The 135,002-nt window shown below is 54.4% G+C and overlaps 9 protein-coding genes across 13 annotated transcripts in view; 3 read left to right on the top strand and 6 right to left on the bottom strand.

Moving 5' to 3' along the window:
• LOC132592668 (interleukin-12 subunit beta-like) overlaps nucleotides 1-4,794 on the bottom strand; it is a 10,752-nt gene extending 5,958 nt beyond the window's left edge. Inside the window, exons 1-3 of the mRNA XM_060279107.1 lie at nucleotides 4,691-4,794; nucleotides 2,747-2,859; nucleotides 1,095-1,349 (exon numbers count right to left, since the gene is read on the bottom strand). Of these exons, the coding sequence (XP_060135090.1) occupies nucleotides 1,095-1,349; nucleotides 2,747-2,859; nucleotides 4,691-4,794 (472 nt within the window). The remainder of the gene's footprint in view (nucleotides 1-1,094; nucleotides 1,350-2,746; nucleotides 2,860-4,690) is intronic.
• An 11,772-nt stretch (nucleotides 4,795-16,566) lies between these two features.
• On the bottom strand, nucleotides 16,567-35,775 carry DQX1 (DEAQ-box RNA dependent ATPase 1). 2 transcript variants are annotated; one of them, XM_035134527.2, is made up of 12 exons: nucleotides 35,664-35,775; nucleotides 34,477-34,826; nucleotides 30,817-31,010; nucleotides 27,706-28,081; nucleotides 25,840-26,088; nucleotides 23,672-23,771; nucleotides 23,249-23,407; nucleotides 22,946-23,137; nucleotides 20,974-21,102; nucleotides 20,669-20,859; nucleotides 19,861-20,051; nucleotides 16,567-18,013 (listed from the first exon to the last, which is right to left on the bottom strand). In XM_035134527.2, exons 2-12 carry the CDS (start codon nucleotides 34,792-34,794, stop codon nucleotides 17,818-17,820), a joined length of 2,295 nt encoding a protein of 764 aa, XP_034990418.1. In that variant the 5' UTR covers nucleotides 34,795-34,826; nucleotides 35,664-35,775; the 3' UTR covers nucleotides 16,567-17,817. The 2 variants fall into 2 exon arrangements, with proteins under 2 accessions (XP_034990418.1, XP_034990419.1); XM_035134528.2 differs by having other exon boundaries at nucleotides 35,673-35,752.
• A 23,593-nt stretch (nucleotides 35,776-59,368) lies between these two features.
• LOC118095518 (INSYN2B protein) lies at nucleotides 59,369-64,640 on the top strand. The gene is made up of 3 exons (XM_035136769.2): nucleotides 59,369-60,561; nucleotides 61,647-61,721; nucleotides 64,262-64,640. Exons 1-3 carry the CDS (start codon nucleotides 59,369-59,371, stop codon nucleotides 64,458-64,460), a joined length of 1,467 nt encoding a protein of 488 aa, XP_034992660.2. The 3' UTR covers nucleotides 64,461-64,640.
• A 2,279-nt stretch (nucleotides 64,641-66,919) lies between these two features.
• Nucleotides 66,920-71,599, bottom strand: LOC118094315 (BCL2/adenovirus E1B 19 kDa protein-interacting protein 3-like). Of its 2 annotated transcripts, XM_035134579.2 has the most exons (6): nucleotides 70,095-71,599; nucleotides 69,831-69,957; nucleotides 68,561-68,612; nucleotides 68,220-68,293; nucleotides 67,970-68,110; nucleotides 66,920-67,498 (listed from the first exon to the last, which is right to left on the bottom strand). In XM_035134579.2, the coding sequence occupies exons 1-6, from the start codon at nucleotides 70,174-70,176 to the stop codon at nucleotides 67,450-67,452; spliced, it is 525 nt and encodes a 174-aa protein (XP_034990470.1). In that variant the 5' UTR covers nucleotides 70,177-71,599; the 3' UTR covers nucleotides 66,920-67,449. The 2 variants fall into 2 exon arrangements, with proteins under 2 accessions (XP_034990470.1, XP_060134253.1); XM_060278270.1 differs by lacking the exon at nucleotides 67,970-68,110.
• A 1,128-nt stretch (nucleotides 71,600-72,727) lies between these two features.
• Nucleotides 72,728-80,064, bottom strand: AUP1 (AUP1 lipid droplet regulating VLDL assembly factor). The gene is made up of 11 exons (XM_035134555.2): nucleotides 79,886-80,064; nucleotides 79,493-79,784; nucleotides 77,404-77,591; nucleotides 77,184-77,256; nucleotides 76,925-76,998; nucleotides 76,652-76,718; nucleotides 76,391-76,499; nucleotides 76,031-76,171; nucleotides 73,465-73,610; nucleotides 73,252-73,340; nucleotides 72,728-73,093 (listed from the first exon to the last, which is right to left on the bottom strand). The coding sequence occupies exons 1-11, from the start codon at nucleotides 79,945-79,947 to the stop codon at nucleotides 73,045-73,047; spliced, it is 1,290 nt and encodes a 429-aa protein (XP_034990446.1). The 5' UTR covers nucleotides 79,948-80,064; the 3' UTR covers nucleotides 72,728-73,044.
• A 107-nt stretch (nucleotides 80,065-80,171) lies between these two features.
• HTRA2 (HtrA serine peptidase 2) lies at nucleotides 80,172-86,074 on the top strand. Its single transcript, XM_035136768.2, has 8 exons — nucleotides 80,172-80,467; nucleotides 82,881-83,085; nucleotides 83,403-83,597; nucleotides 83,768-83,800; nucleotides 84,396-84,504; nucleotides 84,702-84,771; nucleotides 84,947-85,042; nucleotides 85,192-86,074. Exons 1-8 carry the CDS (start codon nucleotides 80,178-80,180, stop codon nucleotides 85,355-85,357), a joined length of 1,164 nt encoding a protein of 387 aa, XP_034992659.2. The 5' UTR covers nucleotides 80,172-80,177; the 3' UTR covers nucleotides 85,358-86,074.
• A 1,320-nt stretch (nucleotides 86,075-87,394) lies between these two features.
• LOXL3 (lysyl oxidase like 3) lies at nucleotides 87,395-102,538 on the bottom strand. Of its 2 annotated transcripts, XM_035134531.2 has the most exons (15): nucleotides 102,447-102,538; nucleotides 101,169-101,484; nucleotides 99,930-100,093; nucleotides 96,883-97,094; nucleotides 93,534-93,593; nucleotides 93,063-93,282; nucleotides 92,462-92,642; nucleotides 91,583-91,737; nucleotides 91,136-91,291; nucleotides 90,478-90,637; nucleotides 89,973-90,216; nucleotides 89,671-89,786; nucleotides 89,361-89,497; nucleotides 87,937-88,048; nucleotides 87,395-87,848 (listed from the first exon to the last, which is right to left on the bottom strand). In XM_035134531.2, the coding sequence occupies exons 2-15, from the start codon at nucleotides 101,467-101,469 to the stop codon at nucleotides 87,775-87,777; spliced, it is 2,292 nt and encodes a 763-aa protein (XP_034990422.1). In that variant the 5' UTR covers nucleotides 101,470-101,484; nucleotides 102,447-102,538; the 3' UTR covers nucleotides 87,395-87,774. The 2 variants fall into 2 exon arrangements, with proteins under 2 accessions (XP_034990422.1, XP_034990423.1); XM_035134532.2 differs by lacking the exon at nucleotides 93,534-93,593 and having other exon boundaries at nucleotides 102,447-102,536.
• Nucleotides 102,539-105,831: 3,293 nt separating this feature from the next.
• Nucleotides 105,832-109,968, top strand: DOK1 (docking protein 1). 2 transcript variants are annotated; one of them, XM_035134549.2, is made up of 5 exons: nucleotides 105,832-106,015; nucleotides 107,162-107,458; nucleotides 107,788-107,875; nucleotides 108,126-108,298; nucleotides 108,804-109,968. In XM_035134549.2, exons 1-5 carry the CDS (start codon nucleotides 105,947-105,949, stop codon nucleotides 109,863-109,865), a joined length of 1,689 nt encoding a protein of 562 aa, XP_034990440.2. In that variant the 5' UTR covers nucleotides 105,832-105,946; the 3' UTR covers nucleotides 109,866-109,968. The 2 variants fall into 2 exon arrangements, with proteins under 2 accessions (XP_034990440.2, XP_034990439.2); XM_035134548.2 differs by having other exon boundaries at nucleotides 107,785-107,875.
• Nucleotides 109,969-110,460: 492 nt separating this feature from the next.
• On the bottom strand, nucleotides 110,461-125,995 carry M1AP (meiosis 1 associated protein). The gene is made up of 10 exons (XM_060279106.1): nucleotides 125,732-125,995; nucleotides 119,033-119,218; nucleotides 118,055-118,244; nucleotides 117,855-117,950; nucleotides 115,227-115,430; nucleotides 113,946-114,102; nucleotides 112,080-112,221; nucleotides 111,657-111,860; nucleotides 111,176-111,323; nucleotides 110,461-111,087 (listed from the first exon to the last, which is right to left on the bottom strand). The coding sequence occupies exons 1-10, from the start codon at nucleotides 125,993-125,995 to the stop codon at nucleotides 110,885-110,887; spliced, it is 1,794 nt and encodes a 597-aa protein (XP_060135089.1). The 3' UTR covers nucleotides 110,461-110,884.
• Nucleotides 125,996-135,002: the final 9,007 nt, after the last annotated feature.

The following is a 135,002-nucleotide window of genomic DNA, read 5'->3' as shown; positions in this document are numbered from 1 at the left end:
CTGTCGGGGATCCCTGAGCTGTGATTTCCGCATTGCAGGGGGTTTAGCTGGATGACCTTTGGGGTTCCCTTCCAGCGCTACAGTTCTACCAGTCTGTGATTTTTTGGCATTGCAGGGGGTTGGACTAGATGACCCTCTGGGTCCCGTCCAACGCTACAGTTCCTTGTTTCTGTCACAAGACAATCGGGGTTCGTCGCGCATGATCGCTAAGATCCTTTTCCGCGTAAGAAAAAGGACCGTATCCATTTGCGCAACAGCGCCCCCTGCAGGAGCGCCCGCTTGTGTTCTTTTGATGGTGAGAGAGATTGGGGTTGGCCAAGGGTGTGGTTGTTCATTTGTGATTGGCTATGATGGTCTTTGGGGTGGGTGGGGTATTTTGGGGTCAGCTCTGACCACTTCTTTAGCCAGGAACTCCTAGAATTAGATGGAGTGCTGATGGGTCGCCAATCTGCAAACTGGTTGGACCAGTCAAAGAAGGCCAGTTCTGTCAACATGAAGGTGCTTTGTTTACGAATGCGGGGAGGTTTGCATCAATGGGCTCAGGGGCCAAGAGTATTTACCATATGCAAAGGAATGGATAGAATGTATCAGACAGGCCAGGAAGAGCCATTCACAAAGTATCTTCATTGACAAGCTGAAAAGCAAACTGGAAAACAGGATCTTGGCGCCTGCTCAGGGCTTGCTGGACAACCCTTTTCTATTACCTTAACGTTACGTTTTGAGGTGGTCTTTATGTCAAGGGGGCAGATAATTTCTCGGATTGTTTAAATTGTTGTCGACGTGTGTTGGGAGCTCCTCACCTCCTTGCAAGGGTGAGAGGGGAGACTTTGCTACAACAGGTGCAATAAAGATTCCTTGCTTCCTCTCACCTGGTTGTAGCCTCTGTTTAAATCTCTGAGCGATAGCGGCCCTCAGGGATTCCAAGTCCCTTGGCTGGAGTTAGGCTATCCAAGCCAAGTCCATTTCTTATGACAATTCTATGATCCGAAATGCCCAAAGGCCGGTCTCTACTCGCCCGCCCCAGCCGTAATGTCGGAGCCCAACGGAGGCCGCTGGACTTAATCGCGGGCTCCACGAGGGGTCCCCCTCCTCACCTTTTCGGAGGAAGAGCGGGAAGTCCGGGTCGCGTACGGCCAGGAAGGTTCTGCGCAGCACCTGTCCTGCAGCTCCCCGGCAGGTGTAGTTGCGGGCGGAGGCGAGGTCTAGCGGGCCGAGGCGCAGAAGGTGACCCCAGGGCGGCAGCTCTTCCATCTCCACCAGGGCTCCGTCCTCCACTTCCCAGCTCACCCGCTGCCCTGTCGGAGCGTCGCACGTCAGGTTCACCTTCTGGTTGATGTCCCCAACCTGCACTGGGGAGGGGAAGAGAGGGAGAATTGGGGGGAAAGCTGTGGCCAGGGCACTGTGGTCTTTTAATGGTTGGGAAGCAGCCCAGAGTGGCTGGGACAATCCAAGCAGATGGGTGACATACACATAAATTATTATTATTATTATTATTATTATTATTAGGCAGCTCCTGCCCAACCTATTTATTTATTTATTTCATAAAATTTATGCACCGCCTGACTGTAAAAAAAAAAAAATCAACTGTTTGGGTAGGCTTGTCTAGACAAGAATGTTTTTAAAAAGGCGCGGAAATGAAAATAAAGCAAAGGTGCCTGCTTAATGTCAATAGGCAGGGAGTTCCAAAGTGTAGATGCTGCCACACCAAATGATTGCATTCTTAGGAATGGGGGTATTACATATGTAGCATCTGCAGCAGGGCCAGTTCTGCTAATTGAAGCAGTGGAGTGGCCACCTGTGGGGTCAGGTGATCTCACAGGTAAACTGGTCCCAAGTTTTTAAGGGCTTTATATATGAACGGTAATACCTTGAACTTGGCCCAAACCTGTTTAAAGGTAAAGGGGACCCCTGACTGTTAAGTCCAGTCGCAGACGGCTCTGGGGTTGCGGTGCTCATCTCGCTTTACTGGCCAAGGGAGCCAGCGTTTGTCCGTAGACAGTTTTTCCGGGTCATGTGGCCAGCATGACTAAACCGCTTCTGCCGAACCTGAGCAGTGCACGGAAACGCCGTTTACCTTCCCGCCGGAGCAGTACCTATTTATCTACTTGCACTTTGAGGTGCTTTTGAACTGCTAGGTTGGCAGGAGCAGGGACCGAACAATGGGAGCTCACCCTATCGTGGGGATTCAAACCGCCGACCTTCTGATCGGTAAGCCCTAGACTCAGTAGTTTAGACCACAGCGCCACCCGCGTCCCTCAAACCTGTTTAGGGAAGTTTTAATGTTTGGTTCTATTTTTTAATATCCTGTTGGGAGTTGCCCAGAGTGGCTGAGGAAACCCAGTCAGACGGGCAGGTATTAAATTATTATTATTATTATTATTATTATTATTATTATTATTAAACCAGTGTAGACCTCTGAGTACAGAAGTTAGATGATGACAAGGCCACACTCTTGTTAGCAATCGTGCTGCAGCATTCTGCACTAACTGCAGGTTCCAGTTCAAGTATGAGGGAAGTCCCACTGAGCAATTACAGGCTCCCCCCCCACAAATTCCTATGATGGGGGGCATGCACAGGAGCTACACAGCACATCTGGCTGCAGCCTGCTTTTCTCTCCCTCCTTCTGAGCATCTGTGTGCACAGATTCATGCAGAGACACACACAGCCCTTTGTGGAGCACATTCCATCCTCCCCCCTTCCCTTCTGGGCCCACGGAGATGGGGGGGGTTGCCTCTGGGGCACTTACAGTTGGCGGGAAAAGCCACGGAGGCTTCTGCGATGAGCGCCGTGCCCAGGAGGGCCAGCAATGTCATGGCCATCATCTTCAAGCCTTGTGAGGAGAGACTGCGCTGGAGGATCCTGCCCAGGAAGGAAGACAAGCGGCTCACCAAAAAGGGAAAACCCAAATCTCTCCATAGAATCATAGAGTTGGAAGAGACCACAAGGGCCATCCAGTCCAACCCCCTGCCAAGCAGGAAACACCATCAAAGCATTCCTAACAGATGGCTGTCAAGTCGTGTTGTTGTTTTGTCGTGTCCCCAACTCTTCCTTCGTGACCCCATGGAGAAATATCAACAACCTCAGATATGCAGATGACACAACCTTGATGGCAGAAAGCGAGGAGGAATTAAAGAACCTTTTAATGAGGGTGAAAGAGGAGAGCGCAAAATATGGTCTGAAGCTCAACATCAAAAAAACCAAGATCATGGCCACTGGTCCCATCACCTCCTGGCAAATAGAAGGGGAAGAAATGGAGGCAGTGAGAGATTTTACTTTCTTGGGCTCCTTGATCACTGCAGATGGTGACAGCAGTCACGAAATTAAAAGACGCCTGCTTCTTGGGAGAAAAGCAATGACAAACCTAGACAGCATCTTCAAAAGCAGAGACATCACCTTGCCGACAAAGGTCCGTATAGTTAAAGCTATGGTTTTCCCAGTAGTGATGTAAGGAAGTGAGAGCTGGACCATAAAGAAGGCTGATCGCCGAAGAATTGATGCTTTTGAATTATGGTGCTGGAGGAGACTCTTGAGAGTCCCATGGACTGCAAGAAGATCAAACCTATCCATTCTGAAGGAAATCAGCCCTGAGTGCTCCCTGGAAGGACAGATCGTGAAGCTGAGGCTCCAATACTTTGGCCACCTCATGAGAAGAGAAGAATCCTTGGAAAAGACCCTGATGTTGGGAAGGATTGAGGGCACTAGGAGAAGGGGACGACAGAGGACGAGATGGTTGGACAGTGTTCTCGAAGCTACGAACATGAGTCTGACCAAACTGCGGGAGGCAGGTGTGCTCTTGTCCATGGGGTCACGAAGCCTCTGCTTAAAGACCTCCAAAGAAGGAGACTCCACCACACTTCTTGGCAACAAATTCCACTGTCGAACAGCTCTTACTGTCCGGAAGTTATTCCTAATGTTTAGGTGGAATCTTCTTTCTTGTAGTTTGAATCCATTGCTCCGTGTCTGCTTCTCTGGGGCAGCAGGGACCACCAGCAGTGTCAGGGCCAGAGACTTCCAGCGGCATCTTGACCCCACTCCCTGCCACCAGACCTGTCTGCCTCCACCCTCTGCCTCTCTTGGGGGGGCATAGAAAACCCACTGCCCATTGGGGGTGCCTGCCCACAAGCAGGACCGAGTACAAGACCAATACCATCCCCTCCTGTGGTTTCCACCAACTGGCATTCAGAAGCATTGCTGCGCAGAGCATAGCCATCCTGGCTAGTAGAATCATAGAATCATACAGTTGGAAGAGACCACAAGGGCCATCCAGTCCAACCCCCTGCCAAGCAGGAAACACCACCAAAGCATTCTTGACATACCGTATGCCTGTCAAGCCTCTGCTTAAAGACCTCCAGAGAAGGAGACTCCACCCCACTCCTTGGTAGCTAATTCCACTGCCGAACAGCTCTTACTGTCAGGAAGTTCTTCCTAATGTTTAGGTGGAATCTTCTTTCTTGAAGTTTGAATCCATTGCTCCGTGTCCGCTTCTCTGGAGCAGCAGAAAACAATCTTTCTCCCTCCTCCATATGACATCCTTTCATATATTTGAACATGGCTATCAATAGTAGCCATTGATAGCTCTATTCTTCACCATGAGTTTGTTTAATCCCCCTTTAAAGCCATCAAGGTTGGTGGACCCCCTTCTTCCCACGAGAAAAGAAAGCTCTGAAAGCTCCGTATGCTAACTCTGCACTGTGTGAAGGACTTTCTGGCTGGCTGTCCCGAGAGGAGGCTGCTCAAGGGGCCCCTTGGGGCCTGGCACTGCTGCAGGCTGGTGGCCTCATCTCCTGGCCCCATGGGCCCGAAGCCTCCACCTCACAACTGCCTTTTCTTTCCAGACTACTGCCTTCTTGCCCTCTGTTTTGGCACTGTCCTGCTAAGTTGCCCATGAACCTCCCCACGGGCTTGGGGTTCTGCTGCCCGCCTCTGAAATGTCCCTCAGACCTTTGCCTCAGAGTTTCCCCCAAAGCTGATTCCCCCCAACCTTTTGGGTAGCCTTCCTCCAAAGCCTGTACCCCAGAAGCCAGCTGCTCCCACTGGGCAGCCCCTGCACCCAGTGCTGGATTTACGTACAAGATAAACAAGCTGTAGCTTAGGAGCCCACTCTCCTGGGGGCCCCCAAAAAAATTAAAGGAAAAAAATGGATGTACATTTCCAAAGTATAGGATAAAAAACCAAATGAAATAGATTATGAGTCTTTGTAAATTGTGTTTCTAAAGGAACTTGTGTTATTGCCAAATGCCAATGTGTTTGCATTATTAAGTTTGTTACGAATAAAAAAATCATTTTAAGTAATTATTTCACTATTAATATACTTCTTAATTGTATTTCAGTTCAACAATTACTTGGATAAAATACATATTTTGTGATGTGCAAATGGCTTGAGTTACAGGTAGGTAGCCGTGTTGGTCTGAGTCGAAGCAAAATAAAAAAATTCCTTCAGTAGCACCTTAAAGACCAACTAAGTTTATATTTTGGTATGAGCTTTCGTGTGCATGCACACTTCTTCAGATATCTGAAGAAGTGTGCATGCACACGAAAGCTCATACCAAAATATAAACTTAGTTGGTCTTTAAGGTGCTACTGAAGGAATTTTTTCAAATGGCTTGAGATACCTATTAAGTCCATCAATTACCATATAGCATATATTCAACAACAACAAAAGTGACATTTGTTTGTTGACCAAGGACAGCTGGACATAGAAAGGGCCCCATTACCTTCAATAGCTTAGGACCTCATCCAGCCTACCGTAAATCCAGCCCTGCCTGTGCCACAAAGCCCCCTTCCCAAAGAGAGACTCAGGACCGCCCCTCCCAAAGAGAGTCCTTACCTTCAGGCTGGGGAGGCAGCTGCTCTTGTGTGTGTCTAAGGGCTGAGAAGGAGACCCGTCTTATATTCCCTGTCCTGCAGGGAGGAGGTGAATGAGTGGGCAAGGGAAATCTCCCCAAACCACAGAGCTGAGGAGGAGGAAGAGGTAACCCACCACCGCCCACCTCTGGGCGCTTGCAGAGAGGATCAGCCCACCCCCCACCCACAGGAACTGCCACATCTACAGCCACACCCCAAGCAAGCCCTGGCCCTCAATGGAGCTGGGGGTGTGGGGGGCTCAGGGGCTGCCCATCCGCTGCAGTGCCAGACCTTTGTGCCCTCAATGGTCTTCACTTGCACAACACACACAGTGCTCAGAGATCTGTCCTGGTTGCCCATTGACTACCTGGCCAAGTTCAAGGTGTGATTGTTCGTAAATAAAGCCCTTAACCACATGGGACCAGTTTCCCTATGAGATGGCCTTGCCCCACACAGGTGCCCACTCAATTGTTTTGATGAGCTGAACTGGCGCTGCTGCAGGTGCCACATCTGTAATAACTCGGTTGTTCAGTGCGGCGGCACTTAAACTTTGGAACTCCCTGCTGCTCTTTTCAGTGCCTGCGAAAAACATTCCTGTTTTGCAACGGCAAGAACTCTGATTGCATCTTATTGAAAGAACAAAGAGATACCTAACATCGAGGAATGGCAGGAGAAATTGTTTGGATATTTAGACTTGGATAATCTGACAAATTCAATTAGAGGGCATTCGAATAAGAAATTCCAGCTTAATTGGGACAAATTCAGTGAATACATGAAAAGACAGTGCCCCACGGTAAAGTCCTGGGTTTATTTTTAGATCTCGTATTGAATAGCTTAGACTTAATTTAAGTTGAGAAAGTTGATAGATGTTGAATTTCTACATATAAGATATTTAAGGGTATATATTAGTTGATATATGGGGAAGCAGTAATGTAATATAGTATCCAATGAACCTGAGAGAGAGATGAGGGGAAGTCAATTAGGAGGGGAGGAGATTAAGGGAAATCATTAAAGGAGATTATAGGTGGAGCATACTTGGAATACTATGACTATAAGAATCTCTGTCTGTATTTTCTTCATCTTTTTTTTTCTTTCTTCTTTTTTTCTTTTTTGTCTGTTTTGCTTTTACTCGTAATTCTTTCAGAGTCACGAGTGTTACAATCTGAGTTGGATTTCAGTTGAATGTATGAATTTAATTTTCAATTTATATTTTTATTGTTAATATTGTTAATTTTAGATCTCTTATCTATTATGATTTTGCATTTTTTTCATTATTATTTCAAGTGTGCGTGTGAGTTTATTTGTATGTTCATTTTAATTTGAATCTCAATAAAGTTTATTTTTAAATTAAAAAAACAACAACATTCCTGTTTTGAGAAGCCTGTCTAGACGCTTAGAAAGCAAGTGAATTTTAATCTGTTTTAGCATTTTATTTTTTGTTTGTTTTAAAAAGTGTGGTGCTTTCTCCTCAATTTTATTATTTTATCTTTTTGTAAACCACTTTGAGGTTGTTGTTGTTGTCTTTTCAATCTAGCAGTGTATCATAGTAGTAGTAGTAGTATTTATAATAATAACTTGTTACTTATGCTCTGCCCATCTGGCCAGGCCTCCCCAGCCAATCTGGGCAGCTCCTAACATACCGTCATATTAAAAACATGATAAAACATCAAACGTTAAAAATTTCCCTAAACAGGGCTGCCTTCAGATGTCTTCTAAAAGTCAGGTAGTTGTTTATTTCCTTGACATCTGGTGGGAGGGCGTTCCACAGGGCGGGCGCCACCACCGAGAAGGCCCTCTGCCTGGTTCCCCCTAACCTCACTTCTCGCAGGGAGGCCCTCAGCGCTGGTCCTCAGTGTATAAATTTTATGAAATTAAATGAATAAATAAGGACCCCTGCCCGAGTCACTCTCCTCCTTCCTCTGAGCCTTTGCCGGAACAGTGAGTGTGTTGGGGGCGGAGCTTATCTCTCCACTTAGTGGCATGTTTCACGGCTGGGTGGGTGGGCGATCCCCAGCTCAGCCCCCACCGGGGTCAAAGGGATGCTGGATTCACTCCTTCTTTCATCAGGTGCCAAACAGCCATGAGATGCTCGGAGTCTCTTGGGCAATGACTCCCCCCCAAGCACCAGGCCAAGGCCCCATGGCTGAAGAAGGAAGAGGAAGACCAGCTACAAGGTGGCGGCGGGGGGCTATGTGAAGCTGGACTGGTAACAGCTCCTTGCGCAGAACATCCACACATGAAGGATGTTCATATTCCTTAACCATAATGTGGTGGGAATGCAATATGGTTAAGGAATATTGGCAGAGGATCACGAGGGTCATGTCTGGATTATTCCAAATAAACATAGAAATTAATAGGGACTTGTTGTTTTCGGGAATATTGGGAAATAACAAAGTAAAAAGTAATAATCAAGAGTTGTATAAAATCATGATTTTAGCCGGAATGGCAGTTATTGCTTTAGGATGGAAAGAAAAAGCTAAATGGAATATGGGAAAATGGAACAATTATGTTTTTGAATATGTTCAATCAGAAATATTTGCACAGATAGCAACAGAGGATAGATGGGGAAATAAATGTCAAAAAATCACAAACAAGTGGGCGTTTTATAGGAATTGGGTAGAAAGGGGAGAAGCCAACCCGAATATACAAGAATGAATGAACAGACTGTGTACATGGATAAAGATATGAAGAAGGAAGGTCCGATCAGGGGGAGGGTGGGAAGGGAGGGGGGAGGAGTGGGGGGGAAATAGACAAACTGTAAAGATACGTGGAATGAATTTATGCTTTTGTTATGTAATCCCAGCAAAGTAAATAAAAAATGTAAAAACAAAACAAAAAACAAGAACCCCACCTATGGTTGGGAGTTTGTTAAAAGGGAGATATTAAAAGCACAACTTCAGGCAATACCAATGAGACGGAAACATGGAAGGTGCCTAAAGAAGCCAGGCTGGCTATCTAAAGAACTTTTGACTGAGTTAAGATTTAAAAGGGATATGTACAAAAAATGGAAAAGGGGGGAAATCTCCAGAGAGGAATTCAAACATATAGCCAGCACGTGTAGAGACAAAGTCAGAAAAGCTAAAGCACAGAATGAACTCAGGCTCGCTAGAGAGGTTAAAAGCAACAAAAAGGGCTTTTATGGGTATGTCCGTAGCAAAAGGAAAAACAAGGAAACAGTGGGGTCACTCAGAGGAGAAGATGGTGAAATGCAAACAGGGGACAGAGAAAGGGCAGAACTCCTCAATGCCTTCTTTGCCTCAGTCTTCTCCAAGAAAGAAAACAACGCCCGACCTGAAGAATATGGAGCAGATGATTCAGCAGGGGAAACACAGCCCAGAATAAGTAAGGAGGTAGTACAAGAATGCTTGGCTAGTTTAGATGTATTCAAGTCTCCAGGGCCAGATGAACTACATCCAAGAGTATTAAAAGAACTGGCAGAGGTGATTTCAGAACCACTGGCAATAATCTTTGAAAATTCCTGGAGAACAGGCGAAGTTCCAGCAGACTGGAGGAGGGCAAATGTTGTCCCTATTTTCAAAAAGGGGAAAAGAGAGGACCCAAACAATTACCGCCCAGTCAGCCTGACATCAATACCAGGAAAGAAACTCTGTGATCACTAAAAGTCAGCATGGGTTCCTGAAAAATAAGTCATGTCAGACTAATCTGATCTCATTTTTTGACAGAATTACAAGCCTGGTAGATGAAGGGAACGCTGTGGATGTAGCCTATCTTGATTTCAGCAAGGCCTTTGACAAGGTGCCCCATGATATTCTTGTAAAGAAGCTGGTAAAATGTGGGCTAGACAATGCTACCATTCAGTGGATTTGTAACTGGCTTACTGACCAAACCCAAAGGGTGCTCATCAATAGCTCCTCCTCATCCTGGAGAGTAGTGACTAGTGGGGTGCCACAGGGTTCTGTCTTGGGCCCAGTCTTATTCAACATCTTTATCAATGACTTGGATGATGGGCTTGAGGGCATCCTGAGCAAGTTTGCAGATGACACCAAATTGGGAGGGGTGGCTAATACCCCAGAGGACAGGATCACACTTCAGAATGACCTTAACAGATTAGACAACTGGGCCAAAGCAAACAAGATGAATTTTAACAAGGAGAAATGTAAAGTACTACACTTGGGCAAAAAAAATGAAAGGCACAAATACAGGATGGGAGACACCTGGCTTGAGAGCAGTACATGTGAAAAGGATCTAGGAGTCTTGGTAGACCACAAACTTGACATGAGTCAGCAGTGTGATGCAGCAGCTAAAAAAGCCAATGCAATTCTGGGCTGCATCAACAGGAGTATAGCATCTAGATCAGGGGAAGTAATAGTACCACTGTATTCTGCTCTGGTCAGACCTCACCTGGAGTACTGTGTCCAGTTCTGGGCACCACAGTTCAAGAAGGATACTGATAAGCTGGAATGTGTCCAGAAGAGGGCAACCAAAATGGTCAAAGGCCTGGAAACGATGCCTTATGAGGAACGGCTTAGGGAGCTGGGTATGTTTAGCCTGGAGAAGAGAAGGTTAAGGGGTGATATGATAACCATGTTCAAATATATAAAAGGATGTCATATAGAGGAGGGAGAAAGATTGTTTTCTGCTGCTCCAGACAAGCGGACACGGAGCAACGGATTCAAACTACAAGAAAGAAAATTCCACCTAAACATTAGGAAGAACTTCCTGACAGTAAGAGCTGTTCGGCAGTGGAATTTGCTGCCAAGGAGTGTGGTGGAGTCTCCTTCTTTGGAGGTCTTTAAGCAGAGGCTTGACAGCCATCTGTCAGGAATGCTTTGATGGTGTTTCCTGCTTGGCAGGGGGTTGGACTGGATGGCCCTTGTGGTCTCTTCCAACTCTATGATTCTATGATTCTATGGTTCCACACAACTTGTTGCACATGACTTAATGATGTGAACTGACCCTCATTTAGCCTCTTGAGTATGTATAATATATTGCAGAATTGCTTTTTATAACAAAAAAAAACATGAAGGTGGTTTAAAGGTCAGTTCAGGGAGCGTGACTACTGGCTGGGATGGCTACACCCTCAGGGTCAGAAGCAGCACATGCTGCGGAATAAATGTGCCTAGAAGCCACAGGAGGGGAGGGGCCTTGGGTGCTGGAATCCTGCTTCTGGCTTTCACAGAAAGGCATCTGCATGGCCACTGTGAGAAAAGAATGACCTGATCCTGCAGGCTCTGTTTATTTATTATTTACCAGATTTCCAAAGCCTCCGGGCCGCCCTCTTACAATATTACAGTTTACAATATTAAAACACATACTGCATTAACACACAAAACCAGCCCAGTTTAAAAAGCTACAAATCTGCTTAATGAGCCGAAGGCCTGGGAGGAGAGGCATGCTTTTGCCTGGCACTTAAATAAATGTAAGGAAGGTGCCGGGTGAGCCTCCCTGGGGAGCGCAGCACACAAGTGGGGAGCCACCACAGAGAAGGCCTGCTCTCTTATGTTCTTGGAGAGAAGGGAAGGGGCTTAGGGCAGAGGAAGACGGGGAGAACCCCCCCCCAGCTCAAGTCTTGTCCCCATTCTACTCAGCCGGGCAGAATCAGGCTACCCACACTGCAGCCATGACTTTTAAATAAGTAAGGGGCTCTCTATAGTGCCCCCCCCTGTATGGTCCTTGTCATTCTTTGTGTTTGCACAGTACAATAGGAGCACAATCCAACGGGATTGGAAAGCCGTTTTCGTCAAAGAAAACAGCTGGGAGGGGAAGTTTTACCGGTGAGGAGGGAGGGTCAGCTGCCCCCCAACATGCCTGACACAGCAGGGGCCAGATTGCAGCCCCCCCCAAGGGCCCCAGGCCCAGCAATGCTGCTGCTGCGTGTGGCCTGAACTCACTGGGTGACCTTGGGCCAGCTGCTGTCTTCTCTCAGCCTAACCTACCTCACAGGGTTGTTGTGGGGGTTGCAGGAGGAAGGGGAGAGCCATGTAGAGCCACCTTGACTTCCTTGGAGGAAAAGGTGGGTTAGAAACGCCACAAACGAACAATCAGGTCGGCATCCTCCCCCCTCCCCGCGCTGGGAGTTCCTATGAGCCATTGGGGGGGGGTCCCCTGCTCTCTCTCTCTCACGCCCCGCTGGGCTTTGCCTTCTGCCAGAAGAGGAAGCTGCGGCCATGAGCTCAGCGGGGAGGAGAATTCCCTTTGCGGCAGCGCCCTCTTGGCTGGGGCTGCACCGGGTGGAATCTTCTTTCTTGAAGTTTGAATCCATTGCTCCGTGTCCGCTTCTCTGGAGCAGCAGAAAACAACCTTTCTCCCTCCTCTATATGACATCCTTTTATATATTTGAACATGGCTATCATATCACCCCTTAACCTTCTCTTCTCCAGGCTAAACATACCCAGCTCCCTAAGTTTCCTTCTTGCACACAGGACAAGAACGGGATTCTGGAAAACAGGGTCCCTCCTAACGAACGACACCATCAGCAGCTGTCCCCGCACTGCCAACATTTTATTATGTTATGTTTTATGTTATGTTACGTTACGTTACGGTTACAGGTAGGTAGCCGTGTTGGTCTGCCGTAGTCAAAACAAAATAAAAAAAATTCCTTCCAGTAGCACCTTAAAAGGTAAAGGGACCCCTGACCATTAGGTCCAGTCGTGACCGACTCTGGGGGTGCAGCGCTCATCTCGCATTATTGGCCGAGGGAGCCGGCGTATAGCTTCCAGGTCATGTGGCCAGCAGGGATTCGAACCACCGATCTTCTGATCAGCAAGCCCTAGGCTCTGTGGTTTAACCCACAGCGCCACCTGCGTCCCATTTGCACTCAAAAGTTCTGCACTTTCCTAATTTTTGGTGACTGCTCTCCAAGCAGCCAGCCAAGTAAATATTTTGCTCTTGGGTCACCACTTTCTCGTACTCTTACTTATTAATGAAGTAACAGGTTGCCCCACTTACCAACCTAGCAGCTGTATTCTGCACCAGCTGCAGCCTCTGGACTGCCTTCAAGGGCAGCCCTACATAGACGGCTTTGCAGTAGTCCAGACAGCAGGTCACCAGCACATGGACAACTGAGACCAGGCAATTCCAATCCAGAAATGATTGTAGCTGACAAATAAGTTGGGCATAAGCACCCCAACAATGGAGACTGTCGTGAAAAGTTGGAATCCAGGAGCACCCCCAAACTACAATCCTCTTCTACAACCCCCCCAAACTACAACCCCTCTGCCCACCTCCAGGACAGGTCACCCACCTAATTCCCATGCATGAGAAGTGTCTGTGTGACAGATCTGTGATGAAGATGTGGCTCAGGAGGAGGCAGAAGTCTGAGTCGCATATTCTGGGCATCCCCTCAAACCAGGAATTTCTGGGTTAAAATAGTTAACAAGATTAAAATAATTTCTGGAATTTTGTGATGTTTTAAGAGGTGTCCAAGTTCATAACAAGCAAACAAATTCCCAAAATATTTAGCCTATTATCATTCAGTTAATTACCAAAGGTTATTAAAGATGTGCATGGAATATGCCATCTTCTCCTTGTCTTTTCTTCTTCTCTGGCAATCCCTCATAGCCCAGTAAGATGGTCTTCCATGAAAATGGTCTTAGCAGTGAGTCCGTAATAATAATAATAACAACAACAAACAACAACAACAATATTGTTGTTGTTGCTGTTGTTGAGTCGTTTAGTCGTGTCTGACTCTTCATGACCCCATGGACCATAGCACGCCAGGCCCTCCTGTCTTCCACTGCCTCCCGCAGTTTGGTCAGACTCATGTTGGTAGCTTAATCTATGACACTGTCCAACTATCTCGTCCTCTGCCATCCCCTTCTCCTTGTGCCCCCCATCTTTCCTAACCAACATCAGAGTCTTTTCCAGGGAGTCTTCTCTTCTCATGAGGTGGCCAAAGCATTGGAGCCTCAGCTTCAGGATCTGTCCTTCCAGTGAGCACTCAGGGCTGATTTCCTTAAGAATGGATAGGTTTGATCTTCTTGCAGTCCATGGGACTCTCAAGAGTCTCCTCCAGCACCATAATTCAAAAGCATCAATTCTTCGGCGATCAGCCTTCTTTATGGTCCAGCTCTCACTTCCATACATCACTACTGGGAAAACCATAGCTTTAACTATACGGACCTTTGTCGGCAAGGTGATGTCTCTGCTTTTTAAGATGCTATCTAGGTTTGTCATTGCTTTTCTCCCAAGAAGCAGACGTCTTTTAATTTTGTGACTATGACCATCTGCAGTGATCATGGAACCCAAGAAAGTAAAATCTCTCACTGCCTCCATTTCTCCCCCTTCTATTTGCCAGGAGGTGATGGGACCAGTGGCCATGATCTTGGTTTTTTTTATATTGAGCTTCAGACCATATTTTGCGCTCTCCTCTTTCACTCTCATTAAAAGGTTCCTTAATTCCTCCTCACTTTCTGCCATCAAGGTTGTGTCATCAGCATATCTGAGGTTGTTATTATAAATTTTATTTAAACCCTGCCCTCCCCAGCCAAGACCGGGCTCAGGGCGTAAGTGACTGTGGAGGCCGATTCTGGATCCACACGTCCTTCTACATTGGGGACATAGGTTTCTGGGTGGGAGTTGATCATGGTGAGGGTTTGCCAAGAGTGCCTTCCTCTTAGCATGTTTCTCCCTTTCATCCTGAGTTCGAGTGTCTTCAAAGCCCATGACCTTTGGTAAAGGCTGTTCTCCAATTGGGGAACTCGCAGGCCAGTGTTTTCCAATATACCCAGTCTGGCTATTTGCCCACCCAGCCCAGTAATAATAATAATAATAATAATAATTTATTATTTATACCCCGCCCATCTGGCCGGGTCTCTCCAGCCACTCTGGGTGGCTTCCAACAGAAGAATAAAACACAATAATCTATTAAACATTAAAAGCCTCCCTGAACAGGGCTGCCTTCAGATGTCTTCTAAAAGTCTGGTAGTTGTTTTCCTTTTTGACATCTATTGGGAGGGCGTTCCACAGGGCAGGCGCCACCACCGAGAAGGCCCTCTGCCTAGTTCCCTGCAACTTGGCTTGGGAACCACCAGAAGGCCCTCGGTGCTGGACCTCAGTGTCCAGGCAGAACGATGGAGGTGGAGACGCTCCTTCAGGTATACTGGACCGAGGCCATTTATGGCTTTAAAGGTCAGCACCAACACTTTGAATTGTGCTCGGAAACGTACTGTATTGTCTACTTGGACTGGCAGCAGCTCACGGGAGAGGTTCCTTTCCTCACACCCCCTCCTACCAGAGACCTCCCTGGGCGCCATTAGAGGTCCCACTTGTGGCTTAGGAAGCACAGAGTGTTTTGGGACTGGAGTGAGAGACAGGGAAGGCTCCCTTCCCCCGTTTTCCTATGGAGCAGTCCATTTCTTGAGGAACTCCCCCCCCCACTCCCCCCAGAGTGCCCTTTGGCTGCTCCCAGCCACCTCCAGGAATATCCTCCGGGGCAGAGAGACTCCCTCACGGGGCACAATTACACTTTTTTTTTTTTAAAAGGCACCCACTTTGGGTGGGCTTTTCGGAGTACCGAGAGAATTTTGCAGTGTTTGCACAGAGTTCTTGCCTGTTGTGTTTGAAATTTCACAGCAGTTTTTGATCTTGCATCCGTCAGGCACATTGAAAAACTGCCGCATTTTTTTTAACGAACAAATCAATAAATACGTGGCAGACATTCTCTGCTCGCCGTTTGCTGGCGGCCAGAGGCCCATCGTGGTCCTAAACCAGGAAGCCGGACGCCGCTGCTTGCTTCCGTTTGCAGAAGGGGACTGAAGCCTAAACGGGCTTACTCGTTGAGAGAGACAACGGATGGCTAAGTTGGAAGGGGCACCAAGGGTCATCTAGTCCAACCCCCTGCAATGCAGGAAGCGAGGCAGTCCTTCCAGACACCCGAAACGAGCCGAGGGGAGCGGTAGGCCAAGGTGCAGGGCGCGTGTTGGCCAAGGCAGACTTCGCGGGGCTTAAATCACAAATCCCGAGGAGGAGCCGCCCTCTGGTCCTTTTGCAGCCGGGGATCCGGAGACTCCGCCTTGGGGAGCGCTTCCTGCTGCCGGGGCGGCGGCTGCCTGTGACTCACCCGGCCGGGATTCCTCGAAAGCCTCGCCTGCCCCGCTTCAGCTTGGGGAACCCCGCGCCGCCCCCGCAACTCGCCAGGTTATTCACCCTGCGAGGGTTAAAAGGTCGCCCTCCTCCCCGCCCCCGCACGCCTTAGGATCCTCCCCATCGCCGCCCCCGCCAAGGCGTCACCGGAGGAGCCCCGAAGGAAGTGCCGGGAGACCCCCGCCCCTCCCCGCCCCCTGCAAAACGGGAGTCCCTCCGGGGAGAAGGCTGGGCTGGCTGCCCCCGTGCCGTCGCCGCCCTGTTTCGCCGGTTAGGGGCCCCGCAGCCCCTCTTCCCCGTCGCTTCTTGTGCCCGACGGGCGTCGAGGGGCCAGGAGCTGCTCTCGCGTCCGTCCGCGTCCCGGGCTGCCTTGGTCTCGGTTCCTGCGCGCGTGGCCGCGAAGGACTGCTTCCCCGTCCTGTTGGCTTTCGGGCTGAAGAAGGGGAGGGCAGGCAGGCGGGAGCCTCACCGGAGTAGCCCCAGGCTAGGCTGGTCCGGGCTAAAGCAGAGCTTTCATCCACTTGGCCCTCTCGCTGCTCCCGTGCCTACCTCTTCCCTTTCCCAAGGTCTACTCTAGATAAACACCGGGGGGGGGGGGGCTTGCATGGCAAGCAGATGCCAGCATCTTTGGAGAGGGGGCTGGCTCACTGGTTACTATTTATCATTGTACACCACACAAACAAAACAAAATAATTTATTTGGGAGAGGAAAGGGTTCAAGGGCACATTCCAGCCAGGCAAAATACCAGAGGAGGGGGCAAAGCAGGGTCTGTAAGGAATTTGGGGTGGGGGGGTGGGCTGAGGTTCTCCCCACATTTTGGCACCACCTTTTCTGTGCCTTTTTGGGGACGAGGGTGATCAGAATTCAACCTTGCATTTCACAGAGTTCAGTGTTTCCAAAGGTATCTTTTAATTCTTCTGCTTTGGTGAACCACATTCTAGGCCAGAAAGAGTCAAAGTGGGGGCGCCAGGTGCCAGGCACCCCACAAATGGCACTGACAGAAGACAGGGGTGCCCCGATCCCAAGCAGCCTCTCTAAAGTTAACAGTTCAGGATGAGGATCATGGCCGCTACTGCAAGCAAGAGACACCCACCCCCTCCCCTGGTGCAAAGAGTCGATAAAAAGCTCGGCAGCCAGTCAAGGGCCATCTTGCGCCCCCACCCCCACCCCCAAATAAGGCAGCAGTAAAAGCAGAGCTAAGAAAAGACTTCAGGGAAGAGCCAACCCCAAGAGTCCCAAAACAAGGGGGCAGGGCATCACCCTCGGCTAAAGCTGCCCCAAGACTAGGGGGAGCCCCTCAGAGGAGCCCCCCCAACAGCTCCCAGGCGCATGGCTTCTGTGACAAGGGAGGAGGAAGAGCAGTCTCTCCTGCTACATGCAAGAACAAAACTCTGCCCAGACCCACGGACCCAGGCGCCCCTTCCTGCACTGCCCTCCCACCAGCAAGGAGTGGGAAGCAGGGACCCACAAGGAGACCCCACCCTGCCACCACCTCCAGCCTGGGCTTGCCTCTGCCCACCTGACCGTCTGCCTGGGGTTCCGCCACCTTTGCCAATGAGCAGCCAGGGGGAAGTGGAGCCCTGAGCCCACGGCACACCTCCACAGGCCACCTCCGCCACCCACTGCGCCAGCCTCTGGTGGGTCCCAGAAAGAGCAGCCAGGCTCCCTGCAGTCTGCCCCAGAGTGTCCAACAGCAAAAGTACAGCAGGACCTGCCTCCTGGGCCCCCTGCCCGCCCTCTCCCATGCCCAGGGAATGCCAGGGGCTCTGGCGTCAAGGGGCAGCAGGCCTCACCACCCAGGGACACCAGCGGCCAGTGCTGTTGCTGCTGCTGCTGCTGCTCCAGGCCTGGGAGCCTCCTCTGTCCCCTGTGAACAGGATTCCTCCAGGGCCTGGGCTTCATCCGGACCCAGCAGTGCTCCTGCTGGGCTCATTGCAGTAGGCAGGTGTCCTCTGCGTCCTCGCCAGCTCTGGGCGCCTGAGGCCCCTCGTCCTGCAGCGGGGATGGGGGCGGAGATGGCAACTCGGAGGCCCCCGCCAGCTTCTCACGCAGCTCCAGGAGCAGCTCCCGGCTCTCGCTGGGCGGCAAGTTGCTCAAGTAGTACTGGGGTGCCAATTCTGCCAGCCTGTGGGGAGGAAGCACCCAGTTGAGGGAGGGCACGAACAGACACAGCCCACCAGAATGCAGCAGCTAGACCATATAACACTGGTCCTGAAAGACCTCCATTGGCTTCCAGTACGTTTCCAAGCTCCATTCAAAGGGTTGGTGCTGACCTTGAAAGCCCTGAACCAGGCTTCCTCAACCTCGGCCCTCCAGATGTTTTGAGACTACAATTCCCAACATCCCTGCTAACTAGGGATCATGGAAGGCTGCCCTAAACGGCCTTGGCTCAGTAGACCTGAAGGAGTGTCTCCACCCCCATCGTCTATCCCGGACACTGAGGTCCAGCGTTGAGGGCCTTCTGGTGGTTTGCTCACTGTGAGACGTGAGGTTACAGGGAACCAGGCAGGGGGCCTTCTCAGTGGTGGCACCCGTCCTGTGGAACGCCCTCCCACCAGATGTCAAGGAAATAAACAACTACCTGATTTTTAGAAGAGATCTGAAGGCAGCCCTGGTTAGGGAAGTTTAATGTTTGATGTTTTATCGTCTTTTTAATAAGCTGTTGGGAGCCGCCCAGAGTGGCTGGGGAAACCTGGCCGGATGGGCGGGGTATAAATAATAAATTATTATTCTTCTGACCATCCCGCCCTGCATAAGCGCCCCCCCCCCATTGCTGCTGCTTCCTGGTCCACAGAGTGTAAGAGCCATAGGGGGGCCCATCTAGTCCAGCATCCTGGTCTCACAACGGCCAAATACCCCAAATAAACTAGGAGTTTAGATAGAATCATAGAGTTGGAAGAGACCACAAGGGCCATCCAGTCCAACCCCCTGCCATGCAGGAAACATCATCAAAGCATTCTTGACATATGGCTGTCAAGCCTCTGCTTAAAGACCTCCAAAGAAGGAGACTCCACCACACTCCTTGGTAGCAAATTCCACTGCCGAACAGCTCTTACTGTCAGGAAGTTCTTCCTAATGTTTAGGTGGAATCTTCTTTCTTGTAGTTTGAATCCATTGCTCCGTGTCCGCTTCTCTGGAGCAGCAGAAAACAAACTTTCTCCCTCCTCTATATGGCATCCTTTAATATATTTGAACATGGCTATCATATCACCCCTTAACCTTCTCTTCTCCAGGCTAAACATACCCAGCTCCCTAAGCCGTTCCTCATAAGGCATCGTTTCCAGGCCTTTGACCATTTTGGTTGCCCTCTTCTGGACACGTTCCAGTTTGTCAGTATCCTTCTTGAACTGTGGTGCCCAGAACTGGACACAGTACTCCAGGTGAGGTCTGACCAGAGCAGAATACAGTGGTACTATTACTTCCCTTGATCTAGATGCTATACTCCTATTGATGCAGCCCAGAATTGCATTGGCTTTTTTAGCTGCTGCATCACAGTGCTGACTCATGTCAAGTCTGTGGTCTACCAGATAGAGTGCCTCTGGGCCTGGAGGCTCTACTCTATAAGTATGCCAGAAGAGCTTGGTTGCTGAATCAGTCCACAGGGGACCCCCACCTAGCCCAGCACCCTGTTCTCTCACAGTGGCTAACCAGAGGCCCCCAAAGGGAAACCCACAAGCAGGATCCGAACACAAGAGCAACACTCTCCCCTCCTGCAGTTTCCAGCAACTGGGATTTAGAAGCAGTTTTGCCTCCAACCGTGGAGGTTGAGCAGAGCAATCCCAGCTAGGAGCCATCAAGAGCTCTTTCCTCCATGAATCTGTCCAGTCCTTGTCTAAGAGGCATGCCTGTGGAGCTGTCCGATGGCCTACAGTACCACCTGCTCTGACTTCAAAAAAGCCAAGGTCCTAGTCCTCATGGCCAAGGAATGGCGTCAACAGCCCTAACTCCCCCAGGCCCCCCACTGATGCTCACATCTCTGGCTGGATCTCGGAGACGATGCTGAGGCAGTTGTCCTGAGAGATGGTGAACTCGTGGTAGAGCACCCAGGGAGGCGGGCGGGGGGGCGGGCGACGCAGCCGGTAGCAGCAGCTGGGGGGCAGCTGGGCCACGTGCTTGTGGGTCAGCAGCAGGTAGTTGCCAGAGCCGTCAATGTCCCGGGCCACCTGAAAGCAGGAGGGGAAGCAGAGGCTCAAGCAGGTGGGACGGATCCATCCCCTTCCCAAGAGCCCAGGCAGGGAGAGATTGCAGGCAGTCCCAGGGAGAGACTGGTGGGACGCGGTGCAGGGTGGAGCCCCCCCCAGCTGGGCTCAGAGATAACATTCCTTGGCTTCAGCAGCCTGAATCTCCCTGGCTAGGCAAGGAAACCCCAGGCAGCTCTTCCTGCAGCTGAGCAGCACCCCAAGATCTCCAGCACCCCAAAACCCTGGAGTGAGAGACAGAGTGAGTGTCCAAGAGAGAGAGAGAGAGAGAGAGAGAGAGAGAGAGAGAGAGAGAGAGAGAGAGAGAGAGAGAGAGAGAGAGAGAGAGAGAGAGAGAGAGATGCTGTTGGCCCCCATCTGTCTCAGAAGACAGTGGAAGAGTTTGTCTTTGGGGGTGAAGTCTGGGGGACTTATGAGGGGGGGAACCCGGGGGGAAAGGCGAGGAGAGACCCTCCGCTCTCAGCCTGGGCTGCAGCCTCCCTGCCTGCCACCCGGACCCCCCTTTCTGCAGGGCTCTCCCAGCCCAGAGCTCCCTCGTGCTTCGCGGCCACGCCACCCAGGCCTTGACGCAGCAGCCTTACCTTGAGGAAGAAGCCCGAGATGAGGGCTTGCGTCAGGCGCTGGACGTTGCTGTCGCTGCCAAAGGCCGCCGGGGAGACGGGCAGCTCGATGCGCTGCATGACCTCCAGCAACTCTGCCCGCACGGCCCCCGCCAGCCGCAGGGCTGCCTCGCTCAACGCGTGCTTCCGGCACCAGCTCTCCGGGTCGCTCTCTGGGGGGGGGGAGGGAGGGAGGAGGGTGTGGGTGCCTCTCCTGGCTGCTTCCCTTGAGAGGGTTCCCCAGCAAGACTCCCCTCCCCTCTGTCCCACCCCCTCCGCAAACTCACGCTGCTGGAAGGCATTGAAGACGTTGATGAGGGTGAAGTGGTCCCCCGCCGGGTGCAGCAGACTCCGCTGCCGGGCCGCCAGGGCCTCCTCCCAGCGCGCCCCCTCGGGAGCCAGGAAGCAGGGCCAGGCTGCAGGGGGGGGGGGGGAGAGCAGGGGAATGTGGGATATTTCAAGAGCAGTCCAAACCAACCATTCACATTTTGCCAAAGAGGCACAACAGGCATCCTCAAACTTCGGCCCTCCAGATGTTTTGGACTACAATTCCCATCTTCCCTGACCACTGGTCCTGTTAGTTAGGGATCATGGGAATTGTAGGCCAAAACATCTGGAGGGCCGCAGTTTGGGGATGCCTAGGATAGGAGCTGAAGCTCGGAGAGCTTTCTCGTAAGTCTGCTAGAGAGAACTCTGCGAGAGACACTCCCATTGTGCCCTGACAGGCAGAGGGCAGAGCTAGAGATATTCTCCTACCTGCCTGGGCACAGCGTGTCTTTTTCGTCACCTTCCACCCAGCCAGAAACGTGAGAAGGCCTGCTAAGCCTGAGCTCCAAGGCTCAGACACCATTTTAAGCTAGACTTCTGTATAATAAATAATAACAAGAATAATAATAACAATAATTTCTTTATACCCCGCCCACCTAGCAGAGCCTCCCCAGCCACTCTGGGCGGCTCCCAACAGAATATTATAAACACGATAAGACACCAAACATTAAAAATGTTCCTAAACAGGTGCAGGGACCCAGGTGCAAGGGACCCAGGTGGCGCTGTGGTTAAACCACTGAGCCTAGGGCTTGCTGATCAGAAGGTCAGCGGTTCGAATCCCTGCGACGGGGTGAGCTCCCGTTGCTTGGTCCCAGCTCCTGCCAACCTAGCAGTTCGAAAGCATATCAAAATGCAAGTAGATAAATAGGAACCGCTACAGCGGGAAGGTAAACGGCGTTTCCATGTGCTGCTCTGGTTTGCCAGAAGCGGCTTTGTCATGCTGGTCACATGACCTGGAAGCTATACGCCGGCTCCCTCGGCCAATAATGCGAGATGAGCGCGCAACCCCAGAGTCGGTCATGACTGGACCTAATGGTCAGGGGCCCCTTTACCTTTACCTTTACCTTTAAACAGGGCTGCCTTCAGATGTCTTCTAAAAGTCAGATTTTACCAAAAAGGTAGGTTTTTGTAATTGAATTACCATTTTAAGCCTGCCTGAAGAATGCTGTATCTGTTATTCTGCAACAGAAACTGTTTGTGTTGACTATTGTTTTAAAGGGGGGGGAAATCCCAGGAGAATCCAGTCTGCCTTAAAGCACCCTGGATCACTTAAACGAAAACAAGCCCATCTAAGCTTCTTTTTAAGCTGCAAAGGGATGCACTCTGCTGAGCTAACAAATACCTAAGAAATATTGCCTCTTCCAGCATTTATTCTCATCCCTGCAGGGAATGCCTTTTGCTGCAGTCCCTGCCTTGCAGACGGCTGGGCCAGATGCCCCGATTGTGGCTGGAAGGGGGTCTGATACGAGGGCCTTAAGAGCAAAGGATGCTCTTCTCGCAGTTGCCAAATCCCCTCAAGAAGCCAGGGATCTAGGTAGACTGTGTCTGGACCTGGAGGCTCCAAAGGAGCAGAAAAAGTGCCAGGCTTTTAGATCAGGCCAAACGGGGCCCAACCCAAATGCCCCAAGCGTCACGGCCGCTCTCTCCTCCCGGTTTCCAGCAACTGGGATTCAGAAGCCTCGTTGCCTCCGGTGATGGAGGCAGAGAAGAGCCTTTGTGGCTAAAACTCTCCTCCCTGAATCGGCCCAATTCTCATTTCAAGCCCTCCATGTTGGTGGCCACCATTGCCTCCCAGGGGAGCGAGTTCAAGTGCCGGCCCGACTTTTCCCCTCCAAGGTCTCTGGAGCTGCAGGAGCCAAGCCGGCCGAGCCCGCCAGAGAGGAGGCCCCACAGCGCCCCCTGCAGGGTTGAGCGAGAGGCGGCTCCACCTACCCGTCAGCATGGCGGCCAGCGTGAGCATCTCGTGGACGCAGTCAAACTCGCAGGAGGCCAGCAGGGCCTTGGAGAGCTGGGGGTCCAGAGGGAACTCCGACATGATGATGCCCACCTCAGAGAGGTTCCCGTCGTCATCCAGGGCCGCCAGGTAGTCCAAGTCCTCCAGGGCCTGCATTAAGGACTCCGGGGCTGGGCAGGGAGAGAAGGGGAGAGCCCCGCTGAGCCTGGCTGGCTGGCAGGCAGAGCCCCCCCCCCTGCTCTGCCCCCAGCCAGACACTCCCCGCCTCCGCCCAGACATACCTGGCCGGTCCAGGAAGTCGCACTGGCCCATGTCCGCAATGTCCAGCCTCTTGAGCAGCAGGACCAGGCGGCTGAGGTTGGCTTCCGTGATGGGGGCCGGAGGGACGGGGGGCAGGCGCTGCTCATAGAAGGCGTCCGAGTAGAGGCGGAGGCAGGACCCTGCCGGGCACAGGAAGGGGCAGTGAGGCGGGCGGAGTCAAGGCTCTAGTCCCTAGGGAAGAGAAGGAGGCTGCTCTCCACCCCCACCCAAAAACCTTCGCGGGAGGTTTTTAAGCAGAGGCTGGATGGCCACCTGGCAAGGATGCTTTAGTTGAGATTCCTGCGTTGCAGGGGGCTGGACTGGATGACCCTTGGGGGTCCATGAAGTCCCAGGGTCTCCGTAGCACAGCTCCCAAAGGCCCTGGGGAAGGAGGGATCGCCTACCTGGGGGGTTCCCGGCGGCCCTGAGTCTCCGCGCCTCGGCCTGCTTCTTGCTTATGGGGCGCAAGCCCTGAGCCTCGGCTCGGATCTGCGGGTTGTAAACCTGCCCAGGAGAGAAAACGTCCGGAGACAGAACATCAACTGCGGGACAAACAACTGCAAGGACTTCAAGGTTTGAAGTTGAGATAAAACTTCATTCGGTGCAGAAGATGGTGTGGGCGGGAGGGGAGGCCACAGTTTTTTTATTTAAAGTTTTCTTCTCTACACTGATGATTTGGCAACCCTCCTCTGAATGTTTAGTTCAAATTATATTTGTACAAGCGAGGACAGAAGAAATTGGGTTATAGATATGGAATATAACATTAAACAGAACTGTGTGTGTAAAAAAGGAGGGGAAGGGGGAAAGCTCTATTTTGCAAAAGGTTTACGATGGAAACTTAGAGTTGACTCTTCCCCATCCTTTATTATTTACGGAGTGAAGAGTGAACTGAATAACGCTAAGAGGACTCGGAATTTAATTTAAATTAATTGGAAGTCTTGGTGCTCATTTATCTTCAGTTGCATGGAAGAATGAAAGGAGTCTGTGAACTTGCCAAGGAACTGATAAGGTTCTTTATTGAGTTATCTGCAGTTCGACAGACTGCTCTTCTTCCCAGGCTGAGAGGGGAAATGGTGGAAACAGGTTATTCATTGGGACAGTGATTTTTGTAGCTGTTGTTAAAGTTGCAAAACAATGAAGCACGGGAGGGAGGGAGGGAGAAATTTCTGGAACAACAAAGGGATATCAGCTCCGCCCAAGGCATGAAGGAGAACAGCAACAACTGGGAAAGATAGACAGACTGTTTTACAAGGCCAGGAAAAAACATCTTGGAGAGAATAATTGCCACACACAGGAAGATCAAGGATATACCGTGTTTCTCCGAAAATAAGACACCGTCTTATATTAATTTTCCCTCGAAAAAACACACTATGGCTTATTTTCAGGGGATGTCTTCTTCTTTTTTTTACAAGGTTAAACTGCCTATCATTATGGCTTATTTTTGGGGTATGGCTTATATTCCTTGAATGCTTAAAAATCCTGCTATGGCTTATTTTATGGCTACGTCTTATTTTCGGAGAAACAGGGTAGTGTGAGTGCCTCACTTGTAGTTTCATTTAATGTGTCATTTAATGTGTCAACATGAACATGAGTCAACAGTGTGATGCAGCAGCTAAAAAAGCCAATGCAATTCTGGGCTGCAAAAATAGGAGTATAGCATCTAGATCTAGGGAAGTAATAGTACCACTGTATTCTGCTCTGGTCAGACCTCACCTGGAGTACTGTGTCCAGTTCTGGGCACCACAGTTCAAGAAGGATACTGACAAGCTTGAACGTGTCCAGAGGAGGGCAACCAAAATGGTCAAAGGCCTGGAAACGATGCCTTATGAGGAACGGCTTAGGGAACTGGGTATGTTTAGCCTGGAGAAGAGAAGGTTAAGGGGGGATATGATAGCCATGTTCAAATATATAAAAGGATGTCATATGGAGGAGGGAGAAAGGTTGTTTTCTGCTGCTCCAGAGAAGCGGACCCGGAGCAAAGGATTCAAACTTCAAGAAAGAAGATTCCACCTAAACATTAGGAAGAACTTCCTGACAGTAAGAGCTGTTCGACAGTGGAATTTGCTACCAAGGAGTGTGGTGGAGTCTCCTTCTTTGGAGGTCTTTAAGCAGAGGCTTGACAGGCATACCGGTATGTCAAGAATGCTTTGATGGTGTTTCCTGCTTGGCAGGGGGTTGGACTGGATGGCCCTTGTGGTCTCTTCCAACTCTATGATTCTATAATATTGCAGTTGTTGTTGTATAAGGGATTATTATTATAACTGGAATGTAATGGAAATTAATAAGATTTTGGAATGCAGAAATGAAGCAAATAATCAAGCCATCAATTCTAGCACGTGGGGGGGGCACCTTATCTAAATTATAGAATTTGTTATTTAATCATTGTATTATAAATTGGTATTGTTATAACGAGGCTATTACTGGATTGTAATTGAAAACTAATAAAAATTATTATATATATAAGAAAACCACACCAGGAGGCAGACCCTGGGGAGACCCTTTGCTGCCCGTTCTCCCCCCACCCCCAAAGCTCCTCCCGGGCGGCTCACAGCCACCCCACCCCCTAGCTCACACTGTGCAGCTCCAGCCCGGCATCAACGACATGCCTGACGCTCCCCAGGGAGAAGCCGGCGTCCGCCACCCAGTGGGTGACCACAATCCTGCGCGCCCGGACCACCCCGGGCTGCTCCTGGCCGGTCTCGTAGAGCCGCTGGACGTCTCGGCCCACGCCAGGGTGGAGGGGCAGCACCAGCAGGGGCCCCAGGCTGGGGTCCAAGGCCAGGGCCTCCGCCCGGATGGCCTCACAGCACTCGTCAATCTCCTACAAGGGGGCGGGAAGAGAAAGGTATTCAGCTGCAGGAGGAACTCTAGGGGCATCCCAGAAGCCTCCTACCCCAGGGAATTAGGATGATGATTATTTATTGCAGGGTTTCCCAACCTAAGGTCTCCAGCTGTTGTTGGACTACAACTCCCATCATCCCTAGCTAGTGGGACCAGTGGCCAGGGATGATGGGAATTGTAGTCCAAAAAGAGCTGGAGACCTAAGGTTGGGAAACCCTGATTTATTGAATATATATACCGCGCTATACCCGGGGGTCTAGGGATCCCCCTTGAAAGGCAATCCCCCAGACCCTACCATTGTTCACCTCCCCCCACAAAGGCCCCCAAGAACTCACAATCTCATTTTATTTCATAAAATGGACATATGGCTTGGTTGTAGAAAACCTCAAATAATTTAGAACAAAACAGTAAGACCATGCAAAAAATGAAAAACCAGCAATAAAATTAAAAGGCACAAGCATTCTAAATAACTGGGTAGAGTTGCCTAAACATTAAAGTTTTTAGCCGGTGCCCCCAAGAGGACAGTGACGGCACCTGCCTGATATCAAGAGGCAGGGAGTTCCAAAGTGCAGGAGCTGCCACACTCAACTCTGGAGTTCTTGCCAATGCAGAAAGGGGCACCTGGATTGGTTCCAATTCTGCCAATGGGCACATGCAGGTAAACAGTTCCCAAGTTGCTCAGGGCTTTACGCTCATAGCAACACCCTGAACTGGGCCTGGGAGCCAATCAGCAAGCAGGGCCATCTCCGAGCCCAGGGGTCGGATGCTGGCAAGGCCTCCCTCTTCTCAGCAATTGCGCTGCAGCATTCTGCACTCACGGAAGCTTCCGAATCCAGCGCGAGGGAAGCCCCACCTGGAGCGCATGGCAGTAATCCAGTCCGTGCCGGATTTACATATAGGTAAGCTCAACAAGCTATAGCTTAGGGCTCTACTCTCTTGGGGTCCCCAAATTTAAAGGGAAAAAACACCTGGGTGTACATTTCCAAAATATAAGAACAAATAAAACAAAACCTACATCCAGCAACAGTGTTTTGTTTTGTGTTGTGTTGTGTAGGGTCCTATGATGTAAGCCATGGGCCTTGCCTGCTAGCCTGCTCCCTAAAATATCCCTGGTTTGCTCATTTCTATATACAGGGTGCCTCCATTCTGCATGGACTGGTTGCATAAATTACCATATATTCAACAACAAAAAACAGCGACAATTTGTTGTTGACCAAGGACAGCTGAACATATAAAGGGCCCCATTACCTTCAGGAGCTGAGGGCCTCATCCAACCCAAATCTGGCCCTGAATCCAATCCAGAAATAACCAAGGCACAAACTACTCTGGCAAGGCTTTCTTGGTCCAGGAATGGCCGCAGGTGAAGAACCAGCCCCGGTTGTCCAAGGCCCTTCTAGACACGGAGACTCCCATAGCCCCCCAGGGCCAGAAACACCCCCAAACTCCAAACCTGCTCCTTCAGGGGACGGCAACCCCCTTCAGGGGCTAAGGCAAGGCCTGGCACATTCAGGGCCCCCCTCCCGCTCTCTGCCTGCCTGGGGCCTCATCTCGATTGGAAAGGGAGAGCCAGGGATGCCTTGAGACCCGCTATCCCCACCTGCTTGCTGGCCAGGAAGACCATCACATCGCCAGGCTCCCTCCGCCGGTGCAGCTCCAGGGCGGCATGGCAGGCGGCCAAGACGTGCCCCCCCGGCAGGGGCTGCCTGAAGGCCAAGCGGGGGGCCGGGCTGGGCTCCGGGACCCGCACCACAGGGGCGTCGGGGCAGAAGCGCCGCAGGGGCTCCTCCATCAGCGGCTCGGTCACCACCACCAGGCGAAGCTCTGGGCGCTGGCGCTGCACGTCCTTCAGCAGCCCCAGCAGGAGGTCGGTGGGCACCGTCCGCTCCTGTGCCTCGTCCAGGACCACCACCCCGTACTGGTGCAGCAGGGGGTCCGACGTCATCTCCCGCAGAAGGACCTCGTCCGAGCAGAACCTGGAAGCCACAAGGCACCTGGTGGGTGGGGTCCGGGGGGCTGGGCCCTCCATGCTTTGGCTCCCCCCCTTGATTTCTTGCTGCTGCTGCTGAAACTCCTGAGCAGGCAGAAGACTCAAGACCACCCTGCCCTTTGAACCCCCCCCCAAATAACTGGCCCCTCCTGGCAGGTCTCTCAAGAGCCTCATGGCAGAAGCTGATGAGGAGGGTGTCAGAATCCTATATAATAAAGTGCAAGTGTCTCTGCGTCCAGGTTCCCTGTGTCCCGTTTTCCGCGCTAATGCGCATGTGCCCCAGGGACACAGGGATTGGACGAAGAGACTGCATGTGCGCACTCTCCCCCCCCCTGCCTCCTCCAACCTCCGCTTCCGGCCGGACACCGCCTCACTGCAGGGCACGTCAGGGAAGCGAGGGTGGAGGCCGGCGGAGGCCTCCTCCTCACAACCCTCCCTGGCCCGTGAGAGGAGCGGCGGGAGGCCGCGAAGCAGCGGCGGCGAGGTAGGCGTTTGTGTCCCGCGTCCTTCCTGTCGGTGGCTGGGGGAGAGGAAGGAAGGAGGAGAAAGCAGCGCTTTCCTGTCCCCCCTTGCAAGCCGCAAGCGCTTCTCCGAACCCCAGGATGTTCTAGCACCCGTTATTGAACGGGCTGAAATACACTAGTTTTTATATATCCTCTGCTGCGACAGCAAGCAGCAAAGGTGTGACTACTGTTTTTCACACACTGAGTCTGAGTTACATCGTAAGAGAGGAAGTTTATGTCTCTTCCTGGTCATGTGATGTTTTTCTGTACTCTTTCACTTCTCAATGGAGGAGGAAGCAAGATGCCTAGCACTGATCTGATGGAGTTTAAGGAGCAGAGAATGGACTGTGTAAATAGCCTTTGAATAAAGCAGCTCTTTCTTTTCCTACTGCATGGTGCATGCTTTTCTCTACGGAGGGGAGTCGCATATCACTGGCCTCTGGTCTGTCCAGGCATCGGCAGCCAGGGAAGGCCGCTCGGAAGGGTCTGATGGCTGGGGCTGTTTCCAACAGAGGGACCACACGGGAGGATAAAAGAATTGGGGATTTTGACCCCCAAGGGTCACACCCTGCAATGCAGGAATCACAACTGAAGCATCCATGACAAGAGGACCGTCCAACCTCCAAGGAAGGCTTATTTATTTCCAGGCCCTTGACCATCTTGCTTGCCCTCTTCTGCAAACATCGCAGCTTGTCAACATCCTTCTTCCATTTTGGTCCCCAGAATCGGACACAGGACTCCAGCTGTGGTCTGACCAAGACAGAAGAGAGCAGCCCTATCCCTTCCCTTGATCTGGACGGGACGCTGAATAAGAATAAGCCTAAAATAACAGTCGCAGAGCCCCCTCCATTGCCGCCACCCATTGCTTTTCCAGCTAGTCAGGATCTCCCTGTTCTGTCTCCCTCAAACGCTTCATGAGCAACTGTGTCCTTTTGCCCATGAAGCATTTCCGGTTGACTTGCCAATCCAGTTCTGCCCAGGCTGACTCCTGCTGCCTTCCAGGCTCCTGGGTGACCCAGAGATGGAAGAAAGGGGTGGGGGGTGGCAGAAGCAGTGGGTGCAAAGTCACCCCTCGCCACTTCTCAGCCTTCCTTCCTCCTGTGTGTCAGAGGAGCTGGCCAGGGGGCGGGGGGCAAAGGTGCCCAAAGGGTTGTGCTCAGGTCGATGGAGTCTTCTCTTTAGGGGCAACCCAGAGCTGGGGTGGGGTGAGCAGGACGGCTCCCTCTGGGCCAGGTGATGGGGGCTAAGGGGGCCATGGCATGCTCCTCTCCTCTGGGCTCCCCCACGCCTGCCCCTTTTCCTTCTGCAATGGCTGGGGCAAGGTATGGCAGCCATCTTCAAATATCTGAAGGGCTGTCACATGGAAGATGGAGCAAGCTTGTTTCCTGCTGTCCCAGAGAGCAGGATCTGAACCCATGGCTTCAAGTTACAGGAAAGGAGATAATAATAATAATAATAATAATAATAATAATAATAATAATAATATAACATAAGTACAATAATTTATTATTTATACCCTGCCCATCTGGCTGGGTTTCCCCATCCACTCTGGACGGCTCCCAATCGAATATTAAAAACACAATACAGCATTAAACATTAAAAACGTCCCTAAACAGTCAAAACAAAATATATATAAAAAAATCCTTCCAGTAGCACCTTAGAGACCAACTAAGTTTGCCATAGATGTGAGCTTTCGTGTGCATGCACACTTCTTCAGATACACGAAAGCTCATACCTATGACAAACAGTTGGTCTCTAAGGTGCTACTGGAAGGATTTTTATTTTATTTTTTGTTTCGACTACGTCAGACCAACATGGCTATGTACCTGTAACAAATTCCCTAAGCAGGACTGCCTTCAGACGTCTTTTAAAAGTAGGATAGTTGCTTATTTCCTTGAGATTCTGACTCGATATCAGGAAGAACTTTTTATTGCTAAGAGCTGTTTGATGGTGGGAAAGGACTCCCATGGAAGGTGGCCAACTCTCCTTCCTTGGAGATTTTGAAGCAGAGGTTGGATGGCCACCTGTCACCTGTGATTCGTGCCTTGCAGGGGGCTGGGCTGGATGACCTTTGGGGGTCCCTCCCAACTCTAGGATTCTAAGTCAAGCCTGAAGCCTGCTTGGCTCCATTTGTACCAGGCACCTGCGGGAGGCAGGCCTGGCAGGCCAAAGAACGCCCCTCCCCCTGGCAGCCCCGGAGGGTCCCCTGCCCCCTCACCTGAGCAGCGTCTCGGAGGTGCAGCAGTCTTCGTAGGGGATGCTGTAGCCCAGCTCATGTCCCACATTGAGGTCCATTTCGTCTGCCACCCGCAAGGCCAGGCTGAGGGCGGCCAGGCTGTGGGGCTGCGTGCAAACCACTTGGCCGGGTGCAAATTGCAGAGAGAGGGCGTGCTCAGCACACCACTGGGGCACCTGGGGAAGGGAGGAGGGACAGGTGAGGCCGGGCCAGGCGGGGCTTGGCTATCCCTCCCCTCCAGGTGCTACCATTCTGGACTCCACACTTCCAAGGCACCCAGGGGAAAAGCCCATAATCCTCCATCTGGAGGGGGCAGAGACTAGCCAGCTGGATCCCACCAATGGCCCATCTAGCCCCGCATCCGGGTATCACAATGGCTGACCAGATCCCCCCCAAGGGAAATCTGAAAGCAGGATCCGAGCTCAAGAGCAACACCCCCCCGGCCTCCAACTAGGGGGGGCTGAGCAGAGTCGACACAACTGGCAGCAATCCTCCTTTTGCAGGAGAGCGCAGGAGCTAAAGACCACCTGATTCGCCGAGCAGCAAAAAGAGAAAAGAAAGAAAGAAAAAGAAAATTTCTGCCGGGCTGCCTGGCCTGGTAGAGTAGCAGCAAAAAATGAAAGAAAGAAAGAAAGAAAGAGAAAAGAAGAAGTGTCTAGACCAGGCATCCTCAAACTTCGGCCCTCCAGATGTTTTGGACTACAATTCCCATCATCCCTGACCACTGGTCCTGTTAGCTAGGGATCATGGGAGTCGTAGGCCAAAACATCTGGAGGGCTGCAGTTTGGGGATGCCTGGTCTAGACATTTTGTTTTGGTGCTCAGCACCCAGCTTCCAGGAGCCCCATGGCTCTTAGCTTCCCTATCCCTGTTTCTAACACTGCACAATAAATAATAATAATAATAATAATAATAATAATAATAATAATAATATATTATTTATACCCCGCCTATCTGGCTGGGTTTCCCCAGCCACTCTGGACGGCTCCCAACAGACTATTAAAAACACGATAAAACATCAAATATTAAAAACTTCCCTAAACAGGGCAGCCTTCAGATGTCTTCTAAACATCAGATAGTTGTTTATTTCTTTGACATCTGATGGGAGGGCGTTCCACCAAGGGAGCTACCACCAAGCAGGCCCTCTGCCTGGTTCCCTGTAACCTCCCTTCTCACAGTGAGGGAACTGCCAGAAGGCCCTCGGAGCTGGACCTCAGTGTCCAGGCTGAATGATGGGGGTGGAGACGCTCCTTCAGGGATCCTGGGCCAAGGCCATTTAAGGCTTTAAATGTCAGCACCAACACTTTGAATTGTGCACAAAAGCTTCTCCAAATGTTTCCCCCTCTCCCTCCGGCCTTTTTCTTCAGCATCTGAGGAGCGGCGTCATGTCCCCGCTGGGCCTTCCCTTCTCCAGGGAAAGCACCCAAACGCGAGCAGGATCCAGCCCCCAAAACGACAGGCAGGCCCATCATCCTTGGGTGGAGGGGTTGCCAACTGCCAGCAAGCAAGGACACCCCCCTCCCCAAAGCCATAGGCAGGGAATGTGAAACCCCAAGGATTCCACACTAGTGCCTTGGACACAACACCCCACAGAAGAAGAGCTTGCCTTACGCCTTGGTATCCGTGAGCCAGGATTGCCCCAACCCAGGGAGACCATCAGAGCTTCCCTTCCGCTTGCTGGGAGCCACCAGCCAGCTCTACTCTGTGGATTGGGGCGTGAGGGGTCTGTTGCTGGAACCCACAGGAGGGCATCCTGTCCGCCACTGGGGCATCTGGGAGAGCAGGGTGCTGGACTAGATGGGCCCCTTTGGCCTGATCCAGCAGGCTCTCCTTAATTTACAAAGGTGGGTTTCTTGCTTGCTATTGATCAGCAGGAATTTCAATGAAACCGAAGGAGAAAGGGCAAGCCCCACTCAAACTCCTCCATGCCCACCGCTGTGCTACCAGATAGCCAGGTGAGCAGGTGCCCCCAGGGCTACGGTACTCAAGATTCTCCTTGGGCAAACAGGTGTCCTTCCGTGTTGAGAGGGAGCCAGCGAGGAAGGCTGCTTCCAATGTGCCCCACCCAGGCCAAGGTCCACCTCCCTGCGGCTTCTCCTTCCATGTCAGGAGAGGCTCTGCCTGGAATCTGCCCGTCTGGGTCCCAAGCACTCCCCTTGCACGCCCCTCTCATGCCGAGCCCCTCCTGCCTGGACCAAGGGGGGCAAAAGCTGGTTGTAGGCAAGGAAGGAGAAGCCGGCCCCCGCCAAGAGGAAAAGGAGTGAAATACAGCTGAAAATGCTGGCAGCATTCAGATAAATTCAATAGTGTTAACAAGTGTTGATGGATGCAAGAATGCAGCGGTCAGCAAACTTTTTCAGCAGGGGGCCGGTCCACTGTCCCTCAGACTTTGTGGGGGGCCGGACTATATTTTGGGGAAAAAATGAACGAATTCCTATGCCCCACAAATAACCCAGAGATGCATTTTAAATAAAAGGACACATTCTACTCATGTCAAAACATGCTGATTCTTGGACCATCCGCGGGCCGGATTGAGAAGGCAATTGGGCCGCATCCAGCCCCTGGGCCTTAGCTTGGGGACCCCTGCAATAATGGAATACTGAATGGTGTAGCTTTTTGTACAATAGACAGAGATTTATGAGATCTAAAAATGAACCATGGAAAGAGAAGAAGCAAAGTCATTGATATCTTAAGGATGTAAAATGAGAATTTAAAATTGTAAAAAAAAAATCTAATTTAAAAATTATATATATACAGTATATATAAAGAAAGAAAGAAAGAAAAGGGGTGAGGCCACAAAGCTCCCCCCCCCACCATGATGATGTATCCCCATCTATGCTAACAGAGAGTTTGTGCGTTCTCTAGCAGAAATCCCAAGTCAATGAGAGGCTAATTGGCACCAGAACTGAGACAAACCTCACACTGCCTGGAGACCAAGGCAGGGCACACCTTGGCAGCTAAGCCAGCAAGTTCAGACAACAACACAGCACCCAGCCTCTTGGGACTGAGGAAGGGGAAAGCCTCTCACACACACCCCGGGAATAATAATAATAATAATAATAAATAATAACTTATACCCCATCCATCTGGCCAGGCCTCCCCAGCCACTCTGGGCTGCTTCCAACAGAATGTTCAAAACATGGTAGAACATCAAACATTAAAAACTTCCCTAAGCAGGGCTGCCTTCAGATGTCTTTTAAAATCAGGTAGTTGTTTATTTCTTTGACATCTGATAGGAGGGCGTTCCACAGGGCAGGTGTCACCACCGAGAAGGCCCTCTGCCTGGTTCCCTGTAACTTCACATATTTTTTCCTTTAAACATATTTATTATTATTATTATTATTTATTGTTTATACCCCGCCCATCTGACTGGGTTTCCCCAGCCACTCTGGGCGGCTTCCAACAGAAGAATAAAATAATCGATTAAAGATTAAAAGCCTCCCTAAACAGGGTTGCCTTCTAAAAATCTGGTAGCTGTTTTTCTCTTTGACATCTGACAGGAGGGCGTCCCACAGGGCGGGCGCCCCATATTATTTAAACATCTTATTTTTCTTTCAATATTTTACGCTATTTCCGCAGCACAGCCCCCTCTCTCCTCCCCTCGGGTGGCAGCTGCTGCCAGGCCAGCTGGGTGCCCACTCACCTGGGTGCTCTTGCCGGCCCCCGGCTCCCCAGACACCACGACGATGCTGCTTCCGCCCTCCAGGTGCTCCAGGAAGGGGAACTTGGAGCCCCAGATGGGGAGGTGGCGGCGCTGGCGCAGCAGCTCATAGTAGCGGGAGGAGAAGGGCAGCCCGTCGTACGGATTCACCTCCAGGTCGCCCTCACAGCTCCCAGACAGGCCTTCCGTGTGGCTGTCGCCGTCTTCATCTTCGTCCTCTTCCTCATCCAGGAGGGAGCTCAGCCCATCCGACTGATCCAAGGGGCCAGGGGGGTCCTCTGCTGCTGCAGCCGCTGCCATGGCAGTCCAGCCCTCGGGGTCTCCCAGGAAACCTGCAGAGGGGAGAGGGAAGGAAGGGGGGGAAGCCCACCCAAGGGACTCTGAATGCCAGATCACGGGATGCCGCAGGGTTTCTGCCTCAGGGACAAAGGGCTTTGGGCTCTGATCTCCTGGATCTGCCCAAATGTCAGACCAGGTGCAAAGGGGGATCCATGGCTCCAGGTGGGCCAAGATGCTCCCTGCCCTCCTCCAGACCCCAAGGGAGAGCAGCTGAAACGGCTCAGCTCCCCCGCCGGCGCTGGATGTGGGTCAGAGAGAGAGAGAAGCTAGGGGCATTAGGCAAGCGGGTCCCCTGTGCTCTGTGCCCACAACCTTCTCTCATAGAATGGTGGAGTTGGGAGGGACCCCCAAGGGTCATCTAGCCCAACCTGCTGCAAGGAAGCAATCGCCCCCCCCATGTCCAAGCCCAGGGAGCCTGGGGAGGGCCGGGCGGAGCCGAGGCTGCCGCTGCCCGGTGCCAAGCAGCCAGCTCACGGGGCAACGCAGCAGCAGCAGGGCGGCATCCTCGCCCAGACACGTCAGGCAGGCTGGCTGGCCGGGGGGGGGGGCGGTGGCTCCGCAGAGACCGGCAACCGGGGAGACCCTACCCCCACCCACCCCGGCCGCAGGGAGCCCCGGGGCGGCGCCGAGAGCGCCTGGCCGCTGTTGCCCCAGGCGGGAGGGTGGGGGCCCCGATCCCGGCGGGGGCCCCGATCCCGGCGGCGCCTCCCGCCCTCCCGCCGACGGGCAGAGCCACGGCCAAGCCGCTGCTGCGCCCCCGACGCCCGGCCCGGATCGGGGACGGAGAGGGGCGCCTCCCGGACCCCCCTCCCCCCCCCGCCGGGCCTCACCTGTCTCACCTGCGCCGCGCAGGCGACGGAGTGGGAGGAGGGAGGAGGGGAGGGGGAGGGGGCGCAGCCGCGTGACCGCGAGCGGCCAATGGCCGCCGGACTAGACGGCTGGCTCTCCAGCTGGGGGGGGCGGAGCCGAGCGGCACTTCCGGTCTCCTCCCCGCCTCCTGTGACGTCATGCACACCTGGCGGGGCGGGGCCGACTCCCCCGCTCCGCCTGGCGCTCTTCTCCCGCCCCCTCCCCGGAGGTGGGTCTTGGCGCCCCTTTCCTGCTGCTGGAGACCTTGGGGCGCGCAAGGCCGGACTCTGCGCCCCTTCGCTGCAGCCTTTCCCGGGGCGCGCAAGGAGGAGCCCTCTAAGCCCTTTTTAAGATAAAAACACAATGAACAGATGAAAGATGATGTCGATGATTGGTTTCAATATTGCCAAATTAAAGAGGTGGTTAAAAAGGATAAAAAAATAGGTTTCCAAATGGAAAAATCCAAACTTGGAAATGATACCGCTGGACACAAAATCGAAGAATCTTTCTAAGATGTATAATTTATTGCTGGAATGGCATACGAAAGATGAACAAACGAAATCGGTAATGATTGAATGGGCAAAAGATGGGGGGCATAATATTATGGTGGAGGAATGGGAAAGGTTGTGGGGAAAGTCTATTAGGTTTACCGCATGTAATGTTTTGAAAGAAACTTTGATGAAAATGATTACAGGTAGGTAGCCGTGTTGGTCTGAGTCGAAGTAAAATAAAAAAAATCCTTCAGTAGCACCTTAAAGACCAACTAAGTTTTTATTTTGGTATAAGCTTTCGTGTGCATGCACACTTCTTCAGATACACACGGGAGTGTATTCAGTGTATCTGAAGAAGTGTGCATGCACACGAAAGCTTATACCAAAATAAAAACTTAGTTGGTCTTTAAGGTGCTACTGAAGGAATTTTTTTGATGAAAATGATGTATAGGTGGCATTTAACACAAGTTAAACTTGCAAAAATTTACCATACACATGATAACAAATGTTGGAAATGCAAAGGTGTTGAAGGAACTTTTTACCACATGTGTTTTATGTTTTGTTGTTGTTGTTGTTGTTGTTGTGTATCTGTGGTTAATTTGCTTTCATAAAAGCAATAAAACATTTTTTGGGGGGGGGGGAAGGAGGAGCCCACCGGGAGGGAAAGTGGAGGAGGCCACTTGCCCCCCCCTGCCCCCTGGAATGCTGTTGCTGCCCCTTCCCTTTGACAGGTCCTCCCAGACAAGCTTCACCAAGCCAGGAGCCCGAGGCGCACCATGCGCTGCCCTGGCTGTCTTGGGGCGGAGGGGCAGGAGGCGTTGATGCCCGGGTCACGTTGGGCAAGATGGGCAGGAGGCGAGGGCCGCCCGGTGACTCTGGCCAGGTGCGGGGAGCGACCTAGGCAGACAGGCAGGCAGGCAGGGAGATAGAATGCGGCATCGTTGTGGTGCCGGCTGCTCCTTGGCTCACTTCCTTGAGCTGCGCAGTCAGGAGCACACTGAAGGGCTGGCATCTCCCGGACTGAGTCTTTGGGCCACCGAGGCTAATCTCAGCTCAGTGGCTTCATGCCGATTTAAAATAGCAGGGAAAAGAGGGGGGGAGGCTTTGAGTGCCACTGCTTACCCAGATCACATCTTGCCAGCCATCAGACCTGACTGGCACCCTTGTTGCTTCCAGGCCCAGTTCACAGCGCTGCTTCTTCCTTGACCCCGAAGCTCTCACTGAGTCTGGACACTCCCTTCTCAGCACCCTCACACACACACAAACACACCCGCTGGTGCGTCAGAAGGGAGCCCCACCTGCGGAAAGGCCTCCTGGGCTTTGCTGCCTTCAGCTTTGAATGAAAAACAAAGAGACTTTGCCAATTAATCATGGCGGGAGATTTCATGGATATCACAAAACACTTGGAGTCTTCCTTACCAGGCCCGTGACGGAGAAGACCGAAAGGTGTGCACTGAATGATGACGAGATGCAAAAATTACACTCAGATAACTCGAGTTTAAATATAGACAGACACACATTTAACCTTGTACAGCTGCAGATGGCTAATAAACTGACTTAAAGTCATTGATAATATAAACGTTTTAAAGGAACAAAGGCAGAGTTAAACTATGGAATTCATGCCTGCGGGAGTCAGTCCTCTGGGAATATGCAGGTGACTTTGGAAGGGACGGCACATGGAAGAATCATGACCAAGCCTATGAGGAGGCGTGTAGTGGTGATAGAGGTTTCCCTACTGAGGGGTACAGAAGCAGTGATCTGTGGGCCTGATAAGATGTCTCGAGAGGTGTGCTCTGTCTCCCCAGGGCCAAGATCCAAGATGTAACAGAACGGCTGCAACGAATTACCGGTATAAAACCCACTGACAAATACCCCTTCCTTTTGGTCCATGTGGGAACCAATGACACTGCTAACCTTAGCCTCCAGAAGATGATAGCCATGTTCAAATATATCAAAGGATGTCATATAGAGGAGGGAGAAAGGTTGTTTTCTGCTGCTCCAGAGAAGCGGACACGGAGGAATGGATTCAAACTACAAGAAAGAAGATTCTACCTAAACATTAGGAAGAACTTCCTTTTTTATAATATTTTTATTAGTTTTTTATATATAAACAGACAAAACATAAAATACAACAATATATCTATTTTCTGTCCCTCCAACCAACCTCCCTTCCCCCACCAGTCCACTTCTGTAAGTAAGAGCTGTTCGGCAGTGGAATTTGCTCCCAAGGAGTGTGGTGGAGTCTCCTTCTTTGGAGGTCTTTAAGCAGAGGCTTGACAGGTACCGTATATGTCAGGAATGCTTTGATGGTGTTTCCTGCTTGGCAGGGGGTTGGACTAGATGGCCCTCGTGGTCTCTTCCAATTCTATGATTCTATGAGACAGTGATGGCTCCCAACTTGGATGGCTTAAAAGAGGATTGGACAAATTCACAGAGGAGAGGGCTATTGATGGCTTCTAGCCACAATCGCTCTGCCCTGCCTCCAAAGTCTTCCTGTAGCTTAGAATGAATGAAGTTCCTCCCATCTTTGAGGGAATCTGAGCTGTGTGCATTTGCACAGCCAGGCCACAGAAATCGGACTTTCCTTTTGCTGGAACATTCTCTTCTGATCCACCCAGTTCAGCTAAAAGTGAAAGTTTGCACAGGGGCTTGGGATGGTGGCCTGCTCTGGAAGGATCCAATTAATTCCCTCCCATGGGGAGCAATGAGTCTCCTGTCTGGCGAGGGGCCTTTGATTTCACCTTGGCCAAGGGCAGCCTCCCTCCTGTGCTCAAATTCAGACCTGCCCTCTGATGCACAAAGGACGCAGAGCTGAATGGCCTTTGCAAGGAGGAAAGAGGGGGGCTGGCTGCCAATGGTCCCTTTGTAAAATCCTGTCACCTTACCTGCAGGTCCTTGATGTTCAACACATCAATGTTTAATTGATTCTGAGAGCCCCAAGAAAGAGAGTCTGGGACAGGCTGGAGACGTCATCACTTGCCCTCCCTCCCAGGTTTTGATCAGCAAAGTCGGATTTTCTCAAGGAGCAACAAGAGCAATTGCCCCCTCCATTTGGGACCAGGGTTTGCCTCTGGGGTGGCATTTAAAACAGGGCACTCTGCCAGCTTAGACTAGGTTCTTACAGCTCCTCGGGTCTTGCCAGGGTGGGGGCATGAGGGAAAAGAGAGGGGGGTCCCCTTGGGCTGCCCAGTTCCCATCACTCTGTTACTTCATTTTTTTACTTTTGTGTTTATCACAGATCAAAAAGCAAAGGATCAAAATCAGGGGAAGGAACCCATGGAAGTGGGGAAAAGCTCCCCAACAAATTGAGCCAGTGGTGGATTGGGCAGAAAAGACCGATGATGCTATCAAAGGCTGATTGATGTTCTGTAATTTTTTATTCTGATCAATGGGTAGTTGTCAGATTTCCTGCTTTTTTAATTCAAGGGCACAGTTATGAATCATGAAAACACATTTCAGCAATATTGAACACGAAAGCTTATAATTGAGTTGTTTGTCCATTAAATAAGCAAATGTGAAAATGCTTTGAAAGGTAGGGGCACCATCGCTCCCTCTAAGTAGGCAGTAAAAAGCCACTCAAAACCCCTTTGGAGGCATCCCTGAAGGTATCTTGCCTGGTCCCTCCCTCCCTCTTTGGGGTCTTCAGATGCGCTCTATGTGGGGCTCCCTTTGAAGGTGACCCGGAAACTACAACTAATCCAGAATGTGGCAGCCAGACTGGTGACTGGGAGCGGCTGCTGAGACATTATATCACTGGTCCTGAAAGACCTACATTGGCTCCCATAACATTTCCGATGGTGCTGACCCTTAAAGCCCTAAACGGCCTTGGTCCTCTATACCCAAAGGGGCGTCTCCACCCCCATTGTTCTGCTCGGACACTGAGGTCCAGCACCGAGGGCCTTCTGGCGGTTCCCTCACTGCAAGAAGCAAAGCTACAGGGAACCAGGCAGAGGGCCTTCTCAGTAGTGGCACCCGCCCTGTGGAATGCCCTCCCATCAGATGTCAGAGATAAACAACTACTTGACATTTAGAAAACATCTGAAGGCAGCCCTGTTTAGGGAAGTTTTTAATATGTGAAATTTTAATGTATTTTAATATTTGTTGGAAGCCGCCCAGAGTGGCCTGATGGGCGGGGTACAAATAATATATTATTATTATTATTATTATTATTATTATTATTATTAGACCAAACTGTGGGAGGCAGTGGAAGACAGGAGTGCCTGGCGTGCTATGGTCCATGGGGTCATGAAGAGTCGGACACGACTAAACGACTAAACAACAAATTATTATTATTATTATTATTATTATTATTATTATTATTATTATTATTAAGATGCTGCTGGGAGCCGCTTAGGAGAGCAACTGTGGGTGAAAGAAAACCGTCACCAGAGGGCAGCAAAAGGGAGTCATTTGCCTTCTCACTTGATGAAATATTAACCCACCAGATTCCCCTAATTGGAAGCCAAATAAGGCCAGATCCCTTTTATGCTACATGGCTTCAGGGATCGAGTGCCTGACCAGAGAGGAGTGAGCCAAAGACAGCTGTGACGTCAGGTAGCCGTGATTCTTGCACTGCGGGGGGTTGGACTAGTAACTCAGTTTTCAATGTTTGGTGTTTTATTTTGTTTTTAATATCCTGTTGGAAGCATCCCAGAGTGGCTGGGGAAGCCGAGCCAGATGGGCAGGGTATAAGTAATAAATTATTATTATTATTATTATTATTATTATTATTATTATTATTATTATACAGAGCAGATCCGTTGGAATGAATGTGCATGGCCATGTTTCACCCATTAATTCCATTAATTCCAGTGGGTCAACTTAGTTGACTACTGTCCCTTGTTTTCGTCAAAGCATTCAAAGGTGTGATTACGACACCATCCGATTCAGCCTGGATGGGAGGAGAAAGTGAGAGGGATCTCCACCCGCTGTCACTTTGAATTTCGGAAGAGGGACTTCTCTCCAAAGGGAGGCTGTTGGCTGAAGGTGAAGGGGAGATGCAGAGGCCAAACCCCTCTGTGGAAGATCGGAGATCAGCAGAATAGACTGGCAAAGAAATGTGCGTGACAGATGACAAAAGGCCCAAGGAAATCCAAGGAGATGCCAGCAAGCCTAATGAGCAGAGTCAAGGCTGACCCTGAAAAGTGGTTTTCTGGACATAAGGAAGAGGAGGAGAAGCAAAACATTAGCATGAAGGTGAGCAAGCAAACATGAAGGCAGGCAAAGCATGTTCCTTTAGACGTTGCAGGGAGTGGCTCTGCCCCAAGGGCATTTCTGGAGTGCTGTGCAGACCCAGTCAGCCTTCCATGCTATATCACCTCTGCATGAAACTTCAGGGAGAGGATCGTGGGTGAGTGATGCTGAGGGCAGCCGGCTCTGCTATTTCGGAGGGATGCAGCCTGTTAAAGACACCTTTGCATTTGGGGCAGGCTCCAGGACTCGGACCAGGTCTCCGCAGTAGCCAGGAGCGCATTTGCACAGCTCAGCCTAGTGTGCCAACTGTGCCCCTTCCTGGAGATGTCTGAGTTGAAGCTGCAGTGACGCACACTTTAGTTCCATCCCGTCTGGACTACTGTAATGTCCTCTACATGGGGCTGCCTTGGAAAAGGGCTCAGAAACTTCCACTGGCTCAAAAAGCTGCAGCCAGAGTGCTGACCAGGGCTTGTTATAGGGATGACTCCCTTGTTTCAGCAGCTCCACTGGCTATTGGTCTGTATCCAGGCACAATTCAAAGGCCTGGTTATTACCTATAAAGCCCTACATGGCTGAGCTCCAAACTATCTGAAGGACCGTATTCTCCTCATGCCAAACTGCCTGCGTTTGGAGATCTTCGAGGGAAGCCTTCTCTTGGTCCTGCCACCCACACAGGCCCACTGGGTGGGGATTGTGGGAGAGGGTCTTCTCAGCTCCCAGACAACTTTGGGACTCTCTCCCTAGAGCAGGGGTTCTCAACAAAATTTTCTCGAGGACCCCTCATCGAGCCGCTATTGTGACAAGGACCCCCATTAATTCCTAATCCTAAAATTAAAAAGTGAGAGCCAAATTAAGTCTTTTTATATTTTATATTTATACGTTTTTTACAGTTACAACAGAGTACTCCATCAGTATACAGTTAGTTTTAATTTTCAGTTTAATTTTCAGTTCTTAATGAGATGAGTTAAATCTGTCCTTTGAGTCCATTATTTCTGAAATATTAGGTTCCAAACTTGAAACTTTCACTCTGAAATCCGACCGCATGTCGAGCCGATTCCTATATTTGTTTTTCATGAAACACATGGAAGAAAATGCTTGCTTTGTTTACAAACACTACTGTTTTGCAAAGAGGCAGCTTGCGCCAGGGAGGAGGGAGGGGAATGGAGAAGACAGGGTACCTGCGCAGTAGCGCACAAATGAAGCCGACGCTTGCAAAGCATCTTGGGGAGGTGAGCGTTAGTAGAATGCGCACGCTGCCTCTTTGCAAAACAGACTCTGCGCTAGACTCTGCTCATGCAGGAAGCGGCCAAAACAAAAAATCTGTTATCATACGAAATTTAATATGTTTTTTATTCTAATAGCAGCCCCTCATGTCAGGAGGGGGAACAAAATGCAGCATGTGAGCAGAGAAAAGGGGGAGAAAAGGAGGGCAATTCCTGTGCTGCCTGGTGTGAGAGCCAGATCCTGGCATGTAGATGCTCGATGTATTCTGCTCTGGTCAGACCTCACCTGGAGTACTGTGTCCAGTTCTGGGCACCACAGTTCAAGAAGGATACTGACAAGCTGGAACGTGTCCAGAAGAGGGCAACCAAAATGGTCAAAGGCCTGGAAACGATGCCTTATGAGGAACGGCTTAGGGAGCTGGGTATGTTTAGCCTGGAGAAGAGAAGGTTAAGGGGTGATATGATAGCCATGTTCAAATATATAAAAGGATGTCATATAGAGGAGGGAGAAAGGTTGTTTTCTGCTGCTCCAGAGAAGCGGACACGGAGCAATGGATTCAAGCTACAAGAAAGAAGATTCCACCTAAACATGAGGAAGAACTTCCTGACAGTAAGAGCTGTTCGGCAGTGGAATTTGCTGCCAAGGAGTGTGGTGGAGTCTCCTTCTTTGGAGGTCTTTAAGCAGAGGCTTGACAGGCATATGTCAAGAATGCTTTGATGGTGTTTCCTGCTTGGCAGGGGGTTGGACTGGATGGCCCTTGGGGTCTCTTCCAACTCTAGGATTCTATGACCCTGAGGAAAGCATGGTGGTGGTGCAGGAGACTTGAGATATTCATGGCAGAGAGATTTTCTCCTGCCCCCCAATAAGGCTGGAGGGCAAGGCTGAGTCAGTGATGAGTGAGGCAAGCAGAGTAAAGGCCCAGAGGGAGCGGGAAGAGGCGGGAATATTCAGTGCCATATTCAGAGTCCTTCCCCATCTCGCTCTCTGAACAAATAGTTTGGGCTGAGAGGGAGAGAGATCTCTTAGGGGACAGAGAGGATGGGGTGGCGTTTGGGTGGGAGAGCTGACAAGGCAAGAGCTAAAGGATGGACCTTCCCAGAGACCCCCAAAGCCTTTCCTGCAGGCCTGCAGCCAGCCCTCCTCCTGGAGAAGGCTAGGCTTCCAGTTAGATGGTCACAGAATCATGGAGCTGGAAGGGGCCTCAAGGGTCATCTAGTCCAACCCCCCCCAAAATGCAGGAATATTTTGCCCAAGGTGGGGCTCCATCAGGAGGCAATGAAGAAGATGAATGGGAGGGGGCTGTTGGGGCTGGGAAGGGGGTCAGGTAGCAGGCAAGAGAGGCTTGAAGAGAGGCTGCCTGGCTGCCCCCCAACAGAAAAGGTTCAGGGACTGTGCAGGGGAAAGAAAAGGGGAGCCAGAGATGCAGGATCAGGCCTCTTGCAGGTCCAGTTCCTTGCAGGCCCACACATTCTGCTTCTGCAGGGAGGAGCCTGGGCTGGTGGGCTTGGCTGCCCCACCTCCTGCAGCTGCAGCTCTGCGAAGGGGAGGCCAGTCTGGATGCCAGCCAAGGACACCCGCGGGCGAGGAAAGTGGGCCAAGGACCCAGCCAGTGCCACCCACCCCCATCCTGCTGAACAAGGAAGGAATAGAAATCAATCCCCATGAGCATGGCAGGAGTGCGGCTGCAGAGGCAATAGCCCAGCCCTTGCCGATGGCTGGCATGCAGCCAGAGGGCACCGGGGTCAGTGCCCCCTGCCGCCTTCCCTGGTATTATGTGTGCTGGGGTCCCTGCCTGCTCCAGGTTGCACTCTTTCAATTCGCCAGCCAGCCAGGATTGGCATGCCCAAGTCCAAGAGGGGAGCTGAGCTCACAACCACCTCCTGGAGAGGGAGAGGGAGCCCCCAGGGGGCCTAGAAGGAAGCCATGGGCCCATGGGCTCTGCTCCTGTCTCCCACCCCAGCAGGGCAAAAGCAGCCTGCAGAGCCCTCCAGGCCAGGAGGACACAGGCCCACCTCCTCACCAGACCAGCCGTGAGGTTCAGCCAGCCAGAAGCGCAGGAGTATTTTCTGGGGACTGATGTGGCGAGCTCAGCCAGCTGGAAACATCCGTTCTGGCAGGCGCAGGACTCCGATTCAGGTGAACTTGCTGCAGCCCCAGGAACGGAAGCAGAGAGCCAAACAGGATTTACGTGCAAATCAAGGACACAGGAGGAGCCTAACAGCAGCAGGATCAGGTCAAAGGGTTCTGGTCCTCCTCACAGTGGCCAGCCAGAGGGAAGTGCACAAGGGGGACCTGAGCCCCCCCAAGACCCCCAGAAACTGGAAGCAGAGCGTAGCTGTTGTGGATAGTAGCCCCCATGGATTTGCCTTAATCCTCTTTTCAGGTCATTGGGGTTGGGGGCTGTCACTGCCTCCTGTGGGAGGGAGTTCCGCAGTTCAGCTACGCGCTGCGTGAAGAAGTTCTTCCGTTTGTTTGTCTCAAATCTCCCAACGTTCAGCACTAGAATTTGGGACGCCCCCAAATTCTGGTGTTACGAGAAAGGGAGAAAAGCCTTTCCTCTGCCCACTCTTTCCACACCGGGAATTCTTGTGCCTGTGGAAGCCGCTGCCATTCCTATCACTTCTGTGAGGCCATGGCCAGATGCAGCACAGGGGCTGGGCATCATGGGCGCTCGGCACTGCCAGGGCATTGCAAAGAAAAGGGCAACTGAGGGCTGGCAGCTCCAAGGAGGAGTTCCCAGTTGCTATGCGACTTGGGACCCTCGTAGCTACAGGACCGCCTCTCCTGGTATGCCCCGCAGAGGACCTTAAGGTCCACAAACAACAATATTCTGGAGATCCCGAGTCATAAGATGGCTAGATTGGCCTCTACTAGAGCCAGGGCCTTTTCAGTACTGGCCCCAACCTGGTGGAACGCTCTTTCCCAGGAGACCAGGGCCCTGAGGGATTTGTCATCTTTCCGCAGGGCCTGCAAGACAGAGCTGTTCCGCCTGGCCTTTGGGTTAGACTCATCCTGACCCCTGTGTTTTCCTCCCTCATGGCTTGGATTTATGGACTACTTGAAATGAGGCTGCACTTTAAATTTTAATACTGTATTTTAATTAATTGTTCTTATGTTTTATTGTAATTCTGTTGGTGTCAGCCGCCCTGAGCCCAGTTTTTGACTGGGGAGGGCGGGGTATAAATAAAATTTTATTATTATTATTATTATTATTATTATTATTATTATTATTATTATTTTATCAGCTTCTCTGCAAGAATATCATGGGGGACTTAGTCAAAAGCCTTACTGAAATCAAGAGACACCACTTGCACAGCATCTACCAAGTTCGCAACTCTATCAATAATCTTCTTCTTTGGTGATCATTCGTGGCCGAGCAAGATTGTCTTCCATAAACACAGTTTTTAAAAAAGAGTCCGTAAGGGACTGTGGAGGCCAATTCTGGATCCACACGTCCTTCCACAGTGGGGACCTTGGTTTCCGGGCGGGAGTTGATCACGGTGTGGATTTGCCATGTGTGCCTTCCTCTTAGCACATTTCTCTCTTGCGTCCTGAGTTCGAGTGTCTTCAAAGCCATGACACCTTTGGTAAAGGCTGTTCTCCAAATGGAACGCCTGCAGGTGTTCCCCAGTTGTCAGTGTTTATTCTACATTTTAAAAAAGATTTGCCTTGAGACAGTCTTTAACTCTCTTTTGTTGACCGCCAGCATTATGCTTTCCATTTTTAAGTTCGGAGTAGAGTAGTTGATTTGGAAGACAATAATCAGGCATCTGCACAACATGACCAGTCCAATGAAGTTGATGTTGAAGAATCATTGCTTCCACACTGAATCATAGAATCCTAGAGTTGGAAGAGACCCCAAGGGCCATCCAGTCCAGCCCCCTGCCAAGCAGGAAACACCATCAAAGCATTCTTGACATATGCCTGTCAAGCCTCTGCTTAAAGACCTCCAAAGAAGGAGACTCCACCACACTCCTTGGTAGCAAATCCCACTGCCGAACAGCTCTTACTGTCAGGAAGTTCTTCCTAATGTTTAGGTGGAATCTTCTTTCTTGAAGTTTGAATCCATTGCTCCGTGTCCGCTTCTCTGGAGCAGCAGAAAACAACCTTTCTCCCTCCTCCACTGGTGATCTTTGCTTCTTCCAGTACACTGATATTAGTTCACCTCTCTTCCCAAGTGATGTGTAAAAATATTTGGAGACACCGTTGATGGAATCTTTCGAGGAGTTGGAGATGGCGTTTATAAGTGGTCCATGTTTCACAAGCATATAGTAAGGTTGGTAGAACAATCGCTTTGTAATAGCTTTTTTTGGAGTCTTCTCCAAAAAAGAAAACAATGCCCGACCTGAAGAATATGGAGCAGATGATTCAGCAGGCCAGGGCGGGTGGACCCAGGGATGGGCAGGGTGAGCCCAGCTGCCTGCCTGCTGAAGACGAAGAGGGCAGGCAGGCAGGCAGGGTGACTGACCTTCTAGGGTGAGGCAAGGCAAGGCAACCTTCTTGGAAGGCGTGGGACTGGATTAGCTATCAGGAGATCCGTCAACTTCCATCAAGTCGCCCCTGAGTTCCTCATCCTTCTCTCTGCCTCCACCTGCAGAGCCCACAGCAAAGTCAAAGCTGATTTAGGTAACCACCTGAACCGTCACCAGTGAAGATTGTTGCACGCCACCCCAATCTCCGAGTGGTGAGAGATTCGAGGGGTTCCAGGCGCTTACCTAGGGGGTTTGGTTTCCTTGGAATGAGGAACAGCAGAGACTGTGGTGCCTTTAGGATCCATAGTTTTTAAATGCATACTTCCTGGAACAGATGAACAGGCATTCAAAAGGAGGTGAGATGGTAGTAATAGGGGGTTTCAACTATCCTGATATTTGTTGGATGTCAAACTCAGCCAAGAGCATAAGGTTGAACAGATTCCTCACTGGCCTTGCAGACAATTTCATTGCCCAGAAAGTGGGAGAAGCAACAAGAGGATCAGCCATTTTAGATCTGGTCCTAACCAATAGTGATGACCTGGTTAGTGGGGTAGAAGTGGCAGGATCATTAGGTGGGAGTGACCATGCTCTTCTGGAGTTTATTATTCAGCGGAAAGGAGCAACCAAGCATACTAAGACTCAAATTCTAGACTTTAAGAAAGCTGACTTCAGAAAACTTAGGGAAACGCTGGGTGAGATCCCATGGACAGTAATACTAAAAGGGAAGGGAGTTCATGATGGTTGGGAGTTTGTTAAAAGGGAGATATTAAAAGCACAACTTCAGGCAATACCAATGAGACGGAAACATGGAAGGTGCCTAAAGAAGCCAGCGTGGCTATCTAAATAACTTTTAACTGAGTTAAGATTTAAAAGGGATATGTACAAAAAATGGAAAAGGGGGGAAATCACCAGAGAGGAATTCAAACATATAGCCAGCACGTGTAGAGTCAAAGTCAGAAAAGCTAAAGCACAGAATGAACTCAGGCTTGCCAGAGAGGTTAAAAGCAACAAAAAGGGCTTTTATGGGTATGTCCGAAGCAAAAGGAAGAACAAGGAAACAGTGGGGTCACTTAGAGGAGAAGATGGTGAAATGCAAACAGGGGACAGAGAAAGGGCAGAACTCCTCAATGCCTTCTTTGCCTCAGTCTTCTCCAAAAAAGAAAACAATGCCCGACCTGAAGAATATGGAGCAGATGATTCAGCAGGGGAAACACAGCCCAGAATAAGTAAGGAGGTAGTACAAGAATACTTGGCTAGTTTAGATGTATTCAAGTCTCCAGGGCCAGATGAACTACATCAAAGGGTATTAAAAGAACTGGCAGAGGTGATTTCAGAACCACTGGCAATAATCTTTGAAAATTCCTGGAGAACAGGCGAAGTCCCAGCATACTGGAGGAGGGCAAATGTTGTCCCTATTTTCAAAAAGGGGGAAAGAGAGGACCCAAACAATTACCGCCCAGTCAGCCTGACATCAATACCAGGAAAGATTCTAGAGCAGATCATTAAGCAAACGGTCTGTGAGCACCTAGAAAGAAACTCTGTGATCACTAAAAGTCAGCATGGGTTTCTGAAAAATAAGTCATGTCAGACTAATCTGATCTCATTTTTTGACAGAATTACAAGCCTGGTAGATGAAGGGAACGCTGTGGATGTAGCATATCTTGATTTCAGCAAGGCCTTTGACAAGGTGCCCCATGATATTCTTGTAAAGAAGCTAGTAAAATGTGGGCTAGACAATGCTACCATTCAGTGGATTTGTAACTGGCTGACTGACCGACCCCAAAGGGTGCTCATCAATGGCTCCTCTTCATCATGGAGAGAAGTGATTAATGGGGTGCCACAGGGTTCTGTCTTGGGCCCAGTCTTATTCAACATCTTTATCAAGAACTTGGATGATGGGCTTGAGGGCATCCTGAGCAAGTTTGCAGATGACACCAAATTGGGAGGGGTGGCTAATACCCCAGAGGAAAGGATCACACTTCAAAATGACCTTAACAGATTAGACAACTGGGCCAAAGCAAACAAGATGAATTTTAACAGGGAGAAATGTAAAGTACTACACTTGGACAAAAAAAATGAAAGGCACAAATACAGGATGGGAGACACCTGGCTTGAGAGCAGTACATGTGAAAAGGATCTCGGAGTCTTGGTAGACCACAAACTTGACATGAGTCAACAGTGTGATGCAGCAGCTAAAAAAGCCAATGCAATTCTGGGCTGCATCAATAGCATCTAGATCTAGGGAAGTAATAGTACCACTGTATTCTGCTCTGGTCAGACCTCACCTGGAGTACTGTGTCCAGTTCTGGGCACCACAGTTCAAGAAGGCTATTGACAAGCTGGAACGTGTCCAGAAGAGGGCAACCAAAATGGTCAAAGGCCTGGAAACAATGCCTTATGAGGAACGGCTTAGGGAGCTGGGTATGTTTAGCCTGGAGAAGAGAAGGTTAAGGGGTGATATGATAGCCATGTTCAAATATATAAAAGGATGTTGTATAGAAGAGGGTGAAAGGTTGTTTTCTGCTGCTCCAGAGAAGTGGACACGGAACAATGGATTCAAGCTACAAGAAAGAAGAGTCCACCTAAACATTACGAAGAACTTCCTGACAGTAAGAGCTGTTCGACAGTGAAACTTGCTGCCATCTGTCAGGAATGCTTTGATGGTGTTTCCTGCTTGGCAGGGGGTTGGACTGGATGGCCCTTGGGGTCTCTTCCAACTCTATGATTCTAGGTTTGCTGACATAGTATTTTAAAACGACAGAAGTGACTCTCATGGCTGATGTCAGCAGTTTAGGAGGAAAACAATGTGCAACGGGATGGGAATGGAACCTTTTTACTCATTTGATTGTGCAGGTTGAATGACAGAGAACACACCACGCCTCTAGAAGAAAACTGGGTACACATTTCTGTATTGGAGCTTACATGATTGGGAGACCAAGCCCAAAAGGACCAGTCAGTGCTCTGGTGCTGTTTTCAGGGACCAGTGGATCTTTCTCCAGTTCCTGGGGTGATTTGGCTGGCAGCAGTCATGCAGCTACCTGCATCAAATTATGTGACCCATGGATGAAAAGGAGGAATGGGGTGGGCAAGCTGGGCTCTTGGTGTCCCCGCTGTCCATCTTTTGCTCTGTGCAAGAGTCTTTGTGAAGCAGGAGGAAAGGCTTCTTCATTTCCACCGCAGAGCACAGAGTTTGCTCTTTACTTCCCAGTGCAAGGAAATGTTGGTAGCTTCGCTTTCTTAATAGCCTCTGTCAGCGCCTTTGCTTTGTGAACAAAACGTTCCCCTCCAAGCTGTACACCAGCATCATGTCCCTGTTCTCAGAATGAGAGGTGACACTCTGTGCACACATTGCTTGACGGGGAACTGGGATGGAAGTGGCACAGACAGACACCCCAAAATCAGCTCACGAGGCACCTGGGCTTGTCTGGCCAAGCAACTCAGGAAGAGGAGGGCTGGTCTGTGACATTTCACTCTGTCAGACCCCAGGAGTTTTGGTAAACATTTGTTCTGGCCAGAACTTCCGTGGCATGCCAGACCTGTACTTGTGTCAGTCAGCCAGTTTGGCCAGGGATGGATCCTTCACCAGGACTCTTCTGCCTGGCAAGGGCAACACCATCACTACCGAGAAGGCAGAGGGCCTTCTCGGTAGTGGCACCCACCCTGTGGAATGCCCTCCCACTAGAGGTCAAAGAGAACAACAATTACCAGACCTTTAGAAGGCATCTCAAGGCAGCCCTGTTTAGGGAAGCTTTTAATGTGTGATGGATTTCTGTATTTTAGAATTTCTGTTTTGTTGGAAGCCGCCCAGAGTGGCTGGGGGAACCCGGCCAGATGGGCGGGGTATAAATAATAAATTATTATTATTATTATTATTATTATTATTATTATTATTATTATTATTATTATTATTATATTGAACTGGCCCAAACCCTGAGATCATCATCAGAGGCCCTTCTTCGTGGGTCTCCTCCACAAGAGGTCTGGAACACAAGGACAGGCCTTTTCTGTGGCGGCTTCCCATTGGTGGGATGCTCTCCGCTGGGAGACTCATTTGGCGCCCTCATTACATCTCTTTCGGCACCAGGCAAACACATTCCTCTCCTCCCAGGGCTTGGGCTAACTAAACTATCCATAGGGGGTATTGTTTTTGTTTGTTACTATGTTCTGCATTTTTGTGTTTTTATATTGTAAATCATCATGGTTCTAGGATGAAGGACAGCATATAAATATAATAAATAAAAATAAAATAATGGTACCCAGTTAGTCTGGACATGGCCTGATGATTATCTGCTTGTGGTACCACAGAGGTGGCCTTTTTCATGGGTGGCCCCAGTGTTGCGGAATGCCCTCCCGTTGAGATAGGAGAGGCATTGTTGTTTTTACCTGTTTAAATGGTTTTGCTTCTTAACGGCTTGTTTTATTGTATATTTTAATTAAGAATGTTTTGATGTTGTTTAGTCTTTTAGTCGTGTCCGACTCTTCGTGACCCTATGAACCAGAGCACGCCAGGCAATCCTGTCTTCCACTGCCTCCCGCAGTTTGGTCAGACTCATGTTGGTACGGTAGCTTCGAGAACACTGTCCAACCATCTCGTCCTCTGTCGTCCCCTTCTCCTTGTGCCCTCCATCTTTCCCAACATCAGGGTCTTTTCCAGGGAGTTTTCTCTTCTCATGAGGTGGCCAAAGTATTGGAGCCTCAGCTTCAGTGAGCACTCAGGGCTGATTTCCTTCAGAATGGATAGGTTTGATCTTCTTGCAGTCCATGGGACTCTCAAGAGTCTCCTCCAGCACCAGAATTCAATTACGGACTGATTTCACATTTGTAAATTTGCTTAGAAGCCATTTGGGCATATAAATGGTATAAAAGGTAAAAGTAAAGGGACCCCTGACCATTAGGTCCAGTCGCGGACAACTCTGGGGTTGCGGCGCTCATCTCTCTTTACTGGCAGAGGGAGCCGGCGTAGAACTTCTGGGTCATGTGGCCAGCATGACTAAGCCGCTTCTGGTACCTATTTATCTACTTGCACTTCGTGCTTTCAAAATGCTAGGTTGGCAGGAGCTGGGACCGAGCAATGGGAGCCCACCCTGTTGCGGGGATTCGTACCGCCGACCTTCTGATCGGCAAGCCCTCCTAGGCTCTGTGGTTTAACCCACAGCGCCACCCGCGTCCCTAAAAGAACAGGCCTGTTTCTGCCCAGAGTCCTTCCCAGAACACTGAATATCTTGCTGGGCAGTTTTTGCACCCTTCCCTCTTTGCACCTAAGGAGGAAAGAGTCCTTGTCCACAGGCCTGACTTAAGGAGCCACTTTGCCTTCCTTGCCACCTGAAATCAGGAGCCCCTGAAGGGCCACCAGCCACACCTTGGAGGGTGGCGGTTTGCCCTGCAGGTCGGAGTCTGCACAGTTTGGGTCCAAAAGCAGTGCTCTCGGCCCAAGCGGCTGATGAATGTTAAATTTCTATTCCCATCAGAGCAGAACTGTTGTTTTCATTTACACAAATTGTGCCTCGAACAACCCCAATGTCCTTTGCTCCAACGTCCCTGTGGCCGTTTCCAGCAGCTCCGTTGACCTTCAGAATGATGAGTGTCTCAGTTTCACAGAATCTTAGAATTGTAGAGTTGGAAGAGAACTCCAAGGATCATCTAGTCCCACCCCCTGCAATGCAGGGATCCCTGACAAGTGGCCACCCATGTCTTGGCTAGGGGAGGGGGGAAGGGGGCTTTCCCTGGATACATTTCTACTTCTGGCTCACAAAGGAGTCTGTTTTATTTGAACCAAATTTCTATGCCCCTGAATCATCTAAGCAGTTTAGAGATCGCCCAGGCCACACAGTGACCTCGACTGGAAAAGGGCCTTACAAAAAAGCCCCCGGACCTTAGGATCGGGGCAGCCCCGAGGGGCAGCGGGGCTTAGTCGGCTCAGGCCCGTGAGCCTCAGGGCCCAGGAGCTGCAGCAAATCCCAGCCCCCCCTAAGAGGGCCAATCCTGCCAGGAAGCCCCACCGGCTAAGCCCAGAGGAGAGGGGCCGCCACGCCCTCTGCACATGCTCGGAGGCGTCTTCTTCGCGCGGCTCCCAAGCCAGGGCCAAGCCGGGAGGCAGAGAGAGGAGGATCCCCGCGCGCGACGTGCAGCTGCTGGGGCTCCGCTCGGGGTCGCGCACGTGGCCGGGCCGCCCGCCGAGGCGAAGCCCCGCCCAGGGAGGCGGCGGCGGCGGCGGAGCGCCGGTCGCTCTCCCGGGAAGGCGCGACGCCGCCCGCCCGCCCGCCCCGGCTCCGCCTCTCTCGGCCGAGCGCTTCGGCGGCGTAGGACCCTCTCGCCGGCGCCGGGCTGGTGGGCGAGCGAGCGAGCGAGCAGGCAGGCAAGGAGCGCGCAGCGGGGACGGAGGGCATCCTGAGCAGCCGTCGCCTTCGGCTCGGGATGGCAGGGCGCGCAGATTGGCAGAGGTCTTTTTTATGGCTGCCATGGGTGGGGGGGGGAGGCAGCTCTGCGGGAAGGTCGGCAGCCCCTCTTCCGCGCCAGAGCAGCTGCTTGGCATGCAGAAGGCTCGCCCGCGAATGGCTTCGCCGGCCTGGCTTCCCCGGAAGAGAGCCGCTGCTGCCAGCCCGTGTCGAGAAGGCTGAGCTAGGTGGACCAAGCCTCGGCTTGGCTTGGTTACTCCACACCCTCACACACACACACCCCGCTACGAAGCAGGGGCTGCTACCTCGGCCGGGCGGATGCTGCGAACGAACGCCTTTCTGGATCGCGGCGCGGCTGGGCGCGCAAGCGGAACGGGGGGCGGTGGAAGCCTTTGGGGAGCCCTTGTAAGCGGGTGGGGGCTAGTCTGTGGCGCCTGTGGGAGGGTTATTTTGCCCCAACCCCCCAAAAAAACCATCTGAAAGAGACAGTAAGGCGCAAAGGGTGATCTGTCGTGGGGTGAAAAGTTTTCTCCGAGGCGCCTGCGGTGTTCCGGGGAACTTCTGAGACGCGCCGCTTTCACGTCCGCAACTCCCTTGGCGGGAGGGGGGGGGGGCTGGCGGTGAGGATGGTTTTATCCGGTGTCTTAAAGTTTAGGCTGCGGGCAAAAGTCCTGAGGTCCGGGGGCTGGCTCCGCCTGGGTTTTAAGGGGGGTTCTGGGGATTATTGGAGGGAGGCCCTACCGTAATACATGTCTGACCCCCGCCTCCCCCCCCGTCCCTTGCCAGCGGGCCAAGGGAGCAGGGAACAATGCAGGGGCTTAAAGACCACCTTCATTGTGGGGGGTGCTTTGGGGGCGCAGGCTCCAGCCCCCCAGGCTTCATGCTGCCCTGAGAAAGGCACCTGCCACGAAAGTGCTGCTATTTCGTTGCCCTTCAGGGGATATTGGATGTGGGGAAGCCAGGGACCCCTTCTTCTGGGCTTGCCACTCCTTTCTTCTTTGCAGCTGGGACCCTGGCTCTCTCCCCCCCCCCCCGCCCTCTGGACTCTGAGCCGCATCTCTGCTTCTGTGTGTGATCCTGAGGGCCAGGTGAGAGCCTGAGGCATGGCCGGGCTGGTGCTCTCTCTTGGCACTGGCTTGACTTAGAATCGTAGAGTTGGAGGGGGCCGCAAGGGTCATCTAGTCCAACCCCCTTGATGTGACCCCCAAACGCCTGCTTAGAAGCCTCCAAGGAAGGAGAGCCCCCCCCCACCTTCTGAAAGAGTATTTTCCGTTTGTACTGGCAGAAAGTTCTTCCCAAGGTTTCGTTGGAATCTCTTTTCCTGCAAGAGGGGCTTCTTTCTCCCCAAGGATGGGCACCCTCACAATGGAGCACCCAGCCCATCCGGCTGGCCTTTACTGGAAGCCCACTGCTTCGTCTCCTTGGAAGCTCTCCTTGGATAGCGTCCCACAGCTTCAACCTGCCCCTCTCCTGTTCTTCTGGCCTCCATGGCCCCCTGGATAGCGTCCCACAGCTTCAACCTGCCCCTCTCCTGTTCTTCTGGCCTCCATGGCCCCCTGGAGTCTCCCTTTGTGGCCCCTGTCTCACTTTCCCTGAGTGCCTTTGCTCCCTGTGGGGGAGTGGCAGAGCCCCCTCCCTGCCTTCGCTGGGCTCATAGGTAGAAGCCCGGCTCCCACCTGCCCCACTGGGCACCCATTATTTCTGGGATCTCCGTTTCCAGGCTTGTGGGCTATATAGAAGGGGGGAGGGGGGGTGCTTTTTGCCTCTTGCCCTTCAGAGGAGGGTGACCAAGAAGGTGAAGCCTCGGGAAACAAAGCCGGATGAGGAATGGTTGAAGGCGCTGGGGATGTTTCGCCTGCAAAAGAGGAGATAAGGCAGCCACCTTCAAATACCTGAAAGGCTGTTACCTGGAAGAAGGAGCAAGCTTGCTTTGTGCTCCTCCAGAGGGTAAGACCCAGTGGAAGGGTTCTCAGCTCCTTCCTTGGAGGTTCTTAAGCCTGTCTTGGATACTTTAGTTGAGATTCCTGCATTGCAGGGGGTTGGACTAGATGACCTTTGGGGTTGATTCCTTCCAGCTCTGCAGTTCTAATATTCTGAGAGCTCTTTAGCTGGATCAGGCAAGAGGTGGCCCATTCCAGCCAGCTTCCTGCTCCCACATTGGCCAGCCAGATGCTCACAGTCAGTGTAGCAGCTGCCGATACCCTCTCCACACTTGGGATGATCTCCTGCAACTGACATTCAGAGGCGTCCGGCCTTTGCAGTGGTGGGAGAGCCTGTTCACTGTGTCTGTTGGATCTCTGTATTCTGCCTATTGCCTCTTGGCCTGCAGCCCCCAGCTACCTGCTCCAGGCTGGTTGTCTCATTCTGCAGAACATTCATAGAATCATAGCCTGGTCGTCTTGGAAGGGACCCTGAGGGTCATCCAGCCCAACCCCCTGCAATGCAGGAATCTTCACGAAGGCATCCATGGCAGATGGTCATCCAACAGTTCCCCCCCCCCACATCTGCTCTCAGGGAAGGGTCCTGCTTGTGATCATGGGCAGCCGGCAGGGCATTGGGTGTGAAGTAAACCACCCATAGGTGTTTGCCGCCCCCCCCACCACTGCCACTCTCCTCACCCGGCGTTGCCAATACTAATGAGACACCCTTCCAGTCAGGTCTGGGTCTGGGCACAGCTCCAGGAACAGGAAGGAAATTGCCCAGGTGTCTGCCTGGGTAGCAAGTGGTCCAGAATCCTCAATTCTGCTGCAGCAAAATGGGGGGGGGGGCAGGCAGGCAAGCAGGCTTCCTCCTCCTCCTCCTCCTCCTCCTCCTCCTCCTCCTCCTCCCCCCCCTCCTGGGGTGCTCTGAGGAAGGCCAGTGATTCGCTCGCTCAGCAGTTGGAAACTTTGCTTGTTAGCAGTGCGGGAGAAAGTCTGGGCGGCTGTGCTGAGCTGGCAACTCCCTTCCTGCTGGGGAGAAGCTATGATGGCACAGTGGGGGGGGGAGGCACTGCAGCTGGGCAGAAAGGGGTCTCTTCTGGCCTGGCCCTCTTGCCAGGAGGCATTGGCGGGGGGGGGGGGCTGCAGAGCCTGCCTGGGACGCCCCTCCTGTGCAACCCTGAGGCCTCTGCCCTTCATTCTCGCTCCTTTCTGGTGGGTCCCTGACCCCCCCTGCCAAGTCAGCTGCAGGAGGGAAGAGTGTTGCGGCACAGGGGGCTCCCCCCAACTAAAGGGCTCTCCCTTGGTTGTCTGGGAGTTCCCACCTTACAGAGGGGGCTTCTGGCACCTTCTTTAGGCCTTCTTAGAGCTCTGCTGGATGAGGCCAGTGACCCATCGAGTCCACCATTCTGTTCTCATGGCACCTAACAGTCCTGGGGGAGAGTTGCCATTGTATGCCCTCGATGACACCTGGGGTTTTATTTCTTTATTGAATTTCCATCCCACCTTTCTCTACAAGGAGCTCAGGAGGGCCGGTGTATGGTTCTCCCTTCCTCCTCATTTAATCTCCACAACAACCCTGTGAGGTAGGCTGGGTTGAGGGGAGCATTGACTGACCTTCCTGGCCGAGGAGGGATTTGAACCCTAGTCTCTCCCAGGTCCTAGTCCAGCACTAACCCCTGGCTTTCTGTTGAAGATCGATAGATCCCACAGTCATTCCTATTAAACTGCCTTTAATACTACGTTTTTAAATGGCTGTAACCTTCCTTTCCTTTGTTGTCAGTTTTTAAGCAGAGGTCGGATGGCCATGTGTCAGAATCATGGAATCAGTTGTGATTCCTGCATTTGGGGGGGGGGGACCTAGTCTGGATGACCCTTCTGTCATTCTATATCCTGGGACCCTACGGTGGTGGGCGGGCAAGAAAATCAAGAGCCATTCATAATAATGACAACAAGGTGAAATGTCCACAGGCTTGCTACCTACCTTTTGCTTTCTCCCCCCCCCCCAATTCCCCAAGGTGCCTCCCCCTGGCACAGCCACTTGGGGGTGAGCTGGGAAACTGAGTTGCGGGGCGAAAGGGGCGCCAGCCAGGAAACGCTCTCTGTGGCAAAGAGAGGCTGGAGGGTCCTCCGGCAGCGGGCTGTGGCCTCCTCCCGCCTCTAGGCTGGGAGATGGAGCCCCTGGTCGGTTTAAGGAGGCACAGCAGAGGCTCTTTGGGGGTGTCCCTTCCCTGATGTGCCTCTTGGAGGCCGACACAGGCGGTGGGATGGCTGGGAGGGAAGGAAGGAGGGTCCTCCTGGCCGGGTGGTGAGGGTTTCTCCTCCTCCTCCTCCTCCTCCTCCTCCTCCTCCTCCTCCTCCTCTTCCTGCTCCCCATGAAGGCCATGCTGCTATTCTTAGCTGTGGCTTCTGCCTGGCTGGCGTTCCTGGCCTGTTGACGCTGAAGGGCCCCTCCCCCCTCCCCCCCCTTTCCAACAGAGGCAGCAGCAGACCCACCAAAGACCAGAGCTTGTCGCTTTGTGTTTTGTGATCCTGCCTGAGACTGGAGGTGGCAGAGGGACAGGAGAGGGTGTTTTTTAGGGGTTAGCCACGTGGCAGAGGGAATTGTGGGAGCCTCCGAAAGGAAACTGGGCACATTTGGGAGGGGCTTTAAGAACATCAGAAGAGCCTGCTGGATCAGGCCAGGGGCCCGTCAAGTCCAGCATCCTGTCCTCACAGGGGCCGACCTGTGGGAACCCCCCCCCAGCAGGAGCTAAGCACAAGGCAACGCTCCCCTCCTGCAACTGGGATTCAGAAGCGTTGCAGATTCTGGCTGTGGAGCCAGAGCAGGGGCGTCCTGGCTAGTAGCCCTCGACCGCCCTCTCGTCCTCCGCAAATGTCTGTTTCACCAGACCTTGAATGGGATTGGTGGGTGACAGGATTGGGGAGTTATTTCAGAAGAAAAGTGAATGGCAAGGAAAGGGTTAATCCCCCGCAGCCCTACTCTGATGCAAATTCCCCCCCCCCCACAGCTGCCCTTTAATAGTCAGCCCCTTTGGTGGCCTGATCCAGCTGCTACAGAGCTCCCTTTAGGTTCTTGTGATTCCTAAGTGGAGCCTCCATGGATAGCGTCAGTCTACCTTAGAAAGGTGGAGAACAAGAGTGGGAGAAGGTTGCTGCGCTCAGGTCCTGCTTGTGGGCGTCCCTTTGAGGGCCTCTGGTTGGCCAGGGGGAGAACCGGGTGCTGGATTAGGGGCCCCCACTTTGGTGGCCTCATCCAGTTGCAGGCTCTCCTTCTCTTCTGGGCTCCTGGGTCACTTGATCTGAGCAAGGCTGCTTCTTATGACTCGCCATCTGCTCTGCATAGCGTTAAGGCCAGTTAATAGAACAAGTCAGGGATTCCTGCGTTGCATTGCAGGGGGTTGGACTGGATGTCCCTTGGGGGTCCCTTGCAGCTCTACACCTCTCTTATTTTCATTATCCCTGTCTTACTTTTGCACTGTTTTCTTAGCCAGGGTTGTAGTGTGGCATATAACTGGAATGGGTTTCCACCCACTCATCTCCTCTCTTCTCTTCTCCCTGCAGGTCCGCCACCCAGGGAGGCTATGGGCTGGCGCTGTGCCTTCCAGCCCCACAAGTGACCGACCCTCAGGAAGCTGAAGCAGCAGCCGTGAGCAGGATGGCCCCCCTTCCCCCCTCTCCCTTCTCCCGGCCGAGAGAGAGGCCCTCGGTGGCCAGGGACGGACCCTAGAGAGGGGGGAGGGGAGGAGGAGAGCAGGCCATGGGGCACCTGCCAGCTGGGGGGCAAAGGCCAGGCCTCCACCAGCCATGAGGCGCCGGCTGCCCTCTGGGGAGTGGCTGAGGCTGAGCCCCAGGCAGCAGCACCCTCAGGAGAGATGCTTTGCGCCACGGCGGAGGGGGCAGCCAAATCGAACGCTTTCTGCGGAAGGGCTTGAGGTTATGCGGGGCAGGAGGCCGTGACGCCCCCCCCCCGGCGGGGCAAAGTGGCTGCCATGGCCAGCCAGGGGGCAGCCCTGGAGGCCGGCCAAGAGAAGGCTGCCGCCGCCGGGGTCCGCTCCGTGCTGCTCAAGCGTGACTCGCCGGGTGCTGAGGATCGCCTGCAGCGCCGCCACCGTGCCCGGCAGGTGCGCTTCAAGGACCTGGAGGAGGGCGGAGAGAAGCCCCTGGGCAGCCCCACCCCGCGGGCCTCTGCCGCCAACTGCGCCAGGCGGAGCTGGCCCCAATCCGGGCCCCGCCTGCTGCTTGCCCTGCCGGATCCCCATGGGGCGACTGGCATCAGCACCGCCAGCCAGACGTCGCCCAGCCTGCAGCGGCCCCTCCGCAGCAAGAGCTCCTGCGACCTCGCCCAGGAGGGGGCACCCTCTGCAGTGGGCCGCAACCAGGATCCACCCCCGGGGGGCACCGCCAGCCTTCCTGCCCTTGGTTGCTCCCTTGCCTCACCCCACACCCAGCAGCGCCCCAGGCTTCCTGCCACCCTGTGCCCCGGGCTGCCACCTCCCCGAGGATCATGCCCCCCATACCCGGGGTGGGGGGAGCCGTGCCTCTTGGCCAGCTGCTCTTCCCAGCGCAAGCACTGTGCCCCCTCCTCCATGCAACCCCTCGGCAGCTCTGGCGCCCCCTGGCTGTGCCAACTCCCTCTCTGTCAAACTCCCTCTGAGCAGGCCTCTAGAGCCCCTCCCTGTGCCCCCCAGAGGAGCACCCCTTCCCCCAACCCCCTTTCTCAGGGCCCCCCCACCCAAGACCCCACCCCTGCCTGCCTGCTTCCTGCAGCAGGGCCCCCCAAGTCAGCAAAACCAGCAGCGCCCGGGGCCTCCCCGGAGAGCCTCAGCACCACTCAGGCCCACCCCACAGCCCCCACGCCTTCCCAGAAGCCCCCGGACCCCCTTCTGCCCTCCTCTAGGAGCAGCTGCCCCCCTGAGGCCTGCCTCTCTGCCCAACCTGGGGGGACGTTTCCCTGCGTCCAGGACCACCACCTGCAGCTGGTGTCTGTGGCTGAAGGGCCACCGTGTCCCGCTGCTGCAGAGAGGGAGCCCCCGCCAGCATCTCAGGACCTCCCCAGGCGGGTGGGTGAGATCCACTCCCAGCTGCAGTCCCTCGAGGGGGTGCTGGAGACCAGCCAACAAACCATCAAGGTGCTACTCGATGTCATTCAGGATCTGGAGAAGAAGGAGGCCCAGCGCGATGGGTGAGGCGGGTCTTGGGCTGGGTGGGTTCTGGGTTCCCCAAGGAGCCCACCGGCCAGGCCTTGAGCCACCTTGACCCTTGGAAGCCAGGGATGTCGAAGAGATGCTAGGAGAGCCTATATTTATTAGATATTCTCCTTACTTCTGCAGAGTGATATCCCTTTTGTGGCTTAAAAAGGACCTTCGATGGGCTAGTTTTAGCCTTTCTGTTTAAGTAATCTAGGATGTTTTAAGGCAGATTGGATTCTCCTGATATTTCCCCCTTTTCTCCCCCTTTGAAAACAATAATCATACAAACAGTCTTGTAAGAGATTAAAAACAACATCTATTCACTCAGGGTTTCTGCGGCAGAATAACAGCTTTATTCAGGGGGCTTAAAATGGTAATTCAGTTACAGAGACAAAATTTGCAGGGCCTCTAGGGACCCTGAGGGTCATCTAGCCCAGCCCTCTGCAATGGAGGAATATGCAGCCATCCCATACGGGGATCGAACCTGTGACCTTTGTTTTCCGCACCAGGCTCCAACCAAATGAGCTAATTTGAGAGGCGTACTTAAGTTGAGCTTAAAAGGGTGTCTGAACATTGGAGCTCAGACACTTCGCAGATGTTCTCCTATTTCTGGCTTGGGGGTGAAGAGACAAAAATGAGAGCATGTGCCCAGGCAGGCAAGGAGAAAAGATCTATGGCTGTGCCCTCTGCCCATCAGGGCACCATGGGACTGGCTCTCGCAGAGTTCTCTCCAGCAAACACAAAGGAAAATGCTGTGAGCGTCAGCTGCTCTCGGCTGCCTGTCCAGCAAAAGACGACATTTTGGTTTGACTGTGCTTGAAATGATGGAGCACTGTGCCTGCCCACTTTGGAAGCCAAAGCAGTGCCACTGTGGGGCCAGCCCCCTTGCCTTGGGGCAGCCTCTGTGCTGGGAGGCTGGAGGGGCTCCTTTTCTGCCTGCCTGCCTTGGCTTCCCTTCCTAAGACCTCCTGGGGTTCTCCTGGCCCCCAAAGCCAGCTCCCCCCGGCCCTTGGGGCATGGCTGCCTGCTTGTGCCCTCCGGGACCTTCGGCTCATGGGCTCATCCTGCTCTGTTTCAGGCGGCAGTCCTACCGGACAGGGCAGGACACCACCAACTGCGGGACCTGCCGGAACAGCGCTTGCATCATCTACAGGTAGGAGGGGCCTCGGAGCAGGGGTGGGGTGGGGTTTGGGGGTGCCCAGTCCCACCAGGCCCCCCTGGCTTCCCCACCTCCTCTGCTCTCGGCTGCCGGCCACGGCATCCACCTGCAGCCCAGACCTAGGCTGCTGACATTCACATTTCACATCAACATAAAATGTAAGCCTGTTCAGTATTATGGAGGTGATGATCCTGCGCTTTCTGCTGAGCGAGGGCAGAGGGGGCTCAGGAGAGAGAGGAGGTCTGTATCGTTGGCCCGGTTCAGAATGTGGTCTGGGGTGAAGAGGATCCCCTCCCTCAGGGCATTCTCGAGCAGGTCGGGCGCCCTGGCGCTGAGCGGCGGAGATCGCTCCGGCACCCCCGCCCTCGCAGGGCGCAGCATGGTTTCCGCGCGGCTTTGCCACGCAGCGCCCCACCTACCGGCCCGGCGCCCTGGCGCACCGCGCCACCGGGACTCTACCTAGAGCCGGCCCTGCCCTCCCTAAAGGGCCAGCATCTCCCCCCCCCAACCCACTTTCAGGCTAAGCCCACCCAACTCCGTTGTCTTTTGGCTGCTTTCCAGTCCTTTCCAGTCCTGCTGGATCTCTGGCAGGCCCACTTTTCTCCCTGCCCAGCCGATTTTTCTCTCGCCCAGGTCACCCTCTTCTGCAACAGAGCCCCTTCCCTGCTTGGGCCTCTGTTTTGGCCTAGCCAGGAATGGCTCAAGAGTTGGAGGGGGCAAGGCTTCGGAAGGTCACTTGCTGGAAACCGCAGGAGGGGGGAGGGCTGCTCTTGTGTTCGGATCCTGCTTGCAGGCTTCCCACAGGCATCTGGTTGGTCACTGTGAGAACAGGAGGCTGGACGAGGTGAGCTCTTGGCCTGATCCCTTGGGCTCCCTGGCACTGTAGGGGCAGTGGATTTTGATGGGGGTGCGATGGGGCAGGAGCAGACTCTGCAGGGCCTGTGGTGAGCTTGTACCATATCCCAGGGAAATGCCTGCCAGGCTGGGGCAGCCCCACAGGGCCCAGACCCATGGAGCTGACAGTTGCAAATGGCTACCAGCCCCTTTCGCTACATTCTGCTTCTAAATACCAGAGGCTGCCTCTGAGTCCTTCTTAGATATTAATTATTTATTTATTTATTTATTTATTTATTTATTTATACCCCGCCCACATCTGGCTGGGTTTCCCCAGCCACTCTGGGCAGCTTCCAACAGAAGTATTAAAATACAATAATTTATTAAACATTAAAAGCTTCCCTAAACAGGGCTGCCTTCAGATGTCTTCTAGAAAGACTGGTAGTTGTTATTCTCTTTGACATCTGATGGGAGGGCATTCCACAGTCATACCTCGGTTTAAGTACACTTCGGTTTGTGTACTTTCAGTTTAAGTACTCTGTGGACCCGTCTGGAATGGATTAATCCACTTTCCATTACTTTCAATGGGAAAGTTCGCTTCAGGTTAAGTACGCTTCAGGTTAAGTACGCTTCAGGTTAAGTACGGACTTCCAGAACCAATTACACTCATACTTCAGGTTAAGTACACTTCAGGTCGAGTCCTCCGGAGACCATCTGGAATGGATGAGTCCACTTTCCATTCCTTTCAATGGGAACGTTCGCTTCAGGTTAAGTACAGACGCAGTCAGAATAAATAAATAGATAATAAAAAGTGTCCAGTAGCACCTTAGAGACCAACTAAGTCTGAAGAAGTGTGCATGCACACGAAAGCTTCTACCCAGAACAAACTTAGTTGGTCTCTAAGGTGCTACTGGACAATTTGTTAAGGAGGGGTTAGAGGAAGTCAATACCCCATGGGGGGCTGTGAGCCAGGATGGTGAAAGGGGGTCCAGGGAGAGGCGGGTATCTCTGCTCTGGGTTCCCTAGAATCCGAGTCCTAGAGGGCTCTTGCTCTCAGCCCTGGCTGTTTGGCACAAGGAAGACATCTTCCGCAGACCATAGAATCCTAGACTTGTAGAGTTGGAAGGGACCCCGAGGGTCCTCTAGACCAGCCCCCCCCCCCCCCGCAAGCATCCTGGCAGACGGCCTCCCAACCTCTGCTTAAAAACCTCCAAGGAAGGAGAGACCGGCAGCCTCTGCTCCTTGGAGGCTTTTTTCTCGGTTCCTGCCCTACGTTTCCATTGACCTTTGGAGGCTGTTGGGGGGGGGGTGCTGGCTGTGCAGAGCCTCCCTGGCAGGACTGGGCCCTCTTCCTCTTCCCGCCACCCTGCCTGCCTGCCCGCCGGCTCCTTCTGGCCTCCTGCCTGTGTGGCTCACACAAAGCCTCAGCGCTAATTGGGATTGACGGGTCTGTCTCTACCGCTGCAGCGACGGGTGAGACATGCCAGGGTCGGCAGAGGCAGGCAGGCTCCCATTGGTGCCCCCCCCCAGGCTCCTGCCGGCTGAGCTGCTTCCTCTGCACCAGCTCCCATGGCCCCCCAGGAGGGATGGGGGCAGCCCAGTCCAGCCAGACCTCCGTCTCTGCCCCCAATTCCTAGCGTTGGCTGAGTGGGGTTCCTTGGGAGACGCCACCCTCTGACTTGCTCCCCGCCTCCCCACAGTGTGGAACATGATTTCCGGAAGCAGGAGGGGCGTTTGCAGCAGGTGCTGAGCACCATTGAGCCTGAGCCGAGCCACAGCCCCCCGGGGGCTAGGCCAGCTGCCACGCCGAACCACCAGGAGCCGTCGCCAGCGCTGAATCTGGCCGTGGTGAAAGCGGAGCCCAAGAAGTCCCGGCGAAAGTGTTTCTGGTTCCTGTGATGGTGCCGTGTCCAGAAGAGTCCGGGGGTTTCCCTCCCCAAGGAGAGGAAAAGGAGCCATGGGGGGGGGCTGCCTTCCCCCCACCAGTCAACCTGCTACAGAGCTGCAGCGTGGAGAGATTGCACCAGCCTTTTTATTGTTCGAATCTGTCCAGTTTAACTTGCAGAGCCCCCACCCCACCCCCAATGAAAGGATGGGAGGAGGGGAGGGAAGACACACACACTGTATTCGAGGAGGTCTCAATAAACTCTTGTTTTCAAACTGCTTCTCCTTCAGAGTCTTTCTTTGGGGAGGGGGAGGGAGGCTGCCTTATCCCAGAATCAGGACAAGCCCACCCCCACCCCCGGCAGCAAGGTAACTTCCTAGTCTGTGGTGTAGGAAGGGGGGTGCAGGGGGTGTGGGCCGCCCCGCATGTCATCCCCGAGGGGGGTGACAAAAAATAACTCCTGCACGCACGGCATGCCCCTTCCTGCGCCACTGCAGGAGCACCCTCCCCTTGAGTGATTTCCAGAAACTTTGTAGGCAGAGCACAGCCTTTATGGCTAGTAGCCTTCGACAGCCCTCTCCTCCAGCAATCTGCCTAATCCAGAGGCGTAGCTGGGTGAGGCCCTGCCTTGGCTCGCCCCATCTCCGGCTGCAAGCAGGGCAGTCTCGAGCAGGTCGGGCGCCATGGCGCTGAGGGGCGGAGATCGCTCCGGCGACCCGCCGGGCACAGCATGGTTTCCGCGTGGCTTTGCCGCGCAGCGCCCCACCTACCGGCCCGGCATCCTGGTGCACCGCGCCACCGGGGCTCTACCTAGAGCCAGCCCTGGCTGCAAGGCACACACGCCGCCCCAGGCACCTGAGCGGCTAGCTACACCACGGTTCCTAGTCACCTGGCAGAGGGAGGGGCCACTGCAGGACCCGAATTGGGGCGCCGGTAAAGCTCAACCAATGATCTTTTTTAAGATACTGTTGGGGAAGTCACCCCTGCATTTGGGTTTATTGTTTCAAGCACTGAAATATTTTGGCCGCAACATGCAAAATGTGTAAAAACAAAGACCAACATGGGAATCTTAACCAGAAATTTTTAAAAATCATAGCTGGAGTGGGGAGATTCCTCCGCTTCTGTCTCATCTGCTAGAAAAATACGGGTTCACATTGTCCACTGAAGTTGATCAAGTCCTTCTGTGGGCCAGAGGCAAGTGACAGGGTGAGGAGACACTTTCTAGTGACCCCGAGGAACTAAAGGGGAGGGGGCAACCCCCTTGCCAGTCTTGATGGGGGAGGGTCCCTTTCTGCGCCCGCAAGGCTCTCAGGGTGACCACGAACCTCCAACTTCTTCCTTGCACAACAGAGTGAGGCTGCTGGGGCTCTTGGCTTGACCCGGACTTGGCAGAGAACCAGGCCCGCGTGGGCTCCTCGCCTCTGGCTTTGAATCCCGGATGGGCACCCCAAATGCATGTCCCTTTCCCAGTCCTTGTGTCCTGCCTGCCTCCTTTGTCGCCCATGGAGGGATCCACTGAGGAAGAGACTGAGCTGCTTGGCAGGGAGGCTGTCAGCCCCTGCGGTCCCAGAGGTAAAATGGGCATAGATCCGGTCCCATCTATGGGAGATGCTGGGGGGGGGCACCCAGTAATCAGAGCACAGGAAGAGGCTGCTGGATGAGGCCATTGGCCAGCCAATGGGAGAAAGACCATGAGCAGGACCAAAGCTCAAGATTCCTGATTCCTTGTGATTCTCAGCAACTGGTATTGAGAGACCAGCTGCCTCTGATTCTGGAAGCAGGAAACCACCATAGTAGCTAGTGCCCATTACTAGCCTTCTTTTCCACAACCCTCATTTAAAGCCATCCAAGCGGGCTTTACCCTCTAGTGGCAGTGAGTTCCACAGGTCTATCGAGGGGCTGTGTGAAGTCCGTTCTCATGCCTGTTCCGAATCTCTGGCTATGATTTCAGCTTCCATGGATGCATGTCCAGATAAGCCGCTCTAGTAGCAAGACCCTGGATGGGAGGAGCTGCCAGTCAGAGTGGGCTGTACTGGGCTCACTGAGGCAAGTGGAACCTTCCCTCGGTTTTGCCATGTGCAACAAGGTCAGGACTAGGAAACGTTGGCTTGCAGACCAGCATGGAGGCGCCAGGAGAAGGACAAATGCTGGTCTGCAGACCCTCTGCTGGTGGCAAGGAGAAATGTGAGAGACAAAAATAAGAGCAGCGTTGGGTCCGGCCAGGGGCTGGAGAAAAGAGAGGCTCCCCCAGCCAGGCTGAGAGCAGCAGCTCCCCCCGCCCCCGCGACATACAGGCCACCTTCTCCCCCCAGTGACGGAGGAGGCCTCAATCCAAGGCAGCCCACGCTTCTACGGCTACATAGGAGCCAACTCCTAGGGTCTGAGGTCCCTTTGGCTCCCCCAATAACATATTTGAGGGGGCTTCTTCCCCATGGCATTGCCAGAACATGGTGCCCCTCACTCCACACCTAAAGCACAGCTACTCTCCCCCTGTACATTAAAAAGGAATGCCTGGTAGACTTTTTTAGGATTTTGAAAAACAGGATTTATTTCGAATGAAGCAATGGCATTTTTGAGTAGATCAGCTGCCATACTTTGATGCCGATTGTCTTTCCGAAGCTCCTTGGATTGGCATGTGGGGGTAGCGCAGCCTCCAGATGTGGCCTTCCAGATGTGTCCAGGCTCTAACTCCCAGCTGCTAGCAGGGCCCACAGGAGAGGAGGGGGAGGAAGGGAGCGGCTGCTGCTGGAGCCTGGCTACCCAATCCCCTCTGCCCCACTGCAGCAGCCACCCCACAAGAGGGAAAGTGGAGAGGGGGCTTGGGGGCTAAATCCGCAGACACTCTTTGTGAGGGCTCGGCAAGGGAGGTTGTGTACAATGGGTGGGGGTGGGGTATCAGCTTTGATGCTGGGCTCTGCACCACTTGGGCAAGATGGGGCCGTGCAACAGTTCGGTGGGGAGCTGGGGTGGGGTTGGATGTCCCAGGAGGCCCCTCTCGGCTTCTCACAGGCTGCTTGCTGGGGAGGCAGCCAGACGCTTCCCGATACAAATGCTGGAGAAAGGAGAGGGAAAGGGCTTGGTCAGGAGAGGCAAGGCCAGCAGCCCCCTCTCTTGCTCCCCTCCTCCAGGAAAGTGGGAGAGGCAAGGGTACCCACAACAGAAGGCTCTGAGCAGCAGAAGAACACGAAAAGAGGCTGCTGGATCAGGCCAGAGGAGACCCATCGAATCCAGCATCCTCTTCTTGCAGTGGCCAGCCAGGTGCCTGGGGGGAACCTAAGCTCAGAGACGTCACAGCAGGTCTCAATGTGTTTTGGAGGGGAGGGGGGTAGGAGACAGGCAGTATTGGGCAGAATTAAGGGTGTTTCTGTAAAGGGAGAGAAAAATCAACCCCCGTCCCCATGTTTTTTTGGCATGATCCCATTTCTCCTCAACTGATGGGCCACTGCTGTGTGTGAGAGAAGAGGTTTGGAGGTGCTAACTCTGCCTGGTTCGTTGCCTCTCTCTCTCCCCCCCCCCGACTCACCCAAGGCCCAAGGCCAAGACGTGGCTGAGCAGCAGAGAGGGGATGACCAGAAGCAGCAGCTGGGGGTCCCGCAACCCCCTCCTCCTGTGTAGAACTGGGCTGAGCAGGGGGGCACACGCAGGGGATAGACAGGCCAGCTCCCTGCAGAGAGACAGAGAGACAGAGTCCAAAGTGGAGCAGCAGTGGGGTGAGAGTCTTGCCCAGGGGGGGCAAGGACCCCCATGGAAAGGCAGTGAAGAGCCATCCTTACTTTTGGTGCTCAGGGGGGCTGGGCCACGACCAGGGCAGGGTCCCCAGCTGGACAGACCCTTCAGCGTCTTCCCTCTGCAAAGAGAAAGTCCAGCATCCCATAATATTTTTAAGGGTGGAGGGGGACATCACCTGGGCAACCATCTGGGAATGTCTTGTGGGTGGGTGTGAACACACCTGTTTATGGATCTCGAGGTGCTTTGTGGGCCGGTCACCACAAAGACCCCTGAGATTAAACCTTTCAGGACCCCAGTTTGGTTGGCGCCTTCTGAATGTGAGGCTACAAGCCCACAAGCCCATGGCCCAGGTGGGTCCTTTGCACACCTCAGCATTGACACTCACCTGCCCTGGGCTCAGCTCCTCCACACCAGGTGCCTTCAGTGCAAGGAAGGAGCTGGAAACACAAGAGAGATTTCACTGCCATACTGTTTGTGAGCATGCTCAGAAGCTGCTGTGAAGCCCTTTAGAGGCTGATGCCCTCACTGGACCTAAATCTCTACCAGGCAAGACCTGTCCACACCCTGTGAAGATGCTCAGGTGCCTCCTGTCCTCCTGGGCAGGTGAAGTGGTTGGCCAATGGAGCCTCAGGCAGGAGAAAGACACTAGGTTGTCACCACACAGAAGAAGCCCAGGTCATCCTTGCAGGGGGGTTTGTGTCCCTGGAAGATGTCTGGTGGCCACTCCCAGGCCGGTGTTTCTGGGGAAGCAGCTGTAGAAACCAGACCCCACACAGCAAAGGCTCCTTCTGACTAAACACCAGGAAGAAGTTTCTGAGCTGTTTGACAGCGGAAGAGACTCTCTAGGGAGGTGGTGGAGTCTCCTTCCTTGGAGATTTTAAAGGAGACGTTGGATGGCTATCAGTCATGTTGTTGAGATCCCTGCATTTCAGGGGGCTGGACTAGATGGGCCTTGAAGGTCCCTTCTAACTCTACAATTCTGTGATTCCACGATTCTTTCAGCTCTGGTACATTTATAATGGCAGGATGTGGGGTTCACCTCCTCAGGTTCATGTGGCAAGGGGGAGCCCAAAGAAAACCAGCCAAACTTTCCAATTTCACAGGGAAAAGTTCAGAAAGACAAATCTCAAGAGAAGCGATTTGGTTCAAACTCTGACGTTTCAGAGCATCCCAACAAGGGAACGGAACAGAACCGCAAGTACTGAGGGAACATCTGGGCAATTAGCATTAAAAGGAGCTGACTGGAATTTGCTTAGGAGCGCAGTTATGCCAACTCCAGTAAAAGCCACAGTACAGCCCCATAGTGTGTGTGGGGGGGAGTAGAGTCAGGTTCACGGGAGGACTTTGGGAGCACTTGGAAGGAAGAGCTGGCCTCCCCCCAGGCCAGGCAGTGGGCCGCCCCCTGGGTACGCAGCCCTGAGCAGGGGTTAAGGAAAGGGCGAAGAGCCGGGGATGCCCAGTAGCGCCTGTCTGGCTCTGAGGGGCTGATCTGCCATCCCCTCACCAGAGAGACCCGGCAGTCCAAGCTTGGTCTCCAGCCCGCCCGCCCCCCCCCACCCCGGTGCCGTCGCTTCCCGGCTGCGCTCACAGCCAGTTGCAAGGAGTTCCGCCGACCCCGCTGCCCACGAAAGAGTCATCCGCCCCCAGCCACCTACCCCTCGGCCCGCGGCGACTCCACCTCCAGCTGCGCTTCCAGCAGAATCTGTTCCATGTCGCGGTGGGGCGCACAGGCCGGCGTGGGGGGCTCCTCCTGGCCAAGTGGGGTCACCTCCACCCAGGAGCCTAGGAAGTGGGCAGGCAGGGAGGGAGGGGCAGTTAGAGGGACCGAACTGGATCCCCCCCTACCGCAATCTGGTCCCGCAAGGGACCCGGCGCGGGAGCGCGCTTCTCCTCCCCTCCGCCCGCCCAGGGCCACTCACTCTGCAGGACGTCTTCCCGGGGCGCCTCCATCGCTCCGCTGCCTGGGGCTCCCTCCCGGTGCCAGGCAGGTGCCCGTCCCATTAGCCAGCCGGCCAGCTGGAGGCCACGTGACGCCCAGCCGGCTGCCTTCTGTAAACAGAAGCGCCGGGCACCCTCGCGCCTTAAAAGGGCGACGCCAGCCTGCTCCTGGGAGGGGTGGGGACCCCAATCGGCAAGAGACAGGGGAAGGGGCACCGTCCCATGTGCAAGGGCTGCCCTATGGAGGACGGAGCCGGCTCCTTTCCCAGCTGCTCCGGAAGGGAGAACCCGTCCCGAACCATTGGATTCAAAGGATCAGGAAGGAAATTCTATCTTTCGACAGGAAGAGCTTTTGCAGTGGTGCCTGCATTGCCAGGGGTTGGACTAGATGGCCCTTGGGGTGCCTTCCATCTCTACAATTCTGGGATTCTAAGGGGAAGGCTTTCTGAACATCACACCGTGGAGTTACAATCAGAATGCAAAATGACCGTAACAGATTGGAGAACTGGGCACAAGCTCAGAAAATGAATTCCAATAGGGACAAATGCTAGGTTCTGCACTGAGGCAGGAAGAACCAGATGCACAAATTTAGGACGGCCAGTGCCGGATTGACGTATAAGCTAACAAGCTATAGCTTAGGGCCCCACTCTCTTGGGGCGCCAAAATTACTACATAACATACTGTATTCAACACAAAAAACAGCGACCATTTGTTGTTGACAAAATACAGCTGGACATATAAAGGACCCCATTACCTCCAGTAGCTGAGGGCCTCATCCAACCTAAATCCGGCCCTGAGGACGGGGGGGGGGACCCCTGGCTTACTTACTAGCAAGTACCTGTGAAAGGGATCTCGGGGTCTTGGTGGACCACAAGCTTAACGTGAGTCCAGTGTGATGCAGCAGCAAAAAAGGCTAATGCTCTTCTAAGAGAAGTCCTAGTCCTGCTCTATTTCTTTCAAAGAGCGGGGCGCCGCCGAAGCCACGGAAGGAGGGAGCTGGAGGAAGGCAACTCGCCCCCCCACCCCCCGTTGCCCCTTTAAGAGTAGCCGGCTACGTGCTCCATGAATGAACGCGCGGCCGGGAGGGGCGCAGCCAGACATGCCGAGCTGCACGCATCTCCCGCCCGGGAGGAGGAGGCTGACCTGGGCCGACCCCGCGAGCGGAGAAGGGATCCGAGGACGGGGAGCAGTATCCTCCGGAGCGCGCCGCGCGCCCCCGCCTCCCGGGCAGCCTTCCTCGCCCCTCTCCTCCTCGCAGCTTCATTTGCCCAGGACTGCGGGGCGGGGGGGGGGGGGAACCTGAACAAATTTAGGCTGCCCCACTGATTCAGAGAACTGGAAGGGGGACCCCCCCCCAACGCAGGAAGCGCTCATCAAAGGATGCCCAGAATAGAGGCACCAAGGATCCAGAGTTCCTCCTGCCACACTCGCAGCCACTGGATTCTGGAAGGTGTGGAGAGTACCCCCCCCCATTCCCCCTCAGGGTCGCCTAAGACCTCCCCCTGGAACCCGGTTCCCCCCAGGAACCGCTGCCCTCTCCAGGTGGTCAGGAAGGTTCCCTTTGTCCAAAGTACAGGCAGCCAATTGGACAGTGACAACCCCTCCCCTTTCAACTCCTAGGTGATTTTCAAGGCTCAGGTGGAGTCTATTGGACCCCCCTCTCAGGGAAAATAGCATGCAGGTGGCCGGGCTTTCTTTTCTTGGGGGAGCAGAAGGGCTGGCCCCCCGCAGCCCTCACTCAAGGATCCAAAGGCGCCCCCACTGCTTTTGTTTCCAAGGAGCTTTGGGGCACCTGCTCAGGGCAGAGCTATGCAAGGCTGCCACAGCAAGGAGACCAAAGGAAAGAAGCAGCCATTCCGCTAAAGGAACACCACACCGCTGGGGGCTAGAAAAGGCCGCCAGGCATTGGAAGGGAGCCCATGGGTCATCTAGTCCACCCCTCACAATGCAAGAATCACCCCCCCCCCACACACACTACTATCACCCCAACCCCACTACAGTGGAACCTCGGTTAATGAACACCTCGGTTTACGAATTTTCGGTTTACAAACCCCGCCGACCCATCTGGAACGGATTAATTCACTTTCCATTACTTTCAATGGGAAAATTCGCTTCAGTTTATGAATGCTTCAGTTTATGAACAGACTTCCGGAACCAATTGTGTTCATAAACCGCGGTACCACTGTCTTCAGCACCTGCTTCACTGTGAAGTACGCAAAGCTAAAGCAGACTCTCACCACACAGAAACAGAAACCAGAGACTCAAGACGGCGAGGACACAAAAACCAGCCACCGAAAAGCACTTGGAATGGAGCTTGGTGTGGCTCAGGCTGGGTCAGGACAGGAGGAGCCTGGCTCAAGGCAGGTGACAGCTGTCCCCAAATGCAAGAACAGCTCAGCTTGCCAGCTGACTGGCTCAGGGGCCCACCCCCTCCGGAGCCAGGGCACAGAGGGCAGAGCCAGAGGGCACCCAGGCAGCACACTCCCAAGAGGCAAGGCAGCCTGGCCACACCTGGCGGTGGCGGAACAAGGACCCATCGTGTCTCCCTTGGTGGGGCTTCTGCTGCCTCTCAAGCAGGAGTCAACAGCAGCGAAGGAAGGCGCGTCCGAGAGGATGAGAATTAGAGTAACGTTTATTTTGATAGTGAAAGCTTGCCCCCTCCCACCCGCACTCTGAGGGAGGCCGTCGGTGGCCCCGGCTGTGCGGCAGGGCGATGTGGAGTCCGGGCCTTGCAGCGGGCGGGGTGGGGGCCGGGAGCCTCCCTCTTGCCCTGCGGAGACGTCAGGCAGGGTGAGTGCACACCGCTCAAGGGCAGCCACCGACACACCGCCAACCCCACATGGGTCCAGCAGGGCGGCAGTGCCCGCAGCAACCCTCCACCAAGATCCAGAGTTGATCAAGCCAGCAGTCCTCAAGAAAAACCCCAGCTGCTCAGTGGCTCCCCTCCTTCTGCGCCATCCCATGCTTCTCCATGAATCTCCTGTGAAGGCAAGAGGGAGCCTCTCATCAGCACATGGAGGCGCAGAGCAGCTCAGCCACAGCAAGCCCGGACGGGCTGTGGGGTGTGTGAGAAAGACTGCTGCTGGGGAGGGTCCACCCCTTGCTCCCTCTGCGGCAGGGAAAGGGTCCTGGCCTCACCTCCTGGCGTAGTCGTACAGCAGCCGCTTCCGCTCCTGGAGGGAGACGTGCCTTGCCTCTGGGGACCGGGCAAAGAGCTTCATGGGGGCCTGCAGAGAGAGGGAGGAGGGGGCAGCTCAGCCTTGAGAAGCCCCGGCCCTCTTCAGCCCCCCCCCATGGGCCCACCCAGCGCCTGCTCCCTCCCTCCTCCTTGGGGTGGGGGGTGTTGGATACCGTGGTCAGGGGAGCAGAGGCGAGGTAGTGAGCGCCAGAGACGGACGGGGCAGCCGAGGAATCCTCCGCCTCCGCCTCGCTGGGGATGAAGGGAACCCGCCCCTCCAGGAGATTGGCAATGGTTGCATCCACACAATTCGTCTGAGCTGGAAGAGAGAGAGAAAGAGGCCAGACTTAGAACGGACCACAGGCTGGGTGGTCCTCTCAGTTGGGATGCCTGCATTGGAGGGAGTGGACTAGGACCCTTCCAGCCCTACAATTCTTGTGTTTCTAGTGGGGGGAAGCAGTGGCGGAGGAACCCGCTCCAGCACCTGGGTGCAGCCTGCGCATGTGTGACATCCTGCGAGTGTGCACTCTGTACGGACTGCGCACGCGTGGCAGCCCATACAGTTATGGCGGATAACTCATTCTGAAGCTGACCGGACACGGGTTAGAGCTCAGTGTCGAGCCTACCAAGTGGCGGTAGTGGCGGCGAAGAAGATTTTCTTCACCGCCTCTATTGCATCTGCAGAAAACAGCAGCAGGAGACTCTTTCAGGTGGTTCGCAATTTAGCGGAAGCACCTGCTCCATCGAGGCCCAGCACGGGCCACATGATCTCCTGCAATGATTTTGCAAAGTTTTTTTGCAGATAAAGTTACTCAGATTTGGGAAGAGGTAGACTCCACCGTGGGAGCAGGGCCGGGGCGAGGGAGTGCTAGAGTCCTGTCTAGTCAAGTTGTGTGGGATTAGTTCCAATCTGTTACCTCCGAGGATGTGGACAGGCTGCTTGCACGAGTGAAACCAACCACCTGTCTCCTTGATCCTTGCCCATCCTGGCTAATAAAAGCGAGCCGGGAAGGGCTGGGCGATGGGCTTCACAGGTTGGTAAATGCTTCTCTTGGTGAGGGAGCCTTCCCAGACCCACAGAAAGAGGCAGTTATTAAACCGCTTCTTAAAAAACCATCTTTAGATGCGGTCAATATGGCCAACTATCGCCCAGTCTCAAATCTTCCATTCTTGGGCAAGGTGCTTGAGCGAGTGGTTGTTGAACAGCTCCAAGCACGCCTGGAAGGAGCAGACCATTTGGATCCCTTCCAGTCGGGATTCAGGCCTCATCATGGGGCTGAAACTGCCTTGGTCGCACTGGTCGATGATCTCCGGCGGGCTAGGGACAAAGGTGAGGGCTGTTTCCTTGTTCTGCTGGATCTCTCAGCGGCTTTTGACACCATCGACCATAACATCCTTCTGGACCGTCTAGAGGGGTTGGGAGCTGGGGGCACTGTCATACAGTGGTTCCGCTCCTTCCTCCTGGGCCGTGTTCAGAAAGTGGTGGTGGGGGATGAGTGTTCAGACCCCTGGGCTCTCACTTGTGGGGTACCTCAGGGTTCTGTCCTCTCCCCCATGCTTTTTAACATCTACATGCAGCCGCTGGGAGAGATCATAAAGGAGTTTGGGCTGGGTGTTCATCAGTATGCGGATGATACCCAGCTCTACCTCTCTTTCAAATCAGAACCAGTGAAGGCGGTGAAGGTCCTGTGTGAGTGTCTGGAGGTTGGATGGTGGCTAACAGATTGAGGTTGAATCCTGACAAGACAGAAGCACTGTTTGTGGGGTACAGGAGGCGGGCAGGTGTGGAGGGCTCCCTGGTCCTGAATGGGGTAACTGTGCCCCTGAAAGACTAGGTGCGCAGCCTGGGAGTCATTTTGGACTCACAGCTGTCCATGGAGGTGCAGGTTAATTCTGTATCCAGGGCAGCTGTCTGGCCAGAGTGGTGCATGCTCTAGTTATCTCTCGATTAGACTACTGCAATGCGCTCTACTTGGGGCTACCTTTGAAGGTGACCCAGAAACTACAACTAATCCAGAATGCGGCAGCTAGACTGGTGACTGGGAGCGCCCACCGAGACCACATAACACCATCTTGAAAGATCTACGTTGCCTCCCAGTACGTTTCCGAGCACAATTCAAAGTGTTGGTGCTGACCTTTAAAGCCCTAAACGGCCTCAGTCCAGTATACCTAAAGGAGCGTCTCCACCTCCATCATTCTGCCCGGATGCTGAGGTCCAGCTCCGAGGGCCTTCTGGCGGTTCCCTCGCTACGAGAAGCCAAGTTACAGGGAACCAGGCAGAGGGCCTTCTCAGTAGTGGCACCCGCCCTGTGGAACGCCCTCCCATCAGATGTCAAAGAGAAAAACAACTACTGTACCAGACCTTTAGAGGACATCTTAAGGCAGCCCTGTTTAGGGAAGCTTTTAATGTTTAATAAATTATTGTATTTTAATATTTCTGTTGGAAGTCGCCCAGAGTGGCTGTGGAAACCCAGCCAGATGGGCGGGGTATAAATAAAATATTATTATTATTATTACAGTCAATGTGCAAGAGGCAGCCCATACGGACGCAATGTGAGCGGCAAGCCCTCGGCCGCTCTACAGCTGGGGGGAGGCAGGGGCCATCTGCCCCCCTTCTTATGCCCCTGGGGGGAAGCTGCCCTCCCCAACCCTTCTGGGTATGAGAATCCACCCTCAAGCTCTTACTCAAATGCTTTTGCCCCCCCCCCCCGCCCGGAGCCTCTTCCCCCCCCCACGCACCTAGATCCTTGCGGATGACTGCCAGGGGCACGTGGGGCAGGACTTCTTTGACACGCTGGGCCATGCCACTCCAGCGGACATCCTCTGCGGAGGCGACACTGGGAAAAGCTCGGTCCTGGGCCCCCAAAGGCTGGCTTGGAGCTGAGAGGAAGGAAGGAAGGCAAGCAAGGGGAAAGGGGGAGGCTGAGGCACAGAGGCCTGGGGGGAGGGACACAGCCTCCGGGGTGGCCTGGATCCTCCCTCCCTCCCTCCCTGCCAGCCACTACTAAGCACAGTGGGCAAGACCCTCGCCACCCACCAGGGGAGAGCTGGGAGCAGGCAGAGCCCAGGCAGGAGACGAACAGCTTCCACCCCACTCACCTGGGGGGCTGTAGGGGGCTGAGGGGCTGTGGCGCAATCGCTTCAGGTGCTCGGCTTTGTCAGCAGCAGTGAGTCGAGTCGACACCACACCCAGCTCCAGGGCCAGGAGCTACAGGGAGGAGAGACGCAGGCCAGGGCTCAGGCTGGGAAGCCCCCAATCCAGGCTCTGACACAGCCTGAGCGGACAGAGGCAGCCCCTCCCACCCCACCGCCGAGAGGCGTGCAAGACCACACCCCAAGCCCCCGAGGCCCCGCACCTACCCCCTGAACCCGCAGCGCAAACTCCTCGCGGGTTTCTTCAACCAGTCTGCCAATGGGTGGGAGCCACCTGGGGAGGAAGGAAGGGAAGAGGGGAGGACGAGCCTCAGGCTACCCAGGTGACCTGCCTCCCCCTTCCCCAAAACGAGGCAGAGAGAGGGGGCTCAGGGGCAGAGAGGCTTCCTTCCCTTCCTCTCTGAAAGCCTCTCTCCTCTCCTTCTGTCCAGGTCCCCCCCCTCCTCCCCCATGCAAAGAAGTAGCAGAGACTTTTAGTACCTTACTTGATAAACAGTGAAGGGCACAAAGAACGTCCAGAGCAGCTCCGTCACCCAGGAGGCGTCAGCCACACTCTGGGGGGCGGGGAGAGAAAGAAAACAGTAAAAAGCTGGGGGGGGGGCTGCTGCAAGTGCAGGCCCTGACCCTTGGGATGGGGGAGGAAGAATCCCTCACAAACACCCATTGCTGGGGGGGGGGATGTGCCCGAGGATCCCGCTTTCTGGCCGCAAACAGACAGCCCCCTGCCCCCCCCACTCACCACAGCAACAAAAGGCCTCTGGACTTGCAGAGCCACTGGCTGGACACTGTCCAAGATGGAGAAGGGCCATGAGCTGGAGAGGGAAGGGTGCAGTCAGTGGGGCAACGCTCAGCAGGAGACTCCCCCCACCCCGCTGTTGGCTGGCTTCCCCCCGTGGCCTTGGCCTGACCCCGGGGGAATCTTCTCGGGTGCCTGGCACCAGGCCGGAGGCTCTGCCCACCTGAAGCGCAGGAGACCCACGCGGCCGTTGGTGGTCGTCTCCTCGGGGAAGAGCAGCAGGGGCGGGTTGCCCCCCTGGGAGGAGTAGGCCTTCAGGGACTCCAGCAGCTCGGCTCGGCTCTCTGCACCCCCAACCTCCAGGAAGCCCCGGGACCAGCAGATGAACCCGGAGGTGCCGTTCAGCACAGGCTGTTGGTTGGGAGGAGAATCCGTCAGGGCCTGCAGGAGACAGGCGGCAGCCCCTGGCTCTCCCCTGGTGGGGTGGGGCACCTGCAGCCCTGGGGAAGCCAGCCCCCAGGGATCATAAACAGGACACAAGGGCATAAGCTACCTTCTGCCCCACAGGCAGGGGGAAGCCATCAGGGCTAGGGCCCCCTCCTCTGCTGTGAATCTGTCTCATCCACTTTTAAAGCCATCCAAGTTGGTGGCCATCACAAACTCTTGTGGGAGCTAAATCCAATGTTTAAATTATGTGCTGCATGAAACTGTACCCATTATTATTTATTCTTATTTCTTAAAATTGCCTTCTGCCCCCCCCAATTCCACAACCTATTTTAAAGGTCAATCAGCCCAAGGTTGAAGAGGAACATTTTCACCCGGCGCCGAAAGGTGTATAATGAAGGTGCCAGCCGAACATCCCTAGAGAGAGCATTTCACAATTATATATCCTTGGGGTCTCTTCCAACTCTAAAACTCTCTGATTGTTTGTTTATATGGTGCCATCAGTATGAATGACACTTGGCAGTGTACAGGTCCCTGTCCCAAGGCACTTATCATTTAAAACTTGACAGAGGGGAGAAAGCAGGAAGGAGAGGCACAGGGTTTCAGTTATACCTGTTTAGGATTAGCTACAGGGCCTGGGGGGACGACGACGCGTGTGGCGCTGTGGTGTAAACCACTGAACCTTGGGCTTGCTGATTGGAAGGTCGGCAGTTTGAATCCCCATGACGGGGTGAGCTCTCGTTGCTCGGTCCCTTGCTCCTGCCAACCTAGCGGTTCGAAAGCATGTCAAAGTGCAAGTAGATAAACAGGGAAGGTAAACAGCATTTCCATGCGCTGCTCTGGTTTCGCTAGAAGCGGCCACAAGACCCAGAAAAACTGTCTGTGGACAAATGTTGGCTCCCTCGGCTAGTAAAGCGAGATGAGCGCTGCAACCCCAGAGTCGTTCGCGACTGGACATGGCTTGTTATGATAACCATGTTCAAATATATGAAAGGATGTCATATGGAGGAGGGAGAAAGATTGTTTTCTGCTGCTCCAGAGAAGTGGACACGGAGCAATGGATTCAAACTTCAAGAAAGAAGATTCCACCTCAACATTAGGAAGAACTTCCTGACAGTAAGAGCTGTTTGGCAGTGGAATTTGCTACCAAGGAGTGTGGTGGAGTCTCCTTCTTTGGAGGTCTTTAAGCAGAGGCTTGACAGCCATATGTCAAGAATGCTTTGATGGTGTTTCCTGCTTGGCAGGGGGATGGACTGGATGGCCCTTGTGGTCTCTTCCAACTCTATGATTCTATGATTCTATGAAATGGCAACGATTATTACATTAAGGTGAACTCCCAAAGGTGGACATCCAAGGCTGAGAGCTGGAAAATTTAGGACAAATAATAAAGTTGTTCTTCATACAGCCCATCGTTAAACTATGGAACTCCCTCCTGCAGGAGCCAGTGATGGCTACCCACCTTGATGGTTTTTAAAGAGAACGAGACAACTGCGATGTGCTAACCACAATGACTCTGCTCTGCTTTCACGGTCTGATGCAATAATACCGGTACTTCTGGATGCCAGCTGCCAGAAACCGGAGGAGGGCCAGGGCCCCTGTGCTGAAATCCTGCTTGTGGGTTTCCTATAAGGGGCATCTGGTGGGTCCCCGGGAGAACAGCATGCTGGACTAGGTGGGCCATGGGCTCGATCCAGCGGGTGCTTCTTACCTTGCCAAAAGCTGCACTAACAAGACCTGCATCTCTTCGAAGCAAGAGGAGAAATTGCAAGAGCTATGCCTATGCCCATCCCGGGAGAAGCGTGCCAAGGGGGGAGCCTTGGCTCTGCCTCCCCGCGCCCCCTTTCTTTAACCCCTGCCTCCCCGCTCACCGCGTTGCAGGACGTGAGCAGGTTGAGGACGTTGTGGTCGAAGTGGGTGACGTGGTTGGCGATGAAGACGCGCGCGCGGAGGCTGCGCGGCCGGGGCTCCTCCTGGCGCACCAGGACGCCCAGCACCGAGCACATCACGCGCACGATGAAGCGGCGGGGGGCGCTGTCCGGGAGCGCGCAGCTGACCAGGAAGACGTGCAGGCCGATGAAGAGGCGCAGCAGCAGCAGCGCCAGCCCCACCGGCGCGTAGAGGAGCAGCGCCAGCAGCACCCGCGGACCCTCGCCGGGGAGCCTGCGGGAAGGAAGGAAGGAAGGAAGGAGCAGCGCCCGTCAGCGGGGAGGGAGGGAGGAGAGACCCGGCCCCGACCCCCTCCGGGAAGCCCCCCTCCTCACCGGTGCGCGTCGAAGAGCCGGTCGGGCGCCACGGGGGCGGCGGCGGCGGCGGCGGCGTCCATGCTGCCCGCGGGCTCCGAGAGGCGCCGTTCAGCGGGAAGCGCGACGGGCCTGGGCCGGACGGGCCTCCGCTGCCATCTTGGTCGCGCCCGCTCCGAAGGGAAGCGCGTCACCGTCCGCCCCGCCCCTTCCGCCGCGTCCCAGGACTACGTTTCCCGGCGTGCCCCGCGAGGCAGGCGGGCGGGCGGCCCCGAGCAGCATGGCGGCGGCGTCTGGGGTGGCGCGGCGCTGGATGGCGGCGGCGGCGCTGGCGCTGCGGAGAGGGGTGGGCGGCGGCGGCGGCGGCGGCGGGCAGAGGCGTCCTCCTGGGCGCGGGAGCGGGTGGCGATGGGCGGCGGCGGCGGGGGCGCTGGCGGGCGGCTGGTTCCTGCTACGGGGGCCGGGCCTCCCTCCGCTCCACGCCGCCGTGCCCTCGCCGCCCCCCTCGCCCTCGCCGGGCTCCCCGCGCGCCACCTACAACTTCATCGCCGACGTGGTGGAGCGGACGGCGCCGGCGCTGGTCTACATCGAGATCCTGGGCAGGTAGGCGGCGCCCGGCGGGGAAGGGGCGGCGCCGGGGGCCAGGCGGGACTCCCTCCCGCCCCCCCCCCCCCGGCATTCGGGCGCCTCGGCTGCGTGGAGTGAGGATGATGATGGTGATAATTTATTATCTGTACCCCGCCCATCTGGCTGGGTTTTCCCAGCGCACTCTGGGCGGCTTCCAACAAAAATTTAAAATACATTAAAATGTCACACATTAAAAACTTATCTGAACAGGGCTGCCTTCAGATGAGGAACGGCCTAGGGAGCTGGGTATGTTTAGCCTGGAGAAGAGAAGGTTATGGGGTGATATGATAGCCATGTTCAAATATATCAAAGGATGTCATATGGAGGAGGGAGAAAGATTGTTTTCTGCTGCTCCAGAGAAGCGGACACGGAGCAATGGATTCAAACTTCAAGAAAGAAGATTCTACCTCAACATTAGGAAGAACTTCCTGACAGTAAGAGCTGTTCGGCAGTGGAATTTGCTGCCAAGGAGTGTGGTGGAGTCTCCTTCTTTGGAGGTCTTTAAGCAGAGGCTTGACAGGCATATGTCAAGAATGCTTTGGTGGTGTTTCTTGCTTCACAGGGGGTTGGACTGGATGGCCCTTGTGGTCTCTTCCAACTCTATGATTCAATGAGAAGCGGGGAAACGGGTAGAATGAAGGTGCAAGAAGGAGCAGAGCAGGGAGTCCCAGCAAGAGAAAGCTCCCTGTGAAAATTACATTGCCGTTGTGGGACCCCCCCCGCCCCCCCGGGGATCCCTTCCTCTGTGGTTCTTACTCACATATCTACTTTAGCAAATTCTAACTCATTTTAATCACCTCATATAGTCTAATCTGTTATATGTCTCCTTTTTATTCTGTATTTTTCTTTTTTTAGCTGCTTGCTTTTTTATTCTTGTTTTTTCTGTAAAGCTTTTTTGTGCTTTTTTGCTTTTTCTGTATTCTGAAAAATTAATAAAAATATTTTTTTAAAAAAGAGAGAGAGAAAGCTCCCTGTGCCAGCTTTGCCATTCAAAACAGTGCATTTCTAAAAGCTGGTGGGACAGAGCAGAGGGACAGCAAGCAGGCAGCCCGTCGGGCTTCCCTAGGGAAGGAGAGCCACCACCTAGAAAGCCCTGTCCTGCTTACGGTTTTCCCATGGGGGCACCGGGTTGGCCACTGTGAGAACAGGAGATTCCTCTAAGAATAATCCTATATAATAAAGTCCCTGTGTCTCTGCGTCCAGTCCCTGTGTCCGCGCTACTGCGCATGTGCCCCACGGGCAGCTGTTGGGACTTGGAGCGCAGAGACACGAGGCATTTGGCTCCCTCCCTCCTTCAGTTCAGCCAATCAGTCCGTCAGAGCTTGAGAGTCGTGTGTTGTTCGTTGGCGGAGCAGGACTGGACGGTCTGCTCTGGGGACTGAGCCCGGCTTAAGCCTGTGCACGTTTACTCAGGAGTAAGTCCCTGTGTTATGTGGGGTCTACTTCCTGGTAAGAGCGCTCCAGGCGGCCCACCTGACGGACTTGGAATGCAGAGGCACAGAGAGCCCGGGAGAAAAAGTGAACGGTGCTGCAGCTTGGGGGGGGACGGGGACATATATATTCTTCTCCTCTTCTCCACCACCCCTTGCTTTTCTTATCTCCTCGACGCTGCTGCTCCTCCGTGAACAAGAGCAAAGCTGGTCGTGCTGAAAGCAATGGGGAGAGAAAGGAAGAGAGACAGGGGGAAAGGAGGGGGGGAGCGAGTGAAATTGCCCTTAAAAGAAAAAAAGGGAAATCCCAGTGAATTGTATTGCCAGCTCCCTTTCGTCCAGTGTTTGGAGATTGCGAAGTCCTGACACGGACTCTCCACTGACTCTGAACTGGAGCTACCTCCAGCCTCCACCTCTTCCTCCAATCTCCACCCCAATATTAGGCTAGCCTTTAAATGGGGGTAGGGTGGGGTGGGGTGGGAGAGAAGCAGTTTAGAAATATTTCTGAGAGGAAATTTTCCCCTTTGGAAAACATACACATGGCATTGCATGACCATAGCTTTTCAGAGGAAGAGCAGTAAACATTAGAAAATAAAACTGAAAATGAATAGGATTGGCCTAAAATACTGGCCTAAAACTTCCCTGTTCTATTAGAAATGGCATTGGTTCTCTTGGATGTGCCACAGTTGTTCAGTTCCCTTTTTCCTTTATCGTCTGTGATGCACTGATTCTTTTACAAAGTTTACACCACATATGTTCTAGCATCCGTTATTTTAACGGGCTTCAAGATACTAGTGATATAATAATAACTTTATTGTCATTGTACAACCTCTAGGTTGCCCATTGGCCTGATCCTGGCTCTGCTGGAGTCCTTGACATGGGCCCTCCTGGGTTGGGGCTTCCCCCACGCCTGGGCCTGGTCCCCGTGTCCCTCATTCCCCCCTCCCTCCCTCCCACAGGCACCCGTTTTCCGGCAGGGAGGTGCCCATCTCCAACGGCTCCGGCTTCGTGGTGTCTGCGGATGGGCTGATTGTCACCAACGCCCACGTGGTGGCCAACCGGAAGCGGGTGCGAGTGCGCCTGGCCAGCGGGGAGCTCTATGACGCTGTGGTGAGGCAGGTGGACCAGGTGGCAGACATTGCCACCATCAAGATCAACGCCAAGGTGAGTCCCTCCACGGGGAGGCCGGGGGGTGGGGGCTGATGGGTGCCCTGAGGCAGCAGGGGATTTGCAACAGTGCCCCTTGGACTTAGACCATAGGTAGGCAAACGAAGGCCCGGGGGCCGGATCAGGCCCACCGCCTCCTCAATCCGGCCCATGGAGGGTCTGGGAATCAGCGTGTTTTTACATGACTAGAATGTGTCCTTTTATTTAAAATGCATCTCTGGGTTATTTGTGGGGCCATGAGGCGGGGGGGGGCCTCTCCCCTGCTGTGTTCTGGTACTGACACATGTCTCTTTCCTCCTCCCCCCCCCCCGCAGCACCCGCTACCCACGCTGCCCCTCGGCCGCTCCTCTGATGTGCGCCAGGGGGAGTTTGTGGTGGCCATGGGCAGCCCCTTTGCCCTGCAGAACACCATCACCTCGGGCATCGTCAGCGCTGCCCAGCGAGGGGGGCGGGAGCTGGGCTTGGCAGCTTCGGACATGGAATACATCCAGACGGACGCAGCCATTGACGTAAGGAGGGGCGGCAACACAGGGGGGGGCTTCCCCTGCCATGGGGGAGAGGCCTGGGGGATTCCTGGGCCGCCTCCTGTCCCTTGTGGCCAGGGTGGGGGTGCCCAGAGGGACCAGGGGCAGCTATGGGTCACTCCAAGTGACTTCCTCTTTGGTTTTCTGCTCTACAGTTTGGAAACTCCGGCGGACCCCTTCTCAACTTGGTAAGTCCCTCATCCTCTGCATATTTCTTGGGAATGGGGGCTCCTGCCGCACAGGGGGGGGGGTCTTTGCTCATTGACTGGTTGGGGAACAGGGCCTTCATTTCCCAGGCGGCACAGGGGGCTTGGCAGACTCTCCGAAGGGCCTGCTGCTGGCTCAGGCTGGCGGGGCGGCATTTGGTCCCACATCCTGTTCTCAGTGGCAGACCAGGTGCCACCAAGGGATGTCTGCAAGCAGGATCGGAGCCCAGCAATTGGCATTCAGCAATTGGCATTCAGAAGCAGGGCTGTCTCTGACCAGGGGCGGGGGGGGGGTGGCAGAGCCCTCCACAGCCCCCTCCTCCACGCAGTCTCATCCTCCTTTAAAGTCATTTAGGCTGGCGGCCACCCCTCCCTCCTGTGGGAGGGAGTTCCACAGTTTAGCTATGGGCTGCGTAAAGAAGGACTTCCTTCTGTGGCATCAGTCCTGAATCTCCCAACGTTCATCTTTGTTGGATGGCTAGGAGTGTTATGAGGGGGGGGGGAGCAGAGCTTTTCTCCCCACCCCCCGAAAGCCAACCTGAAGTGGCTGCCCGGGGCTCCTCTCCCTGCCTCCTAGGACGGCGAGGTGATTGGGGTGAACACCATGAAGGTGACCCCCGGGATCTCCTTCGCCATCCCCTCCGACCGACTGAGAGCCTTCCTGGAGCAGGAGGAGAAGCGCAAGGGTGAGGATCTGCCCCCCTTCCATGGGGAGAGAGGTGGGGTTGGCCTCTATATGGTGGGGCTACCTGAGCCCCCCACAACCCAGGGATGTTCCTCCTAGCAGCCTTAAGTCTGGGTGGTCTTCCAGCATGGAGGGGGCCCCAGAGTCTCCTTCCCCCCGGGGCCAATGACAGCCTCTCCTCTCCTCCCCCCCCCCAAGACTCCTGGTTTGGCAGCACAGATGGCAAGAGGCGCTACATTGGGGTGATGATGCTGACCTTGACACCCAGGTAGGTGCTCAGCGCCCGATCCTTCCAGGCCCAAGTGGGGCGGTTGCTTCCAGAGTGGGCCCTGGCTCCCCCTAAGCTGCTGGGGCAGAGTCCCCACCTCCTTGGGGGTCTGCCTAGAGCCTTCTCTCCCCCTCCTGCTGGAATCCTAACCTTGTGGCTCCCTCTCCCACCCCAGTATCCTGTCTGAGTTGAAGATAAGGGATCCGGCCTTCCCCGATGTCTCTCACGGGGTCCTCATCCACAAGGTCATCATTGGCTCTCCGGCACATCAGTAAGTGCAACGCCCACCTGCTTTGCTGGGGGTTGGACTAGATGACCCCGGGGGACCCCTCCCAACCCTAGAATGGGCAGAGCAAGGAGGGCCTGCCCGCCCCTTACCTGTCTCTCTGCCCTCACCCCCGTACTTTGCTCTCATCACAGGGCAGGGCTCAAGGCAGGGGACGTGGTCATGGAGATCAACGGCCAGGCATCCCGGCGGGCAGAAGACATCTACGAGGCGGTGCGGAGCCAGAAGACCCTCACGCTGCTGGTCCGCCGGGGCTACGAGGCGCTGCTGCTGAACATTGTCCCCGAAGTCACAGAGTAGCGGCGGGCGGGGGTTGTGGCGGCTGCGTTTGGGGGTCTTGGCAGGACGACGGACTTTGCCCTGAGTGTGGAGAGGACTGATCCTGCCCTCTGTCCCCACGGGAGGAGGAGGGGGGGGCCAGCAGGTGTCGGGGTGCCAGCTTGGTGGGTCTCGCTCTTCCCTGGTCGTGTGATGTCAGCTGGGCGCTCTCCTTTTGGAGGGAGGGGGCAGCCCTTTCCTTTTTTCCTTTCCCCGTTGGCTATTGACCTGTCCAGGCCTACGTTTTGCGGAGATCAGGGGTCATTCTCCTTTGTCGTGGTGCTGCGCAAACGGGCACTGAAGGCCAGGCTTTTCCACAGGCACTGTTTGCCCCTTGCCCAGCTGTTTTAAAAGGGGCCAAGTGGCCATCCTTCTGGGGGGAATTGGCAGGAAGATGGCCCCTTTTGCTACCCCCCCCCCACTCAGAATCATGAGGAACGAGCCCAGCGGGGCCCAATCCGCAGCCCCTTCTGCTCCCAGCCAGTGAGACGGTGTTGCAGCGAAGCAAGAATCCTTAAGGGGGAGGCTGAGGGGTCTGTCTGCCATGGGTGACATAAGGGGTGGGGTAAATGAATGGAGACTGGGCGGCTGGTGGTTGTGCCATCCACAGGGTCCTTAAGGACTAGAAAGTTGTTTTAAAACCCTACCGAGCTCGCCGCTGCTCCGCCTGACCTGACTTGCCGCAGAGCCAGACAGGGACTGGGACGGGCTTTGTGGCTCGTTCCTTTCTGCTCAAATAAAGGGTTCTGCCAAGGGGGCAGCAATTTCGTCTTTATTATGGGATGCTTGAGGGTGTTTAATTAATCCATCTGAGGCGGGGGCTGCACAACTGCTGCCTGGGCAGCTCAGAGGACTGGCACATCGGTTGCTTTGCTCTGGAGGAACAGGGGTGGGGCTCTTCCCCCCCCCCAAATGAGGCCTGCATTGAGGGAGGGAGGGCTACTGGAGGTGGGCCCAGAAGAGCCACCCCCCCCCCCTGACCAAAGAGACGTGCCACCTCAGCGCTTAGCGATGGCAACACAGATTTCCTTTCTGCTCTGCCAGTGTCCTTGCCCCCAAGTGGGCTGATTTCTGCCAGGGGAGGGAGTGTGTGTGTGGTTTGCCTTGGAAGTGGTCTTGCTAAGCCCCAGGAATTTTGGGGGGTGGGTGTGAGGGGCTGTTTGTTTCTGAGGGGCTCAGCCTGGTCTCACCGGGAGGGGTGCCGAGTCCCCCTGTGCCGCCACCGGCTGCCCAGACAGGCCTCTCCTTTCACCTCCAGCCGTGGAATTTGTTTCTCTGCAGCCCAGCCAGGAAGGAAAACAGGACACGGAAAGTAAGTGGGGGGGGGGAGAAGGTGGGTTCTTGCAGGAGAATTAGGCCAGGCTGGCCGACTGACCGCAGGGCTCCATTAGGACATTTCTCGCATAGCTCTGAAGTGGTCAAAGGGGGGGGTTCCCGTGGGTCGGGGTGTTTGTGCTAAATGCCCCTTTTTCTTCTTGGCTGCAGCTGTCTCCATCTGAGATGCCCCACCCAGATTAAGAGAGGGAAATAGAGCAGTTAGAGAAGTTTTTCTCCTACTCTCTCAAAACTAGAAATTGTGTGGACATCCAAGAAGCTGAATGTTGGAATAAGAGGACTTCACGCGGTGGAAACTGTGGAACTCCCTCCTGCAGGAGGCAGGGATGGCCCCCCCAACTGGAATGGCTTTAAAGAAAGTGACCGATACATGGAGGAGATGATTGATGGCTCCTCCTTTGCCATGACGAGTGGCATCCCTTTGGGGCATCCGATTGGCCGCTGTGAGAACAGGACGCTGGGCCACTGGCCAGATTCTGCGGATTCTTGTGATCTTGCGTAATCCTGGCACTTTGGGGGCTACCGGAGCCATCCCTCCACCATGCTGAGGGTCTGCCAGACCTGCCCCCCTCCCAGGTGCAGCTGGCTCTTGCCAGGGGGTGCAAATGCAATGGGGGGGGGGTTGGAGCTTTTCCTGTCTTGGAGCTGAGCTGCCCCTTCCTCACACATCAGCAGGGAGGCAGGTTGGACAAAAGACATGAACTTTATATAGGAAACAAGACCTGGCCTCAGAGCCTGCAGCACCAGAAAAGGGGGGGTGGCTGTGCAGGGGGGGGCAGAAGGAGCAGCTTCCTCCTGACACACACACACACACCCCTGCAATTTCCCCATCACATCAGATGCTCCCATTTGGGGGGTTTGGTCCTGCAGTTCAGTCCCAGCTCCCCTATGGAGGGGGGCACATGGGGTCAGCAGCCTGCTTTTCTTCTGCCCATTGCCAACTGGCCTCTGCCCCGTCCAGGGCTGCGCCGCGCCAGGTGAGCCGCTGTCTGTCATGGGCTTTCAGGGTTCAGCCCCCCTCCTGTGGGGCAGGCCAGGCCAGCCAGTGGCGCTTGTGGTCTGGCCTACAAAATCTGGTTATTGAGCTGTCCTGGGTACTGTTCAAAGCGCCTGTTTGCCTCCTCGCTGAGAGCATCACCTGCATCAGAAGGACCAGAGGAGGGGATGAGGAAGAGGAGGGGACCCCCAGCAAGCTCCCCGCCCCCCCCAAACCCCTGGGAAAGTACCTATATGGCAGCTGTGCACCCAGATGCGGTGGCCGTCATACTTGCAGTTGCACTTCATGGCGTTGTTGGTGAAGTCGCTCTCTGCCACTTCATATCGGGGGTTAATCACCACCTGGAGGGAGGGAGGGAGGGAGGCTGAAGGGAGCCCTGTGCCTGGGGGGGGGGGCGGGGAGTGCCCTGAGAGCTGGGCGTTAAAGCCCTGAGGAAGGGCTGGAGGGTGAGGAGGGGAGGGAGGTGGAAGCTCCACAGGTGCAGCGCCCCCCGCCATGCCTGTCCCACTGATTTCAACGGCCTGATTTGGTGCCCAGTCTTGGACAGCCTTTTGCTCAGAAGTACATCCTATGGGGAAGGGACGCGGGTGGCGCTGTGGGTTAAACCACAGACCCTAGGGCTTGCCAATCAGAAGGTTGGCAGTTCAAATCCCCGCAACGGGGTGAGCTCCCCTTGCTCGGCCCCAGCTCCTGCCAACCTAGCAGTTCGAAAGCACGTCAAAGTGCAAGTAGATAAATAGGTATCACTCCGGTGGGAAGGTAAACGGCGTTTCCATGCGCTACTCTGGTTCGCCAGAAGCGGCTTAGTCATGCTGGCCACAGGACCTGGAAGCTGTCTGTGGACAAACGCTGGCTCCCTTGGCCTATAGAGCGAGATGAGCGCTGCAACCCCAGAGTCGTCTGCGACTGGACCTAATGGTCAGGGGTCCCTTTACCTTTACCTTTACATCCTATGGGTCTCATTGCCAGGTCTATAGAGTTGCAGCCACAGGGCTGGATCAGGCCCTATTTACGACAAACTAGGCAGAGGGGGGTAGAGAGAGGAAATTGCTTTCTGCCTCTCATAAGACCAGGCTTAATAGATGTGGAGAGTTTGAAGGAGCCCCTGTGTGTGTGTGTGTCTCCTCTGGGAGGGAATTCTGTAACAAAGGAGACATCCCTTGTCCTTCCTTCCGCCTCCAAGACTCTCCCTGTCCACCGTGCTCTCAAGCTCCAGACTGGGGGCTCCAGACAAAAACCCACCCTCCAGACTACCAACCTTTATTTTACTGCAATTTAAAAGTGTCATTACGCTTCTACTTTCCTGTATTTGCTGCCTGCAAACGTGTGATACCTTTTCTGCAGCAGGTGGAGAAAGGAAGGTTAGCAAACCGCAAATAAAGGTATAACTGCCTCATTCCTAAAAGCCAGCAAGTTGCAAAATGACAAGTGTGTTTACTTTGCTAAAAAGGCTTCACAGCCCACTTAACTTTTAAACTCTAATCTACAGATTTAATCCTCAATTCATCTCCTACAAAGGGACTCCTAGGGTCTTATAGTCCAAACCCTGCAATGCAGGAACCACAACTATAGCACCCCTGACAGTTGCATTCACACAACCTACAGTTCACCTGAGGAGTTTGCTGCCCCCTCCCCTCCCTCTTCTTGTCTCACCTGCAGGATGTAGTTGCCAGCCTTGACGTCAGTGATGTCTATCCACTGGCAGTCAATGTCGTGGCGATAGAGGTCCCAGCACCCCACCGTGATGCCCTGCTCCCCAAAGTTGGCACATTCATAGCGCTTGCTCACATCTGTCCAAAGAAGGGGAGGCGGGTCAAGTCCTGCCAGGGGGCTGCAAACTCCTCCCTAAACCCCTGGGGAGCTGCTGTAGGCAAACTCAGCCCCCCCCCCCAGGCTCCTCATGCTCTTCTCCCCCCCCACCCCCACCCCACGGCCCCACAGGCACCCTGGCAGCCTCACCCACCCTCGTGGCATTCAGTGTCCTCCAGGCAGAAACTGGCCTTGTGTCCCTCTGCGACTTTGGTGCCATTGGAAGTCAGAAGGTCATAGTGGGTGAAGACGTCCATGCTGTGGTAGTGCCTGGGGTGAGATATGGCAGCGTGGTGTAGTGGTTAGAGCATCGGACATGAAGCTCCCTGGGCAACTAGCCTACCTTGCAGGGGTGTTGGGGGTATTTAAATAAAGAGGGCAGGGAGAGAACCATGCATTCGCCACCTTTAGTTCCTTGGGGACGAAAGGGGATCTAAAAGAGGGAAAGGCCCTCACCCGTGACATTCGTGCCAGACCCAGGAGTGGCGCCCTGCCTTGGGGCGAAAGTCGGCCCGGCCGTTGTTGTGGATCTGCGAGGAGAAGCGCAGGAGGCGGCGGTGGCCATAGGGCCAGTTGGCATTGCGTGCGCTGCTGGACAGGCAGTTCTCCTCCGCAGCACAGTAGAGCATGTGCAGAGGGCGGTCCTCAATGTACGCCGTCTCTTGGACCAGGGGGGCATGCAGCAGCAAGTCCGAGGCAGCTGTGGAGAGAGAAGGGGAGGGGGCCGGGCCCAGCAGCTGTGGGGCTAGCCCAAGGAGCCCCTGGGGGCCAGCTAGCCGAGAGCCAGCCTCTGCTGTGGGGCTGGCCCCTCTGCCTTTCAAGGACCCCACACCCAGGGCTTCAGAGCCAGCCCCCAGGGAAGGTGGGTGGGCATGTCTCTCCAAAGACCCCCAACTGGCTTCCAGGTGGTTTTGCTCCCAGGGGTCTCTCTGCCCCCCAGCAGCCCCTCCCCCCGCCTCACTTTCTGAGCAGATGACTCCAGCGGCGAATCGGGTGCCCGTCTTGGGGCAGTTGAGGGTGCTGTGGTGCTGGCAATGGCTCAGCGCCAACTCGTGCCCATCACACTTCACCCCGCTCACCACCATCTCGGTCACGTTGCTGGCATCCCAGTACCACGTTTCCTGGGGACAGAGCACAAGAGGCAGGGCAATGGGGCACCTTCACCCCTGGGGCACCGAACAGAAGGATCTCAGAAGGGACCTCCAAGGGCCATCTAGTCAAGCCCCCTGAAATGCAGGAGTCGCAACTAAAGCCTCTGGGACACAGGGCCACCCAGCCTCTGCTTCAGACCTTCTCAGGGAGTCTGTTGTGCTGGATCCCAAATCCTGTTCTTGCAGTGCCCAACCAGAGACCAGAGCACGAGATCCAATGGACTCTCCTGCCTTGATGGAGCAGAGCGGGTGGCCATCTGCCAGGGCTGCTTCAGCCGCCATACCTGCATTGCGGGGGGTCAGACTAGATTGCCCATGGGGTCCCTCCCAAGTCCACAGTTCTCTTGGCTAGTAGCCCCCACGTCCCCCTTCTTCTCCACTGGGCCTCTTCTCCAGCCAGCTGCCCTCCCAGGAAACCCCTCCCACCCCACTGCCTCCTTCCCAGCCCCACAGCTGCCCCCCGCCTACCGTCACGGCATGCATGGCGTAGCCCAGGCCAAGTTGGCGACAGGCCACCATGGCCTCCGTGGTGCTCCAGCCTGTGCTGCAGACGGTGCCCCAGCGGCCGGCGTGCTTCACCTCCACGCGCCCCTCAAACGCGGTTCGGCCCCCAGCGATGCGGATCTGTGGGGAAGCCCAGCGATGAGCCGGCGGCTGTCCCTCCCCATCCTGGCTCACTGCCCCTTTCCACCAGCCAAGGCCAGGAAGGCAGGCAGGCAGCAGCCGCCCTCAGCCCAGGCTGAGTGGGGGGCACATCATCGTGGCCTCAAGGGTTCCCCAGCCCTGGCCACAGGTGCACTGGGGAGTGGCAGGCCCAATCTGCACAGGGGGAGTTGTGGGCTGGGGAAAGCCTGCAGGCAGCCTAGGGGTGGAGAGAGGACAAGGCCCCTCTTCCCTGGGGCCCCCAGTGCTGACCGTGGTTTCATGGCCCATGTACGGGACGTTGCAGCGGACGGCCGCATCCTCGGTATGCTTGCAGTCCTCCTGCGTGATGTTCTTGTGGGGGCAGCTCCAGAGGGACTTCTCGGTGCCTAGGCAGCGCACCTCATTCAGGTGGATCTGGCCCATCCCTGTGGCAGGAGAGGAAACGCTGGGCCTCTGGGAATGGCCAGCCGAGAGCCCCTTTGCGGGGGGCAGTCTATGGGGAAGGCGGTGGTGGGAAGTCAGAGACTGCCCCGTGCCCCCTTTCTCCATCCCAAGGCGCCACCCACATTTCATTTGCCAAGCTAGACTTTTCTGTAGAAGTATATTTGTTTCCAAAGTGAGCACATATCTGCCTGGTGGGGGGCGCATGCAGAGTTGGGGACCCCCCCCCCCATGAAGCTCTCCTTGTCTGAGAGAGTGTGGGAACGGAAGCCTGTCTTATCTCTTCCGCAGAAGTGTTATTGTAATGTTAGTTTCACTTTTGCAGCGTCACAGTTCTGAACTGTTGTTCAGAGAACACAGATGTATTTATAACTTGCAAATAAAGTAGTTTAGAACTGCAGGTGAGTCTTTCTTCTCACTGCAAGATGCTACAAGACCTGTGTGCTCTTTTCCAGAGGAAAGGATCACATATTACCGGCGCTCTGGACTGAAGGGACATGCCAGCCGGAGAGGTCCATGGAAGACCCTCAGAGGTACTGGGGGTCTGCCATTCCCCCCCCCCCAGGAGTGCATTCCAACATGAACATGGTGTGCCAGGCCTCTCTGGCACCTGTGGCAGTCCAGACCGGGGTGGGGGGTGGAGGGACTGTTGGGCAGGGGGGGCACCCCCAAAGGAGCAGCCCAGGCCCCGTCCCCCTAGTGGCTCACCTTGGCCCATGCGTGCGCCCGTCAGAGCCTCCTTGGCACTCCCAAAGCCCAGCTCCCGGCACACGACGCTGGCCGAAGCCAGGCTCCACCGGTCGTCGCAGACGGTGCCCCACTCGCCATTCTTCAGCACCTCGACCCGCCCCTCACCGGGCTTGGCCCCACCCTTCAGCCGGACGCGTTGCTGTGGGGAGCAAAGGGCAGCTGAGACGCCCAGAAGGTGGTGCCCTGAGGCTGCCCCTCTCCATGTTCCTCAGAGGTAGTGCAGCACAGTGGTTTGAGAGCTGGGACCTGGGAGAGACTCCACCACAATGGAGCTCACGGGATGATCTTCAGCCAGCTGCCATCTCTCAGCCTGGCCTACCTTGCAGGGTTGTTGCAGGATAAACTGGGAAGGTGCCAATTTGTGCTCCATTTGGAGGAAAGGAGGGATGTTTAGGCCATAATAAACAGCTGTGTCCTTCGTTCCAGGGGGTTGGACTAGATGACCCTTGGGTGTCCCTTCCAACTCCACAATTCTATGATTCTGTGAAATAGCTGGCAGGGTGCTCTCTCTTGCCGCCAGGCAGGGCAAGCCCCCCCTGCTCCCTCCTTCCCCACTCACCTGCCCTGTCTGCTGCCGCTGCCTCTTCTTCTTCTGGGCGTTCCCTGTGGCAAACAGCGGCCCAGGGACGCAGCTGACCACGGCCGGCATCCCTGCCCTGCAGACGCCTGTGGCGTTGCCCTTGTAGAACTCGAAGGAGCAGAGGGAGAGGTGCACCTCCGTCCCCAGGCAGGCCACCGAGTGCAGCCGGTAGTTCAGCCGCTGCCGCTCCATGGAAAGCCTGCAGGGAAGAGAGGGGGTCAGAGGGCAGGGCTGGAAGGAGCACACAGGTGGGGCACCTGTGGGGCAGGCGTGCATCGTAGCATCTCTCCCCCCCCTTTCACTGTCCCCTGCACTCCCATACCAAGCAGGGCCTCTGGCTCCCCTGGACCTGGAATGACGGTTGCAAAAGAGCCTCTGGCTCCCTCCGAGGGCAGCAGCCGGGCGCCAGTCCTGCCCTCAGACTCCCAGGGACTCACAAGGCCCCATTACCTCTTGGTGCCCCTAAAGTCCTCCCTGCGTCTATGTTTGGGGCGAGACCTGGAGACCGGCCTGGAAGACAGACAGACAAGGTGAGTGACGGAGCCCACCATGCCCCCTCCCTCCCTCCCTGGGGCCGGATACTTGCAAACTTTCCGCTCATTTGCACTGCTCCGGGATGGATCAGGCTGCAGAGGCCAGCCCAGGCTTGTCAGAAGCAAGCCTGGCATCCATTCCCCCAGGACTCATGCCAGCAGCCCCAGCCCCAGCGCAGAGAAGCCATGCAGCGCCACACCGGCAGCCATGCACTGCGGGGGGGGGGTGTCTCTTTCAGCTCTGCAGTTCTATGGCTCAATGTGTCATTTCTGCCTTGGGACACTGAAGAACAGGAGAATCCCTCCCTCCCGCCCTCGCTGGTCATTCAAAGCCTCCCTCTAGCCCACCCCACTGTGCCCCACACAGCACCATGCAAAGTGCTGTGAGAAACCTCAAAGCTGATCGCCATTTTGTCCCCAGCAGCTGGCACATGTAGGATGGTAGACTCCTTCTGAAAAAGGAGGCTCCATTTAGCCAAGAGGGATCCTAGCTCAGCAGCAGAGGACATGGTGCTTTGAATGCAGAAGAGCCCAGGATACTCCCCCTCCCCCCCCAAAAAAAATCTCTCACACACACCAAAGGCCGGGAAAGATCTTTTTTCCACCTGGTGAGACCTTTGGAGAGTCATAACAGAGAGCTCAGGGCCAGTGAATGAGGCAGGGCAAACCCACTTCCTCTGGCCTCCAGGAATTTGTCTAATTCTCTTCTAAAGTGGCCCCCATCTGACTTGTGGCAGCAGATTCCATGTTCTGCAATGAAGCGCTGCCTTTTTGCCCACTGGAACTCTCCCAACATTGGATCACTTCCTGAGTCCTGGAATTATGAAAGAGAGAGGACCCACCCCACAAAAAAGAAGCACTTTCTGTGTGACTTTATAAACTTTCCTCCTATACCTCCTTTTGCCCTAAGGCTGAGCTGAAGAGCCTCCCAGAATTTGCCCCTTTAGGGAGGACTCAGGGAGGAAACTGATGATGCCACACAGATGACCCAGGTTACACGCTGCCCGTGTTGCAGCGGGACCTGGGTGCTCAGCTCCCTCCCAGCGCCCCCCCCTGCAGCCCACCTTTGCTTGCCTGCCTGTAAAGACACCTCTTTCTTCCCAGCTGAAGGCACACAGAGGTGCCCTCAGCCCAGCAGTGAGTCACCGCTCAGACATCCCTGGACCAGACAGAGCACACACTGCCGCCTTTGTCCAAAGTCCTCCGCAGCCAGACATCCATTCCCATGGCTCAGGTGCTGCCCCACTTTCCTTCTCCCCCCGCTCTGCCTGCTCCTTTCCTCAGAAACATTCTGGCGTCTTCCCGTGCCATCGACACACCAGCTCCTCAGGCAGAGTCAGGGTGATGGAGACAGGCAAGCATCCATCCATCGAAAGGCAAGAGGGGTTCTCTCCTGCCTGCCTGCCTGTCAAATGACCCTCAGGTCCCATCAATAAAAATGCTGCCTCCCCCCAAACTCCCCATGTTCCTCAGTGCCGCCCCACCCCTGTCTGCACAGCAGAAATGGCTCAGCTCCAGGGCAGCCTAAGGCCATGGGACACTCAGGCCCCTGGCAAGACAAGAAATGTCACCCGCACCTGGGGGACGCCCTAGAGAGAGGTGCTGCCCCACTGAGAGGCAGAGGACACAGAAAGCAGAGAGCTCAGCCCTCCAGCAGCGCCTCTGAGTCACCGGGTGAACCTCCTGCCCTCAAACTCGCAGGGGAAGCATTGCGGAAAGGGGCGCTCGGTTTGGGGAGGAGGTTCACCACCTCCCCTTCTGGATCCACAGCCAGTGAATCAAGACTGAGCAGGACAGCCTGGCCCTGTCAGGTGGGGGGTAGGGCAGGACTCAGGGGCCAGGAGGGGCCAGGAGGGGCCAGGATCCACCTGCTGCACAGAAGCAGGGGGCCTCCTGGCTCCATTACCTCTTCCGGGGGCCTGGCTTCCTCCGGCCCTTGGCAGCTCGCTTGGCCCGCCTGCGGGAGGAAAGTTCAACAGGGCCTCTTCAGGAAGATAGGCGAGGGGGCTGGCAGGGGGAGGTGGGGGAGCCCCTAGGGCCACATCTTGCCAAGTTGGCCCCCAATCCTCCCTTTCTCTAGCTGCAAGAGCTGGAGGGGCTTGCGCTGAGCAGCTTCCCACCTCCCAGTCAGACACTGTCCCCAAATCTGGCTTCCATTAAGGTTTCTTTGCTAACCGTCTGAATTCAAAGCAGCTTAGCTGGCAAGACAGGAAGGTCCAAGGCAAGACAGCAACCTCCTCCAAATACCTTGGCTCCTTGCAAGGCAAGATAGACATTGCTAGACGTGAACTGTAGGATAGCTCAGTTCCAGGATGGTGATGTCATTTACAGCAAGTCCAAACCTATAAATTTTGGTGCCCAGAACTGGACACAGGACTCCAGGTGGAGGCTGACCAAGTCAGACTAGAGCAGGACTCTGACTTCCCTTGATCAGGACACTAGACTTCTGTTGATGCAGCCTAGAATTGCTTTAGCCTTTTTTGCTGCTGCATCACACTGTGGACTCATGTCAAACTTGTGATCTAATAAGACCCTGAGATCCTTTTCACATGACCTGCTGCCAAGTCAGGTGTCCCCCATTCTATATACAAATCTGGTTATCCCTGCCTAAGTGTAGAACTTGAAAGTTGCCCCTATTAAAATCCATTTTGCCAGTTTTAGACCAGTTTCCCAAAGCGTTACAGGTCATCTTGAATCCAGATTCTGACTTCTGCGGCATTTGCGACACCTCCCAGTTTGGCATAATCCTTGACAGGAATTTACACTCAGGTGGGCAGAGCCTTAAAGGAGTCTTGACACATGGCTTAAGTGCAGAGGGTGGGGAAGAGCCCAAAGGTCCTCTCCTGGTTTCTCAACAGACAGGTCATGCATCTATAGCAGTGACCAGAGGAGGAATGACCACTGGCAGGAGCGCAGAGAGAAGAAATGCCATAGTGCAACTGACTGCCTTTCTCTGCCCCAGCTGCAACAAAACATGTCTCTCCCCTATCGATCTCTCCAGTCATGGATGCACATGAAAGCTCATACCAATGACAGTTGTTCTCTGAGGTGCTACTGGAAGGATTTATATATATATATTGTTTCATCCCCAAAGACACCCTCCTCCATTGTCTCCAGCGACAGACAATGTTAACTAGCCATTTCCCAGCACGTGACCAGTCCATTCCCCCCTGCCCCCTCCCCCATGGAGGTCCGTGGCAAGACTGGGTCCAAGAGTCTGACGGGAGGGGGGCATCTCGGTTCTCCCCCCCCATGCACTCACTCACTTGTAGAAATTGCGGTTGACCTTCTTCTCGGCAGGGAAGCCCAGCATCCCACAGATGACGCGGCTGTTGCGGCTGCCCCAGTTCTCATCGCAGATCTGTGCCCAGCTGCCCCGGTGGCGGACCTCCACAATTCCCTCTGTCACAGGCAGTGGCCGCTTGGCGTGGGAGACCACGGGGCGCAGGCGCAGCTCCTCCACATGGTTCTGCTCTGTCTGGAGGAGGAAGGGAGGGAGGGGTCAGCCCCAGGCAGACCCAAGCCAAGCAAATGCATGGCTTGAGCTCCCCTCCGCACCTGGCAGAGGACTGGGTTCCACCCCAAGAAAGGATGCTTGCGTTGTGATTCCCGCATTGCAGGGGGTTGGACTGGATGACCCTTGGGGTCCCTTCCAACTCTGCAATCTTTTGTTGCTAAGACTCCCTGCTTGGTCCGTCCCCTTTACAGCCCAGACTGGGGAAGAAAGGAAAAGTAAGACCAGCCCTCCTTGGGGTGGTGGTGGGGGGGGCTACAGACCGACCCAAGAGGAATAGACTTCTGGAGTGGAAATGGGAATTTTGACCCCTTAAGGCTTTATTTGGCCTGATAGTGACACAGAGAGAGGCTGCTCTATAAAGAAGTGCCAAGACCTCAAGCTCTTTGCCCATCTGGGCTGGCCTGTTGCTGGAGTCTGGTAGCTGGATTAGACCAAGGAGTTTACGAGTGCCCAACAGTGGCACCCCCCAAGAGGGGCTTAAGAGGGGCTTAAGAGCAGCAGCAGCGGCAGCAACCCTGGCCCACCGTGGACCCCCCATCAGAGACAGGGTGCTTCTCCTCTTGGAAGGAGAATGTCCTTCCTCCATGCAATCTGTCTAATCTTCTTTCAAAAGGGCCTCACCTGACTGTCCAGCTAAGCACCAGGAGGAGAAGCAGCTGATGAATTCATGGTTAACTAAACAGCAGCAGAAGTAAAAATGAGATGGCAGCGTCTTAGATTTAATCATTTTAGTTTAATTTGGATTCAAATTAAGAGAAAGGCGATTCTGACTAAGCATCAGAAAGAACATTCTGAGGGTAAGTCCTCAGAGGGTGGTGTCCTTTCCTGCACTGGGAGGCTTCTGAAGAGAGGGTGGGTGACCACCTGTCCGGGATCCTTTAGCTGTGATTCCTGCATTGCAGGGGGTTGGGCTAGATGACCCTCGGGGCCCCTTCCAACACCACAATTCCATGACTCCATGAATAAGGCAACTGAAGGATCCGCTTGAACTGCTCCGTTTAATAACAAGACTGCGGAAGTGGCCAAGCCACTATCTCCAGGAGGCTGCAAAAAGCCTCTCTGAAAGCTAAGCTCAGCCCCACCCCACCCCCCGCAGCTCCTCCAGCCAGGATAAGATGCAGGGAATAAAATGTGTGATCATTTTCAAGGCGCAATATTAGGAGCAGGAAGTAGAGAGACAGGTGAGGTGGCAGCCCAGCAGGTCCTGCTGCCAAGGAAGCCCCAGGTGAAGGAGGGTCTCCAAGCCAGAGAGGCAGGACGCTGGGACAGGAGGGAGGCCATTCTCAGTTCCCAGAGAGAGGATAACACCCAAACTCTGAGCAGAGAAGCAAAGCAAGGGGGGTTGGGAGAGGGTTGCAAGGAGGAGGAGTTGGAGTCTGGAAGGGGGGACCTATCTGGTGGGAGCCTGCTGGAAAAATAGCTTTTAACACCGCCCCCCAAGCACACACAGAAAACTAGCAGGGAGGAGGAGGAAGAGGGCAGAGACTCTTTTGCTGGGAGGAAGGAGGCGGCTGGGGCTGGGGTGGAACCTCCTGCTGTTGAGAAAAGAATCCCTGGACCCAAAAATGCAACCACAGGGGTGGGGGGGGGGCTGTTGAATAGAAAGCAACATGGCTTTGCTGTGGCCAAGTGACGCCAGGCGGCCCCCACTTTCCCCTCGAGTGATGAGTCACAGAACGGAATGCTGGGGGTGTGAAACGCCTCTGGCCTCCTGCCCAGCTGGTGCCCCAGTTCCAGGGCTGACGTCACCCCACCCCCGCCAGCTGGAGACGGGAGGCCATCAGGGCGGTGCGAGGAGGGAAGCCAGGAGCTCCAATGGAGCAGAGGAAGGAAGAGCAAAGGGGGGGTCTGTGGGGGGTGAGGGGTCTGCTGTTTCCCAGGAGGACTTCCTGACTGGGGCATGGCCAGCTGGGAAAGGCTTGCAGGGAAGCTCAAAATGGGGGTGGGGTGGGGAGGAGTTCAGCCGCCTCAAATTTCTCCAGAAAATAATATGGCTAAACTGGCAATGGAAAAACAGAAGGAATGTGGCCCCAAACCACCCTGCCCAGCTCCAGGGACACCTCAGACCAGGCTCCCTCCTTCCCTGCTTCTGCAGGGACTCTCTTACACCCCCAGGGCTAGATCCCAGACTGTGCTAACAGTGACGTTAAAGCCCCACATAGGAATGCGCCGGGAAAAGTCCGTGCGCTGGAGCCAGAGGCATTTCCCCTGGAAAATCACCCTCCTCTGAACATTTGCTCCAGGCAGCTGCAAGAGGAACATCTGGCCAGAGATGCCTTGCTCTCGCTTGCTGTTTCCTACTCTTTCTCACCTGCCATAGATGTATGTACAGATGGACATAGATGCATAAACACCCACACCTGGGCACCCCAAGAAACTGAGGTTGGAAGGTTCAGGGTAGCTGAATCCTTCCTCAAGAGGGACTGAGCCCCAAGCAACAGGCCCAGGCACTACGGCAGGGCTAGCTGGGGGCCCTCCTTCCTTCCTTCCTTCCTTCCTTCCTTCCTTCCTTCCTTCCTTCCTTCCTTCCTTCCTTCCTTCCTTCCTTCCTTTCACCCCCATCCACCCCTGCCCCGCCTGGGCCTCCTCCAGTCTCTTTCAGGGAACACCCTGTGCTCTTTCAAGCCTTCCACTTCTGACTAATGCAGCCTTGTTGGGACCCACATGGTTAGGGAGCAGTCGTCTGCAGCAGGAACGGGAGTCCCCCGAGCTCCCACTGTCTCTGCTCCCACAGGCACAGCTGCCCTGCCAGCCTCCTGCCCCTGTCCCCAAGCAAATGTCCCCCCACCCACCCACCTCAATCACATTGGAGTCCACAAAGCCAGGGATGCGCTCGTCTTTGCAAATGACACCGGCATCTTCCTCGTGGGAGCAGTCGCTGTTGCCCCAGCCCCTCGACCGGCAGTCCGTGATGCTCTTCTCGCTGCCACCACAGTTCACGTTGTCCAGCCAGATGCGCCCTGCAAAGCCATAGCCAGGAGGAGCCAGGTGGGTGATGTAGCGGGAGAAAGAGAAAGAAAGAATGGGAGAGGAAGGGAGGAAAGAAAGAAGGAAAGGAGAGAGCACTCAGCCTAACCTGAGAGCATCTCTAGCCAGAGACTGTTCCGAATGCACAATCTTTTCGTTTTCCTTCACTGGTTCTGCAAGATTGTGGCCTAGAAAGCTGTGGAAAGTGAGGAGCCAGTGTGGTTTTATGAGTGTCAAACCAGGAGAGACCAGGGTTCAAATCTCCATTTGGCCATAAAGCTCACTGGGTGACCATGGGCCGGTCTGTGCCTTTCAGCCATACCCACCTCACAAGGTTGTTGTGCAGATTAAATGAGGAGTGGGAGAAGCACGTGGTCCACTGTAAGCTCCTTATTTAAGTGCAATAAACAATTACATAATATTATGTATTTAAACAATCTATGGCCTTTTAAACTGCATGGTGTGTTTGTTACTATATTACGCATTTTGTGATTTTTATATTGTGAAGCATCCTGGGATCTTCAGATGAAATTTAATAAATTAAAATGTGCAGCCTGGATCAGATAAAGGCTGCAGCTAATAATAATAATAATAATAATAATAATAATAATAATAATAATATATTATTTATACCCCGCCCATCTGGCCGGGTTCCCCAGGCCACTCTGGGCGGCTTCCAACAAAATATTAAAATACAGAAATCCATCAAACATTAAAAACTTCCCTAAACAGGGCTGCCTTAAGATGCCTTCTAAAGGTCTGGTAATTGTTATTCTCTTTGACCTCTGGTGGGAGGGCATTCCACAGGGTGGGTGCCACTACCGAGAAGGCCCTCGGTGCTGGATCTCAGTGTCCGGGCAGAACGATGGGGGTGGAGACGCTCCTTCAGGTATACTGGACCAAGGCCATTTAGGGCTTTAAAGGTCAGCACCAACACTTTGAACTGTGCTCAGAAACGTATGAGTGTCTCCTCTTCTCAAGAACGAAACAGCACAGGGGTTGCCCCCGCCCCCAGCTCCCAGCCCTTTCCCATCCCAGCCACCCCTTGCCCCGGCCCTTGATGCTCACCGATGCCTTTGCCATACTTGGCGCTGTGAGTCCAGCCGGTGGCAGCCACAAAGCCCAAGTGGCGGCAGAGAACGTGGGCATTGGCCAGAGTGAAGTCGTCATCACAAATGGTGCCCCACTCCTGGCTATAGAAGACCTCAATGCGCCCCTCGTTGTGCTTGCGGGGGTAGCCAGCCAGCCGGAATTGCAGCTTGGGGCCAGCTGGGGTGCTCTGCGCTGTGGGTGCCGCTGGGGTGCTCTGCTGGGTGCCGCTCACCCACAGCCAGACACCACACAGCAGCCCAAGGGCAAGACCCTTCATCCTGGCTGCCTGGACCTGGAGGGGAAGAGAGGGAGGTTGAGGGGGGAGAACCCCCAGGGCCCAGGCAGGCAGGCAGGCCTGCAGTCGAGGGCCTGCAAGTTCAGCCTAGTCCTCCTGCCCCAGCGAGGCTATTCCTCCACCCAGGAGCACAGAGCAAATCCCCGCGGCCATCCTGTGCCCTTACCCAGGACCAGAGGCGCCCCACCCCGCTTCTCCTGATGAACTGGCGCTGCTCCTCCGCCGCATAAGCCTCTCGTCCGCGGGAGCCCCTTCCGCTGGCCCAGGTGGGCGCCACTTGGGGATCGCGTCACCCTGCGGAACTGTCGAGGGGCGTTTAACTTTAGCAAAAACGGGGATTGCCGGTGGGCAACCTGAGACGCGCGCGGAGGGCCCGGAGAAGGAAGGCGGAGGCGGCTTTGGCCCCTCCTGGGCCGGACAGAGAGCCTTTCGGGCGGAGAAGGTAGCCGGCGGCCGCATTTGCCGAGCCGGGACTTTTAAAAGAAGAAAGTGGTTGCGAGCCGGAAGAGCGAGATGGAGCCTCCACGGGCAGAGGCCGTCTACTGTTCCGAGGAACCGCTGCCCGCCCGTCGGCCCCCGCGGTCCCACGACCCAGCCGAGGAGTCCTGGCCTCCAGGTGCCGTGCGGGGACGCGCCTGGAGGCCCCCTTCCTGCCCCATCCCCTGTCCCGCCTCGCAGCTGCCTTTGGATGCCGCGGGGTCCCACGCAGCCGTCGACCCCGGAGCTCCCCCGCCTCCCCCGCTAGGAAGACGCCCGAGCTGGGCAGGGCTGGTCCCGCCAGCCGGAATCGGGGGCGGCCTCTCCCATGGGCGCCTGCTTCGGAGGCGGCGGCGGGGGGGGGGTCTTCAAAGTCCCCCTCCCGCTCGCCCAGCTCCATCTCTTCCCGACGGAGCGCGCGTGCCTCCGGTGCGCTCCCCGCAAGAGCCGTCTTCGTTCCTCCGCCCGGGGTCCCCGCTGACCTCGGCTGAGCTGCGCCGCCTCCGCTGCGTCCCCGCCGCCTCCGAGCCGCGCTGCCCCGCTGTTCAAGGCCAGGCGACTAACGGGCCGCCCCCGGCCGGCCTCTCCTTCACCCCGCCCCCGGCCGGCCTGCTCTCGCTTGGCTCGGGGCGGCGGGGCCGGCGCAGGGAGCAGCCCCCGGGCAGAGGGAGAGGCGCAGGCGCGCCGCCACCGAAGAGCTCTCGCCTGGCGTCGGGGGCTTCGCTTCGGACGGGGCGGGCGCAGGTCCGCGGCGGGACGGACTCACGCGGGGCGGGCGGGGGGGGGGGGAGAGAAGCCTGCCTGGAAGGTCCCTCCCTACTTAAGGGGGCACGGGGAGCTCCCGGGAGCCGAGAAAGGGTCTCGAGCCAGCAGCAACAGCAAGAGGAGGCAGGCGGGCGCGCAGGGCGATCCTATAGCAGAGACCAATAGCTGGGCCAGGGCAGCCTCCTTTCCGCCGGGAAACCTTCTTGAAGAGGAAAAGAGGCGCATCTTACAGTCGAAGGAAGGAGCCCTCTCCAAAGATTGAGGGGTGGTCGGGACCCCACAGGGGGCGTCTCCTCTGTCCAGGGCCTTCGACTAGCTCTGGGCCAGGAGAGAATGCCGGATGAAGCACTGGAACTCCCTGCCTCAGGATGCAGTGATGGCCACCCACTTGGATGACTTTTAAAGAGGATTAGGCAAATTTTTGGAGAACCCTACTTGATTTTTTTCTGGTATGTAGCACATTCCCCTAGAGCAGGCATCCCCAAACTGCGGCCCTCCAGATGTTTTGGCCTACAACTCCCACGATCCCTAGCTAACAGGACCAGTGGTCGGGGAAGATGGGAATTGTAGTCCAAAACATCTGGAGGGCCGAAGTTTGGGGATACCTGCCCTAGAGCATATCCCCCCGTTTTCTTCTTCCCCCACAAACCCACTCCCCACCCCCAGAAACCAGACTGTCGGTGTTTAAAATTAAAAAAAAGGAGTTATGACAGCTTTTAAACTGATTGAGGGATGAAAGCCCCAGAGTAATTCAGTACTGTCTGGAAACATGCTATAGTCCCCCTGATCAAAATGCTCAAGGAGACCTTGACATGAGGCACAGACGCTCCGCTCACCTAGGCGGCTGCATGTGGGTTCCGGGCACGACAAAGAGGCCGAGTTTCTAGGCATCCCATCCTAAATGCGCTGGACCAGCTGGTGCTGGAACCAACGGGGGCAAGCGCCCTCTAGTGGGGAAACAGCAGCCCTGCCCAGCTGCCTGCTACTGATTTCAGAGGACTCTGAAGGAGCAGGTACGTGGCTTGTGGGTACTGTACTTCTTGAGGCTCAGGTGACCTGAGTGGCGTGGAAACTGGGAAAACCTTCCATCAGCTTTGGTTGGTAACCCAGCTGCATCCTTATCTGGACAGGGACAGCCTAACCTCCATTGTCTATGCTCTAAGGTAAAGGTAAAGGGACCCCTGACCATTAGGTCCAGTCGTGACCGACTCTGGGGTTGCGCGCTCATCTCGCATTATTGGCCGAGGGAGCTGGCATATAGCTTCCAGGTCATGTGGCTAGCATGACAAAGCCACTTCTGGCGAACCAGAGCAGCACATGGAAACGCCGTTTACCTTCCCGCTGTAGCGGTACCTATTTATCTACTTGCACTTTGACGTGCTTTCGAACTGCTAGGTTGGCAGGAGCTGGGACCGAGCAACGGGAGCTCACCCTGTCACAGGGATTCGAACCGCCGACCTTCTGATTGGCAAGCCCTAGGCTCAGTGGTTTAACCACAGCGCCACCTGGGTCCCATGTCTATGCTCTAGTCATCTCTAAATTAGATTACTGCAAGGCATTATACGTGGGGCGGCCTCTGGAGATACATGTAGTTTGGAAACTTCAGCTGGTGCAGAATTCAGAAGCCAGGTTGCTCACCAGGGCAAGACGGTTGGAGCATAGGACACCAATCCTGGTCCAACTGCACTGACTGCCAATGAGTTTCTGGGCCCAATTCAAAGTACTGTACTAGTTTAGACCTCTGAAGCCTTAAACAGCTCAGGATAACAATACCTCAAGGACTGCCTCTTTCAATAGGAACCTACTTGGACCCTGAGATCATCTTCTGAGGCCCTTCTTTGCTCCCTTTCAACCAGGCCTTCAAAGATACCCTTTTATATGTGGTGGGGAGCGGGTGATTGGTTTGTTTGTTTTTGTTCTTGTTTTTATTGCATATTTTGTGTTTTTATCTTTTATTTTATGTTGGGATCTGCCCCAACATCTATGGATGAAGTGTGATATACAAACAAACTAACTAAATAAAATAAAAATTCCATTCTCCAGATGCCTCAGCTGAGAGGCCATGGGGTTCAGCAGAAGTCCCCTTCCCATGCCAGGCAACGGCCACACTCAGCCAGGCAGCTGCCGCAGGAGCTCTGCTCTCCTCCTGTGGGCTCCAAGGGCAGGAGAGGCTTTGGCCCCGCCCTGCTGGGATCCTAAGCTGGATGGCTGGCAGTCCTTCTTGTCTGTGCTGGGAGGGTCCAATGGTCAAGCGGCTTCCCCAGTGGCATTTGTGTTCCCTCCACCTGGATGTGCAAGATGTGTCCCCCTGCGTGGTCTCTAGGGGGGACGGTGGGGCAGGAAGGCATCATAGAAATGTAGAGTGGGAAGGGACCCGAGGGTCATCTAGTCCAAACCCCAGAATGCAGGAATCTCACGTCCAAGGGGACCCCGCTCGTCCAGCCCCCAGTGGCCAGCCAGATGCCCATTCTGGGAAACCACACTCTTCTCCTGCGACTTCCCCGCCCAGCCCTGCTCCGAGGGGCTCCGCCTGGGCCGACTACGCATCTTCGGTGGTCCAAGACAGACCTGCAGCGCGGGGCTCCTCCTCCCTCGGACCGCGCGCTCCCACCCGAGACCTACGAGCTCCAGAGTCACCAGGCAAAAGTTTCGACTACATTTCTGACGTCGCAGCCAACCCCCTCCCCGGGGGGGGGGGACTTGCCACCACGCTTCAAAATACAAACGCGCTTCTCTCTTCTATTTTTTGCGTCGGTTGGGGGTTATTTTTTCCTTCAAGGTGGCCTCTCGCCTGAATGTCCGCTCCAGAAAGCGGACTATTTTCTCAAACTTTTTTTGGTCCCGTCGAAGTTTTGATGTTTCTGGTCTTGTAACGTCCCAAATGCAGAGGCAAACTTTGGATCACGAAACCAATTCGCTTCGAAGCTTCCCTTCGCGGCGGCCACGTCGTCCGGGATGAGGCCCCCGAGTACAGAAAGGGCCGGCCGTCCTTCGAGGCAGCTTCCCGTCAGAGGGCGGCCCCGAGCGCGGCCGCCTGCCCCCTCCGGCCCGCCCCTTCGCGGCCAGGCGAGCGCCCCCCATCCTCTTGGGGGCGGAGCCGCCCCTCCCCCGCCCGCGGCTTCCGCTCCGTCGGCGAAGCCCCTCCCCGCGCCAAGAGGCGGCGGCGGCGGCGCTGACAGATCCGGAGCGGCTCGGCTGCTCGCGGCGCCTCTTCCGGATGGACCCTCCGGTCAAGGCCGGGCCGCTCTTGCTCCAGCAGCCATCGGGGCTGCGTATCGGCGCCAAGGTAAGGGCGTCCTGCCGCTGCCGCTGCCGGGGCTCCTCCGCGGGGGTTGCTCCGACGAGCACCGCCCGTCCGCCGGCGCTTCCGGGATGGGGCGCTCCCGGCAACGCGGTCTCCGCTTCTCCTCTCCCCTGCGCCGCCCCTCGAGCCCCTCGGCGCGGCCCGGAAGCGCGGCTCCGCGTCGCCCCGTGGGCTGCTCTGCCTCGACGAAACGCCCCGGGCCACCTCCCTGCCCGAAGGCCGATCCGGGACCCACTCCTGGGCTGCTTGGGACACCTCCCGGGCTCTCACTTCCTCTGACGCCCCGTCGAAGCCAGAGGAGCCGCGCGCGGAGGAAGCGGCGGCGGCGGCGGCATCGGCAGCGTTCAGTTCTGCCGCTCGGGCGCCTTGTCTCGCCCTCCCGGGCCGCCCACCCAGCTTACAACTCTGGGTCCGACCCCGATCCCGGCGACGGGCGCTGCACCCTCTCCCCTGCGCCCCGGGGTGTTAATAGGGGTACCTGGCTTGGCCCAGAGGGGGTGGGGCGTCGTGGGCGCTTCAGGGAGCAGAACTGCAACAGACCGGATTGACCACTTCTTCCCCCAGGCAGGCGCAGGCCAAGAAGGGAAGGGAAGACAAGAGGGTCTTTCCACCACTTCTCCCCCAAGTGGAGCACAAGAATTGCAACACCTCACTGAGGGAGGGTGTAGGGATTTTCTTAATGTTTGATGCTTTACTCTGTTTTTTATGTTTTGATGGAAGCCACCCAAAGTGGGTAGGTCAACCCAGCTAGATGAGCAGCATATAAAAAACAAAAGCATTAAGATTATTATTAAGTGGCTTGCTTCCTGCCACATCACTAGAGCCCCTCCCCAGAGAAAGAAGCTAAAGCCTGTTAAGCCCCCATTGGGGCACAAGGGGGGCTTCTGCCCTGATGATTACCTCCTGCAGGGGGAGCCATGCACCGAGTTCTCCTCGAACCCTGACTTGGAGGCACCTGTTGGGCGCTGGCATATTAACGCCAGCTGAAGGCAGCGAGTGGGGGGGGGGGGCAGACCCTTCCGTGGTTATATGCAAATTCCCTGCTTGCAGAAAGGCAGGCTCCAAGTGCACTGACTGTGTGTCCCCAAGACTCCTCGGCCACCATTTCCCCTCTGCCTCTCGTTGCAGCGATGGAAGAAGAGCTGGTTTGTGCTGTACCCGGCCAGCCCGCATGGTGTGGCGCGCCTGGAGTTCTTTGACGGCAAGGAGGGTCCTGTGCCGGCAGAGCGAGTGGGCACAAGGCGCCTGGACAAGAAGATTGTGCGCCTGGCGGACTGTGTGAGCGTGGCCCCCGCCCCAGATGGCAGCCCCAAGGAGGGCCTTTCCGCCTTCCGCCTGGAGACCAACGAGCGCAGCTACCTCTTTGCCGCTGAGCCCCACGAGGTGGCCGACTGGGTGGCCAGGCTCTGCGAGGCAGCCTTTCTGGTGAGGCCACCCTGGGGTGGCAGTGGGGGGGGTGTCTCGGTGCCTTGCAGGGAGAGGTCCTTGCCTGAAACCCTGCTCAGCTGCTGCTGCCAGCCAGTGTAGACAACCCTGTGCTGGCTCTGCATAAGGCAGCTCCCTATGTTGCAGTGATGATAGAGGGCTGGTCAGTCTTGGCTGGTGGCAAGAGCCCCCCCCATTTCACTCCCTGCCCCCCCCCGCTGGCCATGCTCCGTGGCGGCAGGTGTGCTGTGCATGCAGGGGATGGCAGAGGAGCTGCCATTCCTGGGCAGGACTGGGGGGTGTCTGCTGACGTTCTTCTCTCCCAGCAGGGCAATCCTGGCAAAGCAGCAGCCAACTGCGCTGGGGGGCGACCCCTGGAGATGGCCATGAATGCCATTTATTACTCCCGAGAGGAAGGTAGGAGGCGCTCAGGAGCAGAGCTGGCTCCACCCTATCCCCGGGAGACTGGGGGGTGGGGCAGAGGGAGGGCCATAGGAAGTCATGGCTGCTGCAGGACAGAATTGCATGCTTGGGAAACGCAGCTTGGCCTGGGAGGATGCTGGCTGCCAGGGCTGCTGCTTCTGGGGTGACGGCTGCTGGGTGGGTATCTGCCCCCCCCCCGATTCTCTGGGGGGTCTTGTGCTCTGACTCTTCCCCTTGGCCACAGTCAGCGAGTTCTGGGTGACGGTGCAGAAGACGGAGGCTGCTGAGCGCTGCAAGCTGCAGGGGGTCTACGTGCTCAAGGCATCCGGCGAGGGCCTCGTCCTTGGGGACCCCCACTCCAACCAGCCCCTCTTCACCTGGCCCTACCGCCTGCTCCGCAGATATGGCCGGGACAAGGTGGGTCCAGGAGGAGGGGGTGCATGTGGGAGGGAGAGGCAGGTAGGTGGGGGGGGTGAGGCTGCATTACTGGGGGCAGGGGCAGGGATCATGGAAGCCCAAGGGGATTTAGTTGAGATTCCTGCATTGCAGGGGGGTTGGACTAGATGCCCCTCAGGGGCCCTTTCAATTCTGCAATTCTGTGAACAGGAGGAGCTGCTCTTGCTGCCTGTCTGCCAAAGAGCTGCCCTGGGAGAGCTGGTGATGGGGCTGGCGAGGGGCTGGGCTCCCTCATGAGCGGGCCAGGTGGTTGAGGAGGTGCCCAGCTGGCGTTGGGTGGGGCAGTGGGCAGCAGTCCCTCGGCCTTCTGCTCTCTTGCTGGCCCTGTGGGATTCCTGGCTGGCAGGGCCTGTGCTCAGAGCAGGCAGAGCAGGGGTCGGGGAGGTCCCTGTGCCCCTTAAAGGGTGTCTCTTGGCCCCTGGGGCTCCTTTGCGGCCCCTGACTGTGCCCGCTCTCTGCCCTTCAGGTGATGTTCTCCTTTGAAGCCGGACGGCGCTGTGAGTCTGGGCCGGGCAACTTCACCTTTGAGACCAAGCAGGGCAATGAGATTTTCCATGTGGTGGAGGCGGCCATTCAGGCGCAGAAGGCACAGGTGGTTGAGCATCGCCACAGCACCTGCTCCCTGGACGCCGAGGTGGGCCAGCTCCCGGGTGCCCTGGCCAGCTCGCTCAGCCTGGAGGGCGAGAGCCTGGTGCCCGCTCTGGCCCCCGAGAGGCACAGCCTGCGCCCGGCCCTGGCTGCCAAGCTCAGCGCTGCCACTGCTGCGGAGGAAGAGGAGGTGGTGGCCCCCGCCAAGGGGCTGGGCCTGCGGGACCCTCTGGCCAAGTGGCCCAGCACTCCCCCCCGCTCCCCACTCCCTGAGGTGCCAGGACACCCACTGCCCCCCGAGGATGCGGGCAACGTCTACTCTGAGCCTCTGGACGCGCTCAGGGCCTCTCGCCCCCGGCTGGACACCCTCTATGCAGAACCCGTGGACAGCCGGCGCGAGGGGGGCAAGGAGCGTTGCCCTCCCCAGGACAAATTGCTGTATGAGGAGGTGGGGCCTGGCGGCGGCCAGGACAGACAGAGCGACAAGGTGCACATCTATGACGAGCCAGAGGGGCGGGCCCAGTGGCCGGCCCCCACCCCCACTGCCATCTACGATGAGGCCTGCCTCCCCTGCGAGGCCTGGCGGACGCAGGGCATGGAGAGCCCGGCTGGCTATGAGCTGCCCTGCCTGCTGGGGACGGGGGAATATTCAGTGCCGGCCTTCCCCCTGAAGCAAGGCTTCTCCAAGCCCCCCAAGCCCTGCCCTGCCCCCAAGCCCCCCCGCCCCCACAAGAAGCCCCCCCAGCCAGGAGCCCCCAGACCGGCACCCGGCAACAGCAACAACAACAACAGTGGCTGTGGGGCAGAGGAGCCCCTCTACAGCAAAGTGGTGAAGCCGCCCCTCGCCAGCTTCGGTCGCTCAGGGGGGAGCAGTCGGGAGGAGCAGTCGGTGGATGAGAGCCGGCCGGCCTCTGTTTACGAAGACCTGGGTGAGATCTGATGGCCCCCAGGGAAGTCGGAGGGGCAGGGAGAATCCCCTTGGGTCCTTGCAATATTTTTCTACAGATGCCTATTTTCATATTAAAGCTTTTTGTTTCAGTCGAGCTAAATGCACTGGGGGGGGGGGCTGGCTGCCCCAGGGGGCAACGGGTGGGCGGGGGGGCTGAGCAAAGCAGGTTTTTGGAGCTGCTTTGGGAGGCTGCAGTTTGGAGCAGGCCAGGAGAGTGGAAGCTGAGCCCTGCCTTCTGCTCCCACCAACCGTCAGGGGGTTCCCCCCCCCCAGCTCCCTCTGGTCCTAAGGGCCTCTACAATGTGGGGCGACCTGCTTCAGAGCATTGGACTCCCCTTCAACTGGGGTGTCTGCCCCACTTCATTTTTTATGTGTGGGGAGAGAGAGACGCCCCTTTCCCAGCCCCTGAAGTGCCTGAGAGTGATGAGCCCCCACCACTTCCTTTCACTAGTCCCAGGCAGAACTCCCTCCCCCCAAAAGATGCCACTTGGGGGTGCAAAGGCGGAAGGGGCCCAGGGAGGGGCTGCAGCCTCCGCCTCCTGCGCGGCTTCCTCCTCTGTGGCTTCCCAGCAGGTTCCCTCCTCTGTCTTCCCCACAGCTTGGGGGTGGGGAGTGCCCTGCTCTTGCACGGGGGACGGGACACGGGACAGAAAGGCACAACTCAAGGTTTGGCGCAACAAAGACAAAAGTTTATGGAAGGGGGGGTCTCCAGAAACTGGGGAGGGGGCTTCCAGCCAGACTCCCCTGCCCCCAAGAAGACCGAGATCCAGGCATTGCTGCAGAGGCTCCAGTTTTGCCACAAGAAGGGGAGGGACAACTCCAGATGCAAGTAATGCCTCCCCCCCCCTCAGGTGCTCAACAGGGTGCTTGCTGGGAGTTGTAGTTCAGGAGCATCTGCCGGGGTCTCAGTCTGTGGGGAGGAGGCTGCCCCTCAGCCATGGGGGGCCTGTGGGTTGGGCTCCTCTTCTTGTGGGTGCCTCCATGGGGCGAAGGGAGCGGCCCCTGCGTTGTCACACGGCATCCAGGAATTCTTCATCCTCTCTGGAGAACAGGGAGAAGGCAGGCGGGCGGGGGGCAGGGGGTGCCAGGGGCAGGGGGGCCACCATGGCCCTGGCCTTGCCCAGGTGGGGGCGGCTGCCCTGCTGTGGGCAGAAGGAGGAGGTGGAAGAGGCAGTGTGACCCCCAGGCCAGGGCTGTGTCCCCCTTGCCGCTTCTGGGGGGCACCGGCTCCCTTTGCATCTCAAGTGGACCTCCCCCCCATCGTTGCAGTCCCATCTGTGGGGTTAGGGTGCTTGCCATACCTACCTGACGGGGCAGGTGCCGATCTGCCCTGCGCTCGGGCCGGGAGGCTGGTGGGCGCCCCAGGCTGCTCCTCAAGGCTCGGTACAGGGGGGCCCCCCCACTCAGGGGACTGTAGGCCGGCTCCAGCTCGAGGCTGTCCAGGATGTTCTGCAGGGAAGGAGCCAGCGGGAGAAGGTGGTTTCATCCTGGAATCGGTGAGCATCTCTGGCCGGTGGCACCCAGCCAGGCCCCTCCTGTCACCCCCACACCCAAGCCCCCTCCCAGCAAGGATGAGGTAGAAGCCCTATATCTCTGCACCCCCCAGGGCAGGAGGGTTGAAAGCAGGCAGAGCCTGAGGGTGGGACCAAGAGGGTGCAGCCCCCTGGGACCCTCTTCCGGGACCACCCCCCTTCCTAGTTTTCTCTCTGGTGGGCCAGTGCCTGCCTGGCGGGGTTGTTGGTGGGGTGCACTGCCTGGCTGCCTCCCCAAAAAACTACTTGCCTCCATTTGGCTGAGAGTGGCCTGGGGAGGCTCTGCTGGAAGGTGAGGGAAGCTGCAGGGCAGGAGGAGCTCCCGGCCCACGAGGGAGCAGAGCAGCAGCGAGGCGGCCCCTTCCGAGGGCAGGAGGACATGAAGGGGGCTCCAGCCAGGACCAGGCCCCCCTGGGAGGGTCTCATATTTGGCCAGCAGCAGCCAGTTTCGCTTCTGAAAGAGGAAATGACAGTCTCAGGCACCCCCCTCCCTGGGGGGGGGGCACGTGTGTGGTTCTCCTTCCTCTTTCCCAGGGACCCTGTGCCAGGGAGAAGGGGGGTGCCCTCTCATGAAAGCAGGCACCGTCACATGACGGGGGGGGGTGCTATGGCATGGAATCCCCCCACCCATAACTCAGTGCCTTGCAGCTCTGCACCCTCCACCCCAACTCACCCACAGACAGTGGCAGAGGGCCCGGAAGAGCTGCTGGTTGGCCTCCAGTTCATCCCAGTTCATCCGCCAGCAGCTTGTGGGCCGGATGACCAGAGGCAGCCCATAGAGCAGTGAGGTGCACAGCCCTTTGGCCTCCAGGGCCCTGCAAGAGACGGGGGGCAGGGTCTTGGTCAAGGGGGCGGAGCCTGCCTCTGGCTCCCAGGAAGCACTGGGGGCCCCTCAGGACTGGGAATGATCTAGGGGCAAGTGACTCCCCAGCGGAGGAAGGTTGTCGCATCTGCAGCTTTTGAGTTTGCAGAAAAGGCAAAGTAAAGACAGCATCGAAGTTTATAAAGCAATGCTTGGCATGGAGAGAGTGGATGGAGGAAAGCTTTCCTCTCTTAAAACAATGGAACTCGTGGACATGGCAGAAAGCTGAACGTTGGAAGATAAAAGGAACTTCTTCCCGCAGAGCAGAGGTCAACTGTGGAACTGATGGCCACCAGCTTTGATGGCTTTCAAAGAGAATGAGACTAGTCCTAGGCCCAAGGCTTCTGGTCTGCCTCCAGGGCCCCAAGCAGCCGTGCTTCTGATTCCCAGGGGCTGGAAGACCCAGGAGGGGAAAGCTGCCCCTGGATCCCTTTGGGGCGTCTGATGAGAACAGGATTCTGGGCTGGACCCAGCAGGCTCTTTTTCGGTTCTTATCACTCAGCAGTCTCACAAGAAGAATTGGGAGGGAGGGGATTCTCAGAGGGACCATTTCTGCAAAGCAATTGGCATTTCCTGGCAGGATGTCCTGGGCCAAAGGGGAACCTGCAGCAGTCTGGCTGTCAGCAGCTGTGAAGAAGGGGAAGCTGGGGCTGCTGTTTGTGTGCCTGGCAGCTCCCTTGGGGGTGGGGCTCTGTGCTGAGCTGCTGGGGGGCTGAGCTGCTGGGGGGGGGGCTGCTGTCCCCAAGCAGAAAGCCTAGCTGGCCTCTGACCTGCCATGGCACTTTTGCAAGCAGTGAACATCTTGCCACCAACTGGGGTTACTTCCTTGCATCAGCAGACAAAAACCCAGGCCCCTTGATAGGCCTGTGACTTGCCCTGTGTGGCTCCAATGTCTTCTAGACACCCACTCCCCTGCCCCCTTTGTCCACCTGCCCTGTGGGGTGGGGTGGGGTGGAGAGGGAGAGCTATCAAGGTGCTCCTGCATCATGGCAAGCGGGGGGGGGGGCCTTCCTGGCCTGCCAGAGCCTCGCAATCTGTGGCTGCACCTCAAGACACAGTTTGTCCACACTGGTGGGGGCACTTGCTGAACTCCTGGCTCTGGGTGGGTGGGGGTCTCCTTCATTCAGTCAGGAACAGTGGAGGGGGAAGTCCTACCCAGCCTTGCTGGGCTTCCTCCAAGCAGCCATAAGTGAAGCCAGTCCTCCCCACCCACCTCAAGCGCCACTGAGCCAGGCAAGCCAGAGCAGGTTCAGGGGAAGGGAGCAGCCAGCCCAGAACAGGAAGCGCAGGGGGAGGGGGGAGGACAGTTGCAGAGAGAAGCACACTGGCTCCAGCACAGCAGCTGTCCTGCCCCCCCACCCCATGGAGCTCCCCCCCCCCGCTGCTGCTTGTAGCCCAGAGAGTAAGGGGCCAAAGCCAGATTTCCTGAGTTTTAACAAGAGCCCCTTTTTGGGTTAAGAGTGCCTCTAAGCATGGACAGAGTGCTTCTCACTGCAGTCACACCCCTTGAACATGGGGCAGGGCTCCCAGGGCAGCTGATGTGGCCACAACACAATTTTCCCATTGGAATCTGGGAACTGGGGAAGGGCTGAGGGACATGGCAGGCTGCCCCCTTCTCAAAGGGGCCCTTGGGGGTGCTCCCAGTCTCTCTCCCCCCCCCATTCGGATGGCAGATACCTGAGGATGCGGAGCTTGTGTGGCACCAGGCCTGGGCCAGCTGCCATCCAGAAGGGGCAATTGGCATCCTCCCGTTGTGCGGTGGGGCCATCTCTGCAGGCGGCAGTAAGCAGAGCGGGGCTGAGGAGCCTCTCCTGGGCATCACACTTCACGGACACTGCAAGGGCAGAAGGCAGCAGGGCTGAGGGGGCGCAGGAGGTGCTTCTGAGGGGACCCCTCCAGCTGCCAAGGACCCAGAGCCACTGCCAGCCCAAGTGGGCGGCACTGCCTGCCCAGGATAAAACTCTGGGCAGAGGGGGAGGGCTGTGCCAAGGACTGGAGAGATCAGGTTTGTGTCTTTGGGCAGAAGGTCTCTCTATCCCATGGGAAGCCCTTGGAGAGGCTGCCCTGCCTGCCCTTCACCAGCTGGTGCGGAGCAGGGGGGATTCCAGCAACCCTGAAGCTCAGCCTGGGGCCCTGGGCACAGGCACCACCAGGCCCCGTCCAAATTCAAGGCGCCACTCTTGACATTTAATGCCCCCAAGGATTCCCCCCTCACACACAACAGCACCAACACTCTGGAACTCGGTGCCGATGGGAACGATGCTAGCACTGTTGCTGCAGTACTTTGGACACCTGCTAATTTTTATTTATTTTTTGCTTCAGTAAGCTTCCACGCATGTATATTTGATATGTATTCAAATACTGTATATGGTTTTATTTTTTCAAAACCTTTGGGTTTATTTAAAGTTTGATATATATTTTTTTACATCCGCTTCCTTGTAACATTTCGTCGTATCAGTAATTTTAGTACGCGTGTGTATTTATTTGTGTAATATTTCATTAATGAGTGGCAAAGCAATTTACTATGCAATACTGAAATAGCAATAACAACTGCACACAGGGAAACAATTTAAAAAACCAAAACATTTGTAAATGTAAAGGGAGTTTAGAATACTGGGATAGAGAGGTAAGGAGGTTTTCTGAAAGCGGAGCATCTTTAGCAGTGGAGGCAAGAGAGGAGGGCACCCGTCTCTCCTACAACAGCAAGGAGTTCCAAAGGATTGGTGCTGGGTGTGGTCTTGGCAGGCTCACAGAAGCATGGAATCGTAGAGTTTGGGGAAGTTGGTCCCTTCAAGGTCTGGGCCAGGCATCCCCAAAGTGCAGCCCTCCAGATGTTTTGGCCTACAACTCCCATGATCCCTAGCTAACAGGACCAGTGGTCAGGGATGATGGGAATTGTAGTCCAAAACATCTGGAGGGCCGAAGTTTGGGGATGCCTGGTCTGGGCGAAGCAGCAGCCCAGGAATCCCATTGGCTCACACTGACCTGGGCAGCTCTGGACCGCAGCAGGGTGGCCTAGCGCTCCAGTGGGCAGGAGGAGGTGGAGGTGCTCCTGGTCGGTGCTGCGGTCGTGGAACCAGCCCTTGAAGAAAGTCTCCAGGGCCACCACATCACTCTCCACAGTCTGGAGGTCAAGGACTGCGCCCAGGGTCACAGCGCTCTCTGCAGGGAGAGGAAAGGAGCCCCATCTCCACATACCTGGGTATCCACCCCGACATTGGCTCAGCCTGGGCATCCCAACAAGTTCCTGCCACCCCCCAGAACAAAGAGACGGCTCCCTTAGAGCAGCAGCAAACCCCTCCCCCCATGATGCCCACAGCTGCAGAAGCAAAGTCTGGGGCTCCTGGAGGGTCAACGTGTCCTTTGAGTGCCCCAATCCCAGGCCTCAGGAGGAAAGGAGCTGCCAGCTGGGCCAGCCCATTCTGCGCCACCCAACCGAGACCCATCCTCCAGGAGAGCCTCGTCCTCCTGGCATGAGCTGCTTGAGTTCTCTTCCAAGTCATTCCACTTGGGGGCTGCCGTCTCTGCCTCTTCTGGGAGCCAAACGCTCTGTGCTGCGTGTCCTGAGCTTCATAGGAGGGTCACTCCAGCCCATGGATCACGTTGCTTGCCCTTTTCTGGACCAAATGTTGTCTCTTATTGCAGCTCTGCTCTATCTTTTCTGAGGGGGACAAGAGGAACTGCCCAGAGTGGGCCAAGCACAGGTGCAAAACGGACGTGGTTCATTTATGAAGCACCTTGAAGTGGTTTCACACGGCAATAAGAACACATAAGACCACTGGGTAGCTAAAGACAATTTCAAGTCCAGCAGAGACCCTGCCTGGGACTCGCATCTCTGCTGGGGAGGCTCCTTAGAGGAGGAAAGTCTCCAGCAGAGCGGATGGCGATCTCTGGGACCAGGAGGCCCATCAGCCGCTGCTGCAGGAATACAAGGCCATGAGGGCCACGGTCCCTGCCACTGCTGCTCAGAAATAGGCACCCAGCAGCATCCTCCCCACAGGAAGCCTATCCCTCTCTGGAACCAGAGCCCTAAGTTGGTGGCTGTGAGAAAGGAGAAGTGGGAATCCTGCTGGCCTGGTTAGCAACAGAGAGAGGACCAGTCACAGCTCAAGAGGGTGGCTGGCTTAATCTGGGCTGAGCAGGGGGGATCAGGCCAGCAGGGGGTGGGGGTAGAAATCTGCGCCTGAGAAGGAGGCGGCTCAGGATTAAGAACGACAGATGCCACCATCTGTCCCTCCCCAGGCAGCCCCACGGAGGAGGCGGTGAGCACACAGCCCTCCAGTGCCCAGCTAGGGGGCAGCCGGCTTGCAAAGGGAAGAGCTGGCAGCCCAAGCGAGGGCAGAGCCAGGGTGGCCGTGCCCACTAGGTGGCAGCAGAAGGCCATGGCCATCCCCTCAGCCCTTTGCTAAAAATCCTCCTCCAAGTGGAGCCCTTGCAGCTGAAGAGGCAACTGCAGCAAGGCGTTCCTGAGACCATGCATTATGATATTGACAGGTGGGGCCTCGGTTCTGATCCAGCAGAGCTCTGTTCCAGTCCCATCAGGGAGCCACACTCCAGCTCCTCGAGAGACCCAGGAGGATCAAGGCTTCAAGAGACCTCCTAACGGGAGGGGAGGAAGCAGCCAGGCTGGGCCCCTTTCGCTGCTTTCCCTTCCGCATCTGGGGCGAGACTGAAAGCAAGAAATCCCCAGCAGTTGTTTCTCTGGCTTCCCCCAGAGAAGGGCTTCCGTCAGCTGGCCTAGCCAAAGGGTGACTTTTGTCTCTCCACATCAAGCCAAGTCGCCTCTGCTGGGGGCTGCCGTGACCCATGCATGGCCCTCTCAGGATTTCTTTGCAACTGGCAGTGTGACGGCTGCACAAAGGGCAGAAAGAGCCGCTCTGGCTCTTACCCTCCCGAGGCTCCTGCCGGCTCCGTTTCAGGCGCTGCTGGTGCCAACCCACAGCTGTGCGCCAGAGTTTCCTGCCTCATCCTCCTGCCTTTCCCCCCAAGATCTGATTTGCGGTGATTTCCCCCCACTTAAAATTCAGCTCCAGTGCCAGCCAGCCCAGAGGGGGCAGGCCAAGTGCCGCAGAGGCTTTCCTGGGCTCTCGCGCCTTTAATTAGAGGTTTCCCCCTTTGGGCCGAGCGGCTTCCTCCGCCTCTAAGTGCTTCCTCCTCAGCAGAGCTGGGGATGAGGCATGAATTATTCACTGAGCACCAAGATCTGCGACTGGATCTCCCGACTCTCTAAATATCAGCAAAGAGCAGCCCTGGATGCCCCAGGAAACTCGTCTCTGCCCTGAGTGTCACCCTTTTAGGTGACCCTCAAGCGCAATTACTTAAGTTCCTCCTAATCCAGCCAGATTCAGCTGGTTCCTCTCCAGCTGCTCTCTGCTAAAACTGAGCAGCCCGGGAGGTCCCAGTGCAGATCTCTGGCAAGCCTCTTCTGTCAATTTCTCCTCCCCGCCTGGTCGGGGTGGGCTTCAATTAGTGGCATCCTTTCATTGTCTTTCTTTCATTTTAATGTGCTGTAAAAGCAAGAAAAGAAAATGGAGAAAAGGAATTAACGCCACCTTTCCCATTGCCCCGCAGGGAAGAGAAACTGACTTCCTGTGCACTTAGGGGGCACTTTGCCAGCCATTCTCCGGTAGTCAGAGACGGAAGCCATGAGCTCCTGGTTCCCTTTCATGAATGGCGCTTGCTCTTAAGCAGACACCAGAGGAGCATCTTGGCAAGGGACATTGTGGAGTGATAAAGGGGTTGCTTGGAAGCGTCATTTGAAATGCCACAGGTTGGGGGGCACTTACCCCCACCGCTGCTGCTGCTGGGGGTGGCTCCCTCTCCGTCTTCAGCCGCAGGCTCAGGCGCCTCCTGTAGCCCCATTCGGGAGACCTCCACCACCTGCAGCTGGCGGAGGCTGGCCAGGTCGATGCCTTGCAGCCCAGCCTCCAGCTGCTTGGCCACCTTTGCGCTGGGCTGGCCAGTCAGGATGGTCATCTGGAAGAGAAGCCACATGGCTGCCGGAGACTCAGAGGAGAGCCCTAGAGGGGGGGGGCGCTTCAGATCCCTGCTCAGCCAGGAACCTCACTGGGTGACCTTGGTCCAGTTCAATGCACCTCACCAGGATCTTGAGTGGATAAATTTGGGGAGGGATAGATGGACATGTGACCTGAGCTTCTTGAAGCATCAGATGGAAGTGTCACCAACCATCTGCCCAGGCTTTCTAGTGCCCCTCTGCCATGAACATCCCTGGCAGTAATGGGACACACTCAGAGGGAATCTGCCACCCCCCAGATTCTGGCCCCAGTCATGCTGGAGTCTGTGCAAGGAATCCACTTGCTCTTTCCATGCAAACTGGTGCTTTGCAGAGCTCTGCGTATTGCTTGCAGGATGGCAGAGGTGGCTTTGCAAGGCCGCCTCGTCTTGCTGGAGGCTGCAGAAGAGGCAGGCAAAGAGGGGGCAACTCAGGAATTATTATTATTATTATTATTATTATTATTATTATTATTATTATTATTTTATGTGGCTCAGTGCCAGCTTCTGCTTGGGGAAAGACATTTGGGCAGAAATCTCATAGGATCGTCTAGTCTAACCCCCTGCAGTGGAAGACCCCCCAACCTGGCTGGAGGAGGAAGGTTATGGGGGAGATGGAAGTGGAGAGAAACAGTGACCCTCCTCCCTCGGTTTCCTATTCCGGCAAGATGAGACATCTAATTGGGCAGTTGCAGCAGTCAGAGCGGCCCCCTCCCTCTGGCCTCCCCCCCCCCCGTCTGCCCTCCTCTTACCTCCAGGGAGGAGCTGCTCAGGGAGGCCCCAGCCATGCCTTGCCCTGTGTACTGCTTGAACTGTTGGAGCCCATCTTGCACGGCCTGGACTATGGCGTCCTCCTTGAGGTGGAAGACCCCCTCTGAGGGCAAGGCACGCAGCTCCGCCAGGCAGCTCTGGAGCCGAGAGAAGCTCCCTCTCACCGGCTGCAATGACAGTGGGTAGGAGTGTGAGCATTTTCACCCCTCCCATTCTGAAAATCTGGTGATATCTGCTGTTGGGAGGGAACAGTTAGGAATTGTTACTTTGTTGTTTTTCAGTCCTGACTCTGCTCTCTGCCGTGTGCTGTGTGCAGTTTAATATCTTCTGTAGACAAGATGGCTAAGTGAGAGGCTGTAACACTCACAAAGCCAGATCTGTAAATATGCAGTAGTTAATAGAAATAAATGAGGAATGTTTTGAAACCTCTACAAATGCTTCTGCTGTTTACTGCTGATTTGGTGCTCATAAAGCCCAGTTATGAGTCCATGATTCCCGGGTGTATGCTGAAGGTGTTCCAGACGTCCTGCCCAGGCATAGGGGCCTAAGAAGACCTGGACAGATCCTGGCATTTACCCACATATGGTAGCAGGCGGATGGTTGCTGGTAGCAGACTGGTGGTTGCAGATGGCTATTGATGGTTGGATAATTGGATGTTTCTGATCCATTTCCATCTGATGCTGCACATCGGAGTTGAGCTGTGAGCTGAAGCTGTTTTTCAAGCTGCTGTTTGATTTACAGAAAGGTATGTTGCTGGCTGCCAGGAAGACAGCAGAGACGCTTTTCCAGTTTGCCTGTTAATTGTGCTGAGTGGGGAGAGAAGTTGCTGAGAGAGTCAAGAGTATTTGGGGTGCATGAAGGGAAGTGTCTTGCTGTTAACTAAACACAGGCATGGCTTCTGCACATTCTGGCCAGATGTCTCTATCTTTTCCTCTCCTTACACCAGAGACCTATCCTACATGGCAGGTCAAAATGAAAGCACTTTTACAAAGGGAAAAGCTTTACCATATTATAGAAGATGACCCCCCTAATGAGGATGATGATGGATGGCCAGCGTGGCATGAGGCAGACATGAGAGCCAGGGGGACAATTATTCTGAGTGTCCAGGACCAGTTGTTGGTCAACTTGGAGAACCAGCAGACTGCACGGGCTGTTTGGAATAAACTTCGAGATATGCATCTAAGACAAAATGCAGGATCCAGTGTGCTTTTCTTTAAAAAGCTGTGTAGGCTGGAATTACAGAAAGATGGTGATTTGCCCAGCCATCTAGCCCAGTTAAAACGTCTCAGACAGGATCTTGTCCAGCGAGACTTAAATATTTCAGAAGCTGTTTTTGCAATGCTTATCATAAACAGTTTGGATGAATCTTATGATGCTGTAGCTGCTCAATTGTCGTCTTTGCCCAATGACCGTCTAACAGAAGATTATGTGTCTAGCGTGCTCTTGAATGAGTGGGATCGCAGACAGACTGCTAGAGAAAGCAGGGACAAGGCTGTTGGAAATGCTTACAAGCCTTCAACAGGGGAAAGTGAAAGTGTTGCAAAAGCTCTTAAAATGCGCCGCTGTTTTTCTTGCGGAGAGGTCGGCCATTTTAAAAATCAGTGTAAAAACTCTTCAAAGAAGAAGAGCAACTTCAAAGGCAAAGGGGGAGGAGGCCGAAAACCCCAAGGGCCAGCTGCATCAAAGGCTTTGATTTCACGCAGTTCTAATCAACTCACACGTTCTGTTTTTGTTGTCGACTCAGGAGCCACAAGGCACGTGGCCAATGATAAAAATCTCTTTCTTCATCTTGAGAAACAGGGAGGAGCAATTCATCAAGCGGATGGAACGACTATTAAAAGTTTGGCTCAGGGAACGGTTTCTTTGCAGAGCCTTAATGCAACAGTTAAAAATGTTATGTATGCTCCTCATTTGCAGGATAATCTCTTGAGTGTTTCTCAGCTAGACGCTCAAGGATTTAAAGTGGTGTTTGCAAACTCTCGGTGTGAAATTCTTCGAGATAACAAACTCATTCTTTATGCTAAGTGTGTTGATGGTTTATATGTATTGCCTTTTGTTACAGGTACAGCTGCTGGAGCAACTAAAGAAACTGAAAAGGCATGCTGTAATATATCAGTAGATAAGAATGAGAAATTGCATAACCATTGTATTCATGATTATCATCGTTTGTTTGGTCATTTGCATTTCCAGGCAGTAGGTAAAATGCAAAATATGGTTGAGGGCATGAAAGTTCAAAAGTGTCCTTATCATATGAAATGTGTCTCATGTGCAGAGAACAAAATTAAGCAAGCTCCCAAAGGTACAAAATCTGGGAGGGAGGTTAAGAAACCTTATGAGATTGTGCATGCAGACTTGGTTGGACCTCTAGCGCTCTCTAGAGGAAACTCATGTTATTTTTTGGTTCTGATAGATGCCTATTCTAGATATGTTTGGGTCTATATGTTACAAAAGAAGTCTGAAGCCTTCTCTAAGTTTCAAAAATTTTGTGCATGGCTCAGGAATGTTCACGATGAGCATGTACGTTGTCTTTTTACTGACAGGGGTGGAGAATTTTGTTCAGAACAGTTTGAAAACTTTACTGCTGAACAGGGCATAGAGCACATGACTGCCACGCCCAGATCTCCATGGCAGAATGGTTTATGTGAAAGAGTAAACCAGACCTTGCAACAAGGAATTAAAACTCTGTTGCATGATTCAGGCCTACCCAACCCCTTTTGGGCTGAAGCTCTATCGTGTTTCACCTATATTTACAACCGCAGATATCAATCAGCCATTGATTGCACCCCATACGAAATGCTGTTCAAAAGGAAACCGTTTGTAAAACATTTAAAAATTTTCGGTTCTGAAGTTTGGGTGCACACTCTGCAAGGTGACAAACTGAGCAAATCTGGTCAACATGGCATTTTTCTAGGTTATGAAAAAGGTTCTTATCGTGTGCTGATGACAGACACAAACACAATTAGGCTGACCAGAAGCATGGATTGTAATCCAAAATGGGACAAAGTTGGCATTTTTCAATGTCATCCCATTTCAGATGATGAGGTGGTGAAACCAATTAACAAAGAGGCAAACCCTGTAACTGATGCTGATGGTAGCACAGATTCTGACACTGATACAGATGATCAGAATGAAAAGACCTCTCTTAAGATATCAGATGGGTCTGACACTGATCTAGAGGTAGAATCTTTGCCAGATACAGGTCACCATTCTCCCAAGGAGGAGGAACCAGACCCAGAGGATCCCAGAGTATTGCGTAGATCTGAGAGAACTACCAAGGGACAAGCACCTAAACGATTTTCTAAAGAATTTGCTAAAGCTGCTATTTCAGATATGGCTGCCACTAGCAATCCAAACTCAGTTTTTGAACCAACTAACTACAAAGAGGTTCAAAATTTACCTGAAAAAGATGCCGAACCTTGGCTTAATGCCATGAAAGCTGAATTGAATTCCCTAAAGCAAAATGACACGTGGGAATTGGTTCCAGTAGAACCAGGCATGAAACTTGTAGACAGCAGGTGGATTTACAAAACCAAGACTGATCAGACTGGTAAAGTGGTCAGATATAAAGCCAGATTAGTTGCACGTGGTTTTTCTCAAGTTCCTGATCAGGACTATCATGAGACATATTCACCGACAGTCAAATTTGAGACAGTTAGGCTGTTGATGAAAATTGCTGCAGAAGAGGGCATGACCATATCTCATCACGACGTAAATACTGCGTTTTTGTACGGAATTCTCAATGAGAGTATTTACATGTCACCGCCAGACGGAGTGCAGATAAAAAAGGGAATGGTGTGTAAATTAAAAAAATCCCTGTATGGTCTAAAACAAAGTGCTCGATGCTGGCACACTAAGCTGACAGAAGTGCTGTTTTCCTTAGGTTTCCAGCAAGGAAAGGCTGATTCTTGTGTTTTTGTTAAAGAATCTAACCAGCACAAATTGTACTGCATTTGTTTTGTGGATGATATTTTGTTTTTCTGGAAGGATGCAAATATTTACAAAACCACTCTTGCAAAACTGCAAAAGCATTTTGATATGAAAGACCTAGGGGAAGTCAGCAATTATCTCTCACTGGAAGTAGAGAGAAATAAGCAAGGTGATGTTTTGCTGCATCAATCACGTAAGATCAATGATGTGATTGAAAAATTAAATCTGACAGATGCCAATTCTGTAGACACCCCCATGGTCACAGGGTACCAACATGATACTAATGCTAATGTTTTTCCTGACACTACATTGTTCAGAAGTGTTTTGGGTAAACTTAGTTTTATAGCAAGGTGCACAAGACCAGACATTGCTGTTAGCGTAAATTTGCTCAGCAGATATGTAAATCAACCTACAGTGCAAGACTGGAAGGCACTGAAACGCATAGTTAGGTATTTAAAAGGCACTATGCATTACAGGTTGAAGCTTACTAGCCAAAAATCTGGAGGTCTTGAGATCTATGCCGATGCCAGTTTTGGTAGTGATACAACTGATGGCAAGAGCACCTCAGGTGTGTGTTATTTGTACAATCAGTGCCTATTTGATTGGTCTTGTAAGAAACAGGCAACAATAAGCATGAGTTCATGTGAAGCAGAACTCAACGCTTTAAATTTTTCCCTCATGAATGTAGAGTGGTTGTTGCAACTATGTGAGGATATGAGAGTAAAAATTTGTTGTCCAGTTCAAGTTTATCAGGACAACAAAGCCTGCATAGAACTAATCCATTCAGAAGGGTGCAAGCAAAGAACAAAACATTTGCTAATCAAATTGCACCGTGCCAGAGAATGCATTCAGAAAGGAGTTGTAAAAGTCTCATATATGCCAGGGAAAGAAATACCTGCTGATGCTTTGACTAAAGCTGTTAATAAGGAACAACTTGGTATATATGTAAAGAAATTGCTTTTGTGCTAGATTTTCATAATGGTCAGAATGAAAAGGGGGAGGTTGTGAGCATTTTCACCCCTCCCATTCTGAAAATCTGGTGATATCTGCTGTTGGGAGGGAACAGTTAGGAATTGTTACTTTGTTGTTTTTCAGTCCTGACTCTGCTCTCTGCCGTGTGCTGTGTGCAGTTTAATATCTTCTGTAGACAAGATGGCTAAGTGAGAGGCTGTAACACTCACAAAGCCAGATCTGTAAATATGCAGTAGTTAATAGAAATAAATGAGGAATGTTTTGAAACCTCTACAAATGCTTCTGCTGTTTACTGCTGATTTGGTGCTCATAAAGCCCAGTTATGAGTCCATGATTCCCGGGTGTATGCTGAAGGTGTTCCAGACGTCCTGCCCAGGCATAGGGGCCTAAGAAGACCTGGACAGATCCTGGCATTTACCCACAAGGAGATGTGCCTTGGTGAGGGCCCAATGCCTCCCCTGTGAGGGGTGCTCAGCCCCTGGGGCAGGGGGGAGGCAAACAGCACCTTCTCATCTCCTTTCCCAGAAGGGAGACCTTGCCCTGGCCATGCGCTCTGCCTACAGCCTCTGCCGTCTCCCCTGGTCTCTGAGATGGGCATGAAGTGGGACACACTGGGCATTGGAAAGCCCCCCCTCCCCAAGGTGCAGCTGGGGCCGGCCTGGGCGCGATGGCCGGGGGCCAAGGTAGAGAGACAGCCAGGGTGCTGAGCGCAGTTCCACTGCCAGTTAGCCTGAGTTAATGAGCCCCTCTGTGGGCAGGAGACACCCAAGTCTAGACATGCTTGGCCAGGAATGAGCTGCAGCCCAGCCCAGCCGAGGCACTCTGGGAGTCTGCTGCAGGAGCCATGCAAGGAGACAGCGGCACCAAGACAGCCTTGTCTGCTCGGGATGAAGGTGGCCAGGTTCTCTGAGGCTCAGCTCCTCCAGAGAAACGAGGGGTCCTCTTTGTTTTGGGGACAGCTGAAGAGTTTTCTGGTCTGTAGCAAGAGCAGCCTAAGGCCCTCCTGCACTCCTGAAGGCCCTCAGAAGCGCCTGGCTGCTGGACCAGGTGCAAGGAGGCTGACCTTGTGCCTTGTTCTCACTGGGTGCCAACTGGCCGACCAGGGGAAGCCCCCAAGCAGGACATGAGCGCAACAGCAGGGCTCTCCCCACAGGGCATTCGGAAGCATCCAACCCCACGGATAGCCTTATGCACCATGCATTTGTCTAATCCACTTTTAAAGCCTCCTGTGGGAGGGAGTTCCATATGCTTCTTTCTCTGTCCTGAACCTTCCACCATTCAGCACCACTGGATGAGCCATTATGAGAGAGGAAGAAAAAGCTTCTCACGTTCTCCAGGCCGTGCAGCATTTCACACACTTCTATCTTGTCACTTTTTACGCACCTTTTCTGTAACCTAAACTCCCCCCCCCCCAGCGCTTCCAGCGCTCCTTCTTGGGGAGTCCCTCCATTCCCTGGATCGCTTTGACTGCCCCTTCCTGGACCTTTTCCAGCTCTGCAGCACCATTTCTGAAGGGAGCTTCTTCTTCCAAGCTGTCCCTGCTTCCCAGCAATGCTGCTGCCTGAAGCTGCTATACTGTATTTTACGCCTCCGGAAAACACAAAAGAGCCCTCCATGGTACAAGGCCTCTTGAAAGTGGGCATTTGGAGCCCTTTAACTGGGAGGGCAAGCCAAGGAGCAAGAGGAAGACTCTGCATGGACAGACCAGCAAAGAGATGCTCCCCTTCAGAGAGAGGCCTCCCCCCCCTGCCCACTGTGCCCCCCCAGCAGCACTCACTCACCACAAAGGGCAGAAGGCACTCCTGCTGGCTCTGGACCACATAGAGGCTGAGCAGAGGGATGCGGGGAGGCCCCGCCAGACTGCAGGCCAGAGAGAAGACGTTTTCCAGGGCATCGCAGAGCTTGTGGCAGGTGTGGGCCCAGTGAGAGGGGTGGGCCTCCACGACCAGGATGTGAGGGGGCTGCCAGGAGTGAGAGGGGGCCCCAGCCCCAGCCATGCCTTTGCCAGCACCATCTCGGCTGCCTCCTCGCAGTCCAGAACTCATGGTGGTCCAAGGGAAACAGAGCTTGGGGCTGCCTCTGAAGAGGAGAGAGCTAGAATGAATGGGCTTTCCTCACCCACCAGCACCCCCCCCGGGAAAAGACCACCCATCACCAACAAATAGGTGGTGGAGAGGGCAGCAGATGCAAAGCGGCCCATTGCAGCCCCAAGACGGCCCACCCCTCCTTGCCTCCCTCAAGCTCCCAGGCCGCCTTCCTGTGCCCACCCCAACTCTGGGTCTGGAGACAGGCTAGCTGCTGGGGGACAAAGATGACAGTGGCCCCCAAAAGGGGGGGTGACTTCCTTGTTCAGGGACAGAGGGCAGCCCACCCTCCTCCTGCTAGGGAGGCAAGGCCCACAGGGCGACTCCTGGGGCCTAGCCCCCTGGTTGGCAGCAGGAGTCAAGGTGTGTCGAGGTGGAGAGCAGCCGGCTGTCGGTTCTGCTTCCTCTTTGTCTTCAGAGAGTCTTAGTCTAGCCAGCCAGTTTCTCACCAGCTTGACAGAGATCTCTGGGAGGCGTCGGGGTGGGTGGGGGACATGAGGCTTAAGAGCACTGAACACACCTTCCTTGCCCCATGCTGCCCCTCAAGTTCTCTTCTTAAGGCTTATTTACTCTCCTCAATACTGATGCATTGGCCAATAACAAAGGCTTTCTGCCATTTACAGTAAAAAAGAAAAGACTACCAAATAATAAAACACAAACGTGAAATCTAAAAGCAAACTAACCCCAAGCCAGCCAGAGAGAGCAATATCAGGATGTGGGATCTCATGAGGCTAAAGAGAATGACATGTCTGAGGAAATGAAAACGCCTCAGGAGAGCCTCGCTGGGGGGACGGGACACAAAACTGAAGAGAGTCTCGCTCAATGAACCTTCTCCTTCCCCTGCATCCAGAAAAGGGCCTTGAAGATGACCCTTCAGCTGCCCCGGCCCCACGCCTTTGGGGGCCTTAAAGCTTGACGGCCAAAGGTCAGGAATGTTTTGATGGTGTTTCCTGCTTGGCAGGGGTTGGACTGGATGGCCCTTGGGGTCTCTTCCAACTCTATGATTCTATTAAAGGGTAATAGCAGCACGTTGAGTCGGGCCCAACGATGGGATTTCCCCCATTAACAGGGTTGCAAACAATTTTGTTAGGGTTGCAAACAGATTGTTTATTTCTGGAAAAAAACTAGCCCTGAATTGAGTGCTAAAGTTCCACTACATTTCACTACATTTCCAAAAGTGGTCTTTATGCCCTGTGAAAGATCACTAAAAATGCAAAAATTAACCGGCAAGGACACCTGCAGGCAGCATGGTGTGACCCTGCTGGCCAAATCCTGTCAGCCAGACGCTGCTGCTGGCCTGTTTTGGACCAGCTGGAGTTTCCTGACCATGTTCAAAGACAGGCCCACCCAAGACCCACAGGAGAACATCCACCACTCCTTGGCATTAACACCAGCGGCAGGAGGGCAATTTCCCCCAGGGCAAGTGCATGGAAGAGCCCCAGGGCAGGGCAGCAGAGGCAAAGCAGATCTGCCTCACAGGGCTGCTTGAGCAGCCTGGCAGGGACAGGGGGGGTGGGGAGAGAGAGAGAGCGGCATTCTTGGCAGGGAATCTAGATTAGGCTCATTCTAAGTGGCTTCATTAGAGAAGGGCTGGCGGCCAGAGGGACAGGCTGCCCCAGCAGACACCCCCCCCCTCAGCCCAGTGGCTGGCTACAGTCTGGGACTTGCCCTTCAATTATATATCCTTCATTCCATCTAGAAAGCTATGGGGGGGGGGGTGGATGCTACATCATCCCAAAAGGAAGACTCTTATTACTTTGGTCAAATGAGATCACAGGCGATAAAGATATCTCTTCCTCCAATGCAGCAACAGGTGGGCTGAGCGGCTTTGGAGCCGGATTGAGAGTGGAGCCTGAAAGTCACCAACTCCCCCCCCCCAATAAGCAGCACCCCCACCCCAGAGAGGTGCCTCAAGGACCGGGTGACAACTGAAGGCATCTGCTCAACGCACCAGCTGCACGAATGGAAGGATCCACAGGAACCCTCACTAGGAGAGCAGCAGCCTTAGAGAGAAAGTGGAGTGTCAGAGGCACAAGAGGGGAGCAGGAGGGAGGGGATCCAGTCACCACGTGCTCAGCGCACCTGGCGCTGAGCTGACAGGTGAACCAATGAGCATGAAGAAGGGCAGAACAGCCAGACCAGGACTCCAGGGCACAGGTGGGGGCAGGGAGGGGGCAGCGTGGCAGCAGGGTGGAGCTCCAGACCTGGACCTGAGCACTTCACTTTCTGGCTGTCTGGGCAAGGCTGAGTTGGAACCATGGAAGCAGCTGCTCCCGGGATGCAAGGGAGCAAAGGTGGGGAGAAAAACAAGTGGGCCAGGGCTAGGAGAACACTAGAAATGTGCTAGGAGGGTACAGTAATAATATAACATTCTCACAATACTAGGGTGCTAGTCAACAAAGTTTTACTCAAAGTAGACCCACTGAAATTAATGAATGTGGCTAAGGTAGGTCTGCTCTGAGCAAAACTTAGATGAGCAATGTCCATCATGTTTTAGTTCTGGAGAATGCAGAAGGGCCTCGAGAAGCTGCAGCTTTTTGCTCTGGCTGAAGAAGCAAAGTGCATCAGGCCAGGAAGACCGCAAGGAGGGAAAGAGGTGGTCAGGGAACACCTAGCTATTTTGAATTAATTCAAATCTCCAGGGCCTGATGAGCTGCACACAAGGGTGCGAAAGGAGCTTGCTGGTGTCATATCAGAGCCTCTGTCTATAATCTTGGGGAATTGTTGGAGAACAGGTGAGGTTCCTGCAGACTGGAGTCTGGCAAATGGGGGTCGGACTTGATGACCCTTGGGGTCTCTTCCAACTCTAAAACTCTCTGATTGTTTGTTTATATGGTGCCATCAGTATGAATGACACTTGACAGTGTACAGGTCCCTGTCCCAAGGCACTTATCATTTAAAACTTGACAGAGGGGAGAAAGCAGGAAGGAGAGGCACAGGGTTTCAGTTATACCTGTTTAGGATTAGCTACAGCGCCTGGGGGGACGCGTGTGGCGCTGTGGTGTAAACCACTGAACCTTGGGCTTGCTGATTGGAAGGTCAGCAGTTTGAATCCCCATGACGGGGTGAGCTTTTGTTGCTCGGTCCCTGCTCTTGTCAACCTAGTGGTTCGAAAGCATGTCAAAGTGCAAGTAGATAAATAGGGAAGGTAAACAGCATTTCCGTGCGCTGCTCTGGTTTCGCTAGAAGCGGCTTAGTCATGCTGGCCACATGACCCAGAAAAACTGTCTGCGGACAAATGTTGGCTCCCTCGGCTAGTAAAGCGAGATGAGCGCTGCAACCCCAGAGTCGTTCGCGACTGGACTTAACTAACTGTCAGGGGTCCTTTACCTTTACCTTTTTACAGGGCCTGGGAGGTTGGGGAAAGGAGTTAGTTAGATGTTAGGAAATGGGCCTCATACCCTGTTAGTGAGCTTCGCAGGGCCATCCAACTGGCCACTGTTGGGGACCAAACCCTTGACTAGCGAAAGAAGGTGACACAGCCTGGCAAGGCCCATGTTCCCAACAACCACGCAAGTCCAGAGTGTCTGGCAGTGGGACTGGGTGCCCCTTCCATTTCTCCCATTCTGTGGAAGGCCTAGTCAGAACTCAGGGAAGCACTGTTTAAGTTTCCTTCTAGCGGGTTATTTAACAGGCCCCAATTCTGGAGTTAGCCCAAGAGAAGGTTAATAAAAAGCTGTCTGAACATATTCCGGATGTGCCTTTACAAGCTGGTAGGTGCAACTCTTTTATCTCACCATCAAAGGCAGAGCAAAAGCCAGCAGATTGAGATAATAGTTCAACAGACTGAAGATGTGCCCAGTTTCACGGGAGGGGACTGGCGCTAGATGGATCGCCCAGCCCAAGATTTGAGGGTGGTGCTCCCCACCAACTGCAGTTCTGTGGCCTCTGCTGCCAAGCAGGAGCCCAGGACGTGGCCACAACCGCAGCAGGTAAGAAAACAAGCCACAGCCAAGTTGTGCAAGCCCCCTGCCCCCAGGAGGTCACCTTGGGAGGCCCAAGCCGCTTGCCATGGCTGATGGGACTTGCACTGTACTTTCGCTCTCTGCCTTCATTCTTCTTCCTTCCAGTTTGTTCCTCTTTGTATTTATATACCACTTTTCCTCCCAAGAGCTCAAGGTCACATGCATGACTCTCCCCCAGGGGACACGATCCTCACAACAACCCTGAGAGATGGGGCAAGTCTAAGAAACAGTAACTGCCCCAAGGCTCATAGCTTAGTGGGCATTTGCACCCTGTCTCCCGGCTCCTAGTCCCCCACTCTACCCCACACGGACGGTTTCTGATGTAACGTGCCCCGGGTGCGAAGCGGAAGGCCTGCTGGCAAGTCCCTTTCCATCTGCCTCTTTGTAGATGGAACCTCCAGCTGCAAGAGGAGTCTAGCCAGCCAGGAGAGAGGGGCCTTGTTCACAGGAAAAGGGGGCTTCTCACGCGATGCCAGTGGCGGGGGGGGGGGGATTCCCTCCAACCTGCCTTCCCCACGGGCTCAGAAGTTCCCCATCATCCTACCTGTTACACGAAGGAAAGGCCTCTCAGCCCAAGGCAGACCTGGAATGGAGACAAGAGAGGAGAAAGCAAGTCAGAGGCAGGCAGGCAAAGGCCCCCAAGGCAGTCCCAGCCCAGGCAAAGGGGGCTCCTGAGTGCCCCCTGCCCCCAAGTCATTCAGCCCCACCAGACATGCAGGAGATGGTGCCTGGGATTGGGGGGGGGTGACCAGGCCAGGCCAGGGGCTTCCCCAGAGGAGGGAAGGACCCCTCAGCCAGCCACTTTCTCACCCCTTAGGCGCCAGGGGGCTGGCCTGGCCTTCACCGCTTGAGGGTGGGGGCCAGGCCACCGTGGCTACTGGGGGGGCAGACATCGGGGGGGGGGCAAAGCGGGTTCTCCCTGCTCTGGCCCAAGACAAGGCCCAGCCACCCTCAGCCCCTCCACCCCCATTGGGGATAGCCAGACGAGGCAGGAGACCTTGGTGGGGAGTTGTGGCTCCGCCTGCAAAATGGCCCCCCAGCTCCCTCCCTTCAGGGCGGGGCCTTGTCCTCTTGGCTCAGCTGGGGGGTGCCCCCTCCCCAAAGGGTCCTGAAGGCAGGCAGGAGGGCAGGAAAGGCCCCGGCCTGGTCTGGGCCTCCATCTTGGCCTCCTCCCTCACCATCGAGTCTCTCGCCTTGGAAAGCTTTCTCCCTGCCCCCCCCTTGATGCTGCTCATCTTAGGTCATGTTTCTTTAACAAATGAAAAGAAGAAGAATACCGCATTTATGCCAATCTAATGCACACCCTCATTTTTCCAACATACCGTCTTTCTTTCTGTATAACACCCCCCCTTGTATAAGACGCCCCCTATTTGGGGGGACTCACAAGAAAATGGGGAAGGTGGCCCATAGCTGTTGAGCTTTTTTGGGGGGGGGGGTTGCCAAGATTTCTTGAGCTTCTTTGGGGAGAGGGGACTGCAGAAAATCACTAACCAGAATGGAAAACGCAGAACACAAGCAGCATCTTCCGCTCGCCAACAGCAGCCAGCTATTGAACGCCTGATGGCGGCAGCCACAGCAGCCGACAATTGCCCACCAAGTCACCCAGGACAAGTTGCAGCTGGCGGCTGCACCCCATTGCCCGGCCCCACAATGCACTGCCTCGTTCTTTAACCTTGTTTTTGTGTAACACCCCCCCCCCCCGTCTTATACAAGGAAAAGTATGGTAATTTGAACAAAAAAAGGTGCTCATGACATTTGAGTAAATATGGCCATAACCATCCTAGGGGCAGAGGAAGGGTCAGCTGGGGGGCACCTCCTAGGAGGGGGGGTCCTCTGCCTGAGAGACCCCATATCCCTTTTGTGCCCCAACTCTGGGGGAGCCCCACTTCCCCCACCCCATGCTGGACCCCAAGCAAGAGGGCCTCAGGCAGCAGAACGGCTGTTCTCCCATAAGTGCCCCCAAGGAAACAAACCCCACCCTGGACACCAAAAGGCACCCAGTCATGGAGAGCGCTGCTGCTTTTAAAAGGATTTTTAATAGATTTCTTACATGCAATCATCCCCCCCCCCAATGATTTTGAAGAGCTGTCAGACTTCATGGCAAAGCAGGGAACCTGGACCTAGTGCCACCCACCTGGCACGCGATTCTTCTCTGGGTTCTTGGATACGGCCCCCACACTGAGCCCCAATGCTTGGAGTGTTGAAACTGGATACTAGACCCATGTGTATTAAGCTGGGTGCTAGAGATTTCTTTTTTAAAAAAATAATATTTTATTGGTTTTCCTAATAATAATAATAATAATACAATACAAAACAAACAAACAAACAAATTGACTTCCCTCTAGTCCCTTCCCTGGTTCCATTTTTTGTCGATATACTGCGTGTCCATTATTAAATTTATAACATATTTAAATCACTATTGTCCATTCATTGTAAAATTACAAGTACTTTAAAAACCCTGCTAATGTATTAAACTGTGTACAATGCTTCTGTATATATGCAATAAACATCTTCCATTCTTCCTTAAATTCATTGTCGTCTCTGTTTCTTAGTTTCATTGTCAGTTTTGCCATTTCAGCATATTCTATTAATTTAACTTGCCAATCTTCTTTAGTTGGGGCACCTTCTTCTTTCCAATGTTGTGCTAGTAATGTCCATGCAGCAGTAGTTGCATACATAAATAAATTCTTTTGTGCTTTTGGTAAGTCCACTCCTGTAATACCTAATAGGAAAGCTTCTGGTTTTTCTTAACAAAGGTTATTTTAAACATCTTCTTCAGTTCATTATAAATCATTTCCCAATATTTATTTATAATTTTACAATCCCCCCACATGTGGAAAAGTGTTCCTTGTTATTTTACATTTCCAACACTTGCTTTCCTTAGTTTTATACATTTTTGCTAGTTTGACTGGAGTTAAGTACCATCTATACATCATTTTCATATAATTTTCTTTAATCACCACACATGCTGTAAATTTAAACAGATTGTACATTTTTGATATTAACTTTATATCATTTTCTATTATTTCTCTCTGAAAAATTGAAATTTTGTGCGAAAATCCTCTTTTTGTCATTCTTAAATATTTCATTTAACCGAAAATATTGGAACCATTCTGTTACATTCTCTCTTTGTTAAATTCTTTCAATTTTAATTGACTTTCTATAAACAACTCTCTGTATGTAGTCCATAAACAACTGTCTGTATGTAGTTACAGGTAGGTAGCCGTGTTGGTCTGAGTCGAAGCAAAATAAAAAAATTCCTTCAGTAGCACCTTAAAGACCAACTAAGTTTATATTTTGGTATGAGCTTTCGTGTGCATGCACACTTCTTCAGATACACTCTGTATGTAGTCCATTTAGTGTCCATATTTATTCCCCCCCCTTTAATATTGGACAGTGTTCTCGAAGCTACGAACATGAGTTTGACCAAACTGCGGGAGGCAGTGCAGGACAGGAGTGCCAGGCATGCTATGGTCCATGGGGTCACGAAGAGTCGGACACGACTAAACGACTAAACAACAACAACAATATTGCCTCTAGAGGAGAAAGCCGCCATGGTTTTTTTTGTTCTAGTATTCCTTTATACTTCTCCCAAACTTTAAATATCGCTTATAATATTATTTTGAAAACTTTGATGTACTCTTGGCTTTTCATACCATAAGTACGCATGCCAGCCAAATCTATTGCCATGACCTTGCAAATCTAATAGATCTGTATTTTTTTATTTTATCCATTTCCGGATCCAACAAATACACTTGTATTTGTATTTGTTGGGTGCTAGACATTTCTAATCCCCTGGAATCAGCAATTTTTAAGAGCCACTTAAGCTAGGCTAAGCTTCCCATGTCCAGGAAATAGCCTGGTTAAAGGGCCATTAAGACACAAAGGATCGAAAAGACTTGAGTGGTGCCTTTCCCTAAACAGATAAAGCCAGAGCTTAGAGAGGTTAGAATTAGGAGTTGTGTGACTGAGATGCAAAGCAGCAAACAGAGAACAATGTCTGGTGTCTGTTTTAGAGCCAAGGCTGTGCCCATGGGAGAAGCAAAACCCCCTCGGAGTGCCGATGCGATGAACCCCTCCATGTTGGGGGTTTCCAAAAGGAACCACTGAGATTGGGGTGGTAAACAGCAATAGGTAGGATGAGTTACCTGCCCTTCACCCTAAGGCCCCAGGGTGGCTTACGACAATTAAAACACCATGTTAAAAGCAGTTTAAAACCACTACAGATATAAGGTGGGCTCTAAACCTGCCCACCCCAGGTGTCAAACTTCCTGCCTGTTTCATCCTGGCTCTATCCTGTTCCTGAACCCACAGGCTGACCCACCCGGTTTCTGCCTGGAAATGCCCACCAAGTGACGCTTCCCTTCCTTCCTTGGACCCCAACAGTCTGCCAAGGCTGAGCAGCTGGACTGGCCCCTGTGGCTCACCTGTAAAGGAAGCACCTGAGTGATTGGGGTTGCTGGGGTTGCCACAGGATCTTGTGGGGCAGCCAACCAGAGGGAGCCGCTCCAAGGGCAACCAGGGCATGAAAGCAAAGCAGGTGCAGAAGTGGGAGGGCTCCCTCTTCCCTGCAGGGCAGAATTCCCCCTTCTGCAATGAGGAACTGAGGCAGGAGAGGAGCTGGTGTTTGGCAGCTAGCAGCTTTTGTTGCTCAGAAATGATTCCTGCCATTCAAGGAGCTCTCAAATGAAGTCCCCCGCCCCTTGCAGAATCTGCCGCTTCAGCCCTCCAAGGAAGCAGCAGCTGCAGCCTCTAATCCGGAGGCCTTTCACCAACCTGACCTACATTCTCCGCCGGGAGAATATGGGGATCGCTTCAGCTCTCCCCCACCAGCTGGAGATGCGCCACCCTCACTCTTGCTTACTTCGGATCCAGAAGCTGATCCAGAAGCAACTTGCAAGTGCTGTGTGCTGAGCAGCCTAGCCTTGGCATGGGCAGGATCTGGCCCAGCCCACGACCCTCAGACTCAGAGCTGACCTGGCTGGACCATTTTGCTACTTCTC

The sequence above is a fragment of the Zootoca vivipara genome, chromosome 9, assembly GCF_963506605.1.
Source record: "Zootoca vivipara chromosome 9, rZooViv1.1, whole genome shotgun sequence".
Taxonomy (NCBI): domain Eukaryota; kingdom Metazoa; phylum Chordata; class Lepidosauria; order Squamata; family Lacertidae; genus Zootoca; species Zootoca vivipara.
Note: the sequence above shows the minus strand (reverse complement) of the source record. Positions and strands in the feature narration are given on the sequence as shown.

Excerpts from the sequence above, each read along its gene's own strand:
- HTRA2 (XM_035136768.2), top strand. The coding sequence starts at position 80,178 with ATGGCGGCGGCGGCGCTGGCGCTGCGGAGAGGGGTGGGCGGCGGCGGC. Across the intron at positions 84,505-84,701 it reads GCAGGAGGAGAAGCGCAAGG|ACTCCTGGTTTGGCAGCACA; the intron begins GTGAGGATCTGC and ends CCCCCCCCCAAG. Across the intron at positions 85,043-85,191 it reads ATTGGCTCTCCGGCACATCA|GGCAGGGCTCAAGGCAGGGG; the intron begins GTAAGTGCAACG and ends CTCTCATCACAG.
- DOK1 (XM_035134548.2), top strand. The coding sequence starts at position 105,947 with ATGGACCCTCCGGTCAAGGCCGGGCCGCTCTTGCTCCAGCAGCCATCG. Across the intron at positions 107,876-108,125 it reads TTATTACTCCCGAGAGGAAG|TCAGCGAGTTCTGGGTGACG; the intron begins GTAGGAGGCGCT and ends CCTTGGCCACAG. Across the intron at positions 108,299-108,803 it reads GCAGATATGGCCGGGACAAG|GTGATGTTCTCCTTTGAAGC; the intron begins GTGGGTCCAGGA and ends TCTGCCCTTCAG.
- DQX1 (XM_035134527.2), bottom strand. The coding sequence starts at position 34,794 with ATGGCAGCGGCTGCAGCAGCAGAGGACCCCCCTGGCCCCTTGGATCAG. Across the intron at positions 31,011-34,476 it reads GGGCCGGCAAGAGCACCCAG|GTGCCCCAGTGGTGTGCTGA; the intron begins GTGAGTGGGCAC and ends TCCCTTCCCCAG. Across the intron at positions 23,408-23,671 it reads GGCCGCCGGGAACCCCCCAG|GGTCCTGCCTCCGCCTCTAC; the intron begins GTAGGCGATCCC and ends TGTGCCCGGCAG.
- LOXL3 (XM_035134531.2), bottom strand. The coding sequence starts at position 101,469 with ATGAAGGGTCTTGCCCTTGGGCTGCTGTGTGGTGTCTGGCTGTGGGTG. Across the intron at positions 93,283-93,533 it reads GACTTTAGGGGCACCAAGAG|GCTTTCCATGGAGCGGCAGC; the intron begins GTAATGGGGCCT and ends TCTTCCCTGCAG. Across the intron at positions 90,217-90,477 it reads TGGAGTCATCTGCTCAGAAA|CTGCCTCGGACTTGCTGCTG; the intron begins GTGAGGCGGGGG and ends CTCTCTCCACAG.
- M1AP (XM_060279106.1), bottom strand. The coding sequence starts at position 125,995 with ATGAGTTCTGGACTGCGAGGAGGCAGCCGAGATGGTGCTGGCAAAGGC. Across the intron at positions 117,951-118,054 it reads CAGCAGCAGCAGCGGTGGGG|AGCAAGCGCCATTCATGAAA; the intron begins GTAAGTGCCCCC and ends TGTCTGCTTAAG. Across the intron at positions 112,222-113,945 it reads CACAAGCTCCGCATCCTCAG|GGCCCTGGAGGCCAAAGGGC; the intron begins GTATCTGCCATC and ends CGTCTCTTGCAG.
- AUP1 (XM_035134555.2), bottom strand. The coding sequence starts at position 79,947 with ATGGACGCCGCCGCCGCCGCCGCCGCCCCCGTGGCGCCCGACCGGCTC. Across the intron at positions 79,785-79,885 it reads CGGCTCTTCGACGCGCACCG|GCTCCCCGGCGAGGGTCCGC; the intron begins GTGAGGAGGGGG and ends TCCTTCCCGCAG. Across the intron at positions 73,611-76,030 it reads AGTCATCCGCAAGGATCTAG|CTCAGACGAATTGTGTGGAT; the intron begins GTGCGTGGGGGG and ends TCTCTCTTCCAG.
- LOC118095518 (XM_035136769.2), top strand. The coding sequence starts at position 59,369 with ATGGCCAGCCAGGGGGCAGCCCTGGAGGCCGGCCAAGAGAAGGCTGCC. Across the intron at positions 60,562-61,646 it reads AAGGAGGCCCAGCGCGATGG|GCGGCAGTCCTACCGGACAG; the intron begins GTGAGGCGGGTC and ends GCTCTGTTTCAG. Across the intron at positions 61,722-64,261 it reads AGCGCTTGCATCATCTACAG|TGTGGAACATGATTTCCGGA; the intron begins GTAGGAGGGGCC and ends GCCTCCCCACAG.
- LOC118094315 (XM_035134579.2), bottom strand. The coding sequence starts at position 70,176 with ATGGGACGGGCACCTGCCTGGCACCGGGAGGGAGCCCCAGGCAGCGGA. Across the intron at positions 68,294-68,560 it reads AGGAGCTGAGCCCAGGGCAG|AGGGAAGACGCTGAAGGGTC; the intron begins GTGAGTGTCAAT and ends TTCTCTTTGCAG. Across the intron at positions 68,111-68,219 it reads AGCCCCCCTGAGCACCAAAA|GGAGCTGGCCTGTCTATCCC; the intron begins GTAAGGATGGCT and ends GTCTCTCTGCAG.